The sequence below is a fragment of the Strongylocentrotus purpuratus genome, unplaced genomic scaffold (genome assembly GCF_000002235.5).
Source record: "Strongylocentrotus purpuratus isolate Spur 01 unplaced genomic scaffold, Spur_5.0 spur5_scaffold_15, whole genome shotgun sequence".
NCBI lineage: Eukaryota > Metazoa > Echinodermata > Echinoidea > Camarodonta > Strongylocentrotidae > Strongylocentrotus > Strongylocentrotus purpuratus.
Genome location: NW_022145600.1, coordinates 34,127,242 through 34,243,894, shown reverse-complemented (window position 1 = coordinate 34,243,894; position 116,653 = coordinate 34,127,242). Strand labels below are relative to the sequence as shown.

The 116,653-nt window shown below is 36.3% G+C and overlaps 5 protein-coding genes across 9 annotated transcripts; 2 read left to right on the top strand and 3 right to left on the bottom strand.

Annotated features, from left to right (window-relative positions):
• Nucleotides 1-11,861: 11,861 nt before the first annotated feature.
• LOC579231 (dual specificity protein phosphatase 4) lies at nt 11,862-25,567 on the bottom strand. The gene is made up of 3 exons (XM_003725135.3): nt 24,865-25,567; nt 14,407-15,000; nt 11,862-13,996 (listed from the first exon to the last, which is right to left on the bottom strand). The coding sequence occupies exons 1-3, from the start codon at nt 25,244-25,246 to the stop codon at nt 13,374-13,376; spliced, it is 1,599 nt and encodes a 532-aa protein (XP_003725183.2). The 5' UTR covers nt 25,247-25,567; the 3' UTR covers nt 11,862-13,373.
• A 7,746-nt stretch (nt 25,568-33,313) lies between these two features.
• LOC579294 (transmembrane emp24 domain-containing protein 4) lies at nt 33,314-38,149 on the top strand. Of its 2 annotated transcripts, none has more exons than XM_011673356.2 (5): nt 33,314-33,497; nt 35,749-35,975; nt 36,423-36,569; nt 37,144-37,331; nt 37,369-38,149. In XM_011673356.2, the coding sequence occupies exons 1-4, from the start codon at nt 33,365-33,367 to the stop codon at nt 37,291-37,293; spliced, it is 657 nt and encodes a 218-aa protein (XP_011671658.1). In that variant the 5' UTR covers nt 33,314-33,364; the 3' UTR covers nt 37,294-37,331; nt 37,369-38,149. The 2 variants fall into 2 exon arrangements, with proteins under 2 accessions (XP_011671658.1, XP_030842153.1); XM_030986293.1 differs by having other exon boundaries at nt 37,144-37,336; nt 37,370-38,149.
• Nucleotides 38,150-40,473: 2,324 nt separating this feature from the next.
• Nucleotides 40,474-65,945, bottom strand: LOC100887860. 3 transcript variants are annotated; one of them, XM_011673357.2, is made up of 26 exons: nt 65,852-65,945; nt 63,683-64,515; nt 63,081-63,268; nt 61,175-61,327; nt 59,217-59,448; nt 57,736-57,869; nt 56,609-56,898; nt 55,954-56,031; nt 55,235-55,478; nt 54,826-54,906; nt 54,416-54,526; nt 53,251-53,475; nt 52,448-52,687; nt 51,520-51,589; nt 51,037-51,228; nt 50,253-50,362; nt 49,728-49,825; nt 49,282-49,483; nt 48,768-48,926; nt 48,013-48,114; nt 46,978-47,103; nt 46,220-46,443; nt 45,634-45,721; nt 45,067-45,251; nt 43,700-43,792; nt 40,474-43,100 (listed from the first exon to the last, which is right to left on the bottom strand). In XM_011673357.2, the coding sequence occupies exons 2-26, from the start codon at nt 64,407-64,409 to the stop codon at nt 42,749-42,751; spliced, it is 4,704 nt and encodes a 1,567-aa protein (XP_011671659.2). In that variant the 5' UTR covers nt 64,410-64,515; nt 65,852-65,945; the 3' UTR covers nt 40,474-42,748. The 3 variants fall into 3 exon arrangements, with proteins under 3 accessions (XP_011671659.2, XP_030842149.1, XP_003725184.2); XM_030986289.1 differs by having other exon boundaries at nt 65,770-65,880; XM_003725136.3 differs by having other exon boundaries at nt 43,080-43,100; nt 43,700-43,817.
• LOC579422 (trichohyalin) lies at nt 65,829-80,100 on the top strand. Of its 2 annotated transcripts, XM_030986290.1 has the most exons (21): nt 65,829-66,076; nt 67,078-67,253; nt 67,667-67,741; nt 68,062-68,282; nt 68,787-68,871; nt 69,605-69,847; nt 70,100-70,174; nt 70,554-70,637; nt 71,077-71,237; nt 71,621-71,676; nt 72,061-72,209; nt 72,883-72,981; nt 73,349-73,490; nt 73,999-74,176; nt 74,767-74,856; nt 75,300-75,420; nt 75,955-76,164; nt 76,789-76,967; nt 77,843-77,911; nt 78,730-78,744; nt 79,911-80,100. In XM_030986290.1, the coding sequence occupies exons 2-21, from the start codon at nt 67,098-67,100 to the stop codon at nt 80,083-80,085; spliced, it is 2,583 nt and encodes an 860-aa protein (XP_030842150.1). In that variant the 5' UTR covers nt 65,829-66,076; nt 67,078-67,097; the 3' UTR covers nt 80,086-80,100. The 2 variants fall into 2 exon arrangements, with proteins under 2 accessions (XP_030842150.1, XP_030842151.1); XM_030986291.1 differs by lacking the exon at nt 78,730-78,744 and having other exon boundaries at nt 65,833-66,076.
• A 2,840-nt stretch (nt 80,101-82,940) lies between these two features.
• Nucleotides 82,941-89,141, bottom strand: LOC100888299. Its single transcript, XM_011672708.2, has one exon. It carries the CDS (start codon nt 89,124-89,126, stop codon nt 82,941-82,943), a length of 6,186 nt encoding a protein of 2,061 aa, XP_011671010.2. The 5' UTR covers nt 89,127-89,141.
• Nucleotides 89,142-116,653: the final 27,512 nt, after the last annotated feature.

Below are 116,653 nucleotides of genomic sequence, written 5' to 3'. Positions count from 1 at the left end.
AAATGACTTCTTTACAATATCTCTTTATTTCCTTTTCTTTACTTTCCAAATTGAACAAGTTTGTCATGCGCCTCTAATATCCAATTACAACATTGTTTGTTTCATACGCTAGAAGTTCTTGCCCTCCTAGCCAATCAGAATTCCGGAAAATGACGTAGCTGGTACGTCGTGAGAAACGATAGCCAAATATGGAATTCGTGACGTCAGATAGAGCCATTGTCTGATGCGATCTAGAGGTCAAATCTGATGCTCTCGTACAAAGTTCATGTGAATTGGTATGAATACTTGGTATGTATGCACAGGGAAAATGGGATTTGTTTTCACAACAATGCTTGTGCGTAGTAGACCTGCCATTAAGAGAGTGAGATTTTCTTGTTGACTGAATGAATAATCACGTCTGTGCTTTGATTCAAATATCAAAATAAAAATATTTATAGATGAAATATCATTTTCGATTAGAAGCGGCTGAATGCTATATGCATACGGGAAAGACGAAAAATGAAGTCAAGTTTTCAGAGTCACCACATAATTTGCAATAATGACGTAAAAATCAACTCAACATACTATACACAATTACACATTCATTCTGCCCCCGCCGAAAGAAATATAAATACATTCGGGTTTTCTCACCGGAAACTCCATGAGTCTCAAAATATCTTTTGAAATAATACATTCATCCAAGATCATATTTTCCTTCCTGATGGTATGTTTCCAATTTTGTTGTATAAAACATGACTTCAAGTAGGCCATGGTGGAACCCATAAAACAAAAATTCTGAACACGCACGTCAAAATAAACACGAGGAAAGAAAACATAAATAAAAGGCTGATAACGCAAAACAACACATCTATTTTTACTCAAAATATTAAACACACGTACATCCTCTATCTAATATTATTATATGCCATACGTCGAACAATATGTTTTGTACTATTCTAGAGGCAGCAGGTAAAACAAGTTCTTTTTTTAATTGATGAAAGGAATACATACAGCTAGCCATGACGTTATTATTATCTCTCAATGTATATGGAAATTAGTAAAGGGGGGGGGGGACTAACAAGCGAGCCGAATACGCTCAGGGGGGGGGGGGCAATCGCGGTCTATACCCTACACTAACCGATTTTTTAAACTTTAACCATAAAGAAAAATATGACATAAATCATATTACATGTATTAGAACAAGCATATAGAATGAAATCAAATTGCAAACCTAATCCTAACACTACTGTATACCTTTGATAAAATAAGGTCATTATTGTCGATGGAATGTAATCTCTTATTACCACTCTAACTGCACATCACTGAAAATCACTTTGAGAGAAAACTTTTTTTAATATTTTTATAATTTTTTTTTTTACTAAACGTGACGGCATTCCAAATCGACATAGTTCGAGAGTTAAATTGGTGGTAGGTCTATGATTACAGCGATACCTTCTTCTCGACCTTCGTTACAATGACCTTATCATCGTTCCCTCATGACAGCTCGGGTCGGGTCACCTTCAAATCATGCTACCCTTTTCCAGTTCGCAAGTCACAAGTATATTTAGACCTTCAAAATGCCTTAACTTGACGGATATCCGGATTTTTTAAAGCCTTCGACTTTTAGGTATTTTTATGACACACTGAAGGCTAGAATACTTTTCCTTCAAGTTTTTGGAATGGTATTCCATCAATTCTGTTCCTTAGACAAATATACTGAAGAATAAACGTTATGATTTCAGGATATATAGTTTGACAAAAGAGCAAGACATATTACATTAATGGGCATGTACTCAGAAAATTAAAAATAATTCGATTCAATTCATTCTACGAAAGAGTTGTGGTCAGAAATATTCGCTATGAATTTCCTCTTCCAGTTTTGGGAATGTTCTAAACCGCATCTGTCACGGTTAACACAATCGTGTTCTTTTCTCTTCTATATGAAACATTGAACAATGTTAAAGCAATATTGCTAAATTTGCTGTTGACGTATTTTCAATAAACCCCATAATATTAACTTGCTTCAATCCTTGTAGATGATGATTGTGTTATATACTTCCATAAAACAAGAGCAATATTGTATTGGCTATTGTATAGGCGAATACATGGTGGGGGTAAAGGGCCCTCGGATAATTATGACTTATGAATTAAGTTGCAATATTCTTATGCCGGTGAAAATTGCTGTTACCCCTCCTCCCCCCCCCCCCCCCTAATGCAGGAAGTAGACTTTTCAAACTCATATTCCACAGGCGACAATGGATAAAATAACTTCCCTTTCCAATTGGCCCATGGTATCATGTAGGTCCATGCTTGTCATTGCATGAAAGGCAGGTTTTCTTTCCTCTAATCTACTCGTCACCTTTGTTTTTGTGTTTGTAACACTACTTTTTTTTTTGTAGAAATATAACTAAACGACGATAATACTACAACAGTAATGACCAAACAAAATAACACCAGCAGCAATAACAAAAACAGCAAAAGCAGCAGCATCTACAACAGCAAAAAGAACAGCAAAAAGAACAGCAAAAACAAAAACAAGAAAAACGACGCTGATCAGCAAAAATGCAGTAACGTTACTACATTATACAGCTTCTTTTTATGGGGAGGGGGGGGGGGGGTGGACGAATTTTCAAATAATTATGATAGTACTTGCAATGCAGAGAAGGTAAAGTCCTTTTGATCCTTTTTTCTCAGAATAAAATACATATCTCAAGATGAGAGCGTTGTTGAATGTGAAACTCTGTTACTTTCTAAAAGGACACGAATTACGCTGGCGTTTCCATGGAAACGATTACATAACGTCCACACTCAGCTGGGTAATTATAGCTTGACATCAATATTCAAAATTAAGCTTCTCAATTTAGCTTGAGGGTTGTTTACTCGGGTCATAAAGATTCAGTGAAAAGAGTGTTTTCTTGTAAGGACAGACAAATATCATTTGTGATCAAGTCTCATGCTAACCTTTTAACGTACAGGTATCATGAGGACAAACCGGACCTGCTTTATCTGTCCCACCGGACAAATTAATTTCCCTTCGAATAAAAAGTTCCTATCGGGAAATTCCCACATTAGTCTATGGGGTATTCATTAGCAAACGAGTACAAGAATATATTTCGGGCTTATCGACAAGATTCAATTTAATTCGCTGTATTAACTTGATTTTTTTTGGGGGGTAAACATTTGAATACAAGAACTCAATTTTGGTTTGATCTTTATAGGAATATTCATATTTTGCCAATGTATTTGGGAGGGGAGGGGCTTGCTAATTACAGTTCTTGATTATGTTTTATATTTCCTATATAGGTGTCTTCAATTACCCGACGACAAGTAGAATTTTATTGCTGTATTGTAAAGTTCACTTTTTATTCAACAGTTTTGTCGCAATAACAAAGCTGAGTGGGCTATCCAGCCACTGTGACTAAATTCTTGATTTTATATGTACTTTGTTTTACTTTGTTTGTCATGATTGTTGTTATATTGTGATTTGGAAAAAAAATACCATATCATACTAATAGTGTATCGACAGTGATTTTATTTACGCTGAAATCCTAATTATAGGCTTAATATCAAAACCAAGAGAAAACAAACACAAGGAGAGAAATAGACCTTATATAGTGTCATTGAAACCCTACTGCCAGTACAAGTGAAAGAAAAAGCTCGTATTTTGAGTTTGATGATAATGCAGTATATCATATAGGTTTTCTTCTTTTATTTTATATTGATTAGTTTCTATCGCATATTCGTTCGGTTGCTATGGGTTACTGCACGTATCTCAAGATGGCTGTCAGACTATGGTCAGACCGGCCTTTGGATAATCATCAATGCACAAGACTATTTAATAAAAATCATAACAATTGACATTTTGTGTGTGTGCGTGTGTGTGTGTGTGTGTGTGTGTGCGTATGTGTGTGTGTGTGTCTCAACCCCGGGTCTCAACAGCAGAGGCGGAACGTTGATCTTAAACTATCATTTAACGTTCAAGAATGTAGAATGATGGGTAAAAAGAACGCAACGAATATCTTTATATTTCGTAAATCACCTCACTTACTAATATTGACAACATTACCGAAAACAAACAAATAAGAAACAAAAACAAATAAAAACAAACACACAGAAAAAACACACTTAAACAAAGAACGGCAACAGCAAAACTAAGAGGGGGGGGATGGAAAATCTATTTGATAACGTTATCAAGTCAGATAATAACCTTTTGAATTCATCTACATAATAATAATTAAATTAGATATTTTCAGTCAAGCGAAAATTTAAAATTTCACTCTTTCTTCACCCGAAGGTGACAAACGTCTGGGGGTTCATTTTTTGTTACAGAAAGCAAAGACAGGATACTACAGATTTAGTTTCGGTACAAAATATCTATTATCATCTTTTTGATGGATTTCTAAAAATAATCCGAGGTCATGTTTGTGAGTGCTTTTCTTTTGACTTGCATTACAATATTTTGGATTTCCTCTGTTTGTCTGTCCTTCCGGAGGATATCTGACAAGTCGGCAAGGAGAGGAGATGATAATGAAACTCTTCCTTTCCTACAGGAATATCATGGTGAGCTAGCAAAACAAGGAAAAGATGGCATACAGTCGGTATGTATGGACCATCAGCATGAACGCGGTGCACTTATGCATAAGTATACTTATACTTATACTTATCATACAAATATTTTTTTGGGGAGGCAGCCGATGTTAACGAGGAGACACATTTTTTAACAGGAGTATGCTCACAGTGATCTCTATTCTTAAAAATATATCTCTTTTCATAATAGCTTAACACCTTTTCACTTTATGCCATTGTACTCATTGGTTGTGCTATGTAGAACGTACCATGTGCTAGTTATTTTTACTATCATTGTTATTATCATATGTAATTATTCTGAAAATATACTGACAAATCTATTTAATAGAGGCGAAAGGGGCTCAATTTCGTCAACGGGCTGCAGGGCGTTTAGCTCTTTATTGTTATAGCGCTTAATACGAAATAATGACGCTATACGCATCTAAAGATGATTCTTATAGAGTTTTGGGATAATTTTGTTTGTGTGTGGACACGCTGGAATGACGAATTCCTCATTTCAAACCTCTCGTCTATTTGAATATCTCGGGCCGTTCCTCGCAAGTGGACAAGGGGAAAGCCTGCCTATATAGTGTTCTTTAAGCACTTTGTTCAAATTATTAAAAAGAAGAATCATGACTGTGGTCTCATCGTATTCGTATCTCCTTTTACTGTACGATGTGACGGGGGCCTACCCTGTGTCCTCAGATACACTTTTCTATTTCGGAAGTCTATTCATGGCTTTGATAATGAGATAGTTCCTGCTATGAATGGCAAGTAAGCCTAAAGGAGAGTCGTATATAATTGCTTATAGTGTAGTGATAACGATCTTCTTAACTTCCTCCATTTTAATTCAATATTCCTTCCTTCTTCGGCTTGCATGGTCTAAGGAAATTAAATTGGTAGATGTATTTTTGTGAAACCATCGTAGCCAATATGCAATCCGAACAAGAATCTTCCTGTCATGAAAAGATCGTCCGATGTGTCTAAGCATTAGGTTCATGGTCTAAGGAAGCACCCTCTTATCCGGATATTACTGGCCGTCATAGTCAAATTTAAAACAGATACGTTTCCAGGCTCTTGAGTGAGAATAAAAAAGAGACCCCAAATCAACAGGGAATGTTTACTGAAAACAGTTTTATCTCTGATGTTGTTGTATCTTCACCATTAAAACAAAGTTGTGATTCTGAAAATTGTTCTAAATTCAGTTGTAACATCAATTTATTGTTGTGTCTTTTCTTTGATTTTACCCGTCCTTCAGTACGATCAATCGTGTTTCCCCAATTCCCCCAAAATAAGAGACAAAGACTGCTCTACGGAAGATTTTTTTCAAAATATGGTTTCAAAATAACTACAAATTGTAATGCACGACTATACCATTTTTCCCGACAGTGACTCCCGACCTTGAACATTCTATTCTAAAATTTCCTTTTCTCCCTTCTCATTCTTTTTCTGACCCCCTTTCTTTACCTTCTCTTTCTATTTCTTTTCTTTTACATCCATCATCGATATCATTTAATTGTTTTTGTCTGTATACTTTGCTTTTTAATTATTATACTTCTACCTTATGAATGACATTGTGTCAACATTATTTTGAGGAACCGAAATTCTACAAGCTATATGTCTTTTATTATGTTCCTTTTTTTCACATGTAATTTCGAAATTGTTTAATGTAAATGCCATACAAACTGATACTGTGTAGATGTCTTTATTGTTCACGAATATCAATTTTGTAAGTATGCTATGTTTTGTTAATGTATTGTTTTTTTCATGTGAAATAAAAGAAACTAAACTTAAACTGAAACTGAAACTGAAACTGTGTCCCTATTTTGTATCTAGTATTATTATCATTATTATTTGTTTGTCAGGGAGTTTCTGGACTTGTAGCCCCCCCCCCCCGGCATGAGAACCTTGGATCCACTTTCAATATTAATTTTGTATAAATAGAAAATGGTTTAAAGGAATATAAGGAGTTCATTGCGTGATCGCGTATCTGTTTATCATTGTGCTTATCAAGATATCTGTTTGATTTGAGTTTATAAGACATTGTATAAATTTACTTAGACGGAGTCAACAAACTCGTAATCGTGTTAAATCATTAACTAGTTGTTGTTCTCAGCAGACCTGGGCAAAAGTATCACAATACACAGACTTTGGCCTAGCCTAGGAGCGACAATATATTTTGTAATTTGTCTTTATTAGAAAACTTCAGTCATTATGGAACATTAATATTTTGTTTTTCAATACACAGGCACAACTATATGGACAAACAAAATCATTTGAAAGAAACATGGAGAGATTATAAATATTAAATTGTACAAGAATGTATTTAGTTAGTTTGAATAGACCTTCCTTGCTTTTGAAAAATAAAAAAACATTTCATTTCAATCCTCCTTAGTTCTGCTCTAGTTGAGATTCATGATGTAGTTTATTTTATTTTCCTTTTTAAAACTTTATCTTATGCCTCACATGGCTATACATGATTTAAGAAAGCGCATGGTAAAATACTTGTTATTGTGAAAATCACTTAGAGTATGATCCTACAAATTCTTCAATAAATATATATAAGATTTTTTTCAATTTAAATGTAATTCATTTTACATTTCGCATTGCATAAATCCCATTTCTGTGCTGAAGAGTGCCTCTCTTTGTAAACTATATAAATTCCTCTCTTTTTAGAAGCTAACGGTAAATACATGATTCTCGTATGAATGAAGGAAGGAACTTCCCCTCAAGTGGCAGTGAGGCATTCTGTAAAATATTAAATCAAATCTTCATAACACTTGAGCAAGTTTATATGAAAAACACAAAAACAGGAAATACGTAAACCCAATTTGTAACGCTTGGCTCCTAGTGTGTCTATTTGTGTATATCATGTTCATTTTATCATGGGTAATGATAGCACAACACTTGAAATTAAGCACTGTATAAATGAATATATTATTATGATGATGATGATGATGAAAGTTGACTCTACTCATCTTTACACATTTCCTCCTACCACGCAGATTTAAGACTTATGCCTTCAGGGTGACGACTAAAATTATGACTGCAAATATCAGCTGACCCACATCTCCTAAAAAGGAAAGAAATAAAACAGAATGAAACAACAAGAGATAAATATACATTCTGTCTGTTTTCACTTACGGTTAGACTCGTCACTGTGCCAAACTTTAAAAAAATGAGAAAATGTCACTTCCATTTCGGTCGCTAGTGGCGTAGCACTTGTCTTGTCTATTCATGGAGTGGGTACGGCATCAAGGGGAGGGGTACACTGGTCTAACTGAGGGGCCGAACTGTGAAATAAAAAGGCTACTTGGGGAGGGGGGGGGGGGGCTTTCGGATGTGGTCGTATCATCTTCTTTTCACGTTTCACATATTCCTCTCCCTTTTGTTTTCTCCGCCGATTGATTGTGGGAGGGGGAGGGGTAGGGGTGGGGCACGTACCCCCATGCCCTCTATAGCTTCGCCGCTGTCTATCGTCATTACTTTTTCACCATGTAAGGCAATGGGAAATACTTGCCCTTTCTAATGCACATCGGAAGGAAAACGAATACAGATGCAGAATGGCTGCACCATTGTGCTACAAATAATGTCCCTGATCGTTGTGAGCCGGGGAGATTAATCGGGGTATTTGAATGGTTGTATGAGATGAGAACTTGTTAATTAGTTCCTTCCCGATACAGAGAGAGGGAAAGACAGATTTATGATGGGTATGGCCTTAGAACCATGACGTATGGCATGTATAAAGTAAATGTCTATTTAGCTTTTTACCAAGGGTATTTGTATATTAAGCAACATAGTCAGTAAGAATGAATAAACAATTTATTTTTTATTTATATTGATTCATTTATTTATTTATTTATCAATATTATTATTATCATGATTAATATTTTTATTATTTTGTAGTTGTTGATTTGTTGGGGATGGGGAGGGTTGTTAATGTGGTGTTTTTAAAAGAAAATGTTCATTATTTGGATATGGTGGATGCGAGAGAAAAGAGAGAATAAAGACTCCAGATTGAGATAATAATTTTTTAAATATAATTATACTGTACCAGATTAGCAGTATAAACAGATAAAGGGAAACAAAATGAAAGAATGAGAGGAAAGAGAGAAGAGTGAATCTAGGATGGAGTGATGAAAATGGCGTGGAGCCAATAAACAGTGAGGTAAACATGACTATAAAATACAGGAAATCAAGATATAGAGCGGGTATGTTTCAAATTATTACTTTTCTTGCCACACCAAAATATAATTCCAGTTCGATTGTTGAACCATGCAGAGCACTTCTGCTGGTCATGCTGGTATATGGTTAACCCGCTGTATGATGTGAAAAATATCACATTTCAAAACACTATATCATTTCCATCGTTCGCAATTTTATTTTTTTTCTTTGGTTAAACTCACGAGCTATATATTAGTTTTAGAAATATATTCTTTTTTCTAGAAATCGACAGATGGTGAGTTTAAGATAGTCAGATACGTTCCGTCTTTTGCAGGTTTTATAGGACTCACAAACTCTACGATCATGCATGACAATGCGCGAAAATATAAATCATTGTGCAAAAAAACCTTAATGTTGGATAGCTTAAACTAAAGCATTATTTAGCTATAGCTATAGTTCTATAAACATGAATATATAATTTGACCGTCGAAAAGCTCCATTCCGACCACATAATTGAGAATAATACCAATGGTGTATATCAGTCATGTACATGTAAATCACCTTTTACAAATCAATAAAGGGAGTGCGATAAGACTTGGTTTAAAGAATAACAAGATAACTCTATAAAAGTCCAATAAAGTGAACCCGATCAGTCGATCATTAAAGAAACGAAACAAAATGATACAAATTCACAACCACAGAGAATAAAAAAAGAAAGATTTATTGTATATCTCCCACTTAACACAAAAGCCATGATCTGCAAATAAGACGGTAGCGTGTCATTGGTCACATGACCATAATACAACGGTCAAAGCTCACTTTGGTAATGCTACGATGGTGGAAAAATATGTTTTCCGTTCTTTAAATAGTACAGTGATAATTAGAAAAGTGAATTGCCAATCGTTTTGTTCATCCATAAGGAACGTTGAAAGGTTAAAGTTATAGGTTGAAGTATTTTGGTTAAAATGCGTTTAGTTAAAGATAAGTTTGAGTTCTTGTAATGATTGAAGATAAATTCTCACAGAATCCAACAAGATTTATACTGTGTATAGGGGCTGAGTAATGAGCATAGAAAGATAAGGAAATCAAGGTAAGTATATTATAGGCCCGACACCATGTGCTTAACACAGGTCCCTATAATTATGTGCAAAATATAAATGAGTTGTGATTTTTATTGAAGATGATTTCCAGCAAGTTTTTGTGAGGTTGTTTTTATTTTACTGGTTCGAATTATCATTCTACTGCAGGATAAACAATCCAGAATGAATTACAGCCACTTTCCCTCGACATACAATGCCCATACCAGAGCTCAAGATTTATAGGGTTAAGAAGTTTCGTTTTCAGAAAAGCTGTTCCCCTTTAAGTGCGTAGACCGGGATTCTGGCCACATTGTTATTGTAAGTGTATATTTTTCATCCTTTTCATGACGATTCGATCCCAAAACTTACGCTACGTTATTATTCATTTTGTATACAAACAAATAAAATTATTACAAAATGACAGAAATGAGAAAAGAAGAAAAAGAGGGAGTATAATGGCCCCCTGCTATGTAACCACTAAACCCATTACAATCTGGATCAAGTAAATATTATTTCTTCACAACAAGTTTTTTTTTTTTTTATCTATGTCACTGTAGATGTACTCGGTAAGATATCACAACGATAACCACTTTGCTCTCGCATGCTTGCAAACATGAAAAGGTTTATCTCGATTATTTTCTCGAGTAATCTGTTTAATGACTTAACAGTAGTACCGTTCCGACTGGTTTGTGTACTGTTCTGTACCGCTATGTTAGTGCTATCTATTTTAAGATCATGATTAATCGTGGAGATAGAGGCAATTAATTTATGACACTTCCTTAATTCGCTAATGAACCTCATGTGTGGGATTCAGCTTGGATGAAAGGAACCGATCTTGCCATACATTTTAATCGCAGTTGATTTGCTGAGTGCGCGGACTTACTTTGGTTATAATTGTGAATGAGCAAGTATGAGAAAGATAGGGATGATATAGGAACAGAGGAAAAGAGGGAGGGAGAAAGATGGAGAGAAGTTAAAGAGAAAGAGAGAGTTAGAGAGATGACTAAAGAGAGAGAGAGGGGGTGGGAGAGAGAGATAGATAGAGAGAGAGAAAAAAAAAGAGAGAGAGAGGGAGGGAGGGAGAGAGAGAGAGAGAGAGAGAGAGGGGGGAGGGGGAGGGAGAGAGAGAGAGAGAGAGAGAGAGAGAGAGAGAGAGAGAGAGAGAGAGAGAGAGAGAGAGAGAGAGAGAGAGAGAGAGAGAGAGAGAGAGAGAGAGAGAGAGAGAGAGATGGAGATAGGGAGAGAGATACAATAATATACTTGGAAACAGCAAAAAGAAAAACCCTTTTCATTCATGCAAAACCCTTTTTGGTAATTATTGTGGATGAGCCAGTGGAGACATTCAGGGAGGAAATGGGAAAAAGGGAGGGAGAAGGATGGAGAGAAGAGAAGAAGAAAAAGAGAGAAAAGGCTAGATTGAGAGAGAGAGAGAGAGAGAGAGAGAGAGAGAGAGAGAGAGAGAGAGAGATTGAAAGAGAGATGGAGGGACAGAGAGAGATACATACTTGGAATAGAGAAAAACGATTTCCATTCATGCAAAACTTTTTTTTATAAATATATTTTCATCATTTATTTTCCGTATTGGCATCGACCGATAGATAATTATTCAAGTTGTGCTTTATAAGAAGAGATGGACTTTGTTGTTCAGTAATCTAATATCTAATCTCATAATCTAACAAATATTGCCAGTGGGTAAAGAAAAAAAGGAAAACAATTTTAACTAGCAGTAGCAAGCATTTCATCCACTATTCACGTTAAACAGCTACACAACTCCTCTCAACTCACAACCTTTACATCATCAAAGTACTTTATCCGGGAGGGAGAAATGAAGAAAATTACTTAAGTTTAATAAGTGAAACGATTTACTCACTATGCTCTATTATACTCGCTTTCTAGATCCACCATGCAAAGTCAATTGATATGTTTAACTATTTTACGTTTCTCTTAATCCTCGCATTTTCTGTAGGTCCTGTATAAATCGCATTGGTTATCGACACACTCGGCACAAAATCACCCGAAATACACATCAAGCAAAAGGAAGAGAAGGAGATAAAACATGGAAACGTGTAATCATTTGTTTGATTTTCATTGGCCCAAGGACATTGTTCTTTATTCATAAATAATCTTGGCATTGCATGTGTGAACAAAATCATATACAGCTTGACACATAATCTTATCGATTGATTTCACTTGTTTTTCATTTCTTTGAATATCTCCGCCTTAGCAAAGCAAAACAAAACAATGAACATAAAATAGATAATTGAATGCGATTCACATAAAAGTTTTCAACGGATTTATTACCAATGCTTTTAAGCATAACCATAAAAACTATTGTCAAAGAAATATACCATCAACGAAACTAAATTTGTATATCTTTCATGGTAACAATGATTATGATCAAATAAATGAATAAAATGAGTAAAATCATGATGTAAGTAGCTTTAAAAGTGAACACATTATAACGAACTCATTTGAAACGAATATTGCACGGCTCTGCCATGGCAAGCAAAAATGGTACAGAACTACCGATCAACAGACATACAATCACAAACTAATAAATATCAACACATTTTCTTACTGAGCATCCATTACAAATGCAAAAACATAAAAACCATGATTTTTGTCTTCCCATTGATAACAAACGTACAAAATTACAAAGTTTCCTTCATACATAATAATGCGAATATCAAAGTTAGAACAAATTCAAAAGCACCATGACAACAATATTTGCATGATCTCTCAACTTATTGCAACAACAGAACAATAGTAGTTAGCACAACATTACCACATATATCTAATACATGTACAAAAGAATGCTGTAATGTAAGCATTGTTTTCTTGGCATTAAACGTTGAATCACGCCCCTCTCTCTCTCTCCTCCCCTCCCCCACCTCTCACTATTCAATTTTGCTTTAAAAAAGAAGAAGTTTTTAAAGAAAAATGTTTCATTTTCACAAGATTTGGGACGGTATCGCATTTTTGTAATATGTAAAGAAATAAGTATTCGAAAACGATTAATGTCATGATAACATAATTTAGGCACTATTTCATCTGTACTCCTCGAAAGCAATCTTTAATCTTTTATCAGGTTATAAAATCAAATTATGAACACATAAATATGAAAGTATTCAAGACATTAACAAAGGGACCTTTCAGGTATCATCGTAAGAAATGTAATAAAATGAAAGTAAAAAAGAACAGTTTTACTCATGAAAACGTAACAAAGAAACAACAAAATCTATCAGCCTTTAAGTTAGATACAACAGAACATCCAGAGATTAACAATATCAAATATGTACAACCTTTCTCTGGTAGTATGAATACTGAAACACATTGAAAATATACAGAAAACTTGAACGTATCAACTAAGAAACCTTCATCATCAAATCATGAAAAACATTTAACATTTATAACCTTTTCCCTCAAGGAATGTCAACATTTTGGCGAGATTTCGGTTCAAAGAATTAGTTCGGCCATTAGAACAATAACTCGCATGAACAGTGTCGGTCCTTCGTGGGCAGAAACTCAATAAAAAAGTAAAGTTTATAAAAATATAATGACGACCGAGTCGTGTCTTGGTTTGTATCACATGGGAAAGAAGATTGGACTCGGTGTTGGGCTAAGATCTGTGCATTCCAAGGCACATGAATGAGCTGAGACGCTTTTCGGTAAGACGGGAAGATTGAAATTGAAAGCCAAGGTCTGTTTCCTTGCGTCCGTACCGACAGGACTCGAGTTCTGACTCTTGGATCGAGACACACTCCGCGCCATCCTCTTTATCAACAACGGAGAGTTACCCAAACTGAGCTGTCTCGTGGATGAAGGTTTCCCCGTCGTCGTCGTCATCGTCGTCGTGGGGGAGGCAGGACTTAATGTCGGTGAGAATGCCGAATCTGAATACTTGGTGGTTGAACTACATGCGGATGCGCTATTACTGAAGAAAGTATTACTGGTATGGTTATTACAAGGTGAGTTCTGATCGGTGTTCTCTTTTCGACTGCTCGCTAGTTCGTTCTCAAAACGCAGCAGTTGCAACATGAAGGCGAGGTTGGGCGAGATGACGGTTCGCTCGCTACGGACAAACTCGAAGGCTTCCTCCAGGCGGATTTGCCGGACTTTCATGAGGTATGCCAGACAAATCGTTGCTGAGCGGCTAATACCGGCATGACAGTGGACTAGGACTCGACCTTTACATCTCTCGATAGAATCTATAAAATGACAAGGGAAAGGAGAAAATAGACACTTCGTAAATACACTCTCTTTTCTGTTTAACAAAAACTTTACAAGTACAGTAAATGTGGATTTATCTGTGTTGACCTTTATTTATCCATAAAAAGCCAAACAGGTTATATTTTAACATTTGTTTAGTCTCTGCTAGAACATAAAAAGGAAAACAAAAATTTGAGGCTGCTCATCAAACCAATATGGGCTTTGGTTTTTTTTCTCACAATTTCTTCTGATTTAGGTAATAAAAAGAGGCTAATAATTTCTTTAAACTAAACTCATAATGTAGACGAACATGTGACTGTAGATATTCATCTCACTCTAATTTTTGTTGCTGATGGTTTACTATAGATAAAATATCATGCCGATTTTTGTTTGTTCTTCTTTTACTCACCGATAAAGTTATTGGCTTCCTCGAACCAGGGCAATAGATCTGCATCTGTGTTATCATCGACTAGGATCTGCATATATCTGAAACACGTTGGGAAGTAGTTGGGTAGCCTGGAAACGTTTAATACAGCTGTAATGCCGTGTTCTTCCAAGACAGCTAATCTGGAGGCGTGGAAGTTGCTCCCCAGGTATAGATGAGGAAGTAGCCTTACAGGAGCATTGCACTCGTATCCTGGACCAGACTGTCCAATCTGCGGACATCCTTTAGGCACTAGAGGTGTGGTAGGTCTGGAGGTTGTTGAGGCAGTGCTGTATTTGGACGATCTGGACGATTCGGGTACTTGGGTACATTTGATGGTTGGCAGTGCCAGTGAGAGAGCGGGGCCACGTCGTTGCAGTGGGGGACGGGGGCTACGTGGAGGAGCGGTGGGGGTTGCAGCGGTGGGTGTGGACGGGCGCTTGTCCGAGCATTGGTGGCGATATGTCGAAGGGGTGAGGTTGAGCGGAGCAAGCGGTGGAGATGGCATGTTGAAAATTGATTTGGTTGGTGAACCCACACACAGTGAGGGAAACTCTACAGAGAATTGGTTAAAACCACCTGTGGAAGACAAAATAAGATAATTCGTGGTTAAAAATACTGCTGAAGAAATATAATATGGGGCATGGCACCAATGCAGGATCACAATCAAATATTCTTGGGGACTAAAGCCCCGAAAAGGCATTTCACTAAAAATTTGTTGACACAAACAAACTGCCTCCTGAAAATAAGGACATAAGGATTTGACCGACAATAAAAAAAACATGGGATCCAAGTGCTGCTATAATCCATCAGTATCATAAATCTTCAAATTATTGGATTGTGAATGGACTTGCGATTGAATAAAAAAAAAGACTGGATTTCCAATGATTCCGATGAAAAGCAATGTTCCATTTAATACAAAGAAAATGAATTGTATATTATCCAAAGTGTTGAAAATAATTGAAAGAAACACATTGAAATAGTCACCATAAATCAAAGAACATCTCATTCACAGATAATAAATAAGCAAGTTTTCTGTAGTAAAACGGGTGAGTATAGGCTTCAAGAAATGGAAGAAAACCACAAAAACAATGCGCTACAAAATGAAACAATTTATCTACCTGCTAAAGCACACGAAGGCATATCATCGATGATCATGAGTGAAACACTAGTATTACTTATTCCAAAACAACCGAATTCAAATCAATCCTGAATGTATAGTAACAAAATATATTATCCCAAAGTAAGGCACAAGCAAGAACTGAGACAGTGTGTGTATGATTCACCGTGAGGCTCTCTAATGAATGCCCTAAAAAAACACTGACCACGTTTTTATACTGCCTCGCAGCGCACACACAAAAATGCACACACCCCTTTTCTATACACGACGTACGTGTTGTTTACGTATTCTGAAATAGGTACATGCACATCCATGGTCGGTCGAGCGCGCGCTAACTCAGAACCACCGGAAGTTTTTGCATCCTCTATGAATGATTGCGCGCGCTGCTAACTGGCTTTGCTTCGCTCCAGTCAATCAAGTGATTATGTTAATGTTCCACAAAACCGCAGAGAAGGCTGGTACAGATATGGGTCATGCAAGAACTTGAACACGTGTCAAAATGTGTGTTTACTTTCGCGTATTTGGATTTGGAAAGTGCGATGATTGTTGTAAATGTTTAAATAAAAGTGGGTAAAATAATTGTAAGACTTTATTTTGTAGTACTCAATAACTCAATATACATTCATGACCGCGATGAGTTACTTTTACAATGAAATGTCCTATACATTCATCAGATTCACACCTAGTACACTAAGATCATATAATTATTCTCAATGTAAAGATAATTTTTGAGAAATTAGGAAATCATAATTCTTGTTTATGTCTTTATTGGCTTAATAACTTCGTGGTAGAGCGGATGGGGGCATTTCATTGAGTGACCATCATAGAGTAGTAATATCCTGTATAATGACCATGATGATGGTGATGGTGACGAGGAACGTGGAATAGATGAATACATCCTACGTGAACTCCGCCTACTCGTTCAAGTTAAACGAGGATAAAGATTAATCCATTTAGGATCAACCCCGGAGAATAAATACATTCCACGCATCCAACCATTCAGACGCGAGTGCAACAAACTTATGCTCGCCGTTATAAAGACAGATACGGCTTACAAATTATTTTCGTAGTGTGATTCACGAAACCAAGGCTTGTAAGTTCTTTTCGAACAATGGCACATAATGACAGAAGTACCTTTATGTACACAACCATATTGGAGTCATAATAACTTAGGCTTAGTCTAGTCTGATTCATTAATTCAATACATCATGTATTGTGAGTTCATTAAAAGGATACTGTGGAGAATATTACGTCATTTTCTGTGATGTTTTACACCAGTGATCTTCATTGTCAGCGTAATTCGCCATCAAACTCTCCGATGCTATGATTAATTTTATTGCATTCTGGCCCATTTCCGTTTGTACCTTTGTCAAATCAAATATTAGTTAAAGAAATTTGAAGGCTGTTCACGACTTGTCACTTTTAGCGTCAGTTTTAAATGAAAGATGTAAACATTCATAATATCAAAAATAAGGAAGGGGCTTGAAATATGACGACTGTATATAACAGGAAAAGGAAGTGAATCAGGGAAATGGGAAAGGACACGCAGGATTAGAGTACAAGCCCCCCCCCCCCCCCCCCCCCTCGAAAGGAAAAATAAAAATCATATCAAATACGGATATTCTTGCAAAATAACATTTTCAATACACGGGCTTGGTAAGTGCTCTTCCAAGAGATTTTGAGCTTTTTTAGTTTTCGCCGGCTCTTCAGCACATCGGGACTGAAAATAGAAAATACGGAAACGGAGAATCAAAACTTGAAGCTGCAGCTGTTTTGATTGGAAACTATACCTCCTTCTGACGTGTGTGTGTTTTCGCCTTTTAATATCGACAGCTTTTAAGATTTCTTTTATCATGTTTTTCTACTGACGATATATAGATAATCCCGCAGGAAGGAGATGCAATGACCTTCTATGCAAATAGCCAGACATCTCACGTGCCCTCCCTATACATCGGTATAAGAATCCCTACACAATCAAGTGCAAGGATGGAAGGATGGATACTCTATGAGGTGACGTGAGAGAGGAGTGGAAGGCCACGGAGTGGTGCTAATGGAGAAGGATGATAAAAAAGAGGGATGGAGAACATGATCGTCAGTATTAGACGTGGACCCTATATAATGGTAGATAAAATTAGAGAGAGAGAGAGAGAGAGAGAGAGAGAGAGGAAGGGGGGATGCTGCAAAATAAATTGTACATTATGAAATAAACACTCCGTGCAGAAGACAACGGCTACGACCAGAAATGCTAATTAATTTTCCAGATACAGTAATCAATGTTTTACTTCCGTCGACTTTGTAGCCATTCCTTCTTTGATTGCGAGAATATAAAAAAAATGACTATCACAAGAAAGAAAAAAAATCATGACAGTTGTAGCCATTTGAGTTGACTCGTCAGCTCGTCAATGAAGAGGAAAATTGGATTTACCTTCCCAACAGGGGTGCAGTTTTGGCGCGTAAAACAAGATTTGGCGGGAAGTGAGAAATAGCTGAGCAATAATATCAATTTCCCTTCAACTTACTATACAGTCAAATATAGACCTCAAGACGTTTCAAAATGCCTGTCATGACTTTATGTAAATGGCGGAACTAATTATCGAGTGCAAGGAACACGTTTAGAGATGATTTTATTTTTACCGCGCAAACGGGGGAGATCATTACGATGATTATGACTGGGTATGATAATAATTAGTCAACCAGTTGGAAATGAGTTAACGACGTGAATAGTCGGTGATGATGAATACGTTTCTTTTTAGAAGTGTCTACTCCGAGAATGTGAAAATCCTGAAAAAACTGAAAAAACGCTGCTATACATAGACCGCTAAAATATTGAGCAAAATTTGATAAATTATAATGTTATTTTTATTAACAGTTACAATAACAATCTTTTTCTTGCTCTGGTTAAACCCCTCAAAAAAATAAAAAATAAAAAAATCAATCCGTAACCGCTTAGAAGGGAAAAATTTCCACGTGGGTGTATTAATTATAACGCCCATTTGCTAAAGTGATAATTAGATCCAACATTTCCTCTTTCAATCCAATTTTGCTATATAACAAGGAATTCTAGACCGTTGACCTACACACAGCCATGGGGAAAAACGTGTGGTATGCCTCCGTTGCCTCGGTCAGGGACAAAGGCAGTTTCTGCATGACAGACGCTCTCAGCGTCTGTTTACTTCGGCCCTGAACTTGAGAGTGAGAGATGGATTTAAAAAAAAATGCGTTCATTGACCTACAAGTACAGCTGAGGACTCTTTTGTTTGAGAATGGAGAGAGAAAGAGAGATAGGGAGAGAGAGAGAGAGAGAGAGAGAGAGAGAGAGGGGGGGGGGGGGGGGGGGTAAACACCCTAATCAAGCCGAAGTAGTATAGGGAGTTCCATAGAGGTATATAAATAGCTATATTACCATTCCGTGTAGTACTGTTATAGGCACCATACATTCTTGTGTTCTTTGTATTTGTTTCACCACAACAATTACATCGCTTGGACAATAACACTGCTTATGACTCATGCGGAACCTAAAGTCTCATTGGAAATGATACCCGTTGTGGAACAAGCGATTTGTGCATTTTGTTTAATTGATTCTGTATTTCATTATAAATAACGTCCGAGAAGAAATAAAAAGGTATTCGGTTTCTCGAGTTCTAGTCGTTGTCAGGCTATCCCACAATAATCGGAAGTGTATTATTGTGTTATTATTTTGTTTGTATTGGGAGTCAAGAAGAATGACAGGCGAAATAATTTGTGAAATTTATAGGACAGAGATAAAAAGGGTATTCAGTATTTCGAGCAACGGCGATGCACGTTCAGGCTGCATTCATATAATCAGTAAATAGGGTCACTTTGTCTACAACAGCCTTCGTCTACCTTGACCGGGTTGCTAACGTCACTCGAATATTGATTGACCCAAAGGCGAACTGACCTCATGCAATGATCAAAAGGCTTTCAATTGTGTTTCTCTTTTATTTTCTCTTCCTTTTTTCACTTCTTTGTCTGGAATGCCAATAAGGTTCTAATTTATTACTACCAGCATTCAATGGGCCGATTCTCGCACAAAAATCTTCTCTTATTATAAACTATGAGATTATACATGCAGATACATCAAAAAGATAACCAATTCGATACGTTAAATTTCGGCAAAATAACCAACCAAAATTAATTAAAATGATTCGGTAGTATACAGTCATATACATGAACCTGATTCTATGAGAAACATGAGAACTGAATAATCAATCCTAATTATACGATTAACGAGAAGGAAACAGATACAGAGAGGGAGAAAGATAAATAGAAAGAGGTAAACACACTGTTAAATTTGCTGAATTACGTCGCTTGTTTTCCTCCTCTGATGACTATCTAAAGGGAGGTGTTCTCTTGTATTTTTACCTTATTCTTGATTTGAACATGTGCCTGTTGGTTGACAACAAGATCTTGGAATCAATAGACAGCTAAACCAATCTTAAAGCGGAAATTGCCACTTCGATGAAGCTTGAAAAGTAATTAGACCGCACTCAAGGCACCGCCCATATATTACACATAGCTAGGCAAATGGATTCGTAATCAATGATGGTGTAATGAGAATGAGAGAGAAACTCAATGGTCTCTCCGCATGATGGCCCCGTTCACAATTGAACGCGTTATCATTTTGAGTATCAAGTTCATAGTCTGAATGGGATAGGTTTGAGAGATTTAAAGAGAGAGAGAGACATATACACACAGCCTACAATATGAATTGTAATTTTGTTCCCAAATTTTTACCACTAATAATTCTCAAATTACCATGCTACAGTTTGTAGCAATGTCTACATCGCAAGTCGGAGATTTCCTGCTAGACACTTATCTGTGGAGTACTAATATTTGAAATTTGAGAAATGGCAGTCTAATTATAGCCATCACTGCACTGAGATGTCGACGTGTTTTTATGCAATCATTATTTTTTACAAACTTGTCAAACCTTCAAAGCACACGGTCGATTACCCGCTCGGAATATCGACCGCTCTTGGTAGCTAGATGTTTTTAGAAAACTCTCTTTTCTCTTCCTCGCATTCATATTTAATATCGCCCGGAGGTAATATTGTGAATTTACTTCCGCCGCAAAAGGAAAAAAATTATAAACCCGTGCATTAAATAAGACACCACGAACCAGTGTTTCGTTTCGCGTCTCAAGAGATGCGCTTCCTTTTGCGCTTGAGCATCGTGAACGTGAGTGCATCCATGTACGGTGTGCAAAATATAACATGTACAGGTATATCACAAAATAAAATTGAAGTTACAGGTGCGGTGTAATAGAGTTGGAGCAATTACCCCCCCCCCCCCACACACACACACACACAAGCACGTATAGGCCTAAATGGACAGCCCCCCCCCCCCCCCATGTCAGAGATTTTGGACAGCACAAATTTGACCTATAGATACCTTTCCTTCCTCGTTTTGCTTGCTAGTCAGAGATGTGCATCTCCAAGGCAATACTCGGGAGCTACCCACCATGCATGGAAATGTTTGCAAATCGTCTGCTTTACAAATGCAGTATGGCCTGAGAATCTGAGATCCATCAGTCCAATATGTTAGCATATCTCCATCTCCAGGATTTACATGGCACATATTATATAGTTGCCCATTTTTTAATGTGGTTAGTATGTTGTATATATAAAATGACTATCAATTCAATTGAAATAAAAAATAATAAAAGGTTATAAAAGGTTGTAAAACACTAAGTGATTTCGGAGGCCTTTTCTACCTAACATGTGCATACATTTTGTTTGAGATCGAAACAGACCAACAAAATGCAACGTGGACGCACATGGATGATTTCCGCTATACCTTTGAAGTAAAGGGCGCTGAATATTAATGGCAGGAAATTATTAAAAATATATACTGGTACCATCGTACATCATTGGTGAGGACTGGATTTTTCACACCACCAGCCTCTATTGGTATAACATTTCACACGAGTGTGTAAATACTATGAAGATATTATGAAGTTATATCATTATGCGAGAGTGATGATGTGACTAACTGACTATAATATTATATAGTTATCATTATTTGTTTCCTTCTAAATTGTTTAAAAGAATATTATGAATAAATAACTGAATGAAAATAAATTCCCTCAGAATGATTTGGCAATTCAAATTCATTGCCGGCTTTTACGTATACAGATGATTAATGTGCAATGTTCCTAATCATAATTATAAATATCTCTCATTCTCTTGCGTATAGAGAAAGCATTGTATTTCATGTCTTACATCCAGTCTTCACGGAGTGAATCCCACGAGTTACCTTTCAAGTTTTCTCGTCTATTTCTATAATTTGGAAAACATTGCAGGTAACGAACATATATTTTTGGATGTCCGAGTGGAAAAATGAGACTGACAAACACAATTACTCCAGCGCTGCCCGTTTTTATTGTGCATTTAGAGGATTCAAGAACCCAGTAAGGAAGATGAAAAAAAGCAAAACGTCTCTTCGTGGATGGGTAAATACTAGACTACATTCATAATTTCGAAACGTAATGTGCAGGAAAGTCTTTTTTTTAAAGTACCTATACAAGCAGTAAAAATATGTATTTTGTTTAGGCTAACTAAATAATAATGATATATTAATCAAAATGCATTGTTGGATGCATCGCTGAATATTTCAATCAAAATATCCGTAAACTAACTGCTTAGAGGTGGAATCATGCAATTTAAATTCACAATTGAGGCGATAGTAATGTAAGCTAGGTACACGTATTAAACATTTATAAGGGATCATCAGTAGATAGAGCTACTAGTGGCTTATTGTATACACACGACTGAAGTATTGAACAGATGTTGGTATTTCGCCAGAGGGAGTCGGTGAGATAGAAGCCACACGTGTTGTAAGGCTTTGGTAATGCGGCGTAATGAATTTTTCAGATTTTCCACATTTTATAGTTTCCGGTGCGTGTAATAAACAAACTCAGCTGGAGTGGGGAGTAGGGAGGGGGAGAAAGAGCGAAAGAGAGAGAGGCAGAAAAAAAGGAGAGAAAAAAAAGGAGAGAGAAGGGGGAGGGGAGGAAGAGAGAGAGAGAGGAAAAAATGAGAGAGAAGAGAGAGAAGGAAGAGGGAGAGACGGAGAGAGAGAGAAAGAAGAGAGAAAGACGAGAAAGAAAGAGAGAGAGAGAAAGAAAGAAAGAGGGAGAAGGAAAGAGAGAGGGAGAGGTGATGGTGCGTTTTTTTAGAAGGGGGGGGGGGGGGTTGGGTCAACTCAAACGTGACCGCTGATGATGTATTGTTGGGGATTTTTCTGTTAAAATGGGGAATATTGTTTGTGGTAAATACCCAACACGACTGAGACAGCCAGTCTATTACCAAAATAGCTTTTTTTTAAATGACAAGTTATATTTGGATATTTGACTTATTTGTCGTGTGCTGCAATAGTCATTAAATCAAGTATATTACGAAACTGATTGGTCATAAGCTTTTTGAGTGAAAGAAAGAAGACAAATGACAGGAAATTTATGACTATGACCTCTTGAATAATATTTAATTTAGTCCTTGTAAATCAATGAGTGTTTGACATTATAATGGATGCATTAATCTACCGGAAGTACAACCCAGTATAAATCAAGAGGTACAAGTACATGTGACTGTTTTTTGTTGTTGTTGAAATCAGACACTAAATCGAAACTGTTTAACAATTTCATTCATTGAAAAAAAAAAACATGCATGACACAAACGCTTTCATTTCGTATGAAATGTTAAACCTTCGGTCATTGAATAAAGAATAAATTTAGAAAATAATCAAATTGGTATGCATAATGCCTCATTGGGATAGATCATGGTAAAGTGTAGGTAATATGTTTTAAGAAGAAATAAGTTACTCAACAAAGGAAAGAAATGACTCCAATACAACGCTAGTGAACGTATGTCAATAGGTCTACATACTTGTTTCTGTTCGGTTCTGAGATAATCTAATATTCTAAAGTCAATCTAAATGATTGGTTCTCGGATGTTTTTTTTTTTTTTTTTTTTTGGGGGGGGGGGGGGGGTAGGGGTCCCCAGGTGGGGTTACATTTTACCCTGTCGTTAATTTTCTCCAGGGAGTCTCTAGCATCTTTCTGCTCAAAAATGTATCTCTACAAGGTATTTATTTTTCTATTTTCTATTTCATTAACTCTAGACCATATATCATGCACATTCAACTAAAATAAATCGTTAGAGTCAGTAAAGCAGCAGAGAATTTATGGGAATCATGAATTTGATATTATGTTACAATAATGACGGGATTAATAGCAATATTACCTAGAACTACTCTCCCTGGTTTTGTCCCTCCGCTTTTCGGAGATCAGCAAGTTCATCGCATTCGAAGTGGTATGCTGTGATGTAAAATACTATGGTCCTAAGTTGGAGGGTATGGAGTACAGGCGATGGGCATGCAATGTATATGTCATCTTCAAAATAGAATCATTGATACTACGGTAGAGTAAGGAAGGGATGGATCATATGGCAAGACAAACAGGCCAATGGCCCAAGTCGATATGCTTGCTTGGACATGACCTACGGAAAGTTATTACACTGATATCTTCAGATGAGAAGGAGGATGCCTGTATGTGTAGCAAATGAGATGATGTAGATTACTCCTGAATTACTTAGTGAATGAGTGAATTATTTTGAACAAATATTCAAATGAATCAATGAGCTGCAGAGCAAAATAAAGAAGCAAAAAAATACCAATCAAAGAAAAGTTGGACAGATTTCATTAAGTGAAGACGGAAATTGATTCATCTCGACTTGACTAGTCGCTACAATTCCATGAAAAGTCAGCACATCTAGTATAACAGTTCAATGCTGTCTGGACTCTGGATTCCCATACTATACATGAATCATGAACATATTCAAGATACATGTAGACCTAACACTCAGCTAAATAGCAACTTTTAGCATTTTATTTAAGTGAAAAATAATCCCACAAAAATCACATCATACTTGAAAAGTCAGACTTGAATTCATATATAATACGAATTCCCTGGTGCCACGTTAAATTAACATTGAATTGAAGCAATGTGCACATTACATACTGACCCTGGCCCTGTGACATTTCATCAGATAAAAAATATTAGAGAAGGAAGATGCTAGATGGAACTTGGATGATATACCTGGAAATTTGACTGTAGATCTCTGCATTTTTTTTCATATACATCTGTTAATATATGTATTAACATAATGACTTTAATATAAGGCATGAAAATGGCATTTAATCAGGTAATGGCAATGCACAGTGCTTGTGCCATGACTGAGATGATGAGTGCATGCAGAATTGCAGATTTCTGCAGAAATCTAAGTTACACCATCAGCCTTACTTACCAACAAGAGAAAAAATCTTCACGGAGAGTTGAAGAAGTGGTTCCTGAAATAACGTCTCTAAAACCCACGTCATGTTCCCTTGTGATACTTCGCTGGCTGTCTGCACCGATTCTTCATCGTATACCAAAACTGCCTGGTAGAAACCTGCAAGGAGTCTCGACCGAGCATCAGCGCACGTTACGAGATGGTCCACCGGCAGCGGGCCGTTGGAGCGGCGCTTCAGTAGCAGTGGACAGTGGACGTTCAATGCGTCGACGATGTGTAGACTGTTGTAACATACAAACGATCTACAGTCCAATAAAAGAACTCTGAATTCTTCCGTCGAAAACCATGATTTTAGCCGAGATCCTGTAACAGGCTGAACACGAACAGAAACAGTCATTGTTAATAGAGAAGAGTTTCACGACCCACAAATAAGCCCGTCTGTTTATCACTCTTATAACAACTCGATACGGGATGGTATCGGGCAGGCTAGAAGTGGTAAGCATCTACTCTGCAGCACTGTACAGGCATGGTTTTGTAACGTACTGGGTCGTGTTGTTGTCTTACAACTTGTAGTACTATAACCCATGTGATTCCACTTCAGTATTTACACTATGCGGTAAACTTCCTTTTGAGGCTACTACCGTAAAAACCACAAACTTTGCACAGGAAGTCCTTGCATTTGTTCTCGGGTTATTGTTCCCTCGCCTAGCTCACACACAGCTTCCGATACAATCGAACCAGACAAAACACGGCGAATTTCCACTATAATGTTAACGCCATAACAATGAAGTGCTACAGTTCACTCCATTTTACAGCTATTTAATTTGAATTGATTCCGTTAGACAATGCATTTTGAATATTAGTTTAATAATTCATAAAAAATTGCAATGCACTAGCATTATTTATATCTTAAATGATAATAAAAGAAAATCCTATTCACAAAAATCACCCAATTATTTAAAGAATATCCTTGCGCATTTATGAATGAAATAATGACGTCACATGTTCGCGTAGTACGGGACTATATTCCATTCAATGAGGCATAGTTTGCTTTGTTTACAATAGTGATACACAACTATTATGCAGATAATGAATACAAAATGATAAATAAAATCAACACAATGACTAATTTGTTACACTAAACAAGAGATATGTGAAATGAGGCATAATATATTTGATTTCCTTATCCTCTTCATGGATGGGGTATATATGCATGTTTATAACTACACTGAATTACCAACCTAAACGTGCATTTTGTCGCCCAGAGACAGTATAATTTGATTTGATTTGATTTATTTACCAACAGTAATACATACATTTCATACAATGATTTTACATATACAAGAAGAGAAACTATTGGCTGGTAAAAGGGGCCAGATAATAGCACATGTGCTAGTCGAGCCTAACCCCTCAGTTAAACAGCTAAACACTTTTGTACAATCAGTTTGGAAAAGGTAACAAAACACCAAATACTTAAAAAAAAAAACGAGAATCATGACTCAACAATGTCTTACAATATACAAACCAATAATTTAAAATATAATATTATAGGTAGAAGAATAAGAGACATAATTCAGTACGTCGGTTATGATAATAATGATCGTTCGTGTGTGTATTTTATTGATTTCATGTTGGTAAATGCTCGAATTACTTTTGTAGAATATAGTAATACAGGATAAAACCGTGTTCATAAAATATAAGTGGTATATGTTACCCCCTATGCGGTCTCTTTAAAAGTCCTGACTGCGCCACCCGAACAAATGAGGCTAATATGGCACTTTTCTGTAGTTCACTATTATCAAAGAATGGTTTTATTTAAATATTAAAGCTATATTGGGTAAAATTTTAAATGAATTGTTTGTTGTAAGCTTCAAATCTTGCTCGATCCATCTAAGGTATATGCAAGTAAGGGCAATCTAACTTTCTTTATTGAAAGGCGAATTCCCTAAATGAAAATGAAGGAAAAGAAAAGGAAAGCTATATAAAAGTTGTAAACTATTGCAAGATTAAAAAAAAGGTGTTAGTTAGATCATGAGGGAGGGGGCACATTATTTTTTTTTGCACAGATAGGCTTGTGCCCCATATTGCATAAAACATTGAGTGTTATGATTCGAATTGGAAAGTACTTTCTTATTTTTTATTTTATTTTGAAGGATGTTTTCCTTGATACTTTTTCTATTATATTCGTGAAATTTGTCTATTGGTCATGTTTGTTTTCAGGAAATTGAGATATTCCGCCGTTTGTAGGTATTAGTCGGTATTCGTAACCCTATATTATGAGAACAGATTTTACCGTTTTTTGAGGTTTCCGTTTAAATAGCTGGTATGCATTATAGTCGGGAAGTTTTATATCCGTTATTGTATGACTGTGTTGTATTTACTATTTACCAATAATTATGTTGTTTATGTACTTGTTTACCCGGTGAATGGAATTCTTGTAAGGTTATTGTTCATTCGTGGTTTTTCTGCTCATTGCCCTTGAAATTGATGACAATTGTTTAGATGACAAAATGATCAATACAAACCTTGCATAATTGTTTTCCCGGTTCGACGTTTTATACCCCGCTCTCAACCCCCCCCCCCCCCCATCACTCCCCTCTCTCTCCCCTCTCCCTCTCCCCCCCCCCCCCCCTCTCTCTCTCTCTCTGCCACCCTCTCTATCTCCCCTTTCTCTCTCCTATAGTCTCGCTATCCCCTTCTTTCTCTCTCTCTCCCTCTCTCTCTTTCTCGCTCTCTCTCCCCCTCTCTCTATATCCCACACTCTAAAAACTAACATGTTAAATGACCATTTAAAAGGGCTGATGAGGAGTGACAACATTATCAAAATGGTACATTTACACTTTGAACATGCTGGATCCAACACTATAAAGGTTTGAATCCAGCATGTTAAAAGTGTAGATCTGACATTTTGAAAAGGTTGTCACTCCTCAGCCCTTTTAAATGACGATTTAACATTTGAGTTTTTAGAGTGCAGGGTGAATACAGTTAGATCTTCTTGCTATACCTTTATTTCAAAAGTAGGCATAATTGTATCTTCAACAAGATGAAAATAAACGGGGAGGCATGGGAGGGGTGGATTGAGAGGGACAATTGTATTAAAGCCAGAGAGAGAGAGAGAGAGAGTGAGAGAGGGAGAGAGAGAGAAAAAGAGAGAGAGAGAGAGAGAGAGAGAGAGAGAGAGAGAGAGGGATAATAATAATAATAATAATAATGATATTAAACCATTCTTGAATAGCGATGGCATAATAATAATAATAATGTACCCATTACTAAAGTATGTCGCTGTCCGCTTGGTGTAAGAATTTGATGAGTTTAAAGGTAGTGTATCCATGGGTGTCGATCCCGGGGGGATGGGGGGATATATCCCCCCCCCCCCAATATTTCAGGTGGGGGGGGGGGGTGGCCTGTACAATCATTCCCCCCCCCCCCCCAATAATTCACCATCAAAAAAAAAAAAAAATGAAGAGAAAAATTAATGATGAGAGCCCGATGAGAGTAGTATTAATGGTTATTACTCGCAAGATAACCACCAATATACACATTTTGTTATCTCATTTTCATAATACATAAATATACGAAGTAAATGAGATAACCGTATATGAGACAAGAATAAATTGAATTCTCGCTCATACGGCTTCATCAGGAATTTATGAATTTATTCAATCAACAGCATCATAGAAATGCAGCGCGCCAAATGCAAAGCCGCAGCGTTAAAAAGGAACGAGCAACGAGCAACGAGCTAAATATTATGCTACCCACCACTCGGGCTGTGCATGCAAAGATTTGCGAACGAACGTTCCAAACGTACTTCATGTGGGGAAACTGAATTCAGACAAGGATTAATATTCATAACAGTACAACGAGCCGTCTTCTTTCTCTAATAATTAAGTGAAACGACTAAGCTTCCGCGCATTGCGCGGGAGGGGGGCAACTGAATTCAGACTAGGATTAAGAGTTATAGTTAAATGAAACGTCAAAGTACACGATACAACAAATCGTCTTCTTTTTCTAATAATTTAATGAAACGTGAAAGCTTCTGCGCTATCCGCGGGATGGTTGAAAGTGATTTCAGAAGTGGATTAAGAGTAATAATCAAACGAAACGTCGAAGCTTCCGCGCTTCGCGCGGGATGGGGGGGGGGGGGGGGGGGACTGAATTCAGACAAGGACACGATACACAAAATCATCTTCCTTCTCTAATAATTTAATGAAAATGTAAAGCTTCCGCGCTTCGCGCGGGATGGGCAAAATTGAATACAGATAAGGATTAAGAGTAATAATTTATTGAACCGTCGAAGCTTCCGCGCTTTGTGCGGTAAAGGGGAAATCTGAATTATATATCATCATCTTCTTTCTTTAATAATGTAATGAAATGTGGAAACTTGCGCGCTTCGCGCAGGAATGAGCGAGAATGAATTCAGACAAGGATTAAGAGTAATAATTTATTGAACCGTCAAAGCTTCCGCGCTTCGCGCGGTAAAGGGTGAAACTGAATTCTATATCATCATCTTCTTTCTCTAATAATGTAATGAAATGTGGAAGCTTGCGCGCTTCGCGCAGGAATGGGCGAAAATGAATTCAGACAAGGATTAAGAGTAATAATTAAATGAAACGTCAAAGCTTCCGCGCTCCGCGCGAGAGGGCGGAGGGAATTGCACTAAGACAAGGACACGATACAACGAATCGTCTTCTTTCTCTAATAATATAATGCAACGTGAAGCTTCCGCGCTTCGCGTGGGATGGGCGAAAATGAATTCAGACATGGACTAAGAGTAATGTTTTATTGAAATGCAAAACTTCCGCGCGGGGAAACTGAATTCAGACAAGGACACGTTACAACGAATCGTCTTCTTTCTCTAATAATTTAATGAAACGTGAAAGCTTTCGCGCTTCGCGCGGGATGGGCGAAAATGAATTCAGACAAGGATCAAGAGTAGTAATTTATTGAAACGTCAAAGCTTCCCCGCTTCGCGCGGGGGGGGGGGGGGGCTGAATTCAGACAAGGATTAAGAGTCGAGAATGGTACATCGAGTCGTCTTCTTTCTTTAATAACCTAACGAAACGTCAGAGTTTCCGCCCTATGCGCGGAAGAAGGGGAACTTGATTCAAACTTTAAGGATTAAGAGTCGAGAATGGAACATCGAATCGTCTTCTTTCTTTAATAATCTAATAAAACGTCAGAGCTTCCGCGCTATGCGCGGAGGAAGGGAACTTGATTCAAACAAGGAATAAGAGTCGATAACGGTCCAACAAATCGTCTTCTTTCTCTAATAATTTAATGAAACGTCAAAGCTTCCGCGCTTCGCGGGGGAGGGGGGAAACTCCTCCCTCCCTGCACCCAACCCCTATAGGGAGCGCGCTTCGCACGCTTCGCTAGCTCACTACCGACCCCCTAAAATGAAATCCTGGCTACGCGCTTGGGGAGGGCGGTACAACCTGGCACATGCTTCTACCCCTTGGTTGCTTTGATCCATTGCCGAAAATATTTTGGCACCTGTCATCCCCCCCCCCCCCCCCCTAACCACGGATACAAATCGACACCCTTGAGTGTATCCCTTTTGCAGCCAACATCAAACTTTGCAGGAAGTATGAATATGTCATTATGTGTCCTATCTGTGAAATTTAAACGTTAGCAGTGTCCTATAGTATTTAAATTATGCAAGGCAACCCGTCTACTTTCTAGACTCCATGCACTGTCAGACACTAATTGAGTGAGTGAGTGACTGACTTGTTTTTTTCTTTGGTAATCACAATACACATACACAATATAAGCTATAAATGGTACATGAGCATTTGTCTACATCAATAACCTATACTTCTTGTAATGGCCAAAATTAATCTGATTGAACCTTTGCGCAGTACAAAACATACAACCTTTCGGTACAATGGTCTAAAAATCTGACTTTTTAATTAAACGACCGCGATCGCCAAATTCGATTCACAACTAACGGTCGTTATTTTTCCACAAAAAGATATTTTCAAGTCCTTTTCGTTTTGAGGCAAGTTCTAAATTAGTATTATCTTTCTAATGCCGTTGGAATTTAACTTTTTCATTTGTTGGCCTGCAATGGGACATTGACAGTATCCTTTAAAATAACAATAAAACATGTTAGACCAGCATCAAGCGCGCCCAGCAGATGCGGACACCAGCGTTATACAAGAAGTCACCATCATCACCATCATCATGTTGCAAGGAATTGCGATTACATTAAAAAACAAAAACAAGTATATCATGTGAGAATGTGGCATTCAATTCAATTCAATTCAATTCAATTCAATTCAATTTCGGTTTTATTACAAATATACCAAATAAAAAGTCCAAAGACTAACAATAATTGGCTCACAATGTATCATATAAAAATGCATTAAAATCAGTAGATTAAAAAAATTCAGTAATAAGTTAATGGAGAGACTGTTAATTTTGTTCTTTTAGAAGGGCACTATTACAGTACCTATACCGTGACTACTCGAGTTCTGAAGGTATATATCCAACATTATTTTGATGTTTGCTTGTGATTATGACAACATCGGTTGTTCAGATCCGAACGAAGGGATTGTTATCTGGCAGGCCGAAATCATCATGAACACGCCAAGAGTGATTTGTATGCGTGAACTTGCATGTGAGGGGGTACTTCTCCGACAATTCAATTACGAAGTCAAGCACTGTTTACTGACATCCGTCATGTCTGTTAGCATGCTCGACCACAGGTTTTCTAAACACCCTCTAAAAATTAATGAGGATTTCTTCTGAAGCCAAAATACACCCTAAATGAGGATTTTGCGTGTCCCCTCCCCCCCCCCCAAAAAATACACCCTAAACGGCTATTTAACCAAAGAGTACTCCTACAAGTATTGTAAGATTGTAGTAAGCATTTTGAAGTGCGATAGGGATTACCATTGCAGTTGTTGAAAATGTACGATTATGCGATAAATCAAATTGCGCTTGTGATGGAAATTCACAACATAAACGTTTATTTAAATAGAGAAGCAATAACATCAACCTGTGCACTTCCAAATGTGTTTTTACATTAGCAAACTGATGTAACCGAAATTTTTCTTAACCCCTTAACTAACAAAAAAAAAAAAAAATTATACGCGTTTTCTTGGTCACGCATGCTTACAGTATTTTATTTTGGACTGAGACCCCTGGGATTGCCATGAATCTAATCAAAATGCCTGCGTTCATCATGCCCGATATTGATAAATTTGTCACGAGATTGAAGAAAACTCTGTGGATACAGATATTACATACATACAGTGGCGTAGCGCCGGTTCAGTTATTGAGGGGGCGCCAGTCTTTGTCTACTATAAAATTTTCAACCGGCCCCTTTTTTTTATAGTCACGGCACTTTTCTACGAGCTAACAAGTTTCGCGTCACCCCAAACCCAAAATTCATCTAATAATATTACTACATCGACACTGGCGTACTGCCACGGAGAGGGAGCTAGGGCCGGAGCTAAGGGCGCTCAGATGCCCCTAACCTTCCAGGCGCCTTAAAAAGATGAGAGAAAAAAAGAGGGGGAGGGGGGGGGGGGGTACATTCTCCATGCCCTTTTGAGGACCCTGCCGCTTGATTCGTAAAGATCCTCCAACCCCTCTATCAGAGCATCCATGGGATCTATTCTAGAGGATGGAACATTTTTCAAGTAAACCAGGGAGATGTGACTTAGTAAACTACACCTTCGAAGAGCCACCCATGTTGACTCTGCCTCTGCACGGGGCCATATTCCTTTCTGTGCCTCGAAATTGATGATGCAGTGGTGACAGACCACCATATTTTTTCTGATAAAACCTATTCATAAATATGAAATTCAATTCAATTCAATTCAATTTCGGTTTTATTACAAATATACTAAATAAAAAGTCCAAAGACTATTAAACAATAATTGGCACAATGTATCATATAAAAATGCATTAAAACAGTAGATTTAAAAATTCAGTAATAATTCAAAGTACATTGCTCACATTATATCATATAAAATGCATTAAAAACAGTTGATTTAAAAATTCAGTAATAACTTAAAATACGAAAAAAATAAAAAATAATTGTAAATTATAAAATGGTGATATTCAGTTTGTCAGTGGATTGAGAAGAAAGAAGAAAGAAAGAGTGAAAAGTGAAAGGATAAGGAGAAAAAAGAAAAGAATGCAATTTATGTCCAAAAAATGTAAGCAAATGAACGAGAATTTGATCGAGTTGATTCAGCTTTTGTAAAAGTAAAATCCACATAATACGGAAATGTCAAATGATACATTAATACGAAGCCATTATGGAATTATGAAACACTTGGATTATCAGTCCAGACGAATCACGCACATGATTTCGATGACTTTAAACCTACAAGTGAAGTATTAAGTCTTTATGCAATTACTCATTAGGAATCCATTATTAATATCTGTATGTATAAAATCATACATACATTTTGTATCTAATTATCTATACGTGGCATAGGTGTACGCATGCGCGCAGATTCTCATTCGCGTGCGTGGAAGTGAATACGGATACGGATTAGAAATGGCCAGAATAATTTTATCATTCATTTTATTAATTCTAGCCGTCGTGCCGGCATGGAGCTTGTATTTCCACATAGGTGAAACAGAAAAGAAATGCTTTATAGAGGAAATACCCGATGAAACAATGGTCATCGGTGAGTATAAGACCTGTTAATAACATTATTTTTCCAGCTGTTTCTTACAAGATTTTTTTGTACAGGTGGGACTAAGGAGTAAATTATTTAGGTAAATTGGTAGCGATAGACATTGCATTGGATTCTCAATCGACAAGTTAGTGGCTGTAAATCCGTGTTTAACTGAGATCATGAGATAAATATCATTTAAAGAGCATAGTTATGTAGACAAAACTGTGATTTAGACCTCTAAACTAGGACGAAATCTTAATTAATTTGATTTTTCTTTGTGTGAGACATCGAGAATGAGCTGAGACTGAGAGTCGGTCAGAGCAGGGACGTGAGAGAGAAGGACTGGAATCAAGCTGCTCTCCTTTGACCCAATGCTCCAAGCCGCCGAAAAGTTATGCGCTAATCTGCAACTGTTGACCAGGTGGTGAGATAAAAGAGCGCATGAAATTTCAGATTTCAGAATTCCTACATCAGAAAATGGTATCACGGCAACTGTTCGCTGTCCCTTTCAATTATTTCTCATCCATTAGTGAATGTGTAAAGAGTAGAACAAGCGAACACAAACTTGTGTAATTTCATCCTTTTTTAACTTCAAAAATATAAAAAATACGTGAAAACACCCATTAACAAACTTAATGTTATTGAAGATTGTAAATCATGGATTAAATAATGTGACATTAAAACATGCACAAATTAACGCATTATCCTGAAATATTGAATTTTTGTCGGGAAGTAATTTTTCTTTTACCAACTCTGGCACACAAATTATAGGAAGGACCGAGTACTAAATTTGAAAATTTGTTTGATGCACTATTCCCAATACAATCCCCATATAAAGTTTTGATTTACACTGAAATTTTGCCGGTAATTCAATATTTTGTAATAAATGTAAAACTGGTGCCTGGCTTCCGAAAGTCCCCGCAGTGGAAGCGCGGTTCGGAGCCTGGAAATTCAAAGCCAGGTGGAATGATACACATCCCATTGTTACGCTTTAGAACTCACAAAAGCGTTTGAATAAATTACAAGAGTTTCGCCTCCTTTCTTTCACCTCCCTGGTCAGAGTGAGACGATCGAGCCGAGTCTTTGAAATTTGAACTTTGGCTTTGGGAAGACTGCTGAAGAATTTCACTTGAGAAACTATACTAAATTTTTCATGATTTTGAGAACATATGATAATGATACTGAAATCTTAATGTGATTGATTGATTATGAAATCGTGAAATAATAACGAGTCTAGTTTCTACTTGACTATGTTCTAGACACGATTTTTTTCTTGTCTTTAATAGTCTCATTTGGTGATTGGTACTGATGGTGAAAAGGATGTCAATTATCTGTCGGACTAGCCTTGGCTTAAGCTTAATTAATCCAACATCTTGGTGATGACATTGACATGTAATATTTAGAAAGATTTCCTTTTGCGACAGACACCTAAAATTTACAGCATGTGAGCGCTAAACCTGCACATGCACTCACATGCTAACCGTTTATAGGGTTAGTGTCAGGGTTATAATTAATAATACTGATGATTTGTTCATTATTATTTATTATAACCCTATCAAAATTTTCCCAATATGATGTTTATCACCAAGCCTTAATTGGCATCCATTTTCCTGCTTGAAAAGTGACATGAACAAACAATCAAACAGGTTCTACATTTCCTCTTCCCACACACCACCAAACAGTGTAAAGTGGCTTCAAAGTTTGCAAATATACCCTTCCATTCCAAATTATCCAAAAAATCTTTGCAATTCAAGATTAAAATAACTCACCTTCCGCACAATGTTGTGCATGTAGAATATTGCAGTAAGATTTACACGATACAAACATTGACCTCTTAGCTCTTACCTGTTTGTTTTCGGAATGTGCTGCCAAGTGGGCAGTGCAGCACTGAAATATGGTGATGCTTGAATGACGGGATGCCAAATTTGATTGTGCTAACCAGTTCCATCCATGCATTTTCTTTTAAATGTGAGTGGACCCCTATGAAAAGCATCACACCTGTATTCCATTCCAAAAGTGGTGAATTGATAAATAAATGTGTACGCACGCTCGCACATTCACACTGTGCAAGGCTGCAAGCAACCCGGTATTAGCCCACTAAAATTCAGCATCCCAAAATTTCCCAACATGTGCTAGACACTGGGGAAACAGCTAGTGTGATGACTTGAAATGATGATGAGAAGTACGATACCAATTACTTGTTGAAGAAGTTGACTCAAACTTATCATCTTTTCATCCTCTGATCCTCTCTTGATTACAGGAAACTACAAAATTCAGATATTTGACAAGAACAAGAATGATTTCCTACCATCAAGCCCTGGCATTGGGATGCATGTGGAGGTTCGAGATCCTGAAGATAAAATGATTCTATCGAAGATGTACAGCTCTTCAGGGAGATTCACGTTCACTTCACACACACCGGGAGAACATACGCTGTGCCTCTACTCAAACTCTACCAAGTGGTCAATGTTTGGTGCCTCTAAACTGGTGAGTAGTCAGTTTATTATGAGTTACTTAAGTCAGGGTTGTGTAGGCTATAGTTGGCTTCTAAGTTCTAAGCAGTGTAAACAATACATTTCTGTTGGTAGGTGCTCTTCAGGCTTGGTGTGGTAAAATTCAATTTTCTCAGTAATTTAAAGCACTTTCTAATGTTTTACCAGAAATCTATTTCTTTTTAAGCTTTTCAGAATCACTCATTGCACCCATGTATCTTTGTTATCAATACTTCTAGAATAATTTAGGTGTCTGAACTACGGTAAATGTAATACAGGAGCTTTGTTTTGTACAATATAATTAAGAAAGTGAGTGGAGCCTGAAGTAATTTCTTTTCATTTCTTTAAAAATCCTGGAATGACAATTTTAGTAGTTTCATTGGCATTGTGAAAATAGTCAATAAATGTAGTTCTAAAAAGTTTCTTGAATTTGTTATTTCAGCGAATTCATCTTGACATCGAGGTTGGAGAGCATGCTAATGATTATAAGGAGATTGCGGAGAAAGATAAATTAACAGAACTTCAGCTCAGAGTTAGGCAGCTTTTGGATCAGGTCGAACAGGTCAAGAAGGAACAGAACTACCAAAGGGTGAGTAAAGATCTATTAAAACCTCGGCCATTACAACAAGACTGTCATCAGACCAACAACAGGCAAAACATAACATTTCATTACCCCAAAAGGAAAAGAATTGGTTGGTTCAAAAGTCGTTCATTCGAAATTGGGTGTCATATTGGTTTGGCATTGTGACTAAGGTATAAAGCTCTTGAAATATCTGCTTAAAAAAAACTTTAGTGTTAAAGACATCGTTACTTTGACTGAATATTGGTGATGATGATGATAACATAAGGAGACCGCTTTGTGCAGCAATGGCCTACGGATGTATATGACACTTGCATAATTTCTTCAAAATCAAATTTAGTTTCCAGAAGTAAAGATCTATAACCTTCAGTCCAGTGAACTTGTTAAAATCAGCTTAGGTTAGAGGTTGATTTTTAACGTTTTCTTTTTTGTTTGCTCTAAAAATGCTATACTGCCCACTGACGGTATAGTTCCTGTTTCAATTAACACTTTCCTACATATTACGAGAATAGTTTCCTTTTGACTAAATAATTAATTAGATTTTTCATTTAATTGATTCTTTCTTGTTCTTTCTTTTATTCAGTATCGTGAGGAGAGGTTCCGAACGACGAGTGAGAGTACAAACCAGAGGGTTCTATGGTGGTCCATCGCCCAGACCGTCATTCTACTAGTCACAGGGTTCTGGCAAATGAGGCATCTGAAGGGATTCTTTGAAGCAAAGAAATTAGTATAGTTCACCATCAACTTATAATGTATGCCAGAATCACAGAGGATATTGTTTAGCATAATGTATGCCAGTATCACAGAGGATATTGTTTAGCATGTCAAAGTCGCATTTTGTTCTTGGAATCCCTCTTTAAATTTTCTGGACAGATATGAGATTTTTTCAGATGATGCTTTCTATCTTTGCTTCTTGTTTACAAAGTTCCGTGCAGACATGCTAGCTCTACTAGAGTTTGATCCCCATCCATTTCCATAGAAACGTTGTTTCACAGTTGAGTCAAAATAAGATTATGAATGTTGTTTGGTTTACATTTGGACACTTGAATTATACTCATTTGACATACAATCTGGAATATGACTACAGAATTGAATATTCCCAAAAGAAGAAATATACTTCCTCCTTTTTTTCCTCCAAATTTTCTAGTGTCATAAACATGTGGATAGGTCCTTACCATTAAGAGGGGCGTTGTTTCTTACACCATATTTATGTCATTGAATTCTTAATTTGGAATCAGCCTAGTATATTGAATGTATCCTCTTTGATTCTGGCTTACATTATAATACATTGCCTATTCATCATGCCTCATTATACCTTCTTCATAGATTTTGTCCTTAATGCATTAAGAGATTTTTTGTTTGTTTCGTTTTTTCCTTACATTTTTCCTCGCAATAATTATACATGTGCATCGCATTACATCGAGCATTGTTATGTGAAATTTGCACTATATGTAGAACATAGCTTAATTTTTTCATCGACAGAATCAGTCTATACAGTAGGCTTGCGAATGCACCATGTGAGAGAGAGGGAGGATTGAGGAGTCCTGAAAAGGACTCTCGGTAATCTTTCTCTTTCTTGAGGGTGTGTAGTCCTGAAAAGGACTGTTGGTAGAGTCTTGAAAAGGACTGTGGGTTATCTTTCTTAGCTTATAGTTCTAAGGAGAACTATAGCGCCGATTGGAGAAGATGGGTGGCGGGATCAGTCTATATTTCAGTTTATATTTCATGGAAAGGAACTGTAGCAAAATGAGCCTGATTTGGCCTATTTTACGGCAACAAGCCTTTCAAAGTATTACCTAAAGTTATTCACTGATTATACCTTGATATTGTTCATGTGAATTAAAATATATGAGAAAATAATTAACTAGCTTTACATGTGGTGGTTTTCATAAACTTTGTGCAGTTCAGAATCTGTATGTTTGTACACGGCATGTTCCAGAGTAGATGATTATACAGGCCATGCATTTGTACTAAGTTTCAAAAGTATTGAAAATTTGATGTTGAAAAAGAGAGAGCTGAGCCTCTTGTCTGTTGAGAGCCGGAAGAACATCAACTCACATCCTTTAACACAAAGACAATGTCTCTCTGGCTATCTATTTGACTGTATGATATTTCAAGCCATGACAGATTAAAAACAATGTGTTTACTTCTGGACACACCTTTATATGTCATATTATACCCTTATTTGCCAGTGGTGTATCAGCTAGTTGTGTGTTCTAGTGCATTTTGTCATTGCATTTCTTTATCAACTTTTTTCCCATTATTTTATGTAATTTCGCTTCCTACATACTCTATTTGTTTCATGAATTTAATCCAATGTTTAAAAAAGTATCTTGTACAAATACACATACATTTTTATCATGTAGCCAGTGTGATATTGATATTTATCAATACTTATTGTAGACTAGGTGCTACCTAGATTCGTATCGTGTTACTCTGTTCTTTTCTTATTGTTTTCTTTCCTTTTTTTCTGTGCTGTAAATGAGCCACATTAAATGTTTTGGCAATATATTTACCATACTTCTGTAAATAATATTCCATAGAGATGAAAAAAGAATAATGTTTAGGAATTTGAAACTTGGATGATGTAAATTCTTTATCTTTCTGTATATATCGTCCCAAAGTTTGTGACTCGTTTATAATTTTTGTTACTGTTTGTAGAATTTCTTGGGTTAAAGGGATTAGTTCAAATAAATGGCATCCATTTATAGGGACATGTTCATTAGTTTTCATCTACTTATTTTCAAAGAATTAATTGTTTTGCAGAGATTGGTGAAAGGTTTATCTAAAAGGCCTTGGAAGGATCAGAACAACACGAGAGTTGATATCAATTGCAATTTATATTGTCTCAACAGATAGCAATTGTTTCCTGTGTATCTTTGCTTCATAATGTGAAGGTGTCAAGTTATTTCGGGGGGAAAATTGAATGCCATTTATTTTGGCAAGAAACGTAGAGAGAGAATGTTTTATTGCATTCCTTTTATTTTTTTTTGGAATTCAGGTTTTCTAATATGTTCTACTATTACAAAGTCAGAAACCATTAAGCAAATTGTTACAAATTCTTATCACTGAAATGTTCCTGTAACATCTGTAAATTATAGTAGCCAATGCATTTGAATGATTAGACTTGTTTAAAAGCAGTTATAGATAGTAAGTAAAACCCTTGTGAACTGTTTTACCACATCTTTGGTTTATTTTCTGTTCTTTCAGCAGTAGATGTTATTAGATATATGTAGATTGAAACATATTTCTTGCATTTATATTCAAGTAAACCAGGGAAGAGTAAAGGGAAATTGTTGGTTGATACGTTAATTTCAGATTTGCATGACAGAAGGTTTCATAATTTTCTAAAGGTGCATGCTGTAGTAGGCATTGCCAGTCAAAACAATTTTTGATACGAGAATGTTTACATTCATTATCTGTCGTAGCCCAAGGAATAATAAATTTATGAATTCCATATATATTTTGTTTTTCTATTGATTCTCTTTATGAGTGAGTTTGGATGTCTGATATGATACTGCAGTCACACCGATGAGACCGACACTAGACCACACAAGAAGGTACAGGACCACTTTATCACTGTATGCATCGGGAGCTTAATTGAGAGATGAAATTGAGTTGTTAGTGTTGATGTTTTGGTATAATTGTGGTACATTGATTTAAAAAAAATTGACTAAACATTACTATGATTGCACGTTGGAATATTTGAACAAAATTGGAAACAAATTGGGAAGATTGTATAGAGACACCAGTGATATAACACAAGCTTAAACAAAGAAAATTTATCCTTTCTCTTAGCAATATATTACTGATTGTTGTGCACTTAATATTACACCAATAACCATTGTTAAACACAAATTTCTTTGTTTTGCCTCTGGTTAAGAGGCACAAGAATAATCACAATAACAAGCAATTAGAAAGCAATAAGATTTTATTCAAAACTTCATTGAAAACATCACAAAATTTAGAATACAAAGTCATGTATAAAAGCAATGAAAGACAGAAGAATATCTCTGAAAGAAACAATGCACAAGAAACATCATTGACCTGATTTGATTCACATTACTGATACACTATAATTGTAGTATTGACTGAAATATATATTTACACAAGATAAAAAGAATATAATATACATTAATTCAGATAAATTAACGCAATGTGGATCATGAAATACCATTTTATCTCAAGGTTATTTTCATGTTGAAAATGCGTTTCTAAAAATGATTGCACACAGATATAAAACAGGATATGTTTTTACAATACCATTCCTACTCAAAATTGAACAAAAATACTTATTTCAGGTAGAGTTTTGAAAGACATTTTGAGACACAAAAGTGAAAAACTGAAGACAGATTCTTATGGCCCATGAATGCAAAGTTTGTACATTTTAAAACAACTTACATCAAATATATACTCTCACAACATACATGTACAAGTAAATAATTTACAAAATATATTATCAACACTGAATATTTTTATACAACATGTACAGTTAGCAAATAAATTATTCACATTCCTTGAGGTTTTTTTTTTGTTGGGTTATTTTTTGCAACTCAATAATGAAAGGTGAACTGGGTGAATAAGGGCCTTTGTTAAATATTTTTAGATGGAAGCTTTAACATGTCCCGTTCTCAAGACACCTTAATCGGGACAATTTTTTTTTTCACATACTTAAAAAAATTACAAAATTTTTAAGGGTATGAATAGTTTAGTTGGCAACTGTAAAAATTCACGACATTCAATCTCAGACATTTCAGAACATGTACAAATTGATCAGCATACGTTTATATTTTGTTCATGTAACTCTGAAGTATACATTACTGCATATCATAATTCCAATTATATATATGGTAGCTGGTACGACATATATTATTCAACAAATGTCTAGGTATCTACAAGTATTCTTGGGTTCATAATGCAAACATTGGCCTCTATACTTGAAAATAGACAGAGTTAAACTTGAGTCGACTTTGTCTACTGATTTATGGAAGGTCGACCTGCCTACTTTATCTACAAATTCCTGTATTCTGAAACTCAATGACCCAAACAGAATGAATTCAATTGACAAATGATAATGGGCAATTTATTTCCATTTGATGACATTAGTATTTGAAGAGGATGAAGAGTTCTGGAATTGGTGTTCCATAATTTGGTGGACGATCTCAACCTATTTAGTCAGGAATTCAGCCTAGCCAAAGGTTAGTCCACTAGAAAGAATTCATTTGTGCACCTTATTCACTGTTGTGACATCTACTAGATCCCCAATAAGAGAAATGGCATGATTGAGGGAGAGATTCATATCTCTTTACCCTACCAGATCCCTCTATATACATGATTAAATTCCAATTTTGTAAATTGCAAAATATTTTCCATTATTCTAGCTGGATAAAGAAAGACTTGTATTTTCAAAAATCCCTCGTCTCCTTTTCACCACCTCTTTTTGACACTGGAACAGTTATTGTTATGTCACAACGATTTATAAAAAGTCCTGAGGAAATCGACATAATAACAACAATTATCTGCCTTTTTTAACCAATACCTCATGTGATATTGAAATATTGGATCCAAGTATTAAAAACAAATAAAACATCCAAATATTGAAAGACTGTTACAAAAAGGTTCTCATGACATTGAAAGGAATATCCTCATGCCTTGCAATATCATTATAAATCTATTACGACCTGATCATTTAGTAATTAATTAATTTCTTTGAAATTTTCTATAATAATTACTTACTCTTGAACTTTGTTGCTATAAGACATAATTCTAATAACATGGCACTTTACATAACACTTTCATGGTTTTTAACCCAGTGAAAATCATATCGAAAATTACATCTAAGATTTGAACAATTAACCATATCTTATACAAGGAAAATAAATAGATAAAGACCCATTAAAAATCTGTTTAAGATGAATAACTTAAAGAGCTTAACTTCAGATATAAACAGAATGTTAATTGATCCCAAAGTTTTGAATCGCAAGTGAAATTTTATACAGCAATCTCCACTTATTAAAGATATATACAATAGCATATATTTGTTTGGCTGTTCTATATGTATAACGCTACCTGAAGCATGAAAGACTAGAAACTCATTAATATTCAACCTTTATATTCATACATGCATGAATCAAATAGTTTTCTGAGCTGAGAAAAACTTCCACAAGGCAAGTGTCAGAGAATGAGATTTAAATCAACTTGTTGCCGCGTCTTGGGTCACGCACCTGACTAAGTGATGCTCTTTTACCCTTTCCAGGTCCCGATACGGATCCCCTTTTTCTAAGAAAGTTCCTCTCGTCATCCTCTGTGCCCTCCCCTTCGCTCCTATCATCGTACCTTCCTCTCCTCCTCTCATCCTCTGAATCACCCGTCTGGCCCAGTGGTTCAGGCCGACGGGTACTAGAGATGAGGGGCAGGGGTGCTGCTCCTCTCATAGAGGAGCTAAGGTTTGTTGATCGGTTGTCGCTATCGTAGGTTTGGTCTGCTGATCGTATAGGTGCCAGCTTTTTGGCTTTCTTCTTCTTCTCTTTCTTGGTCAAGCTGAAATGTGGCAAACAGATAATTTATCGTAAACATTTGTGATTGAGAAACTAATCTGTACATTATATACAATTTATGAAGAGATACACTGATGAACATAAAGTTATTATTGCAAAAAAAAAACACCCCAGTCATAAGGTGCATTAACTTTTTTCAAGATAAAACTAGAGCTCTGATGAAAGTAGGTAAACTTATTTCATCTTTAATTGTAATATACATGACATTAAAACAACAGAAAAGAAATATAAATCCATGCATGGTAAATTAGCAAAACCCCTTTATCTTACTACCATTCAAATAATCTTTTTTGTTGTTGAGGTGTTTGTATCAATTTCATCATTTAATAATGATAATAATATTCTGTTGTTATATAGCGCCCAATACATTGATACAACGATATGTCTAAGCACTTTACAGATATATTATTTCCCTGGTCATCGGATTCAGGCTTCAGGCACACAATGTATGCACATTATCCACTCCCTGGGGAGCATTTATTCCCTAACACTGGCTAACAGTTTATAATTTACCAGTGGTATCTGTAAGAGAATATATTCCAATGTATAATATGATATAGCGGTAGATAAATCAACGTTTACCTGTCAGTCTTGGGCTTCGTTGTCTGCACCTGACCCAGTATGGCTTCCTTCACCTTTTGCTCCAGATCTCCCCTCTGGTTTCTGGCTGAAGTTCTGCAAAATTTTCAGGAAAAGTTCCCTATGTGTTAGAACACCCACACACAATACAACAAAGATTGTGCAATCACATCAAATGGTGTTGAATTATTTCAGGCACATGAATTCAAACAGGAAAACCAAAGTAAAACATATCCAAACGTATTGCAAGATGAGTTTATGATTGTGTGTTAAATTGCAATGTCAGCATGCACATATAAGATTATGATATTATTTTTTGGGTAAAAAACAAGTTACAAGCACCACAAACAAAGATCAATGAAATTAAAAGCATTATTGTTTTATTCCAAAGAAAGTATGGTAGCAAGTACATAGATAAAGAGAAGTTAGTCAATAATAGATGAGATGTTAGATAGTGAATGATTAGTGTAGTGTCCATACACAACAATGAATTGCACCCACAATATTTCAGAGCATAAATTGTCAAGGTAGGAAAAGACAGATTTTGTTTTTGATGAGCCAATATTAAGATGGATAAATCAGTAAGAGTGCATGAAGTTTTAGCCAATGAGAAAGAAAATCAGGATGTGGGAAGAAGTGAGGAAGTGAGAAAGAGAGAGAAAAAAAAGTAAGATTGGTTGATCATGGATATTTATAAGCTTAGGTCATCATGCATATTCATAAGCTTGGTTGATCATCCATATTCATTTAATGAATCAGCTGTTAATAAAGCATGCATTAATCATGGCGTAGGACAAAGATGAAACTATATATTCTAAAGGTTCTGCAACATGGGCTCGAGTAACAATTGCTCCGTGGTCAATATTCATATTAACCAAATTGCCAACTTCAACCCTTGGCCTTCTTTATCTCTGTTCATAATCCCATAACCCTAACCCCATCCTTAAATAAATAAATAAATAAAGTAATTTTTATATAGCGCATAATAATAAATTCTCTATTAACATACCCATAACCTTATATCTTTGATGAAATAAAGCCCAAAGCAATTGTTGTTGGAGCAAATGTTTGGTTACCTTTCTTACATGCATCTGATTACTGAGCATAACATTGCATATTCCCCCCAAAAGTTATAAATAATACACAAGTGAGATTTTCATTGTTGCAGTGTTTTCCACGAGAATAAACATGTAGGGGTTTGATTAAGAAATGACCACATGAATAGCGCATTACCTGCATTTAATCAGAAGATATTCCCAATTACAGAAATTGACATGCTTCATCTTTATGGAGCCAACATGGGCATTTAATATCGAAAAGAAGATTACTTAAAGACTGCCATGTCAATAGAGACAGAGTTTATTTCTTACCCATTACTCTTAGCTGGTGAGCTGTCCGTCTCATCTCCATCTTTCTCCACCTTCTCATAAAGTTTCGCTAACATTCCGTTGATCTGATCATGTGACTTGGCAGGGAAGAGAAGATGGAGGACGTTGATCAGCTCCGTCTTGTCGTAGTTACCGACCTTGACAAGCGCCGACAGGAAATCAAGCTCCTGGTGAAGAAATAGAACATTTAAACAGTGAAAGATGGCTCAATTTGATCAGAATGCTTCATATACTTCACTATTATTCTTCATAGATCAGATAGAGATAATCATAAATTATATCTCTTGTATATCAAAATCACTAGGCTTCATTATGTGCACAAATAGCTAATTTAGAAATGATAATCCATGACATTGAAATTCAAACCAATCTGTGGCCTATACTTAAGGTTCTTGTACCAGCACTGAGAATGTTCACCTAATTACAAAAGAAAGTGTTGTTTTCAATTTTAATTTTAGTGTTCATACTATCAAATGGCATATTTCTATTTCCCTCATATTTTACGTCAAACAGCTTTCATTTTCAGAGACTTTATTTCCATTGAGATACCTGTTCTTGTTGTTCGTTGATTCTTGTCATTTCTGACTGTCTTCTGATTTCCTCCAAGGTTTGTGTCATCTCAACTGCAAGCTTGTTCCTGGAAGAGATACAGGTGGAAGGTGTTGATGATGTTTAATACAAATGCGTCTCAATGATCTATATTATTATCAGACAAACAACTCCTTCAAACCAGAGCTACAAGGGATATTATTTTATTCTATTATTTATTATTGTTATTTTGTTGGTGTGAACAATATTGCTTACTGAAGTATTAGAAATAATTTATTATTGTGCCTTGAATTTTATTTTATCAGAAAAAGTGCAGTAGAAGAATCGTACTACCATCTATTCACATTACAAGCAATTATCTTTTGACTTCATGTATCATCACAAACTTAGGAGTTTCCTCCTTTCTATTTGCTCTATTTATGGTTTCCATGGAAACCTGTATACTTCATCGGCTAAAGTTCTGTTGTCTGGAGCATATTTTTTTCTGTACAAGCAAAAATATTACCATGGCTTGATATCATCAGTGGTATCAAGAGCCTTACTGAAGGGAGCTGACATAAGCCATATAAGTCCTTTTGCAACTCACCTGAATTCTTCCATCTCGACCATATGTTTATGTTTGAGAGCGACCCTCTTGAGTCTTGCAGCTGTTCCATTCTTCTCTCTCTCCAGCAAGCTCTGTATCTCCTCCTCATGTTTCATAGCAAGGGTTTTCACCCTCTCCGCAGCTTTCTCTTTCAGTTTCTTCTTGACGATCGCTTCTGCCTTAGCTCTCTCTTTCTTCATCTTCTGTTCCCTTGCTTCTACTTGCTGCACTCAAAAGAAACAGGCATTTATAATTATAATGATATAACACATTTAATATATTGCACCTGTTGCAACTGTTCTGAGGGGCATCACATATGTTGCCTAACAAAGTTATATAAAAACGGTAATATCAAATCAAATCCCCTCTCAGAGCTCTTCCTTTGTCATCTATCATAGAAGGTTTTTTCCCATTTCCTTGTCTTACATAATGAACAAGGAAATTCTACTAATTTGTAAAAAATCTGTCTTGCTGGGTTATGATAATTAGCCAACAAGAATGATTGTAAATCAGCACTGAATATTACAATAATGGTACATGTTATTGAATTTGATTATCAATTTTCAATAAAAACTATTTCTTTGAATTGTAATCAAGGAAAACAAATTACCATTATGCTGATAAAACCCCAAAAGATTACTGCTTCCAAACTCCTCTTTTACTATGAAATCCTGTTCAGTTCCAGTATCTATCATATACATTCTCTTTAAACCGTGATATATTTGTTACAGATAAGGCAATGGTATAATTCAACAAACCTTCTGGTGTGTCTCAATGACTTTCTTGCACTGAGCATTCTTCATGATGCCTTTCTCAGTCAGCTCATCCAGCATGTTCATCTTGAGTTGCAAAAGGGCTTTATGTTGCTCCTCAATGGTAGCAAGCTATAAAGAATATATACAGATAACTCATTATTATCAATCAATCATACCTGTATGCATGATGCAAACTCTGAAATGGAATATATTGATTTGATTATGGATAAAAATAAGAACAATTAACAAATCAAGATTATATCAGGAATTGAAGGTATGATAAATAGTTCTTAAGCATTCATAAGAGTTTATACACAATGAAAACTTGCAAGAATTACAGTAAAAATTTAAGGATGTTACACTCCTCACATCTTTCACATTTCCTATCTTCTGGTAGTGCACATTGTGCAACAGGTCTGTATATATCTCACCATGAGATATTTCTATCCATCTATCTGTCTTTCTATCTATCTATCTATCTATCTATCTATCTATCTATCTATCTATCTATCTATCTATCTATCTATCTATCTATCTATCTATCCATCCATCCATCCATCCATCCATCCATCCATCCATCTGTCTGTCTGTCTATCTATCTATCTATCTATCTATCTATCTATCTATCTATCTATCTATCCATCCATCCATCCATCCATCCATCCATCCATCTATCTATCTATCTATCTGTCTATCTATCTATCTATCTATCTATCTATCTATCTATCTATCTATCTATTTTCCATCTATGTCCCACAGCTTAAGACCTTAAGACACAAGTTCTCCATAATTTTTGTCTTCAGCTGTTCTAGTTAGCTGCTCAAATGACATTCCCGTCCATTGTTTGATGTTATCAGTCCATGTCCTAGTTGGTCTGCCCCTCTTCCTTCTCCCATTAGCTCCTCCTTCCTCCTTGAGATATTTAGAATTATTCATCTGAAGCATATGTTTAATTTGATACCGGTTGACACAACTCAATGACTTTAATCAATCCCCTATCAACTGATTTATGAAGAGGGACAGAGTTGTAGTTCTTACCTCTCTAGCTTTCTGCATCTGTAGCTGAGCCATGAGAGCTCCTAGTCTATCTTCTTGTTCCTTCAGAGCATTGGCTCTCTCATTCAACATCTCAGACCTCATCTGGAGAAGAGATTGGCAGGAATTAATGCACGATTCAAACAAATATTCCAAATGTAATCAATGAAGATGAAGTAACATCTGCCAAATATATTGCCATTTAGTATAAGGTTAAAAAAATGCTGACTGTTGCCATGACAACATAATCAAGAGCATGATGATAATCCCTTTTAGACATGATAAGCTACTCAGGGTCCCGTCATATAAGGACTTGGGACTGATCCAAATCAATCACAAGTCCTCTAATTAATCGCAAGTTTGCAATATCCTATCTCATATGTACATAGTTGCAATTGATATCAATGAGAAATAAGTTAGAATTAATTGCAACTGTTTATAAGATGGAACCCTGCTCACACAATATTCACCAACACCATAGGCACTACCACTACTAGACACATACTGCCATCTATAGAGGTTCAAAATTTGTAAATCCTATTTTTCTTTTTATAACCTATCGGCTGCATATCTTATAGCTTGGAAAAAGAATGGACCTTGGTGGTACACAGTGATATCTCAACTAGACACATCCACACTGTACTGTACAACACAAGAGAAACAATACATCCTGTGAGCAGACTGTTAAAACTCTAATGTCTTGGATACTCTACGCATATCTACAGCACCAAAATACACCAAGGATATTTTTTACTCACAGCTTCCATCTCTTCCTCCAATTTATCTCTGTCTTCATCTTCGTCCGTCATCATCGCCATGCGCTCTTTAGTGTGCTTCTGCATCATCTCTTTCAGATCGGAGTTGGTAGCATCCTCATCCTCATCACTATCATCCAGCTTCTTGTCTTTAAGTTTACGCTGCGTGAAGGAAAGGAAAATTAAACTCAGGTTTACACCAGATGATAACTTTCTCAGCTGATGAGAATGTGATACATTTGCTTTGTTTTGAAGATCAATGAGTATAAGAGAGGGAAAGATACAATAGCACTTGGGATAATGACAGTTAGTTCACAAAAATACAAATAAAAACACATATTGAGCGATCAAGAAAGAGGTAGAGAGACTTGAGAAAGAAAGAGAGAGAGAGAGAGAGAGAGTATACAATAAATGGATATATAAAGAAAAAGTGAAAAAAAAGTGAGAGTTACACGAATAGAGATAAAAAGAGAGAAATGGAAAGAGAGAGAAAGAGAGTTTAAACTATTCTACACACCTTAGCTTCTTGTTCCTGTTTCCTAGCAAGTCTGTCCATCTGTCTGCTCTTCCTACCAGCCATCTTCTCTTCTAGCAGACGACGCTGTCTCAGCTTGGTGAGAGCTAGGCTATTCTCCATAGCAACCAGATGCTGTTCATGTTCTGCTAGGATACGACGCCTTTCTTCCTCTGACATCGCGACCTGAGATGCTAATAGTCGCCTGGTGAGGGACAAGAAAATAAAAAAGTGTCATATCCATAATAATAATATTCAGTTCTTGTATAGCGCGTAATACGTTATGAAATAACATCTCTATGCGCTTCAAAACACGCTTCAGAATTTCATCATCCTGATTGAGGTTAGGTTGATAGGTTGACATTTTCCTTTTACTACTACAGCACTGAGAGATTGTTATAAGTCAATTCCTATTTCCACCAAACAGTAGTGATCTTAAAATGACTTACCCGACCATCTTCTCCTCATGTTCCCTGATCTGTTCTCTCTCTTCTCTCTCCTCCTGCTTTCTCAAAGCAAGCTCTTTGCGCTGTTTAGCCATTCTCTTCTACAATGGGGACAAGATGATGGACAAGAAATGTTATACCACCACAAAAGAAAATTACTTGGCAAATTTCTACTTTTTAATATAGTAAGCTTAGTTTCATAACTTTCAGAAGTTAGGAAAGTGGGTGGGTCTTATGAACTATTATAAATGTTATATACATAAAAGAAAAGTTACTAGATGTCTATTTTGATGTCAAAGAAGACCACAGAATTATCTCCTCTTTTAATGTAAATGCAGAACCAATTAGGGAATCAGTCAAACACAAGAAGAAATTAATCTCTTTATCATCACATACATAAAGCACAGAGCAAGACCCATATTCTGAAAGACATGATATTGAATAAATATTTATACTTTTTATCATCATTATAGATAATAATTCTTAGTAATCTTGAATTTGAATTGTTTTTGAGACCCCTGAACAAACCTTGATAGCTTTTTCTTGTTTCTGTCTCTGTTCCTCCCTCTGTTCTTGCATCTCCTCTACATCCCTCTCATGCTGCTCAACAATCTGTGCTGCTTGTCTTTCAGTCAATCCTAGTAACACAAAAGAGATTTTAGGTAAACATTTATTTCACAGCTTAAACTTTCAAGTTAAACCTAGCAACACATTAATTAAATCATCCATTTCAAGGCCCCAACCTTCAGCTTAACCTAGCAACAAGTAATCCAAGGCACTCACATATTTCAAGGCATAATATTGCAAAGCGAAATAATATAGTCAATTATTAACTACAATGCACACCATGTAATTAGATCTAGCAACATCAATGATTTCATTAAATAATTCACATTAAGGAATAATCTTTTGAGGCTTACCTTGAAATACAAGACATTACAGTCAACCCTTCATCCCATTCCTGTTTTACCCTTGTAAATTTGTAATCACCAAAATATTAATCTGATTAAACATAAGAATGAGTAAACTCTTGCCTATATTATTTTCTTGTTTCATAATTATAATTTGAAGCAGATGAAACATTTCTAATAAATGATTTATCCCACATAATAGTTTGATAAAATAGAATGAGGAATCATTCCCCACATCTGCGCATTAAAATAGATTAAAATATACAAATGGCATTTTACCAATATTTCTATAATAAAACTATCATGACAAAGTGAAATTACCAATCTCCTTGGCATCTTCATTCTCCTACAGTTAGACACTAAATAACTATGGAAAGCTATGATAAGAAAACCTTCCTCACCTTTGTTCTGGAGATCAACATGAACCTTCTGTCTGACATTAGTGATTTGACCCTTGACCTTTGCTGCCATCTCATCTCTCAGGTTCTCGAGTTCCTCTCTCGCCTCTTCATCGACCTCTGTCTCGATCTCAGCCAGCTGGGAGCGATGACCAGCAAGGAGGCCGCTCTTGGACTCAAAATATTCTTCGAGATCTGGACAAAACCACAACAAGAATGATCCATTAGATACATACAGTCATTTAAATGCATGAGCAATACATTTAATCATCATTCCTTCCTTTTCTTCAGGGAAGAATTCTTGATAAAAAGGGACAATTACTGAACATCTATAAACTTTTCAAACAACATTATGCAAAAACCATGTTCAAATTTAATTAAATATTCTTAACTTTATTATCGTGTTATAAACTGATAACTTCATCTTTTAAATCCTAACGTATATCAAATACTGTTTCTCAAAATTAAAATATTAAGATATCTTACCCAGTTCACCATTGTCTACACTTGTTTTCTTCTTCTCAAATTCAGCAAACTCCTGCTTTTGTTCTCTTTCCTGTAAAATACATAAAGACACAATTAAACCAAGATGAAATACTAAAAAAAATAATAAAATGTTCCAATTTAGTTTCATATTCTAATCTTTTACAGAGCTTCATTTCTGTAGGGGATGGGTTGCACTGGGGTAGGAACAAGCATTTAATGTATGTGTGTGTACAGAGTGTTTAATGAACTGATCAGAAGTGAATAAATATAAAAATATATATCAGAAATCAGGACACTGGACTGGACGTAATTCATGAATCAGAATACCATGGGTATACTGATTTAGATTGGGAAGCACAAATGCAGTAAATTAAAAAATACTGGACATACAGAAATGACATTCTTTAGTCTATTCCTCCACAGTCTGCATGCCAGTGCAGCAAGGCCCAAATACCATATTTGTAATACGCACCATTGATAATGAAGACTATCGATTAATATCTACGAATGTTAAAGGGATCGTTTAACAATGTTAAATCTGAGATGCACAGCCCTACGTATTATCAGTGTCTATGATATGGTGTAATATGGGCCTAAAAAAATTGTGCTTCAAAATGACCAAGAAGTGCTTCAAGAAAGTAAAAATTTCTGAGTGACCGGTTTTACCATACTCGTTTTTCCCAATTGACTGTAGTGTTATGAAACCTGTTTGGCAAACACAAAATTTGATTTCGATTTTCAATCATAAATATCTTGATAAGCAGACAGGCGATCAGCTTATAAAAGTCATGGGGTTCCTGACTGACCTAAAGGTTTATAATCATCATTGCAGCATGAGTTAAATCAAGCATTTTTTAAAGGATCTAAAACAAAGTTACCGCATCCCTTTAAGAGCGTTTGCCTGGAAGCTATAATCCCTCCATCATACCTTCTCCTGCATCCTCTTCTTCTTCTTCTCACTCAGCTTCTTATGAAGGACTTCCTCTTGTTTCCTCCTCTCCTTCTCATAGTTCTCTTTGATCCCCTTGACTTCCTTCATGAGTTTCTCCACATAAGCTTTGGCTTCTTCCTGGCCGAGCTGTTCACTCTGCTCTAGCTCACTGACTGCGGTCATCGTCTGAGACGCCATGGTGTTCAGAAGGGCGCTGTGATGCTCCTCTTGAGATTCCTGGAGCAAGAAGATAAAGATAAAAGAAAATTGTAAATGGGAGGAATCCTCATTAAAAAGTAGTACCCTAAAGTTTGAGAATTCCATGGCCATCAATAAAATCAGTTATATAGTTATCACTATAGTTGTCATCATCATCATCATCTCAATTGTCGTAACCATTTATCTTCAATTTATCCTATCATTTTCATAATCATCAACATCATCATCGACAGTGATAGACCTACCATTAACATTTTCATCATCACCGCCATTTAAATTACTATCATCATCAGCAGCAGCAGCACCACCGCTTTCATCATCATTATACCCAATGACCCCACCCATCACTATCACAGTCAATGTTATCATCATTGTCACAATCATTAACGTCATCATCAAAATCATTATCATCATCATTATCATGAAGGCTATGATTTGCTTGTTGTAAATAATTATGTACGATGTCATCCATGATTTTGTATCTGAATAAAGATTTTATGAAAAGAAACAAAATCATCAAGGTTTCCAGTTTAATTAGCACTATTATTCAAACTAATGTCTTCACTCAAAAACCATCTTACCGTTGCCTTGGCGAGCAGTTTCCTCCTTGCTAGTTTCTCTTCCAGACTCATCCTCTGTCTAGACATCTCCTCATCCATCAGCCTCTCTACAGTAGACATATCCTGTTGGTGTTCAGACAGTAGCCTTCTAGCCTGATCCTCATCTAACTTTCCTTGGAGGATTGCTTTATCCATGTATTCCTGCTGAACAGCTTTCATTGCTATCCTCTTCTTGGTTGCATACTCCTGTTTAGTATGATAATTCATTGAAAGATGAGTTTAATTATCAATTAAGATATGTGTGAACTACACAAATAAACGTCCCTTCTTTGGTCAAATTAAATTCTCTTGGCAGCTTTTTTGCTGGTCATCAATATACGCTTCTTTGATGAAGTTAATTCACTTGACAGATTGATTGATTAAATCAATTTCTACAGAGAGATCTACATGACTAAGTATTATAATTGTCAACAGAAACTAAAACAAGACTTTCTTTATAGCTATCCTCTTCTTGGATGCATACTCTTACTTGATGAGATAATTCAACTGATAGATTGAGTTTTAATGATCAATTAAGAATTCCAACGAATCATCGCATAGAGATACATTAATGAAAGCGTAGGTTCAAATCCCACCGCTGCCACCAGTAATATCACTAGAATGCGCATGAGTACTACAAATGTGTACAAAACCTGGGTATAAAAACCACTCAAGGAGACAAGAAAGGTGGCCTTTAACAGAAACAGAAATTACAACAAGACTCTATTTATAGCTATCCTCTTCTTGGATGCATACTCCTACTTGATGAGATAATTAAATTGATAGATTGAGTTTAATGATCAATTAAGAATTCCAACGAATCATCCCATAGAGATACATTAATGAAAGTGTAGGTTCATATCCCACCGCTGCCACCAGTAAAATAATTTATAATTGTTCTATAAATATGTGGTCAAAACCTGTGTATAAAGATCACTCAAGGATACAAGAAAGGTGGCCTTTACAGGCAGGTGGTTATCCTGTACAGGTTCCTTCAGCACACATTCCAATGATAAAGACTATTCAAGGAAACAGACTATGTGGTCTCAATAGACAGGTGGTCTATGTATCAAGGTGGTTGCTAAAGCAGGTTTCTCTGTAGTTGTCATATAAGTTTAAAAGGGTATAGCATGATTAAAATACTCACCTTGCGAAGTTTTTCTTGTTCTTCATCTTGTTTGAGTCTGAGTAGCTGTGTCAAGCTTGTAGCTCCGGCTGCCTGTTGTTTCTTTAATAAATCCATCACTTCTTTAAGATCCTACCAAAGAAGATAACAAAATCAAATGAGAGAGCTGAAATAAACAGATGCTATACCACGATTTAAGAAAGATAAACAAGTCTTACACAAAAAAATAACCAAATCAAGAAAGAGAAACACAATTAGTGCGGAGTTCAATTCAAAGTGTGACAGCCAGTCGTTCTGATCATAAAAATATGTCAATGTTTTCCATTCCATCTTTAATGTACAAGATCATCAAGAGTTAGCACTCCCAGAGGCATTATGAAGTTCTGAAAATTGGGATAAAGTATAATAATACATTTTAATAATTTATTTACCTCTTTGGACAAACTCCTGGCTTGAGCAGCTTTCAGTCGAAGTTCAGCATCATGTTTCTTCTTCAGCATAATCAGCTTTCCCTACAAATGAGAAGTCAATATGATATGGGTGTCACATGAAAAACACATAAAACTAAAACATATATATGTAATGACCATTAATTTTCAACAGTAACTATTCATTTTCCTGTGGTACTGAAATTCTCCTACACGTACCCCTTCTAAATAGAAACAAAAATGAACATCATCAACAAGTGTAAAAAAACAAACACATTTTTTATGTCAAAGTCACAGCTCGATTTGCAGTTCCAAAGTTTAGCAATATGATAATATATAATCCCCAAATATCCCCATTCCTCTTCCCTTCTATGTACCTACTTACAATGTTAGATTCATATTAAAGTCATACCTTATTTTCATTGCTGAGGTGTTTAATGAGCTCCCTGCTCTCGTGACCATACTCATCATCAAGCTTCTTGATGGCATCCTTGGCAGATCGCTGGTATTTCTTAGAAAGCTTTGCTGAGAAATCCCTTGGAAGAAGATCCCTGAGGGACCAGGAGCCCAGGAGCATGATAAACATCTCAATCATGGTGGAGATTCGCTGCTCCTCCAGACGCATGTCGGTTGTAATGGTACTCATGATATCCAAACTGTTAGATATAAAAAATAAAAGAATCATAAACATCTCACTCATGATATCTGCTCTTGTGTTTTTCATGATATCAAAGCTGCAATATAAAACCTTTTTAATTTTTTATATAGCGCAGCTTTTATATAAGATATATTCAGCTGCGCTGGTTCAGAGCTCCTTTTTTACTTTAAAAATATCAAAATACAAGGATAACACATTCAATGCAGCCTTGAAATCAGTGTTTGCAATTTTTAAAAGTGAGCAAATCACCAATGTACCATTAATTGTAATCATTTAATGAAGAAAGCAGATTTTTCTTTATAACCTATATAATAGTTGACTGGAGCTTCCCTAATAAGGAGAGTAAAATAGAGTGATATTCAACACCATCCTAAGAAACAAGCAACAACAATGAAAGACAACACAAAATTCAATCGGAAGATATCTATTTCATACTTAAAATTTAGCAGCTTTGATTAGACCATGGAACTTACTTTTCAAAGTCGAGGACTTTCCTTGTCTTGTCCTTCTGCATCAAGACCACAACAATGCTCTCATTGGCTGTGACGGAGCTGCACAAGGGTGACAAAAACAAAAACAGTATTGAGCAACAAGCTTGAACATGAATTAATACAAGTTCTAATGTCACAGAATCATGTCGGGCATACCTTATATGTTGGTGGTAGCCAAAAACTTGATAGATTAAGAATGCATCAAGCAAAATTCAGGCCAATCCATACTCACAAAACCTGCAAATTGGGAACTCTTTCAAATAAAAATTATTTAGAATTATAGAATTATATTAAAAAACTACTAAATCCTCTGACTCATGATAAGTTTTCCTTCAAATACAATATGGACTATAATATGTGGTGATTGTATTCCTATAACTCATAACCTTTGCTGGATAGCTTTACAAAGCATGTATTTAGAGCCCAAATGCATAAAATATTTCATTCCGTATTTAAGGTCTATGAGTTGCCAATTTGTCTAGTGATTTTCAAATTTTTCATGTAAATAAAAATTAATAACTTTCTTATTAGTTGTCTGATTTTGCTCAAACTTTTTTTGATTGGTTCATCTGATTTATCTGCTTCTATTGAAAACAATTTATTTTTGGAGTGGACTTGCCCTTTAAGTAGAACTAACCTGTACTCCTCCACCATGTCTACACCTGTTTTGCCGACTCTAGGATTAATAATAAGACCGTGTTGATTCTTAGAGATGGTCCCCTCGGGTTGCACGATCGCATAGATACCACCGGCAGACATCTTAGCATAGATGAAACAGCAGAGGATGACAAGGACTAGAGCAAGGATGAGAGCAACAAAGAAGAAGAGGGCTGGGAGGCCATGGTTATAGAGGAGACTCTCCTCGTAGGTGATGCTTTGAGTGATGCAGATGCTATCTGTGATGGGGCCAAAGCTAGTACCAGGATGCTGCAGGAGAACAAAAATATGATTATTACTTTATATTCCAAATGAATTTGCTTGTTCATAGGCTCAGATGATTTACCTTTATTTCTCAGGAATCTGGTTAAGTAAAAGGCTGAGAACAAATATTGATGATACCTTACAACATCTTAAATAAAAACTCACAGATGCAGTATCGAATGAATATTGCCTTCATAATTTGAATTGAATTTAATTGAATTGAATAATCAATATTCAGCATACTTTTAGAGAGCCAGAATATTCTATCGCTTTTAATAATAGATTCACACAAGTAACAGATATATCTACCAGTATAGATATTTTTAGTAGTAACTGAACCCCTGTCTAAATTAAATTATACTATAGGTCTATTAATGAAAGTGATTTGCTGAATAACTCCACATGAGGTGGGGGGAGGTGTCGTACTCACATATTAAGACATATAGGGGGGTGTGCCACTCTAATTGGTAACTTTTTTTCACGAAAAAATCTCTAAACATTGGTCACATTTTTACAAAAATATCACTAAACATGGGTTGTTTTCACAAATTTTTCTGATGTATTTGCATGGCAACCACCCAAAAATTGTTAAAAATGGGCCTTACTTCAAGAAAAATGCCCCTTAAAATAGGTAGGGGTTTCGAGGCTTAGAGTGCACACCCTCGTCCAAACTAAATCTGAGTACCCCCCCACCAGGCATGACTCATTTATTTTTCTGAATAATAAAATGATAATAATCAGGAGAAGATACAAACAGAGCAAAGATGAATCAACTGTCTAACTCCACATAACTAAAACCATATTTTATTCTCGACGAATGAACATGACAAGAATTAATCTTACTGTATTGGTTTCCTCATCTGCTGGGAGTGATGACCATGTAAGCTGAGACTCTAGTTGAATGTCCGTCTCTAGGTTGTCATCTACTAAACTCTGGGTTAGTCTAGCGTTGTATGATAATACAGCCGTCTCACCAACTAAATGAAGAACAAAGAGAATAAAAAATAACATGAAGTTATAATTTTTTTCATGATCGTTCATACTTAACTGAGCTTGTTAGAACCCATCGATTGACCCTTTGTACATATCAGCAAAATGACTAAAATAGAGAATAATACAGATTAGCTAGAATAGTCTATAAAGTAATATGATACTTAAGGTAACACCTGAATATATGTCTTCATGAATGACAATTCAAATCAGGAACTTTATTTATAGTGAAATTGTAGTTCTGCTGATAAATTTGTAAGACTTCAGTCATATGTGCACAAATTGAAATGATTACTAATGTAATACAAAATAATCATGAAATGATAAAAAATCATATACCACATACCACAAACAAACAAAACCACTTTTAAAATTCTTTTAACTTGAAAAGTTGATTACATTTGAAAATATCAACCAATTAAATTAGTGATACAATTTACATGATTGGCTATTTCTTGATGATTCTATTGGGTTTCAATTCTGTGCTTTATACAAGGAAGCAATCACTTAGTAAACTGGTTAATTTTCTTGAATATTCTAAGGATGTAACTAGGTACTACATGTATGTCCCATTTGCAGGCCAAAAAAATGAAAAGGTTAAATTCCAACGGCATTTGAAAAATAATACTAATTTAGAACTTCCCTAAAAAAGGGGGAGCTTGAAAATGTCTTTAAGTGGGAAAATAACAACTATTAGTTGTCAAATTGACTTGAGAGTTATAGAGCCAGTAAGTAATAGTCTGATTTTCAGACCATTGTACTGAATGGTCCTACGTTTTATGCTGCGCAAAGATTCAATCAGTTTAATTTTAGCCATTACAAGAAGTGGGTTATTGATGTAGACAAATGCTCATGTACCATTTACAGCTCATTTTATGTATGTAATTACCAAAGAAGAAAAAAGCCAGTCAGTCACTCAATAGTGTCTGACTGTGAAGTCTAGCAAGTAAACAGGTTTCCTTGCATAATTTGAATATTAGGACACTGCTAATGTTAAAATTTCACAGATAGGACATACATAATTCCTGCAAAGTTCTACAGAATTTGATGTTGGCTGCAAAAGGGACATAGTATCTTTAAGCTCCCCACCTCAGTATATTACAATCTAAACTAATTATTGAGGGCAGCCAAAGGGAAACAAGAGGAGGTGAATACAGAAGACTGGAAGCCTTTCTAGACAGAATTCAACATGAAGTTCTTTCTTGAGAGAGACAAAATACAGCAACACTATTCAGAGGTGGTCTTTATGGAGAAGTGGCTAGTAAGACAGGTCGATTGTATTTTTATTCAATATCTTTCTCCAGGGAAAAAATTGTGAGAGGTATACTCCCTACCTTCCAAGACTCCAGGGTTCAGTGTGTACCGAGAAGCGGTAATAACCGGTTTGATGCTTGATGATGAGAACGGATCAGGAGTAATGGTATCTAGATCAACAGAGAGTCCTGATACTGGGTTATAGAAGGACACCTGTGATGCAGGACCGGTGGAGTTAACGGTGTGAGAGACGGTAGTGGTGAAATGCATGTATTGGTAGGTGTAGTCATCAATGACATCGGTACTAGAGAGCTGCGAAATAAGAAATTGATAATGATGATATATTAATTCAAAACTATAAATAAGTGACAGAAAACAAACACAAGAGCTAAGAGTGATGCAGCTATGGGAATTAAGCCAAAAAAGAGTTTCAACTTCATTTTTTTAAAAAGCTCTTGGAAGAGAGGAAAGGCGTAACAAAAAAAAGATGGCTGCAGTAAAATATGTATTTTCAACAGATAAACCAAAGCTCTTGTGTATGAAAAAGTATTAATTATACTGCATAGATGTGTAGTTGGATAATGTATTTGGCCAAGAGCAACATATCTGCAAGTATTTATAATACAATCTTTTGGTACATCAAGATCTTTGATGTTTTGGGTAAAATACAGGGGTTGTCCATATATACATCATAACTCATGTATAATCTAAGTTCATTTTTTGTACTCTCTAAAAAAAATTGAGTGATCACGGACGTCACTCCTCTGGAGAGTGAAAATGTAGTGAAAATAAAGTGAACATTCACTCTTTTCTTCTTAGAGAGCACTCTAAAATCAATCAATTTTCACTCCTAAACAAGTGATCACGGACGTCGACGAAAGTGAAAATAGAGTGAAAATTCATTCTTTTTTTTAAAGAGAGTATATTCCATATCCAGATGAATATATACATATATTGTTCAAATATCATACTGATGCCTTGCAATCTAGTTTCTACATAGCAGTAATCCCTACACATCCAGATTACATATTCCATATGAATTATTATGCCGCTAGCTGCCTGACAGAGTCAACGTTGTAATTACATTATTAGAGTCAAGTAATTCGATTTTCTAGCAGAAGTCCCTCTTTGATATGATTATCAATGTGTTTCTAGGGTACCGTCTGCATATATCACCACGGTACAGGTGCATTCTTAAGATCCCTCCGATACTGGGCAACAAGGGAATCTTTTGTTTGCAGATTCATTCAACACTGTTCAGATGAAATTAAATCTGATTTATGCAAAGAAGGTATTATTTCCTGAGATGATTTGATGGATAACCTAGTAAAAGCGAGGGAGAAGAGAAGCAGTCTCCATTTTGTAGAATCACTGGTCTGAACACAAAATCCGCCTTTCATAATGCAGGTCTTTACATTAACAAAATACAGGTTTCATAGTGAAGAGTAAGTTTATGAATCTCACTTTCATGATTATAGTCTCAAATGAAGGTCAGTTTCATAATTTCACTGATTTATGAATCATAACATATCTGATATCCCTAGAGACACAGATCTGCATTTGGGATTATATATTTTTTGGCAAATTGTATCAAGTGATTAATGTTTAGTCTTTCATTTGCTATGAGAGACAATAGGCAATCAGCATCGATCCACACTGAAATGATACTAATTAGCAATATCATTGAACTGTGACCATTGATTAAACAAATGTCCTTCTTCATTCTTAATTGGCTCTATGGAAAACCCTTCAGCTTTATTTAAAAGATAAATATATATTGTATACAAATATTATATGAAATTAAACTGTAATACAATCCACTGGGGAAATATACCATGAGAAATACAATTTGACATTAGGGATATTATCTGAGAGACACAGAATGAGTTGATTACCTCAATGCACATTATAATTAGAATACAGATAGACTTTTTAAATATTTTGTTAAAATTGTTATACAAGCATATATGCCCCTGCATGGCTAAACTGTCTTTCAAAATCTTTAGAAAATGTACAGAAAATATACTTTGATACGTACCGCCACTACATCTGTTGTGATCATAAGATCTGGCTGTACTACACTTAACACATGGCTGTCTATGTGAGCAGATCCTCCATTGAGTATAATATCCTCTTGTAAAAACACATCATCTCCAACACTCAATATTCCATCATTTATGATGAAGGAAATCTACAAGAAAAGAGAATATTAGGCAGATCAGATATTTGTGATCAATGTGATAACATTTTATCATTGCCAAGAAAGTTACCAGACAAATTATATATTGATATAAACAAAGAGAGAGAGTGAGAGGGGGAAAACAGAAAGAGAGGGAGAGAGTGAGAGAAAGAGAAAGAGAGAGAGAAAGAAAGGGAGAGAGGGAGAGAGAGAGAGAGATAGTGTGTGTGTGTGTGTGAGAGAGAGAGAGAGAGAGAGAGAGTGGAAGAAGAAAGTGATAGAGAGAGAGAGAGAGAAGAGAGAGAGGAGAGAGAGAGAGAGAGCAAAAAAAAAAGGGGGGAAAAAAGGCAAGGCGAAAGAATGGAAAAGGTTAAAAAGGGGGAAAGAGAAAAGAGAATAAGAGAGAAAGAAGAGAAGTATTCATACCTGTACCATTCACTACATATAATATAGCTTCTAGAGAGTAGAGACAACATAAAATGAAGAGATAGATAGATAGATAAGAAAGTGAAATATGTCAAAAGCAAATCTAACTGAAATCAGATAATAACAATAATAAATAAAGAAATGTGTAAGTACATTACTCCATCTATCTCATCTCTTTCAATTTCCTGCTTCATATTATACTGCATGTTTTTCATAGTTCTTTCTATTCATCATTAATAATCTCCTGCCATTCACAATGCACTGTTTTTAAATGGAAAAGCTCTCAGGAGCGATGCTCAGCCAGGCCACCATTCATTACTCCAATCGCATCTAATCAATACCATCCCGGCAGAATGCGAATTATCCTCCAGGCTGTGTATCTATTTACACTGGTTGCCATAGCAATGATGCGATGCTGTAATACTACACTCACGCTTGATTTGATGCTAAGTGAGGTGTAAGCATGACAATAACAGCAGCAGTCCATCGGGAAATGACAAATCGTGCGCCAAGGAGAACGATATTTCTTTAAGTTTTAGATAACTCTGAGAATGCGTTGCCAGCATCGTAAAAAAGTATGCACTAAAATAAGATTGTTTGCTTTTATTGCTTGCACTTTATATTATGTATATATTAAACAAGTTTTATTACAAATTACAAATATTATATGCCAGAAGGATGTTAAAGATGAAGTTGAGTTCTGGTCATGCGATTGCATTGTGAAAGAAACGGTGTAGAACCGACCAGAAAAGGTTGATCATCTAGCATATAAGAATTTGTGTGTATTGCAAGGTTCTGGAATCATCAAAATGATAAGAAATTTGGCCAAGTCTTGGTAAAGTTACAAACACTGTACACAGAAAGATGTATATGGGACTACACGAACATGTTTGCGTAAAAAGCCGGCCCCCCTGATTTTTACGATGTTACATGCATATTTAGAATATGAAGGCACTTGAAGAGCCATGCTTTTCAGGGAACATGTCTTATCTGATGTTCTTCCACACTTGCATAATAAGAATGAGTAACGCTCACAAATTATTTTTCACCTCTTCCCAGAACTCAACCTTCTCTTTAACTCTGCATGTGTTAATGCCCTTCTGGCTCCAAACAGATGATATATTTGAGATGAGGTACATATAGTTATCAAAGACATGCATTTAGCTAAATACAAGCATACAGTGAAGAGCATACATTTAAGAGATATATAAATGCATGGGAGCTTTTAGCATGGTTAGTATCTTAAAATATACCGGTAGGCAAAAGTATTATTAAATGCATGTAACTTGCAAGATAACATAAATGATAAAAAGATCGAATTAGAATGAATCAAATTTACCTGGAGATCTAGAGTTCCATTTACAGCAGTAACATCACCAAAGTTGAGATCAGATAATGAACAGCTATTACCAACACAGGTAAAGCCAGGCGTAGATGGCTCGCTGTATGTAATGAAGTTTGTACTGGGTGTAAGTAACATTTCGGTGAAATCCACGTTCAAAGTAGGTACACCAGGGCTGGAAACTCCTGTAAAATAACAAGTAGATTTTCTGAGCGCTTATGACTTCTACAAACATGGTGAATGATGAGAATATATTGTTTTGAGAGAAATTTTATAAGCCACTGTTTGTATTTAATATCAGCCTAACTAAGTAAACATGGTAGGTACATACATAGATGTCTTTAATGTGTAGGTGCAGGAATCAAAACAGAAAATGATCTCAGATTTAATTACATTATTGTGAAGAACAGGAGGAGGCAGCAAAGAAATAATGCCATGAGTAAGAACTTAGAGATATGCTAGCTAACATCACCACTACCACTGCTACTATATACTACTGCATGAACTAATACTATAACTATCTCTACTACTTGTTCTATAATGAAAATAATCTGAAAAACAAAAATAAAAATAACATATTGATAAAATATTTTACATACCTAGTGAGAAGGAGACATTAGATAAGGTGTATGGAGGAAAGTCTAGGAATACATTCATCACAGTTTCTCTATCCGGAATAAAATCACCATAGGTAGAAAAACCAGAGTTATTAAACTGTGTTCTAATTCCAGGCCCAGCATAGCTGATATCACTTCTAACAATTTGTGATGTTTCATTCACACTCTCAGTAAACTGTACTTCAGCTGGGAAATAGAACAAATCTCCAATTTTTTCACTTTTTTCCAAGAGATAAGCAGTAAATGAAATCTTGATCATATCTTCTTCTGTCAGATTGGATGAGATGTTTGAGTTTTGGACAGTTCCGAGATCGATAATCAACGACTGCACTTGATTGAGGGAATCGTTAAGAAGGCTTGATGCTATGTTGTCTCCTATAGTCACTGTTACATTCTCAGCTAGACTGAACTCCCCAGGGATCAGAACGACTACGCTTGTGTTGTAGAGAGTGATGTTGCTAGCAAGACTAAGACTAAGAGACACATCCACTGGGTCTGTGAGAAGAACAGATTCCGGTCCTGGTTTGTCTACTCCACTCTGTGCCTCTAGGAGGAGAGACATGGACGGTACCGGTGATGATGGGGTATCCACTGTCTCCAGTACATCTGCTTTGATGGCATTCAATGATACCAGGAGGATGACAATGAATATTGATGAGAATGGACCAAGAATTCTGCACCTAGGTTTTTCCTGAAGATGTTTTGCCATGGTTGGAAGCAATGTCTAGCTCAAGGCTGTGTCACAATCAAAGTTTCAAATCCTTCACATCTGTATACAAGGGTCCTTTCTATGCTGTCTGTGTCTCATGTTTCACCTGTAACAGACAATAATTAGAAAAGTATTATCATTATTATTATTCGTACTATTATTATATCATATTATATGTGTGATTGCGCATATCATATCATATTATATTTGTTACAAAAATTATTATATATTATATTGTATTAATAAACGCTTAGACACATCGTTGATAGCGTGATATATCACCCCAGAAAAATGCTATGTAAACAGAGAACATTATTATTATTATCATTAATATCATATTTATTATCAATATATTTTTTAGTATTATCATTCTTATCATTTTATCGCTACATGGTATGACTACTTCAGATCAAAAGACAAAATGGTTGGATAGAATAGAATTTCAGTTTCAATTAAAACAAAAATATTGGCTAAGACATTTTTTGTAATTTATGCATTGAATATAACTTTCAGACTCATAAAACTACACACAACCTTAATTGACATATTAAACATTAAACCATGGGTATACATGTACATGTGTGTAAGATACGACAAGTCAACTCAATTAGTGAAAAGGGAATCATAGTTCTGTGCTTCGATCTTCCTTTACACAGACTATTAAAAAATAAAAAAATAAAGATACATGTATGCAGCAGTATACAATAATAAAATAATACTCGCATAGAAATTAGAATTGCTTGACAATTAAGATTGATATATATTGTGCCATAAAGTCTTAATCCCTCATGGTAATCTTTCTTTATTGATAATTGCTATATAAATATATCTGGTTATTTGATTCTTCATCTTATCAATAATTCTGTGACTGTTAAGTAAAAAATGGCAGTGCACTGAACATTTTCTCTCATATTTTTAGTTGTCTTTTCACACATTCATTAACTTTTTTTTTATTACAGCTAGTAACATACTTTCATCATGTGCTTGCAAATCAAACAGCGTTAATATCATTTGTGGCATGGCATGCAGTACAAGAATGTTTATAAGAAATTAGATTCAACTTCGTCTTCATATAGTCGGTGAATGAAATTTTGGCATTGCATGGGACCCTCTCCTCGACGTCCATAATATTATATCTATTGCACGTTTTATGCGTTCCCTTATCAGCTACAGCAAATGCCGTGTGTGTATACTGTTTACAAAGCAATCAATTATCAAGCCTACATGTACGCACACCACTCACTCTCGACCACACGTAGGGAAGTCAATAGCCATAGGAACACGGACAACAGGTGTATACAAATTCACGCCACGATATACCACGATATGATCAAAATACATCCAATTTTATACGTCTTACCTCCTGTAATTTTATAAATGCTTCAGGAAATCCGTTCAGAATAAATCAATGATTCGTAAATAATACTCAAAAGTAACATTACCTATTGGAATCGTCAGATATTCAACTTTAGATAACCAGTTTAAAGAGCGCTGAAAGATTCACGTATCCCTAGAAACACCAAGCTTCGCCATATGAATGACGTCAAATTTACGGGTGCTGATTGGTCAATTCAGGGGAAGAAGAGGAATCTACAGAGAACATTTTTGCGAGCTGGAATTTCTACGCTTATCAAATCGAACCATTCTCAAGTTACGGGACGAAAAAGGTAATGATTGTAGAACATGTAAATGAATTATAGATATTAATTTAATACTGTGTATTATATTTTGTCGAAACATTAATCTTTAACGTAAGATATTGCACCCAAAATCGCTGGAAGCAGCAGAAGAAGCTCGGCGGTCTCATTAACTACGGTAAGCAAGACAGAATCCACGGGAGAGAAGCCCGTCGGACCTGTCGCAACCACTCGCCATATCTTCCTAGTTGCTGCATGCTGCACAGGGCCAGCCAGAACGCAAACATATATAATCATAATATTGTCATAATTGATGTCGTGTAGCTCTAAGTAATATTGTTAGATCTTCATCGTCATGATACACATTTGTCTTCATTCCTACATTTCATGAAAGAGGAATTAACTTGAGAGTTGAGACTTGTCTAACCTGAATTTTAGCCTAGTTTGGAAAGATATTAATTAATCGTGGACCCTTAATCATTACCTTAAACTTAAAGTTTAGGCCTGTTATTGCTTTGAGTATGACTGTGTTTATGACTATGTTCTGGAAACAAAAGTGCTAGTGTAATTTGTACATGACCTGATGATCATGATGATTTCCATCAGAGATGTAATTAGCTCCCTCGAGCAGCATGCCCTCGAGTTAAGATGTAATTAGATTGAGAAGTTAGCATTTAGATTTGTAGCTGAGTTTTCTTCATTTGGCTGAATAATGGTATGATTATGATAACCAAAACGAAAACAGATCAAGTCAAAGTGACCAATTAGAGTTTAAAAAATAATGTTTATTATCATTCTTATTTTATTCTTCTTCTTATTCATTATAATAATATATTATAGTACTGATATTATTATTATTATTGATGTGAAAAATTCATCTAAGTTTTGCTTTCAAGGCAGCCAAGAGAAGACCATTGACATTCTCCATTGAAATCAATGAAATTTGCAGATAAATGAAAAATTAGAAAATGGAATTAGAAAGGTTGTCCTCCTTATCTTTTATGATCTATGATTTACTCCTTCCAAACTAGGAAACTGAAGGTCATTGAAAATGTCTTGTGTTGAGATTGCTTCCATCATCCCTACCTCCTCATGGAGACTGGACGCCCTGGAGGTCAGTCTAGCGGTCATCTTTGGGGTCATCATAGGGGTCATTCTAGCCATCATCATCTCAAGATGCTTCGTCAAAGAAATTGCAAAGGACAGGGTATGTAGGCTATTGGTTTCTTTCAGAATTCAGAGAGAGTTGTAGGTTCTTCGCACAGTATTTTATGTCTATTTTAAGTTTTTATTTGTATTTGTTTGTAATACTAAATGTATTTTAGCTGAGTGGATGGGAATTAAGGGGCAATAAATTATAGCATTTGGTTGGCTTTATCTGTGAAATATGTGCAATGCGTGAAGGAAAACACCAGACATTGTTATCTACAGTGTAGGTCAGAGCAAAGAATCAGATGAAAGAAAATGAAAATGCATTTATGACAACAAAAAATCATAAATTTCACTGTAAAATATGTACCGGTATATGGAAAACTATGGATGTGAAAAGTAATTTATTAATATATAGGACTAAGGAAATATTAATTATTATGTTTTAACCTTTCCTTTTTCCTTCTTTAGATTCAAAAGCATCAAGATGACACTGTTGTAAAGAATGCTGCATATGAAGTTGAAGTTGCAGGCTATGCTGACATGGTAAGGAAGACATTAATCAGCTTATCATATGTTAAAGAAGAAAACTGTCATTTTCTCAAAAAATTGTGAATTTTTGTCTAATTTTTAAAATAAATATGGATGAAGATTTTGACATGAAATATAAAATATATCACAATGTGCCTTGTATTTTCTTTGTTTTGCAGTGTAGAACAAGGGTGCCTTTAATACAATTCCAAAAGAAAAGCTTTTACCTATGAATATTTCATAAAGCATTTGATTATGTATTGTTATTGGTTTCATGCGAAATACAAAGTAGATATTATTGTCTTATATCCTCCATATCATTTCTATCAATACAGACATACAGGAAAACTAAAACGTCGACAGTCAATGAGAAGTCCTCCCGTCAGAAGCTGATCAAACAAGATGATGGATATGATGAGGAAGATGGAGAGTATCGGAGGAAGAAGAGGAGGGATGAATCAGATGATGATGATGATGGAGAAGAAGAGGATGAAGAGGAGCTGATGAAGGAGAAGTTAGCCTCAGGCATCGTTATTGCACTTACAATGCCATCAAGGTAATAGAGCTGAGATCGCTTTGTTTTAATAAGTCATGCTTATAAGGATGATGAAGACAGGGACATGATATTTTGAAGATGGAAGTGAATGCTGATGACCAGTAGATAATTGAGCTTATAGAAATTCTGACCTGGACATATCCTAAGTACTCAGTCATAGAAATGTAATAACTTTTTTAAATGTCCAAAAAGCTCTTTAGAAATAAGAAAGTGAATTTTACATTAAAGTTTATATGAATGGTGCATATTTATAAAACTAGGTTGAATAGGCTAATATTTTTTTTTTCTTTTTTACTGAATCCCATAATAAATCATGAATTTATAGTGTAAAACATAGGCCATGTGTGTAGCACTTTAGTGTTTTAATTTTATTGTTGTTGTTAGATTATGATGGTTTGTTGGTTTATGATTGTTTGTAGATTTATGTTTATTTGCTTGTTTTTTGTACAATATCTTCTATAATGTATCCAATGAGTGAATACATATTCCTATTTCTCCTGACAGTGAGAAAACCATGGTAGAGCTTAGCCTTCAAGACTTTCAAGCAACCAAGTCCATGGAGAGAGAACTGCTGGAGGAAAGAGAGTCGGTATGTCACTTATCAACCTTCAATCAAACATAGAATATATAATACTTTGCATGCTTTACTCTTACAGTTCATGGTGTATATTACACAACAAATTTATGATGTATGCGCTTGATTGATTATTCTGTTTTATTTACTAATGTGAAGCGCTTTGAGCACGTTTATGCAAAGGTGCTATATGAATATCAATATGTATGTATGTATATATACGGATATCTCTTTATTTATTTCTGTTGCTTTTATTGGATAAAAGGGATTAATAATAGGGGAATACAGGGAAATAGACGTCCAAGGAGTTGATTTTTTGTGAATAGAACAGTGTAGAATTATTATTGAATCCTCTTGTCATATTCAATTGAATGTCTTGTCATATTTAATTGATCAAGTCATTTGTTGATCTTATTCTATTGACTACTCAATGATGTTACTTCTATAGATTTAATGTTTAGACCACTCAATTCAAGTAGGCACTTGTTTAAGAATGGTTAAGAAAAAAAAATGGGTGTTCTTTTCTTCAATATTAATTTTAAATGTGCTTTTCGCATCCTATTAAAAAAAAAATTTAAAAATCCCTTTTACTTGTAGGTGTTTGTTCATAATCTTCAAATGATGTCATAGACAAGTCAATTCAAGTAGGCACTTGTTTAAGAATAGTTAAGAATAAAAAAATGGGTGTTCTTTCTTCAACATTATTTGTAAATGTGCCTTTTTGGGTAAAATTCTCTTTTACTTGTAGGTGTTTGTTCATATTCTTCAAATCCTGCTTGGAAGGTTTGTGACTGCAGAGAGGATGGATGAAAAGTTTGCTGCAGACTTCATTGACAGAACCTCCCAGGAGCTGAGTGATGCTAAAGATTCCCTTGAAGCATCTCAGTTAATGGTGGAGCAAGATTTGAAGAATAGATCAGATCTGATGAAGGATCCTCTCGCCCTGGAAGAAGTGCTTGAGAATTCAAGATTGGATTACATTAGAAAGATGGTAAGCCCACTGTGCTTTATTGTAAAACATGCTCTCATATTGATATGTTACTGTGAAGGAAACGTCTACATATGAATGCAGTTCTGTAAGATATGACAATAAACAATGTCATGATTATTTCATATCACTAAGAGAATATATGGAAGTTAGCATGTGCTGCATGTGAAGTACACTGTCACAAATTGCAAATAAATGTATGAAACCATGTTTTATTCTACATTTTACTTTGATCATCTTTCTTTTTAATTGCAGGATGGTTTAGTCCAAGATGCTCAGATAAAAGTGAAGGATAAGCTAAGCAGGGAGGCTGGGCTCTCATCTGAAGAGGTAACTTATTGACATTTTATACAGTATTTGCTTCATTCTCTCTCTCTCTCTCTTTCTCTCTCTGTTTGTCTATCTGCGTCTCTCTCTGTTTCTATCAATACTTTTGTTGATATTTTTAAGAAGGCTACTAGTGCCTTGGGCAATTTTGCAATATTAGTATGAGAATGGAACTTTGTGACTGTCCGGTGCTTTCATCATTTTTTTTTTTTTTTGGGGGGGGGGGGGGAGGGGGGTGCCAGGAGTAAGATATTTAACACAATAAATTAAAAAAATTATAACATCAAAAAAGTATTTGATTGCTCTGGAAACATGCATTTCCCATTTAACAATGTTCCCAGTTGTAATAATTGTTTCTAATTTGCACTCTCTTCATCTGTAGGTGGAAGCCATCATGAAGAAGCTGTTAGAAAACATGGCTGCCGCAGAGAGGATGATCGGTCAGGAGCAGAATAGACAAGCTACGGTAAGAATTGCAGCTTTCAGATAGTGTGTGTGTGTGTAACCTTTGACCTCTGACAGGTTTGTCAGAAGCAAAATAGACAAGCAATTTTAAGATCCTGTGAAATAAGTCATGTTAGTTTAACCTTTGACCTTGGAGGGACATGTTCTGATGAAAAGAAATGTGACACAAATATTGTTGATAACATGAGCCAAGGCTTCCCCTTATTCGTAAAATGTGCAGATGAAAAGTGTAAGAATAAGATTAATACATGTAGCTCTCAACGACCAATCAGAAGTCGGTGTCTTGGGATTAAGCCACAGATGTATGTTCAATACAAGTTTACGATCCATTGTTCATTGAATGTTACATTGACCAATGATGACATAGTGAATTCAACTAAATGTAATCATACTCTTTGTCTATAACTAATAATCGTACTTCCCTTTCTTTCTAACTCTAGATATTAAATGAGAGACTGTCTAAACGCCAAGCACTGTCTGAACAGTATGCTCAGGTTACATCAAGAGAGAGCAAGGGCAACCAAACGAGGAATAAGAGCTTGAATGAAATCGCTAAATACCTGGCTGAAGAAAGAGAACTCAACCAATCTCAAGCAAAAAGGTAAATAAAACAGAGGATCAGATAGCAGCTATTTGTATTTCATCTTTGATTGATGAGTAGGAGTGATTAGAGGTTTGAGGGTTGTTTAATTTTGAGATTTACCTACCGTAAGTGATTAATGGTACACAAAGAGGACTAAATTAAATGTTTTACACATAATGTATCTACCTCGAGCTTGCTTGTTGGGGAGATATGTTTTTTTTTAGTATAAAGATGAATTAATTAAGCTAAATACTGGAAAGAAAAATAGGATTTGCAGTTTTGAAAGCTAGACCTCAACTTAAAGTGGGAGGAATATATAAATGAGAAAACTCTTCTTACAAAGAATATTATTTGATTTTTACCCCCCTCTGTCATTTATTTTTGCCATATTTTCTTCACAGCATTATTAAACAATACCAGGCTGATGTAGAAAAGATTCAGGAAAATCACAAAGCAGGTAAGAAACTTGAGACAGAAAATTAAACATTTTTTGCTTTTTGTCATGTTTTTAGTCACAAATTTGACTATTTTTACAAATAAAGTTGTGAAATGTATAAAAAGTATTTCTAAACTGAGAAGTGGAAATCGGCAATACATGATGAAAGAAAGTGTCATCCAATATCTATTTAATTATTTTAGAGAAGGTTAACAGTTATTAAATTAAGCAACTCTTCAATCTACCATCTGTTCATGTATTAGGGTGGAACTGTTTGCTACCAGTGTTCACATCAAGCAAGCAAACGTATATGGAGTGTTCTTGCCTACAACGAATTGTGATTTGATCAAACAATCAGTAAAGTAGAGATCTTATTTGTTTGTTTGATTTATTTTCTCTCCTTAGCTGTATCAAAACAAAGTCAAGAGCTAGCTGAGAAGCTGCAGCAACACCGGGAGAGGAAGCTGAGAGCATTAGAAAAGAAGCAGGAAGAGAAGAGAGAGAAACTAGCAGCCAAGGCCCCACAAGTTGTCAATCCAACAGACTTTGTAGAGGTATATACAGCAAGGGCAACACACATGGGTGGGGGGGGGAGGGGGTGAGGGGGTATGGTTGATAGGGGGAAGGGTGTATTGGAGAAGATATTGGGTGAAAGAGAGAGAGAGAGAGAAAAACTAGCAGACAAGGCTCCACAAGTTGTCAATCCAACAGATTTTGTGGAGGTATATACAGCAGAGATGGGGATATGCTTAAGGTGGTTGTTCAGTATGTGCTTATGATTTAATATACAACATTACTTGAAGTCAACTTTATCTTGGTCAATATAGACTCTTCAATAATTCATTAATAGAGTAATGATGAGATAGAATTCCCTCCTGAATTATTAACAATCTTTCTTTCCCTAGGATATTATTATTAACTAATAAATAATGTAATAATAATAATAATAATAATAACAATATTTATAAAGCGCAACATATCCATCTCTAGAGATGTTTAAGGCGCATACAAATAGTTTGAATTAATATTCAACATACTTAAGATTAAAGAAATATTAAATGTTAACTTGCATTAGATCATACATGGTGCCAAGGTACATACAATGTTGCACAGTGTGATTGTTTAATTTTTAATGAATAGTAAGTATTTTAAGCCCAGTTCTTCTTTTTCTCTTCACTGTGATTCATTGCTCAAGTATACATGTTTCCTTCCTTCTTACCTCACCAGGCTCATCATGACCTTCTTGAGCAGCAGCGTAATGAGAAGAATGATTTGATAGATGAGCTTGACTACCACGAAGCAGAAGAATTGAGTCTACTCAGAAAGGTATGCTGGTTCTCTATGGAATCGAGGATGATCTTGAATTGCATTTGACTCTGGATATGGTTATCTCTGCCTTACAATGCCATCATGTGTGATCATAGTTGAACTGTTAGTAGGCTATCTGTTTGCAATAGACATACCTTAAATTGACTTTACTGGTTAACTTTGCAATAATACGGTATTTAAAGTTGTTTACTACTTTTAAACCATTCTAAGTTCCTCTGAAGCTTTATAAGTTTAAATTAATGAGCAAGGTATATGATCTGAATCTGTGAACAAAGTCTTTTAAAAAATGTTATGTGAAGTTGTAAATACAATATCAAGCTTTTCTTGCTCATGATGGTTTTGTATGTTTGAATTAACTTTACAGACCTTGGAGGAGGAGAGAGGGAATGAGTTAGCAGAGAAAGACAAGTCTGTGTTTGAAGAGCTGGCTGAGAAGGCTCAGTTGAATGAGAAGGAAGCTAATCGTATCGTCAAGAAACATCAAGCTAATGTGACTGCTTATGAAGGTATGTGTATATGCAGCAAGAACTCTTCAGGCTTGCATGTTCATGTTTGATGTGTTAAACTGCAGCATTTTTTGTATTTTTAAATAATGACAGAAGCATAATATGCTTCACATTTCTGTATCTTGTAATACAGATAGTGAGTGTGCATAGGACCTTTGATGTTCATAGCTATATTTTTCTTCCCCATGTGCCATTTATTTACACTAATTTAAAATTCACCACAACTTTGTTTTCCTGCATTATGAGTCTTCTGTATTCTTGTCTTGTTCCATTGCCATCATCTTTGTAGGTTTGGTCATTTATTATCTGCAGTTATTATGACTTCTCCCAAGTCTATGCATGCATGTTTTTGGTAATTGTTATGGTTGTGAAAATACAGGAATTGAGTTGTCTTCTCCCTAACCCCCATCATATTTTGTTATTTCTATTAACTCCCTTCCCTTATCCCTATTTCCATGTGAAGCTATTCAGTCTCTCTAACAATTACTGATCATCCCTTCCTTTACAGAGCAACTTGATCAGGAGAAGAAACGTCAGAACATGCTGCTACAGGAGAAGATTGAATTACGCAAAGCATCATGGGAAGAGGAACAGAGACGAGCCGCGGCTGAGCAGCAGCAGTTAGCTGAACAGCAAGAACGAACTATTACAAAGCTGATTGATACACAGTCAACTCTAGATGAAGAGTGAGCCAACATTTCATTTATTTAATAGATTAATTATTGTAATGCTAGCATTGGTGTCGTCGTGTAAAAGACTATAGAGTGGTGAAGTGTGACGTCATAAAAAATCTATTTTTAAAATTTCTCAATTTTTTAAAAAATTTTCCGGAGGAGCATCAAAAATAATGTCCAATTGTCGAAAGCCTATACTGTGTTCTAAAAAGAAATAAGGATGAAGGATTGTAGTAAATTGTGCGTATTGCTGCGTTGTTGTTGCTCAGCTGTATAAATGTGATGAGAGCAGTGGTTGTAAAATATTCCCCAGGGGCAATAGATGAACACCTATTATTGTGCATAGCTTAGTAAAGTGCCTTGATTCATCTATATTCTGTATTAAGAATTCAACCATGGGAAAAATATTAAAAGGTTGAATTAAGTTACGTATTTTCATAAGCGTACATCAATGGGATAATTATGCCTAGCGGTGGCTAAGGAAGATGATATACTTTCCTACATTTATCTGTGAGCTTATAGATAATATAGAGTTGTCAAAAATTATATAGCTTCCAGTAGACAGTGTTGTAATTAGAATTTATTTGAATTTTTTATTCCAGGTCAAAGAGACAGATTATGCTTCAACATGAGCAGAACGTCTCAGCTCTCAATAACCATCTACAGATGACCAAACTCAAACAACAAAAGCTGTAAGTACATGAAAAGCTAAAAGATTATAAAAAGTTCCTCAAAGTAGCAGACCAATGAAATAATTAAATCCATTTCTCAGTCCAAGGCATGGTATTCTGATGAAGTTTATTGAAAAGAATGTCCTTCAAAAAAATTACATGTATTTGGTTTGATTCCATTGGTACATAACTAAAATCTGTAGTAGTGGCCTTTGTGTACTGCCAGGAAATGGTGGTAAGCACATATGTAAAATCATGACCAAATATAATAGTATACATTTTCTAGTTTGTGGTAAAAAAAAAATCCAAAAAATGTTATATCATTTGATTTCTTGGAAAGAAAAGAGTGTTCTAGTAGTTTGAGATTTCGTATTTTGTTTTTGTTACATTTTGCTTAGTTCACAAGAGAGCTGTACACTAGATAACACATAGATTGTTTTTTCCTATCTGTCATATCATTGCAGGCTTGAAGCAAAGCTGGCCAAGAGAAGAGCTCGCTATGAATCCATAAAGGCAGAGCATTCACAAGAGAGGCTAGCAAGAGGAGAGGATGATGAAGAAGAGGGTGAACTCACAACAAAACAGGTAATAATCATAAGCAACTGAGGTAAAGAGGAGTATGGGAAGATAAACATTCTCATTTGTTATCTGTGAAAGTAATAGTAAAGTGACACAGGTTATAATATATATGCTCTTATAGCCCATCCTATACTAGTTGTGTAAATTATTTTTCTAGAAATGAATAAAACTGTGTTAGAGATGTCTTGGAGTTATTGCTTGTCAGATAGCTTTGAATCTACTGAATTACATCAACTCTATCCCAAACATGTAATCTAAGTTCTTCTTCTGTTTTTAATCAACCTATCAATTGATCAGTTAACCATGCACCCAATGAACCAATTAATCAGTCAATGAATCCTTTTCAATCATTTGTTATCAGGCTGAGGAGCTCGCGACTGAAGAGCAAGCCATGAGAGAGGAGCAGCAGGCAGCCATCTTGGCTCTCAGAAAACAGGATCTTAATTCATCTTTTGTTTTGAATCAACCTATCAATTAATCAGTTAACCAACCAATGAACCGATTGATCACTCAATGAACCTTCCAATCATTTGTTATCAGGCTGAGGAGCTAGCGGTTGAAGAACAATCCATGAGAGAGGAGCAGCAGGCAGCCATCTTGGCTCTCAGGAAGCAGCTTGCTCACGAGACTGAGGAGGTGTTGAAGGAGCAGGATGCTAAGATGGGTATCCTGATTGGCAAGCTCCAGGCCGGGCAAGCCAGGAGACAAGGAGTCATCAAGAAGCTGGATAGAGCTGTCAAAGATCTCCAAGTAAGTATCTCTTGGTTGATCCTGTGAGTGTTGTGGTCGAGTGGTTTAAGGCGCCTGACTGGAGATGCGAAGGTCGAGGGTTCAAATCCTGACACAGCACTTATATCCTTTGGGAAGATATTAACCTACACTTGCTACTCTCCACCCAGGTGTTAAATGGGTACCCGGTAGGATGCGACCGTCATTGTTGGTCAAACAGTTTTTGAGCGTCAAGTAACGCCGGGCTGGAATGCCCCCAGGGATTGAAGATTGTGCACACATTGTGTACGGGCAAGCACTGAATCCAATGACCGAGGTAATAGTGTATCTGTAAAGCGCTTAGAGATGTCCGAGATGTATGAAGCGCTGTATAAAAGCTGAATATTATTACTATCATTATTTTGTTGTTGTTCTTGCCGTCGTTTATTGTACCCAACTGCTAAGGAAGCACATTTATGCCTGTAGCACCCATCTTCAGCTATAATGTGAAGTCTTATCCAAAAGATTGAGTAATTAGGGATTAATCCTTACAAAAGAGCATGCATTGACTTAGTTTTAAATCAAGAAACTTGTGGTGACCCATGACTTTTTGTCATAGTCATATTAGTTGCATTCCTAACCCAAACTACCCGCTCTCTTCCACAGGATCAGCTTGTTGATTCCATCGCTGATACCAACGTGGTGTCAGAACGGAAGACAGAGCGCATCATGGCGGCTCACATGCAGGAGATTGAAGACATTGAAGAGAAGCTTCGCCAAGCGAGGGCGCACCAGGAGGACCAGCTTCAACATAAGATGGAGACTATTAAACTCATGAGAGAAAAGTAAGCAGTCATTATGATACAACTAATACACAGCAGTGCGGGCATTTGTAAGAATTACCCACACAAGGTACCGAGTGTAATTTTACTAATGCCCGAACAAAATGATGTGTATTATTTGTTTTATAAGATGATGTTTTATTTGTTTTGATGAAAGATGTTTTATAACATGATTTTACTAATGACCGGTCATTAGCAAAATATGTATTAGGCAAAATAAATGCCTGGTCACATGTACGTTCTCAACCAATCATTTGATTGGGATCCACATCATCATCTTATAAGATACAATGCTTGTACAGGGCATATCACTGACAAAGTGTGTTTGGACAAGTACCGCACATGTTTATAACTATATATTGACTCGGGTCTGATCCTGAATCATGTCTCTTTGATATAGTGGCATTGAAGGTTCGTTCACAGATGTCAATAATCACATCTGGACCCTGTAACATAACAAATAATAAAATTAATTGTATCTCCCTACAACTACTTTTATCAACTTCATAATTCAGTCAATCATAACTTTACAATAATGAGTGACTTACATTCAATTGTGTATTACAAATACACAAAATGAATGGTAAGGTACAGTGAATTGCAGCAACTAATATTGGAGATACAATTGATTTTTATGATCGATTCTAATGTCAATTTTTGAGGATACCAGGGTCTTAATATATGTTGTGAAAATCCAAATTCCAACATCAGTAATATAATGTATTCATTCATTTAAAGCCAAAGTATTTTATTGAATTTTCCTGTTTCAGCAAACAATATCCATCGATATTGATTGATTTTGCAAGGCAACCAATTTTTAAACACAGCATATCATTGCAAAATGTAATACATGTTTTTTTAATAATTTTCAATTCTAGGACTCTTGCCGAGGAGCTAAAGAAAGAAGCCAACAAGCCTTCAAATGACCGTCGCAGGGAGACTAGCTCGTAAGTATTACAATCATTTTGTGTTGCCAATTTAAAGATTCCATATTATACCTTTTCCGAAAGTAACTATTCTGAGAAATACTTGTAAAATATCTTACTGCATCAGGATTAGACTCCCAATCATTTTATGCAAATGATGGAGAAAGATATGCTGAAAGTGAATCTAATCATAATTATGTCTTGCTTTAAATACAGCATCATTCATTTGATACTGAGTGTTCTAGATAAAGACCAGTTATGGTCATGTGATTGCATTGTGAAAGAAACGTTGTGCAATCGATCAGAATTTTTTTTTAGCCCAATCTTGATTAAGCTACAAGTACTTTACACAGAAAGATGTATATGGGACTACCCCCACACGTGCGTGACACATGTGTTATATCTATCTGGTCCAAATAGATATAATAATTTACCAAATATATCAATTGGTAGGCGGTTTCTCTGCAAAATTTGTATGATCGCGTATTAGTCAAAACATATTCTTTCACATGATTGGTGATAAGAGCTTCCATTTCATTTTTTGAGAGGGGGCGTTTTTAAAACTGGTCTTTACCTTTAATATATATTCTTATATATATATATATATATATATATATATATATATATATATATATATAGATATATATCATATGAAATACCATGTATTTATGTATTATTTTCTGTTTTTTTAATGGTTCTGGGTTCTATCCTAATGCTTTTGTTTTCTTTATTTTTGCACCAATGCACACTCATGTCATGTGACCTAACCACACCAATCACCTGATCCCTCCCTATATCACCTGACCATGTGAACCCATGCTATCACATGATTAATCCAGCCATCAAACATCAGCGTAAGTCTTGCATATACTACCATGCACATTCTTGCATTAATTGTTCTCAGGGCAAGTCCAAGCTATTTTGTCCCGTATGTTTACCAACTTCATCTCAGATTTGAGGATATCTGATCATTGTATGAGGTCAATAACCATTCTAGAGTATACATCAGACCAAATATGAAGTGACTCATTTGATGTCAATTTATGATCAGACTCTACAATACTTAGTAACGTAAGAGATACCAAATGACTAAATATCTTGAACTTGCCCATCAATATTACTTATTTTCTTCCATTATTTCATTTTTGCTTTTCAAGTAATTTTGTCTTATGCTGCCAATTCACATTCTGCAATCTGCATAGATAATTATAAACTGATAGTGTATTATCAATGCTTTTGTAAATTATAACATTGGGTTTTATTTTTGTATTAAAGCAATTCTCAACGTTCATACATATCATCAAACCTTGCAGCCAATTAAATGCTCTCATATGCTGACTAATAAAATCACAAGGCTTACTAATCATTGCTCTCTTTTGAATTCCCTGAAAATGTTTGTGTTATAAAACAATAATGCTGTGAAATGATGCTGACAATCTGTCAATAGTTGTAGTATAATATCCAAATATCTGGGTTTCTAACAAATCCTGACTAACCGGTTCTGCATAAGAAACTTACCTATGAAAAGAGATTTGAGATTTCTCCTTTATTCTCAGCAATACATGGGAGATTTAGCCAATCATTGTTCAGATGCTTTGTCATAAGTGTCATTGAGGTTTTCAATTGCTTGGTGTTCTTATCATGCACATATTAAGCAGTATTCCATAACTCAGAATCTGAAATTATATCTCCATCTGGTGTCAAACTGTGGACATAGCATTGCAAATTAATGTAACTGCAGATTTCTTGTATTTTTTTGTAGTTGTTGCCAAGTTTATTCTAGGTTGCACATGTCAACAAAGCGCTCTTAATTTCACTAGTGTACAAACTTTTATGTTATTTTTGCCTTGAATGTTTAGGTATGATAATAGGTTTTACAAACCTGTGAGTATCCTATCTCAACAGTTTCCCTGCACTCATTTTTTAATGTCAATCCGTAATTTATCAACCTGTACCTATGCTGTGCATTTCCATTTGTGAACAGGACTTGTAAATAAATCTGTTAATATTATCCACACAGCGGAGCTCTGCAGTTGATGACTAAGATTCTGGAGAGTAATCGTCAGAAGCAAGCTTTGAGGCAGCTAGAACAAGAGATGAAAGTTGAGACCATGAAACAGAAGGAAGAACTCAACGATCAGCTTGAAGATGCTCTAGAACAAGAACTAAAGGTGAGTAGTATTAAGGAGGAATAGAAATTCAAATACAACTGTGACCCATCTTTTCGATTCAATCTGCAAGAAATGTGAAAAGCACAATACTTGGATGTGTAAAGTTAAATGTGTGATCTGTATGCTTAGTCAAACTCATATATTGTACTCTTCCCAATCAGTAGTTTCTCAACCTGAAAATTTGGTCATTAGAGATAATAGAAACATCACTGACCTGGCAGTCATTTAATTCTATGACTTTCATTTTTATGCCTCCGCTACAAAGTAGCCGGAGGCATTATGTTTTCTGGTTGTCCGTCCGTCCGTCTGTACGTACGTCTGTACGTACGTACGTCTGTACGTACGTACGTCCCGTTCTTGTGATCGCATTATCTCAAGAACCAAGTGATGGATTACCGCCAAACTTAGGTCATGTATGTATCTTGCAAAGCCAATGAACTGATTAGATTTTGGGGTCACGAGGTCAAAGGTCAAAGTTTACAGGACTTATTATGTATGCAAAAATAGTTTGTGATCGCATTATCTCAAGAACTAATCGATGGATTACCGCCAAAGTTAGGTCATGTATGTATCTTGCAGAGCCAATGAACTGATTAGATTTTGGGGTCATGAGGTCAAAGGTCAAATTTCACAGGGCTTATTATGTATGCAAAAATAGTTTGTGATCGCATTATCTCAAGAACTAATTGATGGATTACCGCTAAACTTAAGTCATGTATGTATCTTGCAGAGCCAATGAACTGATTAGAGTTTGGGGTCACGAGGTCGAAGGTCAAAGTTCACAGGGCTTATTATGTATGCAAAAATAGCTCGTGATCGCATTATCTCAAGAACCAGTTGATGGATTACCCCCAAACTTAAGTCATGTAAATATCTTGCAGAGCCAATGAACTGATTAGAGTTTGGGGTCACAAGGTCAAAGGTCGAAGTTCACAGGGCTTATTATGTATGCAAAAAAAGCTTGTGATCGCATTATCTCAAGAACCAATTGATCGATGACCCCCAAACTTTAACCATGTATGTAGCTTGCGGAGCCAATGTCATGAACTGATTTGATTTTGGTGTCACGAGGTCAAAGTTCACAGGGCTTATTATGTTATGCAAAAAAAGCTTGTGATCACGTTAAAGAACCGATTGATGAAAATAATTTGCTTTTAATAGATGCAGAAAAACCAAAAGATATAACAGAGCAAAAAGATTAGAGTAAAATCGAATAACTTATTAGGAAGTTATGAAATTTTTGCAATGAAGTATGAAAAATTATGGAACTTAGAAAGTCACTACACAAATTGCCAATTTGGTTATCAGTTTGTGATGTCATTGCCTCACTATTTATCAAATGCTTTATATACCTTTATCCGATCAATTTCCCTTTTTATCCTAAAAAGCCTGATTTCCCTATGCCTCTCTCAGGTTATATGATTTGTATCATATAGCGTACATGACATTTCACAATAACTGTTATGAACTTTGAAGAACTGTTACTATTTTCTGAATATTGTATATTCATAATCATTGATTTTTACATAAATAGATTATCAAAATTCACATTTTTCATGATTTAACTGAAAAAAAAATTAGTCTATATTAGTGCGTCCACACAAAAACATATTACTATCAATATAACTTGGATGCTGGTGTGAGGAAATAAGATTTTTAGGGGGAAAATTGGAAATTTATATTATCAATATAAAGAACACACTTAGTGGATAGTGAGACAATAACGTCAACGACTCATGAGTGAGTTGCCAATTTGTCTTGTGATTTTTAAAGTTTTTTATGTCATTAAATATTCATAACTTATTAGTTTGATTTTACTCAATCTTTTTTTTTAATTGGTTTTTAATTGTCTGATTTTTCTGCTTCTATTGAAAGCAAGTTATTTTAAAGAGGACTTGCCCTTTAAGTGCTGGCTGACATGTATCTGTTCTAATATTGAATCATAATGTTTCATTTGTGTCATCAGAGGCCCCTCATACAAATGTTTTTACTCTTTAAAATCTTAACCGGAGAGCCCTCATAGAACTTGTATTGACATGCACACATAACCCCAAGGTAAAATTATGAACCTTGGGTATGGTATGTGCCATTATAGAGGAGAGATCACTCTTTCAATTGATACATATAGATATTCTATTTTGCTTCTACCATTAGGTATAGACATCCAGACCTCTTACCACACAGACCTTCTTTATGTAATGGGGAATTTGGCACTGAGAGGGTTATAGACTTACCATTTTGACTTCAGAAACTGGCACAAATCCAGATGAAATCACTGTAATTTGTTTGAGTACACATGGACCAGTAGTGAGCATCTAATGTGTGTTGGTTCCTAGTTGACATCCTGGTGGAAACTGATCCGTTGCATCTTCTATTGTACGGCATGGCTATGCTTTGAGTGAAGAGGCTGATTTGGAGATCGCCAACTGTAAAGGCTGGAAATAAGGTCAATGGTCACATTAATAATTCTGTAAATTGTCTACTTTCACAATAAATCAAGACATATTTGTATAACATGGAATGTGTTGAGGAGAAAGGTGAGATATAAAGTGAGCTTACATTTTTTTGCACCAAATACTTATTAAAAAGAGAATATTTTTTTAATCAGACGAATTGAATTGTTCAAATGGTCTTTTTCTTAATATCTCAAGAAATAATAGCTAAAATCTTTGTCTATTAGTAACAGACCTGGGTCTGGAAACCTTGATTTTGATAGGCTGTTGAGCCCTAGTTGTTACCATGGTAATTCCCATTGACCGCAAAGTTACCATCAATGGTAAGTTTTATGTAACAGGCCCAGTTGTATTGTCAAAAGTGAATATTAAATATATTTGCATAACATACATTTTAAAGAGATCATAGATAGATTTACCATTTGTTCAAAAACTGGCAAGAATCCAGATAACATCATGATCACTGTAATGTGTTGCACTCTGCCAGATGTTGGTAGGGGTATTGGAGTAGACATGGTCTAGTAGTGAGCCACTGATGTGAGTTGGTTTCTTGACATCCTGGTGGAAACTGCAACATTGCATTTGCCGTTGTACTGCATGGCTGTGCTTGGATGTGAGGAGATTGATGTTGAAATCACCAACTATAAATGATGGCAGGCGGGTTGCATCAGCTAATTCCAAGAGATGACAGAAGGCTTTTGTGAATTGATTCATACTTGACTTGGGATTTCTGTAGACATTCACCAAGAGAAATGGAGGGTGGGTCAGGGGCTTGATGATTGCACTTTGGATCTCCAGTTGAGGCATGTAACATTCCATCGCATGCAGATTGTATGTTGAAGATGATCTGATGAACATACACAGCCCTCCTCCAGGATTTGATGAAAATCTGTCTTTCCTCAGCTGATCAAAGTTTTGAAGATCAAAGTTGCTTTGTCTGTGTTTTGAAGTTAGCCATGTTTCTGTTATAGAAATTGCAATGCAGTTTTCAAGGCCAGGCATCTTTTTTAAGTCTTCATGATGGGCAGGTAGTGACCTGACGTTTTGAACTGCTATTAGCACAGGTTGGCTCCTGTCTGTGAGTGCTGCAGAGATGTCATCATATGTTGTTTGTAACAGCATATCTGTGCGCATTCGTTCCATTTCAGCCTTCACTGCAGTACTTGCTCTGATTTTGCTTTCATGCAGATCCAGGAGATGGAGACCTGAACGTTTTGGGACTCTGCTTAGAGCCACATAACATTGACCATCTGCGAATCTGCTCTTCATTGAAACAACTATATCTGTTACAGTGAGTCCTTGGACTTTGTGAATGGTAGTTGCCCAACAGAGTCGCAGGGGGAACTGGCACCTTGTTACTTCCAAGCCTTGTTTCTTTGCAGAGATTGAGAACTTAACATCAATTCGCTGGATTGGTACTGCTGTAGTGTGTTGTGATGTGCCATAGTGAATTGACGATCGCAATGCTGAACCAACTGTAGGGTTATCAAACTGGATCAGGACTGCCTTTGGATTGCTTGCTGGTGGATTGCATTCAACAAAATCAACAACTGTCCCAAGTGCACCATTAACAAGTCCGTCTGTGACATCCATATTTCTGGTGAGCATCACTCTAGAACCAACTTTTAATTCCAAGACATGTGGCAATCCACCTGTGAATCTAGCATCTGTACTTGTGACATGACTCTTGAGACAACTAGGCTTCTTGTCTACCGCTACACATTGTCTGATTGGACCCTCTACCTTGCTTAGTTTCTCTGTGTTGTATTCATTGACTCTTGCATTTGTAGCAAATACATGCAGTGCATCTGAAGGATAGTTGTCATCGCTCGGTGATATGATGCATTGTTCTAGGGTAGTCATATCTTCCTGTGTTTGCTCTCCTTCTCTGATTCTGTTCAGAAGTTCTGCAAAGGCTCTGTCATCTTTTTGCCTCATGATTTCATCAAGTTCAGCAAACTGAAAGTTGTCTTGCCAAAGGGAGCCAGCCAATCTTGCAAATAGATCTGCAGCATCTTCAAACACAAATTTCTGACAAACTGGTGCAAGCTGGTACAGATCCCCAAATGCCAGAACGGATATGCCACCAAAGATTTTGTTGACGCCTTTAATTTCTCGAAGGCGCTGGTCCACAGTCATAAGAAGATCGCACCCTACCATGGATATTTCATCTATGATTAAGATATCCAAATCAGCAAGTTTGCAGCGTAGGGTATTCCTCTTTTGATCACTCAGTTTTTTGTAGACTTTGGTCTGGCCCAGTGGTAGGAGAAATGTTGAGTGCAGGGTGCTTGCTTGGATGTTGAATGCTGCAGTACCAGTTGGTGCAGTCAGTAGCACTCTCACTGCTTCTGGATTACTTCCTTCATGTTTCAACGTACGAATAGCCATCTGGTAAATGGTAGATATGAGATGTGATTTGCCTGTTCCTGCACCTCCTGTTACACAAAGCTGCACTGGCTGTAGATCAACGTGTGTCTTGCGGCTTTTCACCAAATCCACGCACCAGTTATTGATGTATGAAAACACTTTGTACTGCCCAGTGTTTAGAGTTAGCACACTGTTCCTGTACTGTTCATCAGAAAGGTAGTTTGGCCTGTGTTCAATGGCTAGTGGAATGGTAGTACCAATACATGACTCCTGAACGTCAGTTACTGTCTGATCAGAGCTTGGTTGAAGGAAACTATGATCGGGGTGGTCTTGAGGAGGATCTGTCTGGGATTCTGCATTTTCCTGCTGAGCTGCTGTATCGAGAGTATCCCAGGCATGTTCTGGTGGTCCTAATTGTTCATGCTCTTCAATAGCATGCTCGATTATTTCAGTGAACGACTCCAGACTGGATCGCTTTGACAAGATGTCTTGGGAGATGGAGTGATAATGCTCAGCATACGTCCCATGGCCATTCTTTAGATCAAGTTCTTCTCTTCTCCATGGATGGTAGAGCATTAGCATGTGGTGACAGTATTTTTCTTCCTCTTGTGTTTCATTGAACTTGTGGTATCTGATAATGCGTGGTTTCTTGCGTTTCATCATATAGCCCTTGCCATCCAGTAACTTGATAGGTGTTGCCTTTGCTGCACTCGATTCAAGAAGATCAGGGTGAAATTCTGCTGATTCTTGTGGTTCTTCCTGAACCGTATTGTATGAAGAAACATACCAACTGATGAATTCTGCAAGAGTCATCTGCTCCAGAATCAATGGCCGATGTGCATATTTTTGAGGCATGGTTTGGGCATACACATCCTCACTTTCTTCGTCGAGATTCTCCAAAATACTTTTGGGTTTCAAGAAGACAACTCTGTTTTCTGGAAGATCTGTTTGGATGAAAACTGTCTGGAAAGTGGAACGATGAAGTGGCAGACCAAGCACTCTGTAAACAGCTTCTTGTGCACTGACTTCTCTGGCATTAAGAAAACAGGATGCTACTTCCTTCATTCTGTGCTTGATGTCTGAGTCCTTATAGGATTTGCTTACTTCTTTCAGCGCCTGTCCCATTTCTCGTTCATCCTTTGTCACATAGGAAATGATGTAGTGAATGCAGGCATATGGATTGCAGACAAATTGAAGATCCATATTGGCCTGCCATGCTTTCAAGACGACTGGGTTGTATGAGTTGATATTGACTTCTTGAGGTTGTCTTCTGTACACGATGGATTTTCCTTTCAAGTTGACACCAAGAGCTTTGTTGTAGTCAATTTCAGAAATGTTCACCTGATGAAGTAATTCTTGCACTGTGCTTTTGTCACTGCATTCTACTTCTAATGCATCTCTTACTTTGTTCAGTATCTCTGTTGAAGATTTGACAATTCTTTGTTTCTCTTTTGGATCCTCATCAGAAGGTGTGTCTGCCACCACTGTCTTAGAAGCCATTGGCCTTGGGTAATGAAATCTACAGCTCTTCCCAGTTTTGCGGCATGATGCAGAGTGTGAGTGCCTTTGCAGAGTAGACACTAGAGTATGCATCAGCTCATCATCATCATCAGAAGGAAGTTCACAGGTGACATACTGATCAATGAACTCCGTCACATTCTCTTCGGTGTCATCATGTCGTGGTGCTTGATCTACCCACAGCACACAGTGAGCATGAGGGGAACCTCTCTGTTGGAATTCAATGCGATACATGTAGTTTTTCACCTTGCCAAGTGGATTCACGTCAGACAGAATAACATCTCTGAACAAACATTGTAGTCTGTGGTCAAAATGCCTTGCTGCTGTTACTGGATTGGATCCAAGAAGCTTGCATTTGTCTTCCCATGACATGTTGGTGATATCATCATCTGACAATCGCTGTCCCTGCTGAAGAGCAATGGCTTGGAGTGTGTCTGTCCATCTGAGGTCTGCTGCAGAAAGGGTAAGGAACCAAGTGAAAAGTCCTAGCTGTTTCACTCCAGCCAGTATCTTGAACATGACACTTTGCCAGTATGGAGGTGAGCCTCGGACAGTTTGCAGCATGTTGTAGGCCTTATCATTGAAGATGATTCTATTCAGTCTTTGAGGATCTTTAATTAGTCCAGCTGTTACCCTTTCTCCATCATCTGTGCTGATTCTTGCCTTGCGTAGAGCAACAGAAATGTTGTCCATTACTTGTTTGTACTCTGTGATGAACTGTGCGAAGAAGAGATATTCTACATTTCTAGCGAATCTTGAATCCTTGTTCAAAAGTCTTGCATTGAAATACTTTTTGGCAGATAGTTTAGTGCATCTGTTTACTTGAAACCCAAACTGTCCAGTTGGAAATAATGTAGGAAATGCTTGCTCCTCGCAGTGTTCATCCATCATGATAGATATTGGTTTTCTCCCCTCTCCAGGTGCGATGCTGTAGATGCTGTCTGAGCTCATTGTAGGATCAGTGGGTTGCACACAGGTGTCATATTTGATCCCTCGCAGACGATCTCTGGGATCAGTTTCCTCGTCCATGTCTATTTCTTCATTTTGATTTTTGTCATCATTTTCTCCTGCTGGTCTTGACCTTCCCTCGTCAAGATCTCTGATTTCCGTATCACCAATATTCTTGTCCGTCACTGCTTCTGTAAGTTCCTTCCATATCTCAGGATCTTCATTTAGACATTGTTCCTCCCATTCACTATTTTCCACTGTTGCTAAGTAGAATTTGTTGATTGTTTTTAATTTTCCAAGAGCAGTTTGAACCATTCCTGGACGAATGTTCTGGTAAGCCACATGACTCTTGTACTGGATTTTTCGTTTCAACTTGAGTGGAATGATACCAGCTTGTGAAGGAGTCCGAGGGAGACTTTTACAGACCTTTTCTGCAATCACAGGGACATTTACAACAGCACCCTTTATTCCGGCCTGTTTTCCTCTCGGAAGTGCCAGTATCTTCATGAATGGATATCGTTGAGCTAGGAGTCTTGCCTCAAGCTCTGTGAGATCTTTTAGTTCATCTGGTACATCAGCCACTTCAAGTTTATTGGACACACACTGTGGAGGTACCTTCTCTTTCTTTAAGTAGTTATTACAAGTCTTGCATATCCATTCAAGTCCAGCGAAACTTGTGTACTTAGTTGTGCATTTTTCCAGGAAGTTAATACTAGCCTTGTATGAACTTTGTCGGAAACTGAAGACTGATTGCCTGTACATTTGTCTATGGCAGCTTGTACACACATACACTGGAGCTTCATTCTTGTGCATCAGAAAAGTGGAGACTATTTTCTCTATTGTTGAGGGATGACGTGCTTGTTTCTTTCGAATATTGTCATTTACTTGAAGTGTTCGTTTCTCATGACGAGTTGTCCTTTTTCGAACAGATTGTTTTCTTAGTCTATCTGCCTCAATTTGCACTTCTTTAACCTCATCCGGCAAAGATCTTCGGTGAAGAAGTTTTTTCCTCCTCTCTTTTTCATCATTCTGTTGTTTTACTTCATTTGATTGATTATTGCGTAGAGATGCCTTCTGTTTCCTTTCTTTCTCAGCTTTTCTTTCCTTTACCCAAGCAGGACTTTTCGTTCTTATTTTGTTGCGTAGAGATGCTATCCGTTTCCTTTCTTTCTCAGCTTCTCTTTCCTTTACCCCAGCAGGAGTATTCGTTCTCATTTTCTTGCGTAGAGATGCTATCCGTTTCCTTTCTTTCTCAGCCTCTCTTTCCTTTACCTCAGCAGGAGTTTCCATTATTAGTTTTTTGCGTAGAGATGCCTTCTGTTTCCTTTCTTTCTCAGCTTTTCTTTCCTTTACCCCAGCAGGACTTTCCGTTCTTATTTTCTGGCGTAGAGATGCTATCCGTTTCCTTTCTTTCTCAGCTTCTCTTTCCTTCACCCCAGCAGGAGTTTCCATTATTAGTTTCTTGCGTAGAGATGCTATCCGTTTCCTTTCTTTCTCAGCTTCTCTTTCCTTTACCCCAGCAGGAGTTTTCGTTCTCATTTTCTTGCGTAGAGATGCTATCCGTTTCCTTTCTTTCTCAGCCTCTCTTTCCTTTACCTCAGCAGGAGTTTCCATTATTAGTTTTTTGCGTAGAGATGCCTTCTGTTTCCTTTCTTTCTCAGCTTTTCTTTCCTTTACCCCAGCAGGACTTTCCATTCTTATTTTCTGGCGTAGAGATGCTATCCGTTTCCTTTCTTTCTCAGCTTCTCTTTCCTTCACCCCAGCAGGAGTTTCCATTATTAGTTTCTTGCGTAGAGATGCTATCCGTTTCCTTTCTTTCTCAGCTTCTTCTTGTTTTTGAACAGCAGTTTTCCTCGACCTCAAAGTAAGCATTCGCCCTTTTTCTTTACCCTTTGTCATTATTTTTGCTTCCTCAGATAGCTTCATGCGATAGAATGCCTTTCGTAGCTTTTCCTTTTCCTTAGTCTTGATTTTCTTCTTCTTTGCTGTCTTCAAGGGACCCTTTTTGGTAGATTGGGTTTGCTTTTGCTGGACTGTTTGTTTTTTGTCTTGTGATTTCAAGGTTTCCTGTTTGTTTGATTGATCACAAAAATAGTCAAACAGGGTGTTCTTTGAACATGAGGGCTTTGATGGCAAACATGATGATACAATCGCTGGAGTCACTTCAAACATATCCTGTGCTAGACCAATACTTGCTGCCAACTCATGTGTGTGTCTCACCACTTCCTCAATTCTTGAAAATGAAAGGACAACTGCAGAGCCATTTGAATGTCTTAACCCTTCATCATCTCTGCTGTGGCTGTCAAAGAAGAAGTATTTCTCTCCAGCATGTAGTAGTCCGATTGTAGAACATGGTGTCTTTGAGCCAATGGTGATGAACAGACATGGATGTTTCACAGAACCTTGTAGTATTGCATCAGAGAGACAGTATTGTCCATTATCTGGAAATGACTCTGTGTGAACTAAATTTCCGGCGAGTGGATCTGCTATTCTTACTTTGTAAGTAACATGGTGAAGTCTAACATATTCTGGTAGCTCGTTAATCATGAAGTAGATTTCACTTGATTTCCTTTTCATAATTTCATTTTGGTAAGTATTTGCACCCCTATGAAGAATACAGTTCACATCACTTTTACTCCAAGTTGTTGGATTAGTGTCTTGAGCAGTCACTAGAAATTGAAGTACATTGCATGTACATTGTCGCCCTGCTGCAACTCCAAAAATGATATGCCCTTGGTGGTAGTCTGCTTTGGCGACAAGAGTCTTTGATGAACCTCCTGCAATCCTTGAACTTTGCATCCGTTGTCTTATTAGTGCAGCACGCTGCTTTGCACTCTGTTTCTTGACTTTCATTGTGGATTCTGGGAGAAAAGAGTAGATAAAAATAATATAATATAATATTCCGCATTTTATATAGCGCCCAATACATTGATCCAACAATGTGCCTCAGCGCTTTATAGATATATTATTACCCCGGTCATCGGATTCAGGCTCACCCACACACAATGTATGCACATTCTCACTCCCTGGGGAACATTCCAGCCAGTCACCATTTTACAAGCGCACACTTGCTCATCCAACCACATGAATTTTCGCATCCTACCAGGTACCCATTTAACACCTGGGTGGAGATTAGCAAGTGCAGGTACATATCTTGCCAAAGGATATTAGTGCCATGTCTGGATTTGAACCCTCGACCTTCCCATCTCCAGTGAAGCGCCTTAAACCCCTCGACCATGACACTCCTACTCCTAATAAGTCACTTAGGAAATCATAATTGCCATCATTCATGTTATAATAAACAAGATTGAAATTTTATAAGGGAAGCAAATTTAATTCAATTAAAATGGTTCTACATTAACTATTAAGTATTATGCCAATTTAGAGGGGCTCTATATGGGTATTTTGGAGCTAGATTGCCCATTTCTTAACTGAATCCTATGCTTAAATGTACAGTTTCATGCATAATGACAACATACCACACTATACACAATCCAGCGATATAAGGACATCAGTTAGAGACAAGGTCTCACTCAACCAATTTAACAAAATTTATCATCTGGTTCTTTTTTCATGTACCAATAATTAAAATAGTTATCCAATAATTAAAATAGGTTCAGTGTAAACATTTACCTTAATGTCATGTTGCTCGATATTTCAACAGGTGGTTTCCATAAGTCATGCCACTGATGATAGACCTTCTATGGATTCTTTTTAGTGGTCCTGCATGATAAATATAAAAAAACATTTAAAATATACTATATTCAATAGTGTTTTCACTCTCTCAATACAAGGGCTATATTTGCATGCAACTTGTATTAAGAGAGAGAGTTAAAGTGAATTCAGGACTATGTGGTTGGGATAAATATCACTTTTTTGCACGTTTTTTGTTGCATTTTGCATCAGTGTAAATCCATTCCACATTGTCTAGAATTCACCCCCCAAAAATGATCCTTTAGCCATATTGCTGTCATAACTATTTCATGTTTAATTAGAGATTAAAGGAAACACTTTGATAATGTCCATGAATTGAAACTTATTTTATACCCTTGATCTGAAAAAAGATTAATTTTTTTTAAATGTTTTTTTTTCTTCTTTAATTTTTGTGTTTTATCTAGAGTCAACAAATGACACTTCATGTATGACAGCAATATGTTACCGGCACCACGGCGAGGACGCGGATCATGTATTTAGACTAAACACAGCAGAAATATGTCCAAAACCTGTTCCACAATGGATTTGACTTTTGTTTATATGACACACATAAGCGCTTTTTGCAAAGCAGCCTTGTGTGACGTTCATAACTCATGGTTAATACTAGTTATCAAGCAAGCACCCTATCAAGTTGTATTAATGGACAGTTCTGCTGTGTGTAATCTAAATCGGTGCCATTTTTTTTTTTTTTTTTTGGTTTTGTTTATTGACATTGTGAAACATGAACATAATAAAGACATCATTTTAAACATTGATATACATGAACATAGAAGATGGGTATACATGGTGTGTAGTTAATTGCCCAGAGGTAACATACAATGATCATATAATGCAATTATATGAGATTAGTATGTGCCATGTTCATGTATGTTACTATTCAAAGGGCCTATTCAAGGCTTTAAAAAATATATATAACCTCGAATATCATTCTTTGGAATTTTTGTTCTTGCTCTCCGTAAGCCATACATTTGCATAATTGGTCATTGGGAAATATAATACTTAAATCAACTACTATACCAGCTGTCAAAATGATCCAGTTATGATCCAAAATGAGCCATAAAATAATAAATTAAATTAGATCAGTGCTCATTGGTTTTCCTGCCTCTGGCAAATGAACATGTGATCACATGAATATAAGTGAGCAATCAATTGAAAGGAGCTTTGAGTCAGGATATTTTTCTTCAACTTGTATTTTCAGATAAGGACTGGTAGCATCTGCTACAAAACAAAGGGATGTGTAATGCTTACAAGACATACAAAATGATATTACAACTCCTGAGAGCTGCCTGCCTGCGGGTTGGTGTTCTCATCTGTTTTTTAAATATTCGTTTAGTCTGTTTCATCTGTATCAAAGTCATCCTCTCCCAAGAGTCATCTGCTCCAGAATCAATGACCGATGTGCGTATTTTCGAGGCATGGTTTGTGCATACACATCCTCACTTTTTTCGTCAAGATTCTCCAAAATACTTTTGGGTTTCAAGAAGACAACTCTGTTTTCTTAGAAATCTGTTTGGATGAAAACTGTCTGGAAAGTGGAACGATGAAGTGGCAGTAGTTCGATGAAGTTTGATGAAGTAGTTCTCTGAACATCTCTAAACATCTCTGAACAAACATTGTAGTGTAGCTGTGGTCAAAATGCCTTGCCGCTGGGATTGGGTCCAAGAGGCTTGCATTTGTCTTCCCAGGACATGTTGGTGATATTATCATCTGACAATCGCTGTCCCTGCTGAAGAGCAATGGCTTGGAGTGTGTCTGTCCATCTGAGGTCTGCTGCAGAAAGGGTAAGGAACCAGGTGAAAAGTCCTAGCTGTTTCACTCCAGCCAGTATCTTGAACATGACACTTTGCCAGTATGGAGGTGAGCCTCGGACAGTTTGCAGCATGTTGTAGGCCTTATCATTGAAGATGATTCTATTCAGGATCTTTAATTAGTCCAGCTGTTACCCTTTCCCCATCCTCTGTGTTGATTCTTGCCTTGCGTAGAGCAATAGAAATGTTGTCCGTTACTTGTTTGTACTCTGTGATAAACTGTGCAAAGAAGAGATATTCTACATTTCTAGCGAATCTTGAATCCTTGTTCAAAAGTCTTGCATTAAAATACTTTTTTTGCAGATAGTTTAGTGCATCTGTTTACTTGAAACCCAAACTGTCCAGTTGGAAACAACGTAGGAAATGCTTGCTCCTCGCAGTTTTCATCCATCATGATAGATATTGGTTTTCTCCCCTCTCCAGGTGCGATGCTGTAGATGCTGTCTGAGCTCATTGTAGGATCAGTGGGTTGCACACAGGTGTCATATTTGATCCCTCGCAGACGATCTCTGGGATCAGTTTCCTCGTCCATGTCTATTTCTTCATTTTGATTTTTGTCATCATTTTCTCCTGCTGGTCTTGACCTTCCCTCGTCAAGATCTCTGATTTCCGTATCACCAATATTCTTGTCCGTCACTGCTTCTGTAAGTTCCTTCCATATCTCAGGATCTTCATTTAGACATTGTTCCTCCCATTCACTATTTTCCACTGTTGCTAAGTAGAATTTGTTGATTGTTTTTAATTTTCCAAGAGCAGCTTGAACCATTCCTGGACGAATGTTCTGGTAAGCCACATGACTCTTGTACTGGATTTTTCGTTTCAACTTGAGTGGAATGATACCAGCTTGTGAAGGAGTCCGAGGGAGACTTTTACAGACCTTTTCTGCAATCACAGGGACATTTACAACAGCACCCTTTATTCCGGCTTGTTTTCCTCTCGGAAGTGCCAGTATCTTCATGAATGGATATCGTTGAGCTAGGAGTCTTGCCTCAAGCTCTGTGAGATCTTTTAGTTCATCTGGTACATCAGCCACTTCAAGTTTATTGGACACACACTGTGGAGGTACCTTCTCTTTCTTTAAGTAGTTATTACAAGTCTTATACATATCCATTCAAGTCCAGCGAAACTTGTGTACTTAGTTGTGCATTTTCCAGGAAGTTAATACTAGCCTTGTATGAACTTTGTCGGAAACTGAAGACTGATTGCCTGTACATTTGTCTATGGCAGCTTGTACACACATACACTGGAGCTTCATTCTTGTGCATCAGAAAAGTGGAGACTATTTTCTCTATTGTTGAGGGATGACGTGCTTGTTTCTTTCGAATATTGTCATTTACTTGAAGTGTTCGTTTCTCATGACGAGTTGTCCTTTGTCGAACAGATTGTTTTCTTAGTCTATCTGCTTCAATTTGCACTTCTTTCACCTCGTCTGGTAAAGATCTTTGGTGAAGTAGTTTTTTCCTTCCCTCATTTTCATCATTTTGTTGTTTTACTTCCTTTGATTGGTTATTGCGAAGTGATGCTATACGCTTTCTTTCTTTCTTGGCTTCTGTAGGAGTTTTGCTTTGTCTTTTAATTCATCACCATTTCTTTTTTTCTGCTAGGATCGAAAAGTTAGGCCCCACATCGACTCTCATTTCTTTCTTTAAGTAGTTATTGCAGGTCCTGCATTTCTTCAAGAAGGAATCAGGGCTACCCATGTGGACAAACAAATTATATTCTCTACTAACTGTCTACTTCTAACTGGATCATTTTGACAAGGTGTCTTTTATCATATTCAAATACTAAGAGTTGGCATTGTACGTATCATATTTTTCTCAATATTAGACCCCGTTCTCACTCACTTCCTAGACCGATCCAGGCTAAATCGATCTAGCCTGGATCGGTCTAACTGCGAGTGAGAACAGACAAGTGGTCCAGGAAGCGATCTTCTGGACCGGTTGGCTTCCTATATCGCCCCAGACCGATCTAGCTTGCAGTGGGAACATCAAACCATGCCAGGAAGCGATCTTCAACCGAAAGTGATAGAAGAAAGAAACAAAGAATAACAGGAAAGACAAAAAGAGAAAGTGATAGAATGATAAAAACAAAGAAGAATAACATATGGAAAGAAAAAGTAATACAATGATAAAAGCAAGGAATAACATCAGAGAAGGTGATAGAAGGAAAAAGCAAGAATAACATCAAGAAAGACAGAAGGAAAATGATAAAGAATAGATAATGAAAGATAGAAGAGAAGATAAACAATGGAAAAACAAAGAACAACTTTAGAAAAACAGAAAAAGAATTGATAGAAGGAAAACAAAAAATAACATGACGAATGATAGAAAGAAAAAAATGATAGAATAATAAAAGAAAAATAACATAAGAGGTGAAAGAAGGAAAAACAAAGACTAACATAGGGAAAGACAGAGAGAAAATGATAATTAATCGAAATTTAAAAGATAGAAAAGAAGATGAAAGATGGAGAAACAAAGAATAGCATAAGAAAAACAGTAAAAGAGAATGATGGAAGGAAAACAAAGAATAACATGACAAAAGATTAAAAAAAGAAAAAAATGACAAAAAGAAAAGAAGAATAACATAAGAAGTGAAAGAAGGGGAAAAAAGGGAAGACAGAAAGAGAAAATGATAAAGAATAGATAATCGAAAGATCGTGCGTAACATTTGACCTGCTGACCTTTGCAACCCCAGCAACAGGAGCGGTCTAGCTCGTTCGCGCTATACCATAGCAACAAGAGCGGTCTAGCTTGTGAGTAAGAACATAAACGAAGGTTTCTTTTATTATAGTAAAATACTAAGAGTTGGCATTGTATGTATCATATTTTTCTTAATATGAAGTTAAACTGACATATTATTATTACTTTTAACTTCCAGTCGCATAAACCATGCACTTGACACTATGATTGCAGTTAATAAGTACATTTTCAAAAATCTCAGCAGATCTAATTGACAACACCTTGATAAGACAATGCTAAAACATGGTTAAGAGTACACTAATACACCTTGCACCCTAATAAGTATATTTACTCTATACATTTTCAGAAATCTCAGCAGATCTAATTGACAATTAACACCTTGATAAGACAATGCTAAAACATGGTTATGAGGGGCAGTTACACTGTCATCCAAACACGCCAAAAAATGCCAAACCGGAGCCTGGCCGCGATGTTACCAAGGGCAACTACGCTTTACCGGCAGACATGCCAAGCCCCAAACATTCCAAAACGAAGTGTGATCTTTTGGCGTGTTTTGGCGTGTTTTGGCGTGTTTGGCAAGTATAACCGCTCGCAGTTGTAACATCGCGATGTTAGGCACGTGACTTCCGGCACTTCCGGATTGTTACCCGCGCTCTTTTAAACCACGTTCTTCCCGTGTGATATTTATAGCATTTCCATCGTCGCGCGTGTTATCCGTTCATTCAGCTCCGTTTGTTCCAATTCCGTTAACTCATCCTTTATTCAATCTTCGTTATTCCCGTCTGGCCATATCTGTCTAGTAGTAGTATTTGAGTGTTTTGTTAGATTAATTAATATGGAAGTGAACAATTCCCATTGGACTGATGATGAGATGAAGTTCTTGATTTCGATGTGGAGGCAGGGAGAGCTCCTCCACCAGACTTCCAAGCGTCCCTGCAAACGTGGGGAAAAGGGCTTCAGAGAAATGAGTGAAAGCATGAAATTAACAATTAACAACGATGATTTTCTTAACCTTCCCATATCGTTTTTACTACTAGATTTCGATTGAATTTGGGAAAACTGAATCAGCAGCCGTAGTCCGTACTTCGTAACTTATCCACTCTTGCCTCAAATACTACACGCGAGATAAACAAAACATATCGCATGCATGCGCATGGGATGTATCGCTATTTAGCTAGCTATAGCGCTAGCTGGAAATTGCGCGCGCTAAAAATCTTATAGCAGGCCGGGGTCAAAGGTCGGGAAGACTGCACATGCGCATTACCAACCGAAACACGCCAAAACATCGCTGAACAGCTCCGTCGGTGATGTTTCAGCACAAGTGTAACCGGGTGCACGAAACATCGCGACTTTTCAAAATGAGGTATTTGACAGTATAAATGCGCCTAGAGTACACTGTTACAGTAATACACCGTGAACCCTAATGGGTGCACAGTGTTATGATCCTTTAGCCATATTGCTTTCTGATATCATTGCAGCGCAAAAAGTACAGCTTTGATTTGTAACCTAAAAGCGCGACATTCAAATTTTTTTATGTGCAGATCGATGTGAAAGCAATATGTTACCGGCACCACGGTGAGGACGCGGATCATGTATTTAGACTAAACACAGCAGAAATATGTCCGAAACCTGTTCCTCATTTGGATTTTACTTTTGTTCATAATTGACGCGTATAGCAGATTGTGCCAAACCAGCCTTGTGTGAAGTTTGATAATTACTTATGGTTAATATTATTAATAAGGCAAGCACCCTTTGAAGTTGTATAAATGGACAGTTCTGCTGTTTGAAGTTGTATAAATGGACAGTTCTGCTGTGTGTAATCTAAATCGGTGCCATGTTTTTTGGGTTTTTTTAATCAATTTTATTAACACAGTAGAACATGAACATAATAAAAGACATCATTTTCAACATTGATATGGGTATACATCGAGTGTAGTTAATTGTCTAGAGCTATCAAAGTAAACAACGATCATATAATACAATTATACAATATTAGTGTGTGCCATTTTCACATATGTTACTATTTAAAAGGCCTATTCAAAAATATATAACCTTGCATATCATTCTTTGGAATTTTTGCTCTTGCATTTGGTAAACCATACATTTGCATAATTGTCATTGAAAAATAAAATACTTAAATCAACTACTATATATACCACTTGTCAAAATGATCCAGTTAAGATTTGAAATGAGCCATAAAATAATAAAATAATTTAGGTCAAGCGTAGGGTATTCCTCTTTTGATCACTCAGTTTTTTGTAGACTTTGGTCTGGCCCAGTGGTAGGAGAAATGTTGAGTGCAGGGTGCTTGCTTGGATGTTCAATGCTGCAGTACCAGTTGGTACAGCACTCTCACTACTTGTGGATTACTTCCTTCATGTTTCAGTGTACGAATAGCCATCTGGTAAATGGTAGATATCAGATGTGATTTGCCTGTTCCTACACCTCCTGTTACATACAGAGCTGCACTTGCTGTAGTCTAACATGGGACTTGCATCTTTTCACCAAATCCACACACCAGTTATTGATGTATGAAAACATTTTGTACTGCCCAGTGTTTAGAGTTTACTCTTCATCAGAAAGGTAGTTTTGCCTGTGTTCAATGGCCAGTGGAATGGTAGTGCCAAGGCATGACTCCTAAACGTCAGTTACTGTCTGATCGGAACTTGGTTGGAGGAAACTATGATCGGGGTGGTCTTGAGGGGGATCTGTCTGGGATTCTGCATTTTCCTGCTGGGCTGCTGTATCGAGAGTATCCCAGGCATGTTCTGGTGGTCCTAATTGTTCATGCTCTTTAATAGCATGCTCGATTATTTCAGTGAACAACTCCAGACTGGATTGCTTTGACAAGATGTCTTGGGAGATGGAGTGATAATGCTCAGCATACATGTACGTCCCATGGCCATTCTTTAGATCAAGATCTTCTCTTCTCCATGGATGGTAGAGCATTAGCATGTGGTGACAGTTTTTAGCTCATCCTATTGTGGTATCTGATAATGCACGGTTTCTTGCGTTTTATCATGTAGCCCTTGCCCTCCAGTAACTTAATGTGTTGCCTTTGCTGCAGGGTGAAATTCTGCTGATTCTTGTGGTTCTTCCTGTACCGTATTGTACAAAGAAACATACCAACTAGTAAATTCTGCAAGAGTCATCTGCTCCAGAATCAATGGCCGATATCTGTATTTTTGAGGCATGGTTTGAGCATACACATCCTCACTTTCTTTGTCGAGATTCTCCAAAATACTTTTGGGTTTCAAGAAGACAACTCTGTTTTTTGGAAGATCTGTTTAGATGAAAACTGTCTGGAAAGTGGAACGATGAAATGGCAGACCAAGCACTCTGTAAACAGCTTCTTGTGCACTAGCTGACTTCTCTGGCATTAAGAAAACAGGATGCTACTTCCTTCATTCTGTGCTTGATGTCTGAGTCCTTATAGGATTTGCTTACTTCTTTCAGCGCCTGTCCCATTTCTCGTTCATCCTTTGTCACATAGGAAATGATGTAGTGAATGCAGGCATATGGATTGCAGACAAATTGAAGATCCATATTGGCCTGCCATGCTTTCGAGACGACTGGGTTGTATGAGTTGATATTGACTTCTTGAGGTTGTCTTCTGTACACGATGGATTTTCCTTTCAAGCTGACACAAAGAACTTTGTTGTAGTCAATTTCTAAAATGTTCACCTGATGAATTCTTGCACTGTGCTTTTGTCACTGCATTCTCCTTCTAATGCATCTCTTACTTTGTTCAGTATCTCTGTTGAAGATTTGACAATTCTTTGTTTCTCTTTTGGATCCTCATCAGAAGGTGTGTCTGCCACCACTGTCTTAGAAGCCATTGGCCTTGGGTAATGAAATCTACAGCTCTTCCCAGTTTTTGCAGCACGATGCAGTGTGTGAGTGCCTTTGCAGAGTAGACACTAGAGTATGCATCAGCTCATCATCAGAAGAAGAAGGTAGTTCACAGGTGACATACTGATCAACAAACTCTGTCACATTCTCCTCGGTGTCATCATGTTGTGGTGCTTGATCTGTTTGAATTCTATGCGATACATGTAGTTTTTTTACCTTACCAAGTGGATTCACTTCAGACAGAATGACATCTCTGAACAAACATTGTAGTCTGTGGTCAAAATGCCTTGCTGCTGTTACTAGATTGGATCCATGAAGCTTGCATTTGTCTTCCCATGTCATGTTGGTGATGTCATCATCTGACAATTGCTGTCCCTGCTGACTTCTCAATTTTTGTGGCACGTTTTTGAATGTCCTTGGATGTTTCACCAAACATGATCCTGTAACACTGGCCAATGAAACATAATGAGATTGTCATGATTTCTGTAAGTGTAAGATCCATGTTTCCTAATGGAAACATACTTTCTATTACAGTAGGAAAATAGCTAAGGGTGTTTGGCTTTTTGTTGTTGCTTTGTCTTTAACACCTTTTCTTTTTTTCTGCGAGGATCCAAAAGTTAGGCCCCGTATTGACTCTCATTTCTTTCTTTAAATAGTTAATGCAGATCTTACATTTCTTCAAGTAGGTATCAGTGCTAGCCATGTAAACAAACAAACGATATTATTTACTAACTGTCTTTTTCTAACTGGATCATTTTGACTAGCTGTCTTTTATTGTAGTAAAATACTAAGAGTTGGCATTGTACGTATCATATATTTCTCAATTTAAAGTTAAACTGACGTATTATTATTACTATTAACTACCAGTTGCATAAGCCATGATTGCAGGTAATAAGTACATTTACTCTATACATTTTCAAAAATCTCAGCAGATCTAATTGACAATTAACACCTTAAAAAGACAATGCTAAAACATGGTTAGAGTACACTGTTACAGTAATACACCGTGGACCCTAATGGGTGCACAGTGTTATGATCCTTTAGCCATATTGCTTTCTGATATCATTGCAGCGCAAAAAGTACTGCTTTAATTATAATATTTTTAATAGAAGGTGGGTACAATGGGGGAGGGAGGGGGGGGGGGGGGGGTTGAAACCAAAAAGCGCGACATTCAAATTTATTCATGTGCAGAATGATGTGAAAGCAATATGTTACCGGCACCACGGCGAGGACGCGGATCATGTATTTAGACTAAACACAGCAGAAATATGTCCAAAACCTGTTCCACATTAGGATTTTACTTTTGTTCATAATTGACGCAAATGCGTTATTTGCAAAACCAGCCTTGTGTGAAGTTCGATAATTACTTATGGTTAATATTATTAATAAGGCAAGCACCTTTGAAGTTGTATAAATGGACAGTTCTGCTGTGTGTAATCTAAATCGGTGCCATGTTTTTTTTTTTTTTTTAAATCAATTTTATTAACACAGTAGAACATGAACATATTAAAAGACATTATTTTAAACATTGATATACATGAACATAAAAGTGAGCTTAAAATTGTCTAGAGCTAACAAAGAAAACCTTGATCATATAATGCAATTATACAATATTAGTATGTGCCATTTTCACGTATGTAACTATTGAAAGGGGCCTATTCAAGGCGTAACAAAAATATATAAACTTAAATATCATTCTTTGGAATTTTCCCCCTTGTTCTTCTTAAGTCCACCATACATTTGCATAATTTGTCATTATAAAATAAAAGCCTTAAATCAACTACTATACCACTTGTCAAAATGATCCAGTTATGATCCGAAATGAGCTGTAGAATAATAAATAATTTAGGTCAGTGTTCATTGGTTTACCTGCCACTGGCAAATGAACATGTGATCACATGAACATGTCGATTGATCAATCAATCGAAAGGAGCTTTTGGGAAGGATTCTTCTTCAACTTGAATTTTTAAATAAGGACTGGTAGCATCTACAAAAGAAAGGAATGTGTAATGCTTACAGGACATACAAAATGATATTACAACTCCTGAGAGCTGCCTGCCTGCGGGTTGTAGTTCTCATCTGGTTTTCTTTCTTTTTTTCGAGTCTGGTTCTTCTGTATCAGAGTCATCTCCCATCTCGAAGAGCTCAGAGAAACTTTTTTGAGATGCTGTCAGATTCTCTGTTGTTTCTTCTAGTCTCCCTTTCAACTCTTTGTTGGCCTTCTTCAGTTCATAGTTTTGCTTTGCCAGCTCTGTGTTTTTCTCCCTAATGCCGGCCATTTGGCATTCCACTTTTTCTGCTGCCCTTTGGATTCTAGAGGCGCGTTTTTGGATGTCCTCAAGTGATGCTTTCGTTGATGTTTCACCAAACATGATCCTGTAACACTGGCCAGTTTTGTTTTTTTGTTGTTGTCTGGTTCATCTGTATCAGAGCTGTCTTTCCCAAACTGGATGAGCTTATACATGTAGCTTTAGAGAAACTTCTTTGAGATGCTGTCAGATTCTCCTTCGTTTCTTTCAGTCTCCCTTTCAGCAGGCACTTTTTAGTTCATAGTTCTGCTTTGCCAGCTCTGTGTTTTTCTCCACGAGGACTACCGGTACCATTCTCTCCCAACTGGAAGAGCTTTAGCTTTTGAGAAATTTCTTTGAGATGCTGACAGATTGTTCTTTGTTTCTTCCTGTCTCCCTTTCAGCTCTCTGTTGGCCTTCTTTAGTTTATAGTTCTGTGTTTTTCTCCCTATGGATAGCATCTGCCATTCCCACTTTTTCTGCTGACCTACTGACTATTGTGGCATGTTTTTTAATGCCCTCAAGTGACATTTTCGTTGATGTTTCACCAAACATGATCCTATAACACTGGCCAATGATACATAATGAGCTTGTCATGATTTCTGTAAGTGTAAGATCCATGTCCCCTAATGGCAACATACTTTTTATTACAGTGGGAAAATAGCATAGGGTGTTTGGCTTTTTTCTTGCTGCTTTGTCTTTTATCACATTTTCTTTCTTTCTGCTAGGATCAAAGAGTTGGGCCCCATATTGACTCTCATTTCTTTCTTTAAATTTAGTTAATGCAGGTCTTACATTTCTTCAAGAACGTTTCAGTGCTAGCCATGTAAACAAACAAACGATATTATTTACTAACTGTCTTTTCCTAACTGGATCATTTTGACTAGCTGTCTTTTATTGTAGTAAAATACTAAGAGTTGGCATTGTACGTATCATATATTTCTCAATTTAAAGTTAAACTGACGTATTATTATTACTATTAACTACCAGTTGCATAAGCCATGATTGCAGGTAATAAGTACATTTACTCTATACATTTTCAAAAATCTCAGCAGATCTAATTGACAATTAACACCTTGAAAAGACAATGCTAAAACATGGTTAGAGTACACTGTTACAGTAATACACCGTGGACCCTAATGGGTGCACAGTGTTATGATCCTTTAGCCATATTGCTTTCTGATATCATTGCAGCGCAAAAAGTACTGCTTTAATTATAATATTTTTAATAGAAGGTGGGTACAATGGGGGAGGGAGGGGGGGGGGGGGTTGAAACCAAAAAGCGCGACATTCAAATTTATTCATGTGCAGAATGATGTGAAAGCAATATGTTACCGGCACCACGGCGAGGACGCGGATCATGTATTTAGACTAAACACAGCAGAAATATGTCCAAAACCTGTTCCACATTAGGATTTTACTTTTGTTCATAATTGACGCAAATGCGTTATTTGCAAAACCAGCCTTGTGTGAAGTTCGATAATTACTTATGGTTAATATTATTAATAAGGCAAGCACCTTTGAAGTTGTATAAATGGACAGTTCTGCTGTGTGTAATCTAAATCGGTGCCATGTTTTTTTTTTTTTTTTAAATCAATTTTATTAACACAGTAGAACATGAACATATTAAAAGACATTATTTTAAACATTGATATACATGAACATAAAAGTGAGCTTAAAATTGTCTAGAGCTAACAAAGAAAACCTTGATCATATAATGCAATTATACAATATTAGTATGTGCCATTTTCACGTATGTAACTATTGAAAGGGGCCTATTCAAGGCGTAACAAAAATATATAAACTTAAATATCATTCTTTGGAATTTTCCCCCTTGTTCTTCTTAAGTCCACCATACATTTGCATAATTTGTCATTATAAAATAAAAGCCTTAAATCAACTACTATACCACTTGTCAAAATGATCCAGTTATGATCCGAAATGAGCTGTAGAATAATAAATAATTTAGGTCAGTGTTCATTGGTTTACCTGCCACTGGCAAATGAACATGTGATCACATGAACATGTCGATTGATCAATCAATCGAAAGGAGCTTTTGGGAAGGATTCTTCTTCAACTTGAATTTTTAAATAAGGACTGGTAGCATCTACAAAAGAAAGGAATGTGTAATGCTTACAGGACATACAAAATGATATTACAACTCCTGAGAGCTGCCTGCCTGCGGGTTGTAGTTCTCATCTGGTTTTCTTTCTTTTTTTCGAGTCTGGTTCTTCTGTATCAGAGTCATCTCCCATCTCGAAGAGCTCAGAGAAACTTTTTTGAGATGCTGTCAGATTCTCTGTTGTTTCTTCTAGTCTCCCTTTCAACTCTTTGTTGGCCTTCTTCAGTTCATAGTTTTGCTTTGCCAGCTCTGTGTTTTTCTCCCTAATGCCGGCCATTTGGCATTCCACTTTTTCTGCTGCCCTTTGGATTCTAGAGGCGCGTTTTTGGATGTCCTCAAGTGATGCTTTCGTTGATGTTTCACCAAACATGATCCTGTAACACTGGCCAGTTTTGTTTTTTTGTTGTTGTCTGGTTCATCTGTATCAGAGCTGTCTTTCCCAAACTGGATGAGCTTATACATGTAGCTTTAGAGAAACTTCTTTGAGATGCTGTCAGATTCTCCTTCGTTTCTTTCAGTCTCCCTTTCAGCAGGCACTTTTTAGTTCATAGTTCTGCTTTGCCAGCTCTGTGTTTTTCTCCACGAGGACTACCGGTACCATTCTCTCCCAACTGGAAGAGCTTTAGCTTTTGAGAAATTTCTTTGAGATGCTGACAGATTGTTCTTTGTTTCTTCCTGTCTCCCTTTCAGCTCTCTGTTGGCCTTCTTTAGTTTATAGTTCTGTGTTTTTCTCCCTATGGATAGCATCTGCCATTCCCACTTTTTCTGCTGACCTACTGACTATTGTGGCATGTTTTTTAATGCCCTCAAGTGACATTTTCGTTGATGTTTCACCAAACATGATCCTATAACACTGGCCAATGATACATAATGAGCTTGTCATGATTTCTGTAAGTGTAAGATCCATGTCCCCTAATGGCAACATACTTTTTATTACAGTGGGAAAATAGCATAGGGTGTTTGGCTTTTTTCTTGCTGCTTTGTCTTTTATCACATTTTCTTTCTTTCTGCTAGGATCAAAGAGTTGGGCCCCATATTGACTCTCATTTCTTTCTTTAAATTTAGTTAATGCAGGTCTTACATTTCTTCAAGAACGTTTCAGTGCTAGCCATGTAAACAAACAAACGATATTATTTACTAACTGTCTTTTCCTAACTGGATCATTTTGACTAGCTGTCTTTTATTGTAGTAAAATACTAAGAGTTGGCATTGTACGTATCATATATTTCTCAATTTAAAGTTAAACTGACGTATTATTATTACTATTAACTACCAGTTGCATAAGCCATGATTGCAGGTAATAAGTACATTTACTCTATACATTTTCAAAAATCTCAGCAGATCTAATTGACAATTAACACCTTGAAAAGACAATGCTAAAACATGGTTAGAGTACACTGTTACAGTAATACACCGTGGACCCTAATGGGTGCACAGTGTTATGATCCTTTAGCCATATTGCTTTCTGATATCATTGCAGCGCAAAAAGTACTGCTTTAATTATAATATTTTTAATAGAAGGTGGGTACAATGGGGGAGGGAGGGGGGGGGGGGGGTTGAAACCAAAAAGCGCGACATTCAAATTTATTCATGTGCAGAATGATGTGAAAGCAATATGTTACCGGCACCACGGCGAGGACGCGGATCATGTATTTAGACTAAACACAGCAGAAATATGTCCAAAACCTGTTCCACATTAGGATTTTACTTTTGTTCATAATTGACGCAAATGCGTTATTTGCAAAACCAGCCTTGTGTGAAGTTCGATAATTACTTATGGTTAATATTATTAATAAGGCAAGCACCTTTGAAGTTGTATAAATGGACAGTTCTGCTGTGTGTAATCTAAATCGGTGCCATGTTTTTTTTTTTTTTTTAAATCAATTTTATTAACACAGTAGAACATGAACATATTAAAAGACATTATTTTAAACATTGATATACATGAACATAAAAGTGAGCTTAAAATTGTCTAGAGCTAACAAAGAAAACCTTGATCATATAATGCAATTATACAATATTAGTATGTGCCATTTTCACGTATGTAACTATTGAAAGGGGCCTATTCAAGGCGTAACAAAAATATATAAACTTAAATATCATTCTTTGGAATTTTCCCCCTTGTTCTTCTTAAGTCCACCATACATTTGCATAATTTGTCATTATAAAATAAAAGCCTTAAATCAACTACTATACCACTTGTCAAAATGATCCAGTTATGATCCGAAATGAGCTGTAGAATAATAAATAATTTAGGTCAGTGTTCATTGGTTTACCTGCCACTGGCAAATGAACATGTGATCACATGAACATGTCGATTGATCAATCAATCGAAAGGAGCTTTTGGAAGGATTCTTCTTCAACTTGAATTTTTAAATAAGGACTGGTAGCATCTACAAAAGAAAGGAATGTGTAATGCTTACAGGACATACAAAATGATATTACAACTCCTGAGAGCTGCCTGCCTGCGGGTTGTAGTTCTCATCTGGTTTTCTTTCTTTTTTTCGAGTCTGGTTCTTCTGTATCAGAGTCATCTCCCATCTCGAAGAGCTCAGAGAAACTTTTTTGAGATGCTGTCAGATTCTCTGTTGTTTCTTCTAGTCTCCCTTTCAACTCTTTGTTGGCCTTCTTCAGTTCATAGTTTTGCTTTGCCAGCTCTGTGTTTTTCTCCCTAATGCCGGCCATTTGGCATTCCACTTTTTCTGCTGCCCTTTGGATTCTAGAGGCGCGTTTTTGGATGTCCTCAAGTGATGCTTTCGTTGATGTTTCACCAAACATGATCCTGTAACACTGGCCAGTTTTGTTTTTTTGTTGTTGTCTGGTTCATCTGTATCAGAGCTGTCTTTCCCAAACTGGATGAGCTTATACATGTAGCTTTAGAGAAACTTCTTTGAGATGCTGTCAGATTCTCCTTCGTTTCTTTCAGTCTCCCTTTCAGCAGGCACTTTTTAGTTCATAGTTCTGCTTTGCCAGCTCTGTGTTTTTCTCCACGAGGACTACCGGTACCATTCTCTCCCAACTGGAAGAGCTTTAGCTTTTGAGAAATTTCTTTGAGATGCTGACAGATTGTTCTTTGTTTCTTCCTGTCTCCCTTTCAGCTCTCTGTTGGCCTTCTTTAGTTTATAGTTCTGTGTTTTTCTCCCTATGGATAGCATCTGCCATTCCCACTTTTTCTGCTGACCTACTGACTATTGTGGCATGTTTTTTAATGCCCTCAAGTGACATTTTCGTTGATGTTTCACCAAACATGATCCTATAACACTGGCCAATGATACATAATGAGCTTGTCATGATTTCTGTAAGTGTAAGATCCATGTCCCCTAATGGCAACATACTTTTTATTACAGTGGGAAAATAGCATAGGGTGTTTGGCTTTTTTCTTGCTGCTTTGTCTTTTATCACATTTTCTTTCTTTCTGCTAGGATCAAAGAGTTGGGCCCCATATTGACTCTCATTTCTTTCTTTAAATTTAGTTAATGCAGGTCTTACATTTCTTCAAGAACGTTTCAGTGCTAGCCATGTAAACAAACAAACGATATTATTTACTAACTGTCTTTTCCTAACTGGATCATTTTGACTAGCTGTCTTTTATTGTAGTAAAATACTAAGAGTTGGCATTGTACGTATCATATATTTCTCAATTTAAAGTTAAACTGACGTATTATTATTACTATTAACTACCAGTTGCATAAGCCATGATTGCAGGTAATAAGTACATTTACTCTATACATTTTCAAAAATCTCAGCAGATCTAATTGACAATTAACACCTTGAAAAGACAATGCTAAAACATGGTTAGAGTACACTGTTACAGTAATACACCGTGGACCCTAATGGGTGCACAGTGTTATGATCCTTTAGCCATATTGCTTTCTGATATCATTGCAGCGCAAAAAGTACTGCTTTAATTATAATATTTTTAATAGAAGGTGGGTACAATGGGGGAGGGAGGGGGGGGGGGGGGGGTTGAAACCAAAAAGCGCGACATTCAAATTTATTCATGTGCAGAATGATGTGAAAGCAATATGTTACCGGCACCACGGCGAGGACGCGGATCATGTATTTAGACTAAACACAGCAGAAATATGTCCAAAACCTGTTCCACATTAGGATTTTACTTTTGTTCATAATTGACGCAAATGCGTTATTTGCAAAACCAGCCTTGTGTGAAGTTCGATAATTACTTATGGTTAATATTATTAATAAGGCAAGCACCTTTGAAGTTGTATAAATGGACAGTTCTGCTGTGTGTAATCTAAATCGGTGCCATGTTTTTTGTTTTTTTTAAATCAATTTTATTAACACAGTAGAACATGAACATATTAAAAGACATTATTTTAAACATTGATATACATGAACATAAAAGTGAGCTTAAAATTGTCTAGAGCTAACAAAGAAAACCTTGATCATATAATGCAATTATACAATATTAGTATGTGCCATTTTCACGTATGTAACTATTGAAAGGGGCCTATTCAAGGCGTAACAAAAATATATAAACTTAAATATCATTCTTTGGAATTTTCCCCCTTGTTCTTCTTAAGTCCACCATACATTTGCATAATTTGTCATTATAAAATAAAAGCCTTAAATCAACTACTATACCACTTGTCAAAATGATCCAGTTATGATCCGAAATGAGCTGTAGAATAATAAATAATTTAGGTCAGTGTTCATTGGTTTACCTGCCACTGGCAAATGAACATGTGATCACATGAACATGTCGATTGATCAATCAATCGAAAGGAGCTTTTGGGAAGGATTCTTCTTCAACTTGAATTTTTAAATAAGGACTGGTAGCATCTACAAAAGAAAGGAATGTGTAATGCTTACAGGACATACAAAATGATATTACAACTCCTGAGAGCTGCCTGCCTGCGGGTTGTAGTTCTCATCTGGTTTTCTTTCTTTTTTTCGAGTCTGGTTCTTCTGTATCAGAGTCATCTCCCATCTCGAAGAGCTCAGAGAAACTTTTTTGAGATGCTGTCAGATTCTCTGTTGTTTCTTCTAGTCTCCCTTTCAACTCTTTGTTGGCCTTCTTCAGTTCATAGTTTTGCTTTGCCAGCTCTGTGTTTTTCTCCCTAATGCCGGCCATTTGGCATTCCACTTTTTCTGCTGCCCTTTGGATTCTAGAGGCGCGTTTTTGGATGTCCTCAAGTGATGCTTTCGTTGATGTTTCACCAAACATGATCCTGTAACACTGGCCAGTTTTGTTTTTTTGTTGTTGTCTGGTTCATCTGTATCAGAGCTGTCTTTCCCAAACTGGATGAGCTTATACATGTAGCTTTAGAGAAACTTCTTTGAGATGCTGTCAGATTCTCCTTCGTTTCTTTCAGTCTCCCTTTCAGCAGGCACTTTTTAGTTCATAGTTCTGCTTTGCCAGCTCTGTGTTTTTCTCCACGAGGACTACCGGTACCATTCTCTCCCAACTGGAAGAGCTTTAGCTTTTGAGAAATTTCTTTGAGATGCTGACAGATTGTTCTTTGTTTCTTCCTGTCTCCCTTTCAGCTCTCTGTTGGCCTTCTTTAGTTTATAGTTCTGTGTTTTTCTCCCTATGGATAGCATCTGCCATTCCCACTTTTTCTGCTGACCTACTGACTATTGTGGCATGTTTTTTAATGCCCTCAAGTGACATTTTCGTTGATGTTTCACCAAACATGATCCTATAACACTGGCCAATGATACATAATGAGCTTGTCATGATTTCTGTAAGTGTAAGATCCATGTCCCCTAATGGCAACATACTTTTTATTACAGTGGGAAAATAGCATAGGGTGTTTGGCTTTTTTCTTGCTGCTTTGTCTTTTATCACATTTTCTTTCTTTCTGCTAGGATCAAAGAGTTGGGCCCCATATTGACTCTCATTTCTTTCTTTAAATTTAGTTAATGCAGGTCTTACATTTCTTCAAGAACGTTTCAGTGCTAGCCATGTAAACAAACAAACGATATTATTTACTAACTGTCTTTTCCTAACTGGATCATTTTGACTAGCTGTCTTTTATTGTAGTAAAATACTAAGAGTTGGCATTGTACGTATCATATATTTCTCAATTTAAAGTTAAACTGACGTATTATTATTACTATTAACTACCAGTTGCATAAGCCATGATTGCAGGTAATAAGTACATTTACTCTATACATTTTCAAAAATCTCAGCAGATCTAATTGACAATTAACACCTTGAAAAGACAATGCTAAAACATGGTTAGAGTACACTGTTACAGTAATACACCGTGGACCCTAATGGGTGCACAGTGTTATGATCCTTTAGCCATATTGCTTTCTGATATCATTGCAGCGCAAAAAGTACTGCTTTAATTATAATATTTTTAATAGAAGGTGGGTACAATGGGGGAGGGAGGGGGGGGGGGGGGTTGAAACCAAAAAGCGCGACATTCAAATTTATTCATGTGCAGAATGATGTGAAAGCAATATGTTACCGGCACCACGGCGAGGACGCGGATCATGTATTTAGACTAAACACAGCAGAAATATGTCCAAAACCTGTTCCACATTAGGATTTTACTTTTGTTCATAATTGACGCAAATGCGTTATTTGCAAAACCAGCCTTGTGTGAAGTTCGATAATTACTTATGGTTAATATTATTAATAAGGCAAGCACCTTTGAAGTTGTATAAATGGACAGTTCTGCTGTGTGTAATCTAAATCGGTGCCATGTTTTTTTTTTTTTTTTTAAATCAATTTTATTAACACAGTAGAACATGAACATATTAAAAGACATTATTTTAAACATTGATATACATGAACATAAAAGTGAGCTTAAAATTGTCTAGAGCTAACAAAGAAAACCTTGATCATATAATGCAATTATACAATATTAGTATGTGCCATTTTCACGTATGTAACTATTGAAAGGGGCCTATTCAAGGCGTAACAAAAATATATAAACTTAAATATCATTCTTTGGAATTTTCCCCCTTGTTCTTCTTAAGTCCACCATACATTTGCATAATTTGTCATTATAAAATAAAAGCCTTAAATCAACTACTATACCACTTGTCAAAATGATCCAGTTATGATCCGAAATGAGCTGTAGAATAATAAATAATTTAGGTCAGTGTTCATTGGTTTACCTGCCACTGGCAAATGAACATGTGATCACATGAACATGTCGATTGATCAATCAATCGAAAGGAGCTTTTGGGAAGGATTCTTCTTCAACTTGAATTTTTAAATAAGGACTGGTAGCATCTACAAAAGAAAGGAATGTGTAATGCTTACAGGACATACAAAATGATATTACAACTCCTGAGAGCTGCCTGCCTGCGGGTTGTAGTTCTCATCTGGTTTTCTTTCTTTTTTTCGAGTCTGGTTCTTCTGTATCAGAGTCATCTCCCATCTCGAAGAGCTCAGAGAAACTTTTTTGAGATGCTGTCAGATTCTCTGTTGTTTCTTCTAGTCTCCCTTTCAACTCTTTGTTGGCCTTCTTCAGTTCATAGTTTTGCTTTGCCAGCTCTGTGTTTTTCTCCCTAATGCCGGCCATTTGGCATTCCACTTTTTCTGCTGCCCTTTGGATTCTAGAGGCGCGTTTTTGGATGTCCTCAAGTGATGCTTTCGTTGATGTTTCACCAAACATGATCCTGTAACACTGGCCAGTTTTGTTTTTTTGTTGTTGTCTGGTTCATCTGTATCAGAGCTGTCTTTCCCAAACTGGATGAGCTTATACATGTAGCTTTAGAGAAACTTCTTTGAGATGCTGTCAGATTCTCCTTCGTTTCTTTCAGTCTCCCTTTCAGCAGGCACTTTTTAGTTCATAGTTCTGCTTTGCCAGCTCTGTGTTTTTCTCCACGAGGACTACCGGTACCATTCTCTCCCAACTGGAAGAGCTTTAGCTTTTGAGAAATTTCTTTGAGATGCTGACAGATTGTTCTTTGTTTCTTCCTGTCTCCCTTTCAGCTCTCTGTTGGCCTTCTTTAGTTTATAGTTCTGTGTTTTTCTCCCTATGGATAGCATCTGCCATTCCCACTTTTTCTGCTGACCTACTGACTATTGTGGCATGTTTTTTAATGCCCTCAAGTGACATTTTCGTTGATGTTTCACCAAACATGATCCTATAACACTGGCCAATGATACATAATGAGCTTGTCATGATTTCTGTAAGTGTAAGATCCATGTCCCCTAATGGCAACATACTTTTTATTACAGTGGGAAAATAGCATAGGGTGTTTGGCTTTTTTCTTGCTGCTTTGTCTTTTATCACATTTTCTTTCTTTCTGCTAGGATCAAAAAGTTGGGCCCCATATTGACTCTCATTTCTTTCTTTAAATTTAGTTAATGCAGGTCTTACATTTCTTCAAGAACGTATCAGTGCTAGCCATGTAAACAAACAAACGATATTATTTACTAACTGTCTTTTTCTAACTGGATCATTTTGACTAGCTGTCTTTTATTGTAGTAAAATACTAAGAGTTGGCATTGTACGTATCATATATTTCTCAATTTAAAGTTAAACTGACGTATTATTATTACTATTAACTACCAGTTGCATAAGCCATGATTGCAGGTAATAAGTACATTTACTCTATACATTTTCAAAAATCTCAGCAGATCTAATTGACAATTAACACCTTAAAAAGACAATGCTAAAACATGGTTAGAGTACACTGTTACAGTAATACACCGTGGACCCTAATGGGTGCACAGTGTTATGATCCTTTAGCCATATTGCTTTCTGATATCATTGCAGCGCAAAAAGTACTGCTTTAATTATAATATTTTTAATAGAAGGTGGGTACAATGGGGGAGGGAGGGGGGGGGGTTTGAAACCAAAAAGCGCGACATTCAAATTTATTCATGTGCAGAATGATGTGAAAGCAATATGTTACCGGCACCACGGCGAGGACGCGGATCATGTATTTAGACTAAACACAGCAGAAATATGTCCAAAACCTGTTCCACATTTGGATTTTTACTTTTGTTCATAATTGACGCATATAGCATATTTTGCAAAACCAGCCTTGTGTGATGTTCCATAATTACTTATGGTTAATACTATTTGTAAGGCAATCACCCTTTGAAGTTATATAAATGGACAGTTCTGCTGTGTGTAATCTAAATCGGTGCCATGTTTTTTTGTTTTTTTTTACATATATTTTTTTTATTAACATAGAACATAAACACAGAATAAAAAGTATTGATATACCGGTACATGAAAATACACGATGAACATACACGTTGTAAAAGGTGTGTAGTGTATATTGCATCTAGAGTTAACAAAGTATACAATAGATGATCATATTATGCAATGTGCAATGTTCACTTATGTATAGGGCCAAAGGGCTGTTTACAATAAATATATAACCTTAAATATTATTCTTTGGAATTTCGCTTTCAGCCACATCACCATAATTTGCATTGAGCTTACATGGTCATAGTATGCAATTATACAATATATCAGTATGCGCCATGGCTATGAATGCATGTTAACTATTTAAAGGGATCTAGTAACATATTGTCCTAATCCTCAAAATCCCATTAGTTCTCCTGGTTCCCTTATCCCTTGATGTTTTTGTATGAACAATAAAAGCATGGGACAGGCTTTGTTTTAAGAATTTCCCTTTCATTTAAAAAGCCCCACTGCATTACTTACAGTTACTTGTGCCCTCTCTATAGCAAACAAAGCCAAAGCCCCCATCGTCTTCTTTTTCTTATGTTAATTGAGAACTGATTTAATGAAATGACCACCTGTCAGTGACCATGCAGAAAGGTCTAATCCCTCCTGGTCAAACTTGTGCAGATAGGCTTTAAACTACCCACTGGATAGTTGTAACCATGCTCATTACTCAGCCATATCCATCCATTTAAATTGAAATTTTCACACAACAATATTTCATCTATCACCCATTTGTCACTTTTTGCACTTGTCAATAATCACTTTAAGGTTTATAACTAAAATGTTACCTTCAATATCGTTCTTTCAAAATTTGCATCTAACCTTCTTGTTCTTACAATTAATTACAATTACATTTGCATATTTTGTCAGTGATAACCGGAGTGTTGGCTCAGTAAGTAGAGCGTCCGCCTCACAACCGGGAGGTCGTGGGTTCGAACCCCGGCCGCGTCATATCAAAAGACGTTAAAAGATGGGAGTTGTTGCTACCTTGTTTGGCGTTCAACAAAAAGGGATAGAGCAACGTCGATCTGGCGCTGCTCAGTGGCTGCCGGGCTCAAGATCAATTGGGCAAAAAGAATTTCCGTTTCGGTTTAATAAAATTTGGAGTGGACTATTAGGCTATTATTATTATTATTATATTACACTTAAATCAAACAACAATTATAAATATTGACAATAATGATAGTCATCAGCTAGTGCTCATTTGTTTTCCTTCCACTGGCAAATTGTGATAACATTAGTAGTGATCGTTTTTTTCAATTTAAATACATAACTTGTTTATTCTTGGGAGTACTTATAAAGTTTCTTCTACCCCATGCAACCTTATTCCTACTATATAATTCGCTTCAATTTATATCTTTTGAATGCAGAAATAAAATCTATCAAACAAACAAACAAACTTTTCAATAGTAAAAGCTACAATAAACTTTGGTTCATGATATAACAGTATAATTATAGTCAGTGTGCATAATCATACATTCCTGCCACTGGCAATTCAACATGTGATCGGGAGCTTTGTTTAACATGACAAATTGTCCCCTGATAATATAAAATTCAATGATAAGGGCAGGTTCTCTGTATTTAAAAGTAGCATGAAATGTCACTACAAAATAAAAAAACCTACATAATAACTTTCCATTGAATATCAACTACAATACCAATTAGTTGATGGTTGATGCTAAACAAAGTGATAATATCATTGTAGTTAATGCTCATTTTTTACCTGCCTGGCAAGTTAACATTTAATCACATGAACACGATTTGAATACTGAATTAAACGGGGCTCTGATAAAGTGATAATTAAAAATTCAATCATAAGGACAGGTAGCATCTTGCTACAGAATACAAAGCAATGTGTAATTAAATGTTTACAGTACATCCTACAATGGCATAAATTTTCAGTGATCAAAGAAATCAAAGTAGCTTTTAGGAAGGGTTTTCTTTTCCAAGTTATGATTATCTATATCCTCTGATAATTTAAAAAAACAAATCATAAGGACTGGTAGCATCTGCTACAAAACAAAGGAATATGTAATGCTTACAGGACATACAAAATAATATTACAACTCCTGAGAGCTGCCTGCTTGCGGGTTGGAGTTCTCATCTGTTTTTTTTTTTTTAGAGTCTGGTTCTTCGGTATCAGAGTCATCTCCCATCTCAAAGAGCTCAGAGAAACTTTTCTGAGATGCTGTCAGATTCTCTGTTGTTTCTTCTAGTTTCCCTTTCAACTCTTTGTTGGCCTTCTTCAGTTCATAGTTTTGCTTTGCCAGCTCTGTGTTTTTCTCCCTAATGCCGGCCATTTGGCATTCCACTTTTTCTGCTGCCCTTTGGATTCTAGAGGCGCGTTTTTGGATGTCCTCCAGTGATGCTTTTGTTGATCCTTCTCCAAACATAATCCTGTAACACTGGCCTGTGATACATAATGAGCCGGTCATGATTTCTGTTAGTGTAAGATCCATGTCTCCTAAAAAAGGATGAAAATATACTTTCTATTACAGTGGGAAAATAGCATACGGCGGTTGGCTTTTTTTTATAATGCAATGTTTCTGAACAAACATTACAAAAAGCAAGTCTTAAAGGGACTTAGTAACATTGTTCAGATGAATCAATGCTAAATGTTCAATTAAAGAGCAAGTCCACTCCAAAAATAACTTACTTTCAATAGAAGCAGAAAAATCAGACAAACCAATCATAAAAAATTTGAGCAAAATCGGATAACTAATAAGAAAGTTTTAAATTTTTAATGACATGACAAACTTTGAAAATCACTAGATAAATTGGCAACTCACTCATAAGTTTGTGATGTCATGTCCTCGCTATCCACTAATTATTATCTTTATATTGATAATATAAATTTCCCTTTTCCCCCTAAGAATCTTATTTCTTCACTCCAGCATTCAAGTTAGATTGATAGTAATATTTTTTTGTGTGGATGCACTAATAAAGACTAATTTTTTTCTAGTTAAATCATGAAAAAATGTGACTTTTGATAAACCATTTAAATAAAAATCAATAACGAAAATCGTATTAATTATTCAAAGTTCATAAAAGATTGTGTGAAATGTCATGCACGCAATATGATATAAATCATATAACATGGGGAAATCAAGTTTTGGGGGATAAAAAGGGAAATCAATGAGATTAAACTACATCAAGCAATTAATAAATAGTGAGGACATGACTTCACAAACTGATAACCAAATTGGCAATTTGTGTAGTGATTTCCATTGTTCCATAGTTTTACATACTTTTTCAAAAATTCATAACTTTCTTATTAGTTATCTGATTTTGCTCAAACTTTTTTCGATGGTTTGTCACATTTTACTCCTATATTAAAAGTAAGTTATTTTTGGAAGGACTTGTACTTTAAAGATAATCTGAAAGTTTGAGTAAAAACAGAACATTATTAACGATACAAATTGATTTTTTTTTCCAGGATTTTTTGCATGTTAGAGGGTTAGTACAGTAGAATATAATAAATAAAATTTCATACAAAAATTACAGTTTTTTCATCAACCTTCAACAATGCTACCTAGTCACTTTAAAGAAAAGGTCGAGTTCTGGGGAGAGGTGAAAATTAATTTGTTAGCATTGTCATTGTAAATGCAAATCTAAAACAACATCAGAGAAAAAAATCTTCCCTGAAAAGCATGGCTCTTCAAATGCCTTAATATTCTAAATATGAC

Excerpts from the sequence above, each read along its gene's own strand:
- LOC579231 (XM_003725135.3), bottom strand. The coding sequence starts at position 25,246 with ATGACTGTTTCTGTTCGTGTTCAGCCTGTTACAGGATCTCGGCTAAAA. Across the intron at positions 15,001-24,864 it reads GAAGATTTTTTCTCTTGTTG|GTGGTTTTAACCAATTCTCT; the intron begins GTAAGTAAGGCT and ends TGTCTTCCACAG. Across the intron at positions 13,997-14,406 it reads GGAAGCCAATAACTTTATCG|ATTCTATCGAGAGATGTAAA; the intron begins GTGAGTAAAAGA and ends GTCATTTTATAG.
- LOC579294 (XM_011673356.2), top strand. The coding sequence starts at position 33,365 with ATGGCCAGAATAATTTTATCATTCATTTTATTAATTCTAGCCGTCGTG. Across the intron at positions 33,498-35,748 it reads CGATGAAACAATGGTCATCG|GAAACTACAAAATTCAGATA; the intron begins GTGAGTATAAGA and ends TCTTGATTACAG. Across the intron at positions 35,976-36,422 it reads TGTTTGGTGCCTCTAAACTG|CGAATTCATCTTGACATCGA; the intron begins GTGAGTAGTCAG and ends TTGTTATTTCAG.
- LOC100887860 (XM_011673357.2), bottom strand. The coding sequence starts at position 64,409 with ATGGCAAAACATCTTCAGGAAAAACCTAGGTGCAGAATTCTTGGTCCA. Across the intron at positions 48,927-49,281 it reads AACAGGAACAAGAAGCTAAG|CGTAAACTTAAAGACAAGAA; the intron begins GTGTGTAGAATA and ends TCCTTCACGCAG. Across the intron at positions 45,252-45,633 it reads TCAACGAACAACAAGAACAG|GAGCTTGATTTCCTGTCGGC; the intron begins GTATCTCAATGG and ends TTTCTTCACCAG.
- LOC579422 (XM_030986290.1), top strand. The coding sequence starts at position 67,098 with ATGTCTTGTGTTGAGATTGCTTCCATCATCCCTACCTCCTCATGGAGA. Across the intron at positions 67,742-68,061 it reads TTGCAGGCTATGCTGACATG|ACATACAGGAAAACTAAAAC; the intron begins GTAAGGAAGACA and ends CTATCAATACAG. Across the intron at positions 74,857-75,299 it reads AAACTCAAACAACAAAAGCT|GCTTGAAGCAAAGCTGGCCA; the intron begins GTAAGTACATGA and ends ATATCATTGCAG.
- LOC100888299 (XM_011672708.2), bottom strand. The coding sequence starts at position 89,126 with ATGGAAACTCCTGCTGGGGTGAAGGAAAGAGAAGCTGAGAAAGAAAGG.